Source organism: Hyperolius riggenbachi, chromosome 9, assembly GCF_040937935.1.
Source record: "Hyperolius riggenbachi isolate aHypRig1 chromosome 9, aHypRig1.pri, whole genome shotgun sequence".
Taxonomy (NCBI): domain Eukaryota; kingdom Metazoa; phylum Chordata; class Amphibia; order Anura; family Hyperoliidae; genus Hyperolius; species Hyperolius riggenbachi.
In genome coordinates, this window is record NC_090654.1 from 254,184,576 (window position 1) to 254,328,754 (window position 144,179).

General features: G+C 45.4%; 2 protein-coding genes across 6 annotated transcripts in view; one reads left to right on the top strand and one right to left on the bottom strand.

The window, feature by feature from the left end:
- Positions 1 to 1,871: 1,871 nt before the first annotated feature.
- Positions 1,872 to 56,614, bottom strand: TRAPPC6B (trafficking protein particle complex subunit 6B). Of its 4 annotated transcripts, none has more exons than XR_011024143.1 (7): positions 56,336 to 56,614; positions 50,453 to 50,520; positions 44,197 to 44,314; positions 41,286 to 41,369; positions 35,674 to 35,767; positions 32,467 to 32,795; positions 1,872 to 2,134 (listed from the first exon to the last, which is right to left on the bottom strand). XR_011024143.1 is itself a non-coding variant. In XM_068254329.1 (6 exons), exons 1-6 carry the CDS (start codon positions 56,429 to 56,431, stop codon positions 32,764 to 32,766), a joined length of 492 nt encoding a protein of 163 aa, XP_068110430.1. In that variant the 5' UTR covers positions 56,432 to 56,614; the 3' UTR covers positions 32,169 to 32,763. The 4 variants fall into 4 exon arrangements, 1 of the variants encoding a protein (XP_068110430.1); XR_011024142.1 differs by having other exon boundaries at positions 32,429 to 32,795; XR_011024144.1 differs by lacking the exon at positions 1,872 to 2,134 and adding an exon at positions 21,336 to 24,669.
- Positions 56,615 to 106,434: 49,820 nt separating this feature from the next.
- PPP1R13B (protein phosphatase 1 regulatory subunit 13B) overlaps positions 106,435 to 144,179 on the top strand; it is a 209,595-nt gene continuing 171,850 nt past the window's right edge. The window contains exon 1 of one of the 2 annotated variants that reach the window (XM_068254319.1): positions 106,435 to 106,737. In XM_068254319.1, the coding sequence (XP_068110420.1) occupies positions 106,729 to 106,737 (9 nt within the window). In that variant the 5' untranslated portion in view covers positions 106,435 to 106,728. Of the gene's footprint in view, positions 106,738 to 107,227; positions 107,358 to 144,179 lie in introns of those variants that run through there. The other variant, XM_068254322.1, reaches the window with a different exon arrangement.

Genomic DNA, 144,179 nt, shown 5'->3' on the forward strand with positions numbered 1-144,179 from the left:
AAACAGGTCTGCGTGGTGCGGGAGCTGATGATCCCAGCCTATGCTGCATACATACTTTGTTTTGGCGTAAAGTGGAAAGAGGCCGTTCACAGCGAGTTTGCAGAGCGGAGGCCAGGAGGAAGGTTGCGGAGGCACGGGGAACAGAGAACACGCCCACCGGACATCGGACGTCACACGCACGTGACGCGTTTCATCCCAAACAGGATTTCAGACGTACAGCGTCTTAAAGGGCACCAGCTTTTATTCCCTTGCGGGTACATCGTTCAATTAAAATTCCAGCTGCCCGTCATATCTATCCATATGCAACCGGGCCGAAAAACGGACATAAATCCGAGGACCTCTCAATGGGTAGAAGATTCCAATGCTATAAGAAGACCTTCATATTCAGGTCTTTGTTGAGACCAGATGGCATTAAGCTTCCACAGTTATAAATCAATTCAGATTCTTTCTTTCTCAGTTCCGAGTCAAAGTCCCCTCTTCTCAAGCTGATATTTAATCTATAGATACCCATGACCTGCAAGCCTCTAGGATTTGCGTCATGGCAAGTTTTATGTCCGTTCCTCCTGGCCTCCGCTCTGCAAACTCGCTGTGAACGGCCTCTTTCCACTCTACGCCAAAACAAAGTATGTATGCAGCATAGGCTGGGATCATCAGCTCCCGCACCACGCAGACCTGTTTGAGGTACGTGAGGAATCGCGCGGTGAGCGGAAATCCGTCTGCCATAACTGCTCTATATGGCTATGAAGTAGCAACATCCTAGAGTCAATGCGGAAAGTCCGGTAGAGGTTTGACATATCTTTTGGGTGTCAGTAATGGTTGCGTATCTATACAGAGAGGCGTGCTGAATATGCACACGGGGTCAGAGTTGAAGAGAACCAAGTGAGCCTGATCTGGATATTGGTGGTCACCATTTCAATTCTAACTGGGCCTGAAGAAAAATACATGCATGCATGATGGATACCTGTTAATGCAGGGAGTGCACTCCTACATAGGGACATATGCTTGATGCTGGCCAGTTTGGAATTTGTTTTTAGGGGGGTATTTTTATAAATGTTTGTCTGTCTTTTTGCATCATGAATTATCAATAAATTAATTAATTATATATACATAGAAGTTAGCCCAGAGCTCCCTTTCTTTAACACTTTTGCTTTAACGGTTAATAGCAACGGTTAAATGCTAGAAACCCCACATTTGCAGGATATGTTAAGGAGATCATTAAGAATAAGAGGAAAAAACAGACCTTATAGTTTTTGAGAAAATCGATTTTAAAGTTTCGAAGGAAAAAAATATACTTTTAAATGCGGTAAATGTCACTTTTAGTAGCAAACCTGACGGTAGTGTAATTTTACATGTATCAAAAGAAAGAGCAATGAATTTCCTGATGGGGTTTCCAGGGGGTGGAAACTCCTCTGCAGCCGCAGCGCTTTGGCCAGGGATCGCTATACAGCCGCAATATGGCTGTATGAGGATCCCTGGCATTTTTACCTATTATTTTCCCATTTTTTTTGGGGGGGGGGGAGTGTGGGAAATTTAAAAAAAAAAATATGTGGTGTCCCCCCTCCTGAAACATTTTAACCCCTTGTCCCCCATGCAGGCTGGGATAGCCAGAATGTGGAGCTCCGACTGATTGGGGCTTCACACCGACTATACCAGCTGCAAAAAGGTCCCTTAATGCCGATTTTTGTTCTGGTATCTGTTGGGGGCCCCCCACGGGTTTATTTTGCAATGGGGCCCCATTGTTGCTAAAAATGGCCCTGACCTCATCAAATTCCTAGTTTCACCTACATGTTATCTTAGATAATATAGAATAGAAGAATTCATGAGAACCAAATCTCTTGTTTATATAAAGTTTATTTATTTATGTTGCTTAATATACTTGTTTTTCACTTTTATCTACATCTAGACAGCATCTTTGCCAGCTTGATTATATTCTTTGTCGTCGATATCGTCTACCTCCTGCCTATGTAATTCATTCATCACCGAGTTCAGCCATCTGACATTAGTTCCTTTCCAGTCTGTGTCCCAGCCGGACGTGCACACCTCACTTCGTGGAGCACACACTTTTGCACGGTGATGTTACGGCACCGCTCACCACTTCCAGGTCAGGCCGCCCACCGGGTAAAGGAACCGTGAACTGAAAATTAAAAGGCAAAATAAACATACACACGTCATACCTCCTGTGTAGTCTACGCCTCAATATCTTTCTCCTCTCCTGCATCCTGTTAGTCCACTGTGATCAATGGAATTCTCTGTCTTCCATTTTGAATATGGCCATTACCCCTTAAAAGCTTCCTGGTCAGCACACTGTTAAACTGTTATATTGCCCACTTGAGCCATAGGTAAAACATGGACATTACCATGCTTATCAGTTGTCCTTTCAGTTATAACTGACAGCAACGGATATATAACTGACAGCAACTGATATATTTCCGTTCTGAAAAAATCTTCTCAGAACTGGAGGGAAATGTTGTAAGAAGAAAATGGTGAGCTTCTGAGAGGAACTGACGGTGAGGTAAGTATGCAATATTCATTTCATTTGCAGGTAGATCATGTGTTTATTTAAAAAAAAAATGTTACTTGGTTCATGTTCAGTTTAAGAAGCAGGAATGAATGTTCTCTTTAAAGAGGCGCCCCAAGCTCCCTGAGGATTGTGTGCCACGTAGGATCCCCAAACTCCTTCCCACACAGCACCATTTTTATCCGCCTATTAAGTGAACCTTCTAATTCTTGCAGAAAGTAGCTCTGAAAAGAGGAGGAGCTAAAAAAAAAGCGAGGGGTTAGGTCATAGTAAAATATCTGCAAATATTACGGATATTTCACTATATCCAGTAGTAGAATATCTGTAAATGTACTCATATTCTACTACTGCTATATTATGCGCCCTTAACTGAATTTCTATTTTCGGTTAACGCTGCACTGAAATTAGCTCGGGGTGTTTTTAAATGTACGCCTGAAAGAGCACATTGAACATGACATTTATGTGTCCAATTTATTCATTAACTTTTACAAACTAAGAGGTTCATATAAGTATCTATTCTGTTACCATTTCATTACAGTGTTATTAGATTCTCAATATGCTACAATATACAGTAGCACTGGCGTAACTATAGGGCATGCAGCCCCTGCTCCCGCGGGGGGGGGGGGGCCCGGTCGGGGCTGTTTTGTGGGGGTTGGAGGGGACGCAGCATGAGGGGAAAGCCATGGCCACATTCGGCGGGTAGGGGAAGACGTCCCCCCCCCCCTCCCTCACCTCGGGGCTCTCCCCTCTGCGCTCCAGCTTAAATTAGACTCCAGCTTAAATTAGAGTCTGGGCAGCAGACAGATACATACCTTCCGTGTGCTCCGGCGTGCTTTCCTTTCTCTAGTCTCTGACGCAACTTCCTGTCGCGTGGCTAGTCGCGTCAGAGACTAGAGAGAGGAACGCACACTGGAGCGCACGGAAGGTATGTATCTGTCTGCTGCCCAGACTCTGATTTAAGCTGGAGGGGAGAGCCCTGAGGTGAGGGAGGGGGGGGGGGGGAACATCCCCCCTCCCCGCTGAAGTGCAGCATGGCTTTCCCCTCATACAGCGACCCCTCCAGCCCCTCAAAACGGCCCAGAGCGGGCCCGGGGGGGGGGGGGGGGGGGGGGGGGGCGCTTAGAAATTCTGCAGGGGGGCCTGTTGGGGCCAAGTTACGCCCCTGTACAGTAGTATATTAGTGTAATGGTTAAGGGCTCTGCCTCTGACACAGGAGACCTGGGTTCGGATCTTGGCTTTTCCTGTTCAGTAAGGCAGCACCTATTCAGTAAGGCTTGGGCTACACACTGCTACTGCCTGTAGAGCGTGTGCTAGTGGCTGCAACTCTGGCGCTTTGAGTCCGCCAGGAGAAAAGCAGGATATAAATGTTATTTGTCTTGTCTACAATATCTATATAAAGGATACCAGATGTGAAACATGCTAGAGAACTGGGGCTGTCATTACTCCCATTCTCCTCTCTGCCCCCCGATTCTACCGAAATGCCCCTCCGGCAGCCTTTTCCGGGCCAGCGCCTTCGCAGTAGTGCCCGACTCCAGCGACCCGAAAGAGGCAGCCGGAGGGACATTTTGGTAGAACGTGGGGGCAGAGAGGAGAACGGGGGGAGCGGTAGGCATCAGGACAGGTGACAGTATATGCCTGCTCCCCCCATTTCTCTAGCATGTTTTGCATTTGGTATCCTTTAAGATTTTTACCCTAAAGACAAGTCATTCTGTGTGGAGCTCTTACTAGCATCAATTACAGTTTTCTGGGTACATTATTGGCCTAAAAAAATGGGCATTGTGGCTTGCAAAACACGTTGTCTCATGTGCCAATCAAACTAATTTTTGTTCTGAAATAACAGTCTAGACATCCATAGTTAGGTAAGCTACCTTTACCTTATTTTAAATTTTTTAAACTTTGTATCATTTTGGTTGCCTCCAACCATATTGTTCCCATACATACAAACATGATAATAGCCTAGTGGAAAGTTACTGTAAATTAATATTAATGTTGGGGTTGCCACGAGATTGGATGGGCTGGATAGCAGCATTTTCTGCACCAGTAATACGCCCTGGACAACTAATGACCTATCAGTGTAGATTGCCTTTGCTGCTTCTGTCATCTATTTTTTCCCATAGAGAAACACCTAACATGAGAATTAGTGAGAATGTGGAGGTGAAGAGAGGTTTTGATGGTTAAAACAGGACATGTATAGAATCAGCAAAGGTCCCCTAGCAGCAGTATAAGCAGTGGTGAAAGAGGTCCACAAGTGGCAATGCAATCTTATTCATAGTTACATAGTAACTATGTAACTATGAATAAGATTGCATTACCACATTCATACGTCTTCTCTCCACAGTGCCAAGAGATGGATCCAAATCAACAAATCCTAGTGGCTGAACTTCACTCTACCGGTGACACAGAGAGGACACCAATTTCACCTGAACACCAGAATTTATTTCATGGCTTTAGCTTTATTAACTTTAAGTGGAAGCTAATGCAAAACCCACAATAATGACAATGTTAAAGGATACCCGAAGTGACATGTGACATGGTGCGATAGACGTGTATGTACAGTGCCTAGCACACAAATAAATATGCTGTGTTCCTTTTTTTATTTCTCTGCCTGAAAGAGTTAAATATCAGGTATGTAAGTGGCTGACTCAGTCCTGACTCAGGAAGTAAAAATCTATTAACCCTTTGCACTCTCGCATGCAAATGTTCAAACCAATGCATTCCCAGATTCACTCATCCAGGCACCATTGTTATTCCTACAGCTAAGTTAAAAGCCGGGGTCTTAGTTTACAGAAGAATGCATTCTTATGCTTAGTCACCTATACTGCGCAGAAGTACCCAGGTAAACATAGGTGTCCTAACTCTGGCCTTGTAACATGCATAGTGCAGACATGCAAACATTCATTGCATCAAACCTATCTAAGGATTAGGAGCACACATCCTGACGTCCTCTCCTGGGACAGATAACGCATCTTACCAATTGCACAAGGGAGCTAACGTAATGTATCCATGCGCACCATGCACATACACCAGCATAAGCTGTGTGCATGCTGTCAAAAAAACACATACAGGGGAAGGAGGGAGTGCACTGAATTAGACCCTAGCCACAGGGGTCAGTAACAAGAAAAAAAAACACATATATCTAGGCGCATCGCCTCTAGTTAGGACATTAAATAAGTTATTAAGGAAAGGGAGATGCTGAAGGGGGTGTGGCCAGAAAACAGCAAAAATTTATTAACCCTCGCACTCTCGCATGCAAATGTTCAAACAAATGCATTCACAGATTCACTCATCCAGGCACAACTGTTATCCCTACTGCTAAGTTAAAAGCCGGGGTTTTAGTTCACAGAAGAATGCATTCTCATGCTTAGTCACCTAATATACTGCGCAGAAGTACCCAGGTAAACATAGGTGTCCTAACTCTGGCCCTGTAACATGCATAGTGCAGACATGCAAACATTCATTGCATCAAACCTATCTAAGGATATAAGCCGAAGCTTCGTACAAATCAAATTCAAACAGCTAAAGCCAAATTTCTAAATTTGTTTCTACCTGCTTAAAAGAGGAACGTTACCGAAAAATAGTAGAAGGGGGAAAAGATAAATCAAGATATTGCAAAGTGAGAAGTTGAGAAGAGAGAAAGAATTGGATTCATATTTTCCATGTAATTTGTTCATATTGTTTTATCCACAGTCATCTTTACTACTGGCAGCCAAGAAAAAAACCTAGACAGCACCAACTGCCATTATCTATAACTACGCCCGCTAACAATGTGGTAGGCTAAAAAGTTTTTTTTAATAGATATACATACTGTATGTACAGAGGGAGATACTGGTTGTTTTGCAGTTGGAAACAGCCATTATGTCCCACAATGCAACAAGGTTCACATGACCATGGTGATGACATCACACCATAGGAGGGGTTTCACCACAATATCAGCCATACAGACCCCCTGATGATCTATTTGAGAAAAGATAAAGATTTCTCATGGGAAAGGGGGTATCAGCTCCCTCTTTAAATTGCACCTGTAAGGGAACAAAGTACCCCAGGTGGTACTTACCTCGGGAGGGGGAAGCCTCTGGATCGCGTACATTTGAATACGGCGCTGGTAGACTTGGGCGCAGGATCCAGCTGTTAAATGGCTGGTCCTGCTTCTGCACAAGTCCGGGGCGTTTTAATTACTATTCCCCCTCCAGGCCGACATGGATAGTGGGGGAATGAAATAATTCAGCTTCCAGCGATTGCTGGAGGCCGAATTATTGTGTTTTTTAAACAACTTCGGCTCCGTCTTCTGACGGAGCCGACCTTCCTCACTGAGCGCCGCTATAGACTGATTCCTATTACAGTCTATGGCGGCGCTGGCTGCGCCCAAAGCTAGCAGCGCTGAAAAGCACTGCTCCGTCTGGATCCTAAAGAGACTTCCCCCTTCCTCCTAAGTAGAGGGACCTGTCTAGTGTCAGCGGCATCAAGCGCCCGGCCAGTGTGGGAGAGCAGCTGACTGGCAGTGAATTCACCTCCTGTAAGCTGACTGTGTGAAAGGGACCTTATTTTTGTACGTTACAGGTTTGCTTTAAAGGTCAAGTAAAGTGAGAGGTATATGGAGGCTGCCATATTTATTTCCTTCTAAACAATACCAGTTACCTGGCAGCTCTGCTGGTCTATTTGGCTGCTGTAGTGTCTAAATAACAGCAGAAACAAGCATGCAGCTAATCTTGTCAGATCTGACAATGCCAGAAACATCTGATTTGCTTATGCTTGTCCAGGGTCTATGGCTAAAAGTATTAGAGGCAGAGGATCAGCAGGACAACCAGGCTTCAAGTTGCCCTTTAAATCCTGTTGTAAACTGCCCAAACAGTAACGTGGAAGTACAATCCTTTTACAGTCATTCCATTATGTATGATTCACTTAACATAAACAAATTATTATGAGTTAAAAGTGGATTACACGTGTTATGTGCAAACCAGTTTGTCATAGCTATTAATAAAACAAGGAGTGACCTAGGTGGGTAAAAACAGAGGATAAGGAAATAGTGCAGGTAAATGGGTTTCCCAATACCAGGAAGGGTGTAGCTCCAGTGATGAGGGTCTGTTCTCTTCTGACCCAATTCAATGCAAATTTTCCAGAGCAGAGGTGATTCATATTGAAAAAAACTTTTTGATTCAAAGGACAACTGAAACAAGAGGAATATGGAGGCTGCCATACTTATTTCCTTTTTAAGAAATACCAGTTGCCTGGCTATCCTGCTGATCCTCTGCCCCCCTCATCACGCTCCCATCCTCTGGAGCGTTATGTGCCTGTGCAGAATGCGCCAGGGGATGGGAGCGTGGCGGAGGCAAGCATGTGGCAGAGTTATGCATGCGCAGAAAACCTCGACAGGCGGCGACTGAACGGATTACCAGCAGTCATAGTGCCAGAACAGAGGGGCCGAGGCAGACGGTGAGGGACTCAGCGCAGCTCATGGGGCTGGAGGAAGGTAAGTATAAATGAAGCCTAGTGTAACATGTCTGGTAAACTTTATAGAGAACCTGAAATGAAAATAAAAATAACCATATGCAGGTTATACTTACTGTTTAGTCTACTCCTCAATCTCTTTCTCCTCTCCTGCACCCCATTTGTCCAATGTGATCATTGGTCAGCTGCTCCCACTTAACAGCCATGCTTTTGGTGTATATGCAGAGCTTCTGTTTGGGTTCAAGGTGGGTAGGTAGTTTCTGGGGGGGCTCAGCGCATCTCTGATTGGAGGCCATTCGGAGGCGGCCTGGTGTTGCGCTGATCCACCTTTTGCGCAATTTTCAATTTTCGATTTTATTTGATTAGCCGCACCCAGGCTATGCATATACATAGGTTAGGATTTAGTTAGTGTTAGGCCCCTCCCATGGAGGATTGACTTCTTCGCAGTGGGAGGGACGAGTACTTAATAGGTTGCATGCAAGCTGTTACAGGAAACTAACATCCTCCTCCAGTGGTAGACAGGTCATGTGTATGCTCGGCAAGTATTATATCCCACAAGTGGGGCTTGCACTTTTTTGCAGGTAGGCACTAGTCTGTTTTTAAGTAGCGCTGTTCATTTCCTTGCTATGTACTAATTTATTTAGTTTTTGGTCAGCTGCTTTTGGTGTATATGCAGAGCTTCTGTTTGGGTTCAAGGTGCGTTTGTAGTTTCTGGGGGGGCTCAGCGCACCTCTGATTGGAGGCCATTCGGAGGCGGCCTGGTGTTGCGCTGATCCACCTTTTGCGCAGGTTATACTTACTGTTTAGTCTACTCCTCAATCTCTTTCTCCTCTCCTGCACCCCATTTGTCCAATGTGATCAATGGAATTCTCTGTCCTCCATTTAGAAAATGGCCATTACCTCATAACGGCTTCCTGTTCAGCACACGGTTTAACTGTGACATCACCCACTTGAGCCATAGAGAAACATGGACATTACCTTGCACATTCAGTTGTAACTGACAGCTGTTGATATACTGTATAACTGACAGCAACTGGTATATACTGGAAGGGCTCACTGTAAGAATTAAATGGTTAGCCTCTGAGAGGAACTGACGGTGAGGATAGTATGTAATATTCATTTGCAGTTACGTCATGTGTTTATTTTAAATAATTTTACTCGCTTCAGGTTCCTTTTAATGTGGTTTCTGAGGTTAGAACTGTGTCTAATGGGAAAAGGATTATGAGTTCCATGGGCACTTTGTTTCATAGCCCAGCTTTAGGCAATCCAATAAATGTTTCTATTAGATAACGCTCACACTATACACGTTGCGTTTGGGTATCCTGAAAAATAGGATCGCAACGGGGTTGAAATGTCACATCCCGCATTACCAGTGGACTGTACTGGCAGGAGACATAATGTATGATTACTCCGCACTGGTTAGCGTGTGCGTCGTCTGGTAACGCACAACATTCTGCATGTTACACCAAGGAAATGAATTGCATCATACTGCTGACACGTCAATGTGAGCATTGCTGTTACATGATCACTATGTGCTTATATTGTCCGTTTAGCCACACCGCAATGGCTGAATTGTGAAAGGACCCTTACTTTTTAGCAACTGCTAGTGCATAATAAAATAATTAGTGCCATAAGGCTCAGACCCGCTACACATGAAGCATCTGTGGTCAACATCCTATTGGTCTAAAAAGCAAGAACACTATACACACACACATGTATAAAGGCTTTTCTGATCAGTTGTTTGGTTCAAGCAAGTTCTTGCAGTTTCCTGTATATGTTACAGCCAGAACCTGTATATGTCAGGCCACTTCGTGCGGTTCTGGCCAGGCAAAACTAGTAGTGGCGGTTTCATTGCAGCCAATGTGCAAAATGAATTAAGATTTCGGGATTCCCGGCAGCAATAACGTAAGAAATGAAGCCGGCTCCTCGGCTCTGGCTCCTCCCCCTGTCCACTTCCTTTCAGCTCTGGCAGCCGGGGACACTCATGTCTCCCAGAGTCGTTCGTAGTGGCAGGGATTCCTGCAGTTTGTTCCTGCAGAGCGGGTACTGGCAAAAGCAATGTCTGCAGCCTTCCCACCCTGCTTTCCTGCCACTAGAAACGACTCTGGGGGCCACGCGTGTCCCCAGTAGAGATGTAGCGATGGGTTAGCCGGCAAAAGGTTCCAGGCGAACTTTGGTGGTTCGCGTTCGCCTGCACCAGGCGAACTTTTGCGGAAGTTTGATTCGCCCCATAATGCACTATGAGGGTCAACTTTGACCCTCTGCATCACAGTCAGCAGGCACATGGTAACCATTCAGGCTACACTAAGCCCTGGAGCCGCACCCCACCCCCCTTATATAAGGCAGGCTCCAGCGGCCATTAGCCTCACTCGTGTGCCTGCTAGAGACAGACTAGGGACAGCTGCTGCAGACTTGTTCTTCTAGGGACAAATTAGTTAGGTTCTTGGCTGCTCAGCTTGCTACTGGCTGATTATTATTGCTTGTATAGCACCCCTCAACAGCTCTTTTCAGAGCTAATCCTGTACTTTTTTTTTCTGTGTCAAACTGACACTTTTGTTGCATGCACAGCCTTGCTAATTCATAGTGTGTGTGCCACTGCCAGCAGCCCAGCACATTCAGTGACTACCTGTGTGTGTGACAGGGAGCTGCACATTGTACTACCCAGTACTGCATATACCCAGTACCTGTTGTATTTACTTAACCCACCTCATCACTGCATATACCTAGCTTTGTGTTGAGTGAACCCAGCTCACTGCATCTAACTACCTGTTGTGTTGAGTGAACCCACCTCTCTGCATCTAAGTACCTTTACTGTTCAGTGAACCCACCTCACTGCATCTAACTACCTGTTGTGTTGAGTGAACCCACCTCACTGCATCTAACTACCTGTTGTGTTGAGTGAACCCACCTCACTGCATCTAAGTACCTTTACTGTTCAGTGAACCCACCTCACTGCATCTAACTACCTGTTGTGTTGAGTGAACCCACCTCACTGCATCTAAATACCTTTACTGTTCAGTGAACCCACCTCACTGCATCTAACTACCTGTTGTGTTGAGTGAACCCACCTCACTGCATCTAAGTACCTTTACTGTTCAGTGAACCCACCTCACTGCATCTAACTACCTTTACTGTTCAGTGAACCCACCTCACTGCATATAACTACCTGTTGTGTTGAGTGAATGAGTGAACCCAGCTCACTGCATATACCTAGCAACCCCCCCGAGAAGGACAAAATGGACAAACCAGGTAGAGGAAGAGGTAGAGGCAGACCCAGAGGAAGGCCACCAGGCACCGGCAGGTCTGTGCGAGTTGGTTCATGCGGACCTGGCCCAAAATACAGTGCTCAGAAGAAGGCACGTGCCATTACTTCCCAAAATTGTGAGGACGTGGTTGAGTATTTAACACAGAACACCTCATCTCCCGCAGCCACCAGCGCTACAACAAGCACCACATCCGCTGCATTTGACACTTCGCAGGAGTTATTTGGTGGTGGTGAAATCACTGATTCACAGCCACTACTGCAACAACAACAAGAAGGCGCAGGTACACCACCTCATACGTCTGAGTTAGGTGGCGATAGTATGGACGTAACGTGTGAGGAGGGGGATGATAAACCACCTGCAGTTGGTGCAGTTGAGGAGGTGTCTGAGGAAAGCGAAGCTGAGCAGGAGGATTATGATGAAGATTATACGGATTCCACCCTGCTGATGTTCTCTCGCCTGCTAGACCAGGAGAAAGCCGTCACCCAGTACCTGTATCATTACAGTACATGGACACAATCTGGGAGGATGGGGATGTTGTGGCCCAACAACTGGACACTGATGTGAAATGCATGCAGGGTCATGGAGCCCTTTGAGGAGGTGACCAAACTGGTGAGTCGCGCTGAGGGCACCATCAGCGACTTGATCCCCTACGCCTACTTCCTGGAGCGTGCCGTGCGTAGAGTGGTGGATACAGCTGTGGAGGAGCGTGAACGAGAACAGTTACAGCAGCAGGAGTCGTGGGACCGATTTACATCCGAACCCGATGTTTCCACAACACCTGCAGCAGCACAGAGGGGGGAGGAGGAGGAGGAAGAAGAGGAGTCGTGTGGGGAAGGAGAGGAGTCAGACTCTGATGATGGTGATGAGGAAGGTGTTTCTGTGGAGGAGGAAGAGGCGGCGGAAGAAGAACAACCGCGGCAGCCGTCACAGGGGGCTTCTGCTGCTCCACGTTCCCGTGGTATTGTTCGTGGCTGGGGGGAGGAAGAGGAGTTGCGTTCCGTCACTGAGGAAGAGCAAGAGGAGATGGAGAGTACGTCTACATCGAGCTTTGTGCAGATGGCCTCTTTCATGTTGTCCAGCCTGTTGAGGGACCCCCGTATGAAAAAACTCAAGGCGAATGACCTGTACTGGGTGGCCACGCTACTAGACCCTCGGTACAGGCACAAAGTGGCGGACCTGTTACCAACTCAACAGAAGGCGGAAAGGATGCAGCACTTGCAGAACAAGATGTCGATGATGCTTTACAATGCGTTTAAGTGTGATGTGGCTGCACAATGCAATCAAGGTACCACTGGCAGTAACCCTCCTCCTCCCAAGTCCACGCAGGCAAGGACAGGACGCTCCAGCGATCTCAGGGTGATGTCGGACATGCAGACATTCTTTAGTCCAACTCCTCGCCATAGTCCTTCCGGATCCACCCTCCACCAACGTCTGGACCGGCAGGTAGCCGACTACCTGGCCTTGAGTGTGGATGTAGACACTGCGAGCAGCGACAATGAACCCTTGGACTACTGGTTGCGCAGGCTTGACCTGTGGCCAGAGCTGTCCCAATTTGCCATACAACTTCTCTCTTGCCCTGCCGCAAGCGTCCTGTCAGAAAGGACCTTCAGTGCAGCTGGAGGCATAGTCACTGAGAAGAGAAGTCGGCCTAAGTCACGACAGTGTTCATTACCTGACCTTTATCAAATGAATGAGGAATGGATCCCGGAGGGCTACTGCACGACCGAAGACTAAGTCAGTCCCCACACACAGCATCTCTGCCTGCAGGCCGCTTGCCTTCTCTGCCACCACCAACAGGGTCCAGGACTCTAGGCGGATTTACACTAATTTTTCTGGTGCGTGTACATGCCTGCCTAATTTTTCGGGCTGCACTGCAGGCGGCTGCAACAAAAAAACAAAAGGCATGTTCATGTGCCCATCCCACTTCGTGATCATTACCTTGCCACGGTGAAGGGGCTTGCATATCACAATGAAGCAACGACCGCCGGGTATTTGAGTGTTTCGGGTGGGGGTGGGACACAAAAGATAATAAGGTCGTTGCTTCATTGTGGTCAGACCAAATTTGATCAGCTGGACAGTCACTGTTGTTCTATCATTGAGCTACCACAGCCCAGCGACCATATGGGCTTGAAAACCGCCACGGCCTACACTCTCGCCACGGTGCGCACCAGTCCAGCATGGCCGTCACTACGCAAACAGCTGTTTGCGGTGCGTTACACAGTGAGTTTGGTGTGTCAGTGTGAAGCAGCACTCTAATTACACTCCCTGATTGATGTATACACATGCAAGATGTTTTAAAGCACTTTAGGCCTGCAATTTAGCATTCAATGTGATTTCTGCCCTTAAAACGCTGCTTTGCGTCACATCCAGATTTTTCCCCGGGACTTTGGGCATGTATCCCACTCCGCCATGCCCCCCTCCAGGTGTTAGACCCCCTTGAAACATCTTTTCCATCACTTTTGTGGCCAGTATAATGTTTTCTATTTTTCAAAGTTCACATCCCCATTGAAGTCTATTGCAGTTCGCGAACTTTTCCGCGAACCGAACCTTCCGCGAAGGTTCGCGAACAGGGTTCGCGAACCGAAAATCGGAGGTTTGCGACATCTCTAGTCCCCAGCTGACAGATCTGATTAGGCGTACAGTCAAGCGATGAAGGAGCACCAATGGATGTGTTGGTGTGCTACACCCCTGCCCCAGCACCTTGGGGGGCAACTTGCAATTTGATAAAGGGCTATACAGCACGAAACAGCAGTCTGTAATTGCTGCCATCACTAATAAAGAGTTATATTTACTTTTGGTGGTGCTGACCCGTTTGTTGTGGACTTAGAGCTGAATAGGCGGGAGGAGCTGGAGCCGAGGAGCTGGCTTCATTTGTCACATTATTGCCGCAGGGAATCCCAAAATCTTAATTCATTTCGCACATAGGCTGCAGTGAGACGGCCACTTCTAGTTTTGACCTTCCAGAACCCAAAGTGGCCACACTTCGGGTTCTGGCCGTAACATATATATTATTTGGATAGCTGTACATGTAATAAACATAGCTTTCAGGACTGGCTGCTGTCTCAAATAGGACTACTCGGTGGCGTACTAATAATAGTGTGCAGGTGGCGTGACGCCCTGGGTGTCAGGCCGAGAGGGGGGTGTCTGGCTAAGTGAGAGTCTTGCAGAGGACCCCTTGGCTTCGCCTCTGTGACGTCAGTTTAAAGAGAACCAGAGATGATCTAAAGAAAAGATTTTGTACATAGCTGGGGCTTCCTCCAGCCCCATACGCACGGATTGCTCCCACGCCACCGTCCATCGCTGCCTGCAACTATGAGACAAGATAAATAACATTTATATTGCGCTTTTCTCCTGGCGGACTCAAAGCACCAGAGCAGCAGCCACTAGGGCGCGCTCTATAGGCAGTAGCAGTGTTAGGGAGACTTGCAAAAGGTCTCCTACGGAATAGGTGCTGGCTTACTGAACAGGCAGAGCCGAGATTCGAACCCTGGTCTCCTGTGTCAGAGGCAGAGCCCCTAACCATTACACTATCCAGCCACCACTCTGCCGTCAGTCAGAGCCAGTCTAGCGTAGGAGAAGTGCGCTCTTTGCGTATCTCTGCAGCAGCCGGTGGAGAGATACGTGGAGGGCACACTTCTCCTGCGTAGCCTGGCTCCGATGAAATCAGCGACAGGAGCCGGTTCTCGTAGTTGCGGGCAGCGGAGGACGGCGGCGTGAGAGAGATCCGTGCGTATGGGACTGGAGGAAGCCCCAGGTATGTATAAAATCTTTTCTTTAGATCATCTCTGGTTCCCTTTAAATTCCGCCTTCCTGTCGATCCTTTGGCCTGCTGGGAACCACCGAGCTAGAAGCAGTGAGTGCACCCTGGATGGTGGAATAGCGGTAGCGGTGGTACTCAAGAGGTGGCAGTCACGTCACATACACACTCTATAGTCCTCACTAGCTGAAGCCGGCCACTTGTGTGGCTATTGTGACTCACTGGGCAGCAATGGAATCTACTGCTGCCTGCACAACCGCACCTCCAAGTACCAAGCTGCCGCTATTCCATTAACAATGCAGGCAGGTAACGCTTTTGGAGGAGTAAGTACGATGGGCGTGTGTATCCCCTGTTGAGGAGGTAGGCAGAGTTGTTTTACAATCAAAGAATGACACAATTTACCAAATAACCTGCGCCATTTCTGTCTGGATTGGCCCACAGTGAATTCGAGGGCAGATTTGTAACTTGCGGCCGATGTTTGATCAAATGACACTAAATTTGGATAGGTTATCATGTGTGGTCAGCAAACAGTGAATAACTTGGTTTCCATAGCCCCTAGAATGCTATAAGTTAACATAGTTATTCTAATTTTTTGAAACTGGAAAATGTAATTGTCTTTTGTCTGTGATAATCCCATCTCCAATTATTAATAAATGTGATTTTTTTTGCATTGTTCGGATTTGGCGTTCGAGGGAAGGAATGTTATCGGATGCTTTTGCCTTCCCAGAGCAACATTTGTTCGTCACTTAGGTGTGAAGGAGTTATGTGTGAATTGGGTGAGGAATTCTGCTCACATTCAGAGTGGGTGATGGGGAAGGAAGCAAAAGAAAAAGAGAAATTTAAAAGTGAAACTGAAATTAGCTTTGCTGGACTATACGGAAATCGTTGGCGATTACACACGACTTTTCATAGTGTTCATGTCAATTGCCTAACTCAGATGATAAAATTAAGGCCAACTAGTTCAGCAATGCTAGGAACAAAATGTATATATCACATACAGAGCTCAGAGGCTTTTGAGCAGAGCAGATTGTCCAAATGATGGTGCATTATAGAAGAAAAGTTACCTACAGATGTACTTGGCTAGTTTGCTGGTATGCTTTAATCCTTACTTGCTAGCAAGCTGCTCCTGTGTGGACAGATCACAGACAAATCATTCCAGCCCCCAGCCTGTGTCTCACGACTTCACTGTGGTGAGACACACTGTGTGTGTCATTACTTATCTTAGTAGCTATAAGCATTCCTGATTCAAAACTTCCTGTCTGTAAAATACAAGCTCTAGTTTACTAGCTAATTTCAAAGTAAAAAGTACGCTTTCAGCTTGTAAGCCTTCTTCAGACTCTATTCCTGTTGACTGACAATGTTAGAACACACAATCAGAAGGAGGTAGAGAGATTTGTTTTGCAAATATGTCATCCAAATATAATAATTTCAAGGGATCTTGCAAGGATTTTGAGGGGTTTATGGCAAATAGATAAGACCTTTGGTTTACTTAACGCTTACTTGACTCAGACTGAAATGGAGAATTTTACAGATCTTCTCCTGTTCACTGTACGCTGCTGGATACTGAAAACATTTAACTGTTTGTTACTGAGGAAGGGGGGCACTCAGGGAGGTACAGTGATTCCAGGGGGGGGGGCATGTGCCCCAGTGTTCCCCAATGTAGCACCACCTATGCTGGTTACCAGCAGTACCACACATGCATGGATGGCTGATTGAATCATGGATGAGAATGAGATGACTTGCTTGTGCTCCATGAAGTCCCCTTAATCAGACAAGAATTTTGTTCTGGACTAACCTAGTACCTTCCTACCACTTGACTGCTATTGGTACATATGGGAGGAGGCATCAGAGGGGTTTGGAGGAAGCATGGCATGAGCAGAAGGGGCATGGCCATCCCTTTACAACCAGGAAGTTCAGCCAAACAATGGGAAGAACAATTACCATATATACTCGAGTATAAGCCGACCCGAGTATAAGCCGACCCCCCCAACTTTTACCTGAAAAACCTATTGACCAGAGTATAAGCCGAGGGACACCCGGAAGACATGGAGTCTGCATGGAAGGTCTCTGCAGGTGGTAACACTGGTGGTAACACTGGTGGTAACAGGTGAGCATTGTGACAGGTGGACAAGGAGGACAAGTGCAGATCAATATGGATCAGCTGCGCTATGCTTACTGTATGTATGCGAGCGGTCTAGTGGTTAGCAGCGAGGGTCGGCATGGCAACAGGGCTGGCAGAAACTGTGACCACATGAAGGGTCTGCATGGAGGAAAACAGCAATAGTATGCACCTGCACACTTACAAAGAGCTGCCAAGGGAAATGTAAGCCCAACAACAACAGTGATTCCTGCCACTCAGAGCAGTGTTACACAGCTGTGCAACTTGGCAGCCAGTACCTCTTCAAAACAAAAACCATTGGTACACATTTATGTTATAGCCCAGGGCAAAAGAGAACACAGGTTGTTTTGTCTTATGAGTCTGTCGATTTCAACTGTGTTCAGCCACTGGCTGATAAAGGCAGAGTACTGTAAAGTTCTGTGGACTCCCGTTTGCGTACAACTGCCGCTTCTAGTTGAGAGTGTGTCCATCCCGTACAACTCCCCCAGCCCTGTCCTTCTGATAGCTCCCCACGTCTGTGTACAGCTGCCGCTCCTATTTGCAGCTAGTAGTCACCACACTGACAGTGCCGGGACATGCTGAATACAGCTCACATCCAGCGCGTGTCCACTTCCACATACATCAGTGAGTAGGCGGGCCAGTCACCATGAGAACAGATTTGCTGAATGCAGAAAATGAAGAGATGGATGTCATCGGAGCGGCGACACACGAGCTGAATGCAAGCTGTATTCGGCATGTCCCAGCGTTGTCAGTGTGGTGACTACTTTCTGGGAATAGGAGCAGCAGCTGTACGCAGACGTCGGAAGGACCATTCAGGAGGCAGGGGGAGTTGTACGGATGGACACACTCAACTGCTGCAGAACAGACTCCACACGGCTGCGGGGACACGCAGCTGTCACCGCTCAGCCTGACTATTGATTGTGGAGGCTGTTACAGTTTGGGGGGCTCACTTAAAAAACGACGACTCGAGTATAAGCCGAGACCACTTTTGGACCACTTTTTTGGTCTCAAAAACTCAGCTTATACTCGAGTATATACCGTATTTCAACTGGCAGTACTTAAATGTCTGTAAGTACCTTAAAGTGGATCAGAGATGAAAAACTAACTATAACAAGTAACTTGTCTATATATCTTATCTAAAGTTTAGATAGTTTACACAGCAAATCTAGCTGCAAACAGCTTTAATAGAATATGATTATTTCCTTCTGTGATACAATGACAGCAGCCATGTTGTTTGTAAGCATTACACAGTGGAAGGATTATCTGCATCTTGAGCACTCAGCCTGTGAAAAACCTAATTTCCCCTCCTCCTGCCCAGACTAAGCTCCCATGAGCCCTTGCTACTGCCAAGGCTCTCTGAAAACCTGTGGGCGTGGCTTCTTTAGTTTATAGGGAATTAGAGTTTTAAAAAAAAAAAAGTATTTGGCTTGAGGAATGCCCTATAAACAATAGGAAAGGAACACAAATGTGCAATGAGTAAAAGTTCACCTCAGATCCACTTTAAAGGGAACCTGTAGAGAACTGTAATTCCTGTACTGAGCCGAACTGTGTGCCAGAGATCATTTCATTTATAGAAATAATACAGATGTTCCAAACTATAGATAGCTGGCTGCAAATAGTGGATGTACAGAACATGTAAGATCAGTAGAAGAAACACCAAATACTATAAGAGAAGGCAATGCTTAGGAAAACTCATGGAGAAGCAAGTGATCAGCTGATCTGATGTGCCAGGTCCTGCATTAAACCAGGAAGTAATCACCGCAAATCAGAACCTTACAAATCACTCAGCTGATCAAACTGATCACTTGCTACTCTACGAGTTCTCCTAAGCATTACCATCCCTGACATATTGCTGTGCAGTTTAATTCTATAACAATAATGCAAGTCTGAATGTTGGATAAATGGCTCCTTAGTGTACGGTACACAGGCAGGAAGACTGGAGGGAGGGAACGTGGAGAAGTTTCTCTCCCCTGTAAGCAGTTGCACAACAGTTCTATGATGAGTCCTGTGATGAGTTAATAGAGCTTTCCAAAATTCCAAGGTGAATTTGCAAACCTGGCAGGCATGACTATTGTGTAAACCTTATTCAAGATGCTTATCAGTAAGTTTCACTTCATCATGCCAAAGGTAAGACATACGCCTAGCTAATTCCTGATACAAGGGGATGTCTGCAAGTCAATTGAAGTTTCATCGGATTGGGCACAGAGTAACTTTTTTTTTTACTTTTATAATTTCTTAGCTGTATTTTTACGTTCCCAAGATTGTTTCTATACACAAATGTTTAGTGAAACAATTTTGAGAAAAATACAACAATTCTTACCGGTAGAATCTGCCTAATCTACTAGGTAAAACTACCAGTTGATTATGAAACTGCCTTCCGTTGCTTCCAAAGCGGTTGCTAAAGCATTAGGATGTCTGATCACCTTATCCGGTTGCTTCATGTTCCCATTTGAATTGCCCACAATTACCAGACTGCTCATAAAATGCAATGGCAGCATTCAGAGCAGATAAACTGTACTACAATGCGTTTTGCAAGACTGACCCCGCTTCTTCAGGCAATAAGGACGGAGCATATACGACCATGTCTGTAATTCAGCCAAGCGCCTCTGAATTACAGACCTGTTCGTATACGCTCTGTCCTTATTGCCTGAAGAAGCGGGGTCAGTCCCGTGAAACGCGTTGTATGATCCCTTGGAGTGTATAATTAAACTGCTTTATTGATATTACATCAATATTATCTTGTGTCTGCTTGGAGGAGTTAAGTCCACCACTGTCTCCTCTATTTTTAAAATTTTTAGATACTTTTATTCTTTTGGTGCCACTGTATTCCTGTAACATTGTACAAGTCCACCCTTGGTGGAGGGGTGTTTTTTCCCCATCTACAGAGGGCGACTTCTTAATCCTGAGTGGGGTCAGGTCTAATCCCCCCACCTGCATTATCAGTGGTTGCCTGAGAGGTAACCCTGACTTGTGAGTATATTGTATTTGTCACCTCTTCCTCTATTACCCGTACATACCACACCATATTGGGCTCTCTGTGACCCTCTTTTGTTGTACTTTGGGAACTTGTAATTTGCAAACAGACAATGTTACTTATGCAGAAAAGCACATATGGTAACTGAGCTAAGCTCTGAGGAAGGTGGGCGGGCCCACCGAAACATGTCAGCAGATTGGTTGTGAAGTGGTGACGTCACCCAAACACCCGGAAGAATACGCCGGAGTGTAACACTGATCGGAAATTGGGCCAGTAACGGAGACCGGAGAGGACTGTGAGAAAAAGCGAGCCTGCGGCCGGGGCACACTATTCATCGCCGTCTCGCAGGAACAGAATTCAGGTACTTGTAACCTGCCGCACATGACCGTCCGGTGAGAGCGGAACGTGGGAAGTTACAGCAAGTGTGGATTCTCTCTCTCCCCCCTCCTGGCAAGTGAGTTATCCTGGACTTCCATAGAGGGATTTTTAATAGAACCTTTCAAAGAAGAGGAGTGCTAAAGAATATATGAACGCAGGACCCTGTTAGTAGAAGGGCTTTTTTGGCTATTGTGTAGGAGCTAGATAGGAAGCGCTTGTGTCTGTTTGCAGTGTGAGGGAGTGAATGCTGCTGTGATCACATGCAGGTGCCGATGCTGCTTTCTACCAATTACCATTTTAATGTATGACTTTTAATGTATTGTTTTTAAGATTGAACTATCATTAAATACAACAGTAATTTACTGTAGTTTTGGGCGCAAGTATTATTACTACTTTAACTGTATGGGTAATAAAAAAGGAAAACACATTTTTATTGAACGTTATGTCAGAGTTTTATCCCACTATAAGAGGAGCAGGAAAGTCTTTTTTATATTATTTATTTTTATGTGAACACTAATCTGTTGAAGATGGAGGTGGCAGGCTGAAAAGTAATAAATAAATTCTGAGATACGGATCTGATGTAAACCTGCCACTTCATGCCCAAACAGATCTGCAATGTCTGCAACGTGATGTATAGATTATACTTGGTACAGATGTGTCAGAAATGTGTACATTAGTAGTATATCCCGTCTGTCACTTCTGAAATGACTAACCCACCTGTGTCAGCTTTTTAAGGTTTCCCTCAGTTTCTTATGGCTGCTCATGTGACTTTGCTCACAGCTATCTTTGCCAAGTTTTTCTCATCGCAAAGTTTGCAGTCATGTTTGGTTCAAATCGCAAGGACAATAAAAATAAAGAAAAAAACTATAAAAAAAATGTAACACTGTTTGTTGCTTTTATTAATCATTTTCAATTATACATTTATGAGATGGTTCCCAAAATATGTATGTAAACACTTCATATGATTTAAAAAAAAATATGGGCTAGTGTACACAGACCTTTGACTTCTGTTTCACATCGATAATTTTTCTGCAATGTCTGTTGATCACTCTGTCATGAGTTTAAGAGCACAACAACCTTAGTTTGCCATTCACTAAAACAAATGGAGGACTGAAAGTAAACGGATGTCACAGGTCTCTGTACATTATGCCTATAAAGGCCCATTGTTAGATATTTATGATCTCCCTTTTTACATATTTCCCATATATTAAACATTCAACCATAAATCAACATTACTGCAAGAACAAAAAAATACATACTGATAGCATAGCATATAATACTGGCACAAGTGAGTACTGCATGGAGTCATAGACAAATATATAAACGTGCACCAAATGCTTGTACTGTGGTTAATGTAGTGAGTGAATTTATCGTTACAGGACAACTGTAGTGAGAAGTATATGGAGGCTGCCATATTTATTCCCCCTTAAGCAATACCAGTTGCCTGGCAGTCCTGCTGACCTATTTGAATGCAGTAGTGTCTGGATAACACCAGAAACAAGCATGCATCTAATCTTGTCAGTTCGGACATTGTCGGAAACACCCGATATGCTGCATGCTTGTTCAGGGTATATGGCTAAATGTATTAGAGACAGAGGATCAGCAGGACAGCCAGGCAACTGGAATTGCACAAAAGGAAATAAAACATGGCAGCCTCCCTACAGTTGTCCTTTAAAAAGGACCACTTGGTTCAAAATACACATTTTAAGCTTAACTCCAATCCCTAATTTTATTAGAGTAGGGAGCATGACCAATTTCCTCAAAATGTACTGTCATTTCTGAAAGACCACCAATATCCTGTAAATGTAAAAGTACTCCTTAAATTGCTGTTGCATTCCTATACTTCCTGTACTGCAGACTCACCATTGAGCAGAGTATTTCTCTGCAGTGAACGGGGTCCCTGCCACACCCATTCCATAAAGTAAATAAGCTCCGCTTTGTGTGCCCGCCCACACTGCTCTGTGAGAGTCCGCCAGCACAGTTTGATCCCTTTTTTCAGGATGCAGCTGCCAAGAATCACATGACCAAAATATTGGAGGGAGATTTAAAATTCTTGTTAGAGGATAAATATAAATGTACTGATGTAGAACTATTTTCAGGTCTTTGTGTGTTTGGATTGCCGCCTGGAGTTCTGCTTAGACCCCTTTCACACTATGATGTTGCATTGCTCTGCCTCACCACGCCCGCGCCGCAGTGTCCATAAATTTCAATGTGACTGGCCACAGTACCCGCAGTGCTACACAATGCAACGGAAGAGTTTCCACTGATGCAGAGGCTGCAGTGTGTTGCTGAGAAATATCGCTCGGCACATGATTGCATAGCCGCAGCAATCTCTATGAGCATAAGGGTGAAGTCACATGGCGCACTCCTTGTGTGGAAGTGTGCACATGACTGAGGGGACAGTGACGGCTGAAGTCACTTGCGTACACATTTGGGGGGGAGGGAGCATGCAGATTTCAAATGTGATCATTTCAGCTTACATACAAGTTTTATGGAGCTCGGAATTGGGCCAATCATAATCCATGGGACGTGTTTCATTTGCCCACTTCAAAGCCGCAGACAATTTGCAAGCAGATCAGATTTGTATCTTGCTGACTGTCTACTCAGCACATCACATACTGAAAAGTCTAGATGATTTATACAGCATTTATACTGTAAGTAGAGGGTGTAAGGCTATTGGTCTTCTTGTAAACTGAACAATTGTTCCTAAAACATTCCATACACCACATGAAATGGCTTTCCCTTGTCATGCTGCACAAAGCAGCCAGCTCCTCATTCCATGCAACACAGCCCCCTCTTAGGCACAGCAAATAAACCAGATCAATGTAATGCATTCAATACCTCAACAACGTTTCCTGCAAAAGCAGAGGCAGCACTAGTTAGTTTCCTGGCTGTTATAGTTATCCAATGGTTTCACCGCTTAATATTTGTCCAGATGTAAGATTTCTGTCACATGAAACAATCTTACTAGTCGTTTCATGTGATTTTTTTTGTGTACAGATGAACTGCTTGGCTTTCTGCAGAACAACCCATTATGCTACATGGAGAAAATAAACAAGAGATGTCCCTCTGCAGCTTGAAACTACAATATTGGTTAACCAAGTAGGTGTTAATGGGGTGGAGCCACTGATCTCAGAAGACACCTGGACTGAGATTTTTACAGACAATCGTTTCGGGCACAGAACATTTATTGTGTGGAGCTACAGAAATCACACATACCTGTTCTATGTCAGCAGAAGCTAACTGACCAAGACAGGTAAAAAGAAAATGACAGCAAATGAAGTGATGCTACCGAAAGCAATCAATCAGGGTCCTTAGTTTACTCGATGAAACCTTACAAATGAAAGCTGATTGGTTGCTCCCACCAGCCACTTCACATTTTCTCTTAAGGCCCATACTCACGGGGGACAGCCGTCGCCGCAACCGCGTGGCACGCGCGTGTTGCGGCGACAGTTCCCCCGTGTGTATGATGCGCGCGCCCCGAACCGTCGCCCGTCGGAGCTGTCGCCAGGCGATTGACATGTTCAATCGCCAGCTACAGTCGTCGCCGCAACCTCGCCGGAACTGTCGCTAGCCCCGCATGTGTATGCGGGCTAGCGACAGCTACCCACACACACCACACGGAGCTTCCGGCGGGGGGGAGGAAACTCGGCGACAGCTTCCGCCGCATCGCTAATCCCTCTGCTGCCGTGTGGATGCAGAGGGATTTGGCGACGAGCTGTCGCCGAACTGTCGCGCACACGCTCCCGTGTGCGGCGACAGCTACAATTGTACCCCCGTGGGTACTTAGCTTTACACTCAACAGTAGTAAAGGTGGGGTCCTGGCAATCATATGGTAATCAGACCTGTTTAATGAAGGGGTGCTGGAACTCTGAATGGATGACACCACAAATCCATAGTATAAGCAAAGTTATCAAGCCAGCAGTCTAAGTAAATGTTAATCAAACGATCGTTTTATTCATATAAAGTTTCGGGGCCACCATAGATCCCTTCCTCAACGTACAGATTAAAAAGTTTAACCTACAAAAATACAAACAAACCAGTGGTCATGAGCCCCTTTATTGGCCCACTGCACTTATTCTAACTGACAGAATGAAACCCAGAAGGTAAAAGAAAAAATGGTGTCATGTGACCACAATCGCAATTGAGACTCATTTATGCATCTATTTAGCACTGAAGCCACAGGATGAGCTAGACAGCGAGTAGTTTCTTCTATAGAAAAAAAAAGGCAATAATGAGTGACAGATCCCCCTACTTCGGTGCTCACAGGCTTTTTTTTTAAACCTTTACATAAATTTAAACATGCATTATAAAAAGGTGAATATTTACAAATATTCCAATGCAAAAAACAAAATTGATCTGTAGATTATTTTGTTCCTAGGCTTGACAGTACTGCAATAAATAGCATAGGGACACAATAATTGATGAAATACAGGGGTCATTGAGAAAGCAACAGCTGTTATACAGCTGTATAAGGTATTCTATTTGTGCAATTCAACTTATATCTCTCAAGTTAACCCCTTCTTTCCCTTCACACCACTTGTCACATGACTGCAGAATGCCAGTAACAGTTTGTTCAGTAGCATTATCATGAAGCCCCCCCATATCCATCCAAGTCATTGGTGAGGAATGTGGTGAGGAATGTGATACTACTACAACAAAGGGATTGAAAAACGAAATGATAAATGCTTAAATAAATGAGGTGATTATGTGGAGAATATACAGTGTGTCTAAAATAAATTAAAAACATTCCAGAAGCAAAGGAGCTTTTATCAGATACTTAAGCCTCTGAAGCTCAATTATATACTATAAATAAGTAAGCTTAATAGCTATATTTCCAAGTATAGCCATGGCACATCCCATTCCCGATTAAGACAAGTGTACAAAATAATTTACTGAGTAAGGTAGGCAGGGCTCCGCACTTGTAAGGTCTGTAAACTGCACATTTATTTCCGCATGTGTGTTTTTGGATGTCCCGTGCGTTTGCATGTGGAAAAATGTTTACGTTTTCCCTTCTAATGCCAGCTAATGTAAAAAAACAGACAAAAACTGACTGGTGTCTGAAGGTTTGCAACAGGTTGTCCATTTATTCCCAACATGCAAAAAGTAGAACGAGCCCATTGATTTACACTGATTTATGTGAAAACTGAAAGGTGATAGTGCTTCGGTCATGATTCCCAGAGGCAACCGTCCCAGCCTCAGCTCATATATTGTATAAAAACAATGCAACAGAGGTGCCAACAAGCGTAAAATACATCAAAAATTGGTTAAATTCGTGATAACACTCTTAAAATGTAGTGGCCACTCCCATTTGAGCTATTCACCTATTGGTGCATTGTAATATGAATGCTGGTTATATGCCTAATATTAATAATTTTGAACAATCTATGTAGTTAAAACTATGTGACTGTTTATACTTTTTATTTCACTATGGAGTTGTGCCTTAAAGTGACATGGGCATGCTCTGCAGTATCTGTTATGCGGCTTTGCGTCCTCCTTCGGAGCTTGGGTGAAAAGGCTGAATGATAGTCACACAGTAAAAAAAATTAGATTGCTTTTTAAAGGGAACCAGAGATGAACGATTCACACAAAATAAACATATCAGTTGATAGCTTGTAAAGAATAAATGCTCTACCTGATAATTTTGCCGCTCTGGTGTGCCTTTTCGAGTGTTTTTTATCCATTATTGCTCCAGGAAAAATCAAATATGGCCGCCGGCTCATATCCCTTCTCCTCACGGGTTATGAGTTGTTCTGGATGTGCTGTCTTGGCTATATGAGACTATGCTGCTATCTAGGCTAAATGCAGCCTTTCATCTATGTGCTTTCATTTTGGTATGATGTACAGCTGCCTGTAGGAAGTGTCTCTCATAGGAATGAAACTGCCGTTATTATCAGTATCTAGTGCACACAGAGCACACAGGGATCATATTACAGCCACAGAGCTTCTCTCTCAGGAGCAGCAGCCCCTCCCATATCATCACAGCTCTCAGTATGCAAAGCAGGAAATCTAAGCCAGGAGAGGGGAAGGCTTGGGCTTGAAAAGACTACACAGAAGAGTGACTCAGCTATAATGATTCCAGGTCAAACCTCGACTGAATAGTCGGTGGATTCTTATCACAGTTGCTAATAGACTAATTAAGCAGATAACAATGAAACTAAAAGCAGGGTAGGTGTTTACTGTCATGTTCCCACTGATAAATGTAATAAAATACATGAGGGTGCTTCATCTCTGGTTCTCTTTAACTTCAGCATTGCCTTTTTGGCTCCCTTACAAACTATTTAACACATTGCAATAGAGATTTAAATTTGATTTTTTGGGCTAACAGTTACTCTTTAAAACAGGGTGGGTGAGAGATTATATTACCTATTTATTTTAATTAACATAACTAATGTAACTTAATGACAGTATGTTTGTTTAGGCTGAAGTTCCTCTTTAAGATTTACTGGCTTTACCATTTACTACTTGTTATAAAATCAATAAAAATTATTGAACACAAAGATTGGGTAAAAAAGGAGGTAGTGGTGGACTTACTTCTTCGATGATGAACCAAATAGTTAATTTTAGTAAAGAATTTTAATTGTCACTTTAAAAAATCCAAAATGTGACTTTTTTGCCAGCTTTCTCAGGCAAAAAAAGAAAAAAAAAAAAAAAAGTGTATCTAGATCAGAATACTCTTTTTTGCCTGAGGAAGCCATTCCTATATTTGTATAGCACTTTTCACCTGTCAGACTCAAAGCGATAACGAGGCAGCCACTAGAGGGCACTCAGTAGGCCAGTGATCTGCAAACTTGGCTCTCCAGCCTTTATGAAGCATGACTGACTGTCAGACTCCCACAATGCATTGTGGGACTTGTAGTTCATTAACAGCTGGGGGGCCTAGTTTGCAGATCACCTCAGTAGGCAGTAGCAGTGTTAAGGAGTTTGCTTTAAAAACTCCTACTGAATAGGTGCTGGCTTACTGAACAGGAAGAGCCGAGATATGAACCCAGGTCTCCTGTGTCAGAGGCTGGGCCCTTAACCAGTACACTATCCAGCCACTGTTACAGTGACAAACTTCTTTACTAAAATCGACTATTTGGGTCATCATTGGAGAGGTAAGTCTCCCACTACCTCCTCTTTTAAAGAGGAACTCCAGTGAAAATAATGTAATAAAAAAGTGCTTCATTTTCACAATAATTATGTATAAATGATTTAGTCAGTGTTTGCCCATTGTAAAATCTTTCCTCTCCCTGATTTACATTCTGACATTTATCACATGGTGACATTGTTACTGCTGCCAGGTGATGTCACTGGAAGTAGCTACTGCTTGCTTTTATGGCAGTTGGAAACAGCTGTTATTTCCCACAATGCAACAAGGCTCCCACAGTGTGATGTCAGAACCATGGTCCTGACATCACACTGTGGGCGGGGTTTCTCCACAATATCAGACATACGGAGCCCCCTGATGATCAGTTTGTGAAAAGGAAAAGATTTCTCATGGGAAAGTTATCAGCTACTGATTGGAATGAAGTTCAATTCTTGGTTACGGTTTCTCTTTAACCAAATTTTTAACATGTTTTACACTTGTTGGTGCCTCTGTTACATTGTTTTAGTTGCCAATCGTCCACCTTTGGTAGAGGGATGTCGCCCCTTTCTTTACTACAGAGAGCAACTTCCTAACCCAAGTGGGGATGGGTATATTCTCCCCACTTGCCGTTACAGTGGTTGCTTTGGAGGTCACATGTGAGTATATACCTACCTGAAAATTCATATATGGTATACTACACTATATTGGGCTCTGAACTTCCTCCCTCTTTGTTTTATTTGCTCTGCATAGGTCACCTCCAAGCCACACTGGCGATTATCAAAGTCTGTGGGTGGGCTGCAGAGAGTTACTTCTACAGAAATTCCCCTCAAAGAGAAATCCTTGGAGATGGTTGCAGTGAATCCGATCAGCCAATTAATTTGTAAATCTCTGATCGACTAGTCAGAATCATGTGATCCGGTTTCACTTCTACTTTCTATGTAGACTAAAACAGGAAGCAGAAGTGAGAGACTGGACAGTCGCCACCAGCTCCACATTCCAAGTTCCTGACAGAAGAAACTCCCAGGTTGTACCACCGTGCACTCGTGTGCTGGTAAAAGTAACTGAAGTAGGAATATGGAGGTTATCTGGGTCACACATTAATGCAACTAAGTAAAGGCACAGGCAATGGCGTAGTTAAGGAGTTTTGGGCGCCTGTGTGATTTGTTCACTAGGCCTGCTAAAGCACTATGTGTAACTGGAATGGAGCAGCAAAACCTGCCAAGGACAGCTGCAGTGTCAGAGGAGCATAAAGGAAGGGGGGGGGGGGGGAGCAGCTGATGAACAGGAGCCCCCTGGTATTGCTGCAACCTCTGTATCCCCTATTGCTATGCCACTTGGTACAGGATTGTGTTAAAAAGATAAATGGCATAAAAAAGCATAACAGAGGTTTCTAGCCAATTCAGACTGAATGAATATACCAGGTTCAGTAGAACTGAAAGGAAAACAAAAAAGACAAAAAAAAATTACCTCACGGTCTTAAAGAGAAACTCCGACCAAGAATTGAACTTTATCCCAATCAGTAGCCGATACCCCCTTTTACATGAGAAATCTATTCCTTTTCACAAACAGACCATCAGGGGGTGCTGTATGGCTGAGATTGTGGTGAAACCCCTCCCACAAAGAAATTCTAAATACGTACTCTTGGCAGTTTCCTGTCTGTGAACCCTGTTGCATTATGGGAAATAGCTGTTTACAGCTGTTTCCAACTGCCAAAACAGCAAGCAGCAGCTACATCACTTGCCAGCAGTAAAAATGTCACCATGTGATAAATGTCAGAATGTAAATCAGGGATTTAAAATATTTTACAATAAGCAAACACTGACTAAATCATTTATACATTATTATGGTAAAAATGAAGCACTTTTTTTATTACATTATTTTCACTGGAGTTCCTCTTTAAGTGCCAGAAAGCACAAAGAGCCTAAGCTGCAGGTCACATGAGGATGCACAGCAGCAGCGATCACTTATGGCAGGAAAGAGATAAGATATTTTTTACTCATAGTATTCATTTATATGGTTTGACATGCTGACATTTGTTCTACTCATTTATGTGAAGTGTGTGGTTTTTAATAACTACTTGAAATGACAGACTGTGCCAACTAAAAGAATACTCAGCTTGTAGGAATGATAAGGAGTCATGTAAATGAGATATATTATACTTAATTATATTAACGGGAGACAAATGTTTTTAATGGTGCTGTACTTAAAAATAAGATTCTGAAAACTGGTTTTTGAATATCACACAATTCATATATGAAGGGGTGTTGAAATTCAATCAAAGCAGGTGTCGTAACAAAGACACTAAAGTATCCAGACTTCACCACACAAAAGGTATTGCTAAATTTTCGGGAAGGCCAAGTCAGGTTAGTTAGCGTGACAATTTTGTTAGTGTTTAGATCAAGTCACATTTACTGTGGGCATATTGGTTAGGTTGAACCATTGACTGAACTGTTTATGGAGTGAGACAGTCTCCTAAACTGTACCCACCTCTTCCTGCCTTACTATTTGCTCCGGCTTAGCCAAATGTCACCAATATCACATGGCGTGAGACTAGGGATGGTCAATGAGGTGCAAATAATTCTGAGTTGATACAGGGTTATGCAAATTTTGTATAAAGCTTCAAAAGGGGACAATCAAATCCCACCAAGGTGGAATTTAATTTGATCAATTTTCAAGCTGCAAATATTTGCATACAAAATTTGCATAATCCTGCATCTCATTGACCGAGAGCGTGTCAGTCAGTCAATGGTAGTGGCTTGGTGAAGAGGTGGCACAATTTACAACTCAATCAACAACCAGTTTGGCATACTGTAGGTTCACTTTAAATGTATATTTTCCCTTTTAAAAATTCAGCTTCTCTAGAAACTTGTTAGCAGCGTTCACTGGATTCTGCTCCTACCATGGCAAGAAAACTCCCCTCAGGCACAAGGAAGACACCTATGTGTGCAGTTTTATGTACAACAAAAGATTAGTTGAACTAGTTCCTGTCACTTGCTTTATAAGTGGCTAAAAGACAAACAGTTGATACTGAGGTAATTAACAACTCCCTCCCCCTTATTCCCCCATAATGCACTGGAATGAAAAAGGAAACACTGGTTGCTATAAGCTATAAGAATGCTTCTTCAGAATGCTACAAGACTCATGGATGAAAGTGCTGGACTTTCAAGACACAAACATGTTACACTATTGTGGTCCCTGGCTCTTGGTGTGGAGGCAGACTCTCAGATACAAATGGAATGCTAGGCAACTTTTCATTGTACGCTGGGCGCTGTACCAGTGAAGCCACACCCCTTACCATTAGGCCCTGCCTCCTCATTCCTGCCATATCAGCTTCTGACAACACCAGCACCACCGGGTAAAAAGTGTGAACTACTGATGTTATCTATTAAGAAAGCACTACAGATATGAATGTCAACCTATACGTGACACAGTTTGTGTTTCATGTACGTAAAATCAATTATAAGGAGGTATTACATTTTATGAAGCTGAAAAGGATATCCTGTAAGTGCATCACAGGAAGTAAAGATTGGATAAAAAGGTAATAAGTGAAAATACAATACCCACTAATGTTATTTTTCAATTTTAACTTGCTCTTTCACCAAACCTGGATAATATGAAAGCTATCAAATGATAAAAAAAATACATAATAAAATCATGCATGTCAAAACAATAGTTCCAAATTAGAGGGCACAGAATTAAAGTGGAACTTCATCTAACACCATGTGATTGGCAGGAGGTGTGGGGTAGCATTAGCCAACGTCACCTTACTGAAGCCTACTGCAAAATCCCCAAACCGGTCTTCTGCACCCTTTGGGCACACTCCCACCATACTTCCTGTTTGTGCACTTCCTGTTCCTACAATCAGTTCATCAACTAAAGACTCTCGTAGGAATCTATAGTCACAAAGGAAGTGCAAAGTGAGCATGCTCAGTGTATGTGATATAACAGAGCGCTGAGAATTCAACTTCAGGAATCCTGGTATGGCCTCCACCAAGGTAAGTATGCTCTCCAGACTCAGATTCATCTTCACACACGCCATTGTGTGGTGCCAAGTCAAGTTCTTTTTTCCCAAAAACAACCAATACTTATTGGTGCTAGCAGAGTTGCCAACTCATCCCTTTAAATACTGACAAATCTAATTTATACAGGTTCTGGGGCTTCTCAAAGATAATCAGTGCCTAAACTGCATCTTACTAGCCACAAGACCTGTATAATTCATACGCGTCCGTATTTAAAGGAATGATTTGGCAACACTGGGTGCCAGTCTAGTTTACGGGATCCAGCAAGAAACTTCATAGGGTAAAGTTTTCCAAACACAGGACCATCTACAGCATGAAGCATTGTGATTTGCCGAAAAGTGTCGGCGTAGTTTACCACAACTCACAGCCTATCTGAAATCTCGAGAGGGTGCTGTCCACCCAATCACGTTATCAGGTTTCCTTCTGGGTCCCCTAAACTAGACTAGTGCCGAATTATTTTGACATGTAATTTACCCTCAAAATAACCTCCAAATTAGCAATCTTCCATTAGGTGATCAGTTTCTACTACCAAGTTTCTGAAAAGAGTTTTCTATTTCTATTTAGTCATTGAGGCAATTTCATAGCTTCCTTATTTGGCAAATAAAAGTACACTAGAGCCAAAGTAAGATCATAGTGTAGAACGCAGTGGTGTGCAGTAAGCCATGGCAACCAATTAAAATTCCATCTAGGGGGCAACTAATGAAAGCTTGAATTCCTATTGGGTGGTATGGGTTACTGCATGCTCCTCCTTCATTTATTAAAAAGAAACACCTGTGTTAAAAGACACACACTCTTATCTGAAGTTAGCATGTGTGTGCGCAGGAACTACAATACAGTCTCTAGGAAAATAAGGCATTAAAATGCATTAATAAACTAAATATACCCATCACCAGGTGACAACTCATCAAGGACTCTTCTTACTTTGTGAATCCAGCTGGAGATGTGAATAGAAGAGTCTCCTTATAGCCTCAATCTGGAAAATGTGCTTTTGTGCACACACTGGAGCGTTCTCCTCTCTTTCAGTGAATGAGTATATGCAGTAAAAATATCCAATGATGCAAAATGGATGTAAGACTTATGCATGCAGGAAGCCATGTTGGGCAGCTCCAGGTGGCACAGGGCCATTAAGTTAAATTGTCTCTGTTGTTCCACAAGCAAAAGTTGCTGGGTGTTAGTGTATTGTAATATAAGTCAGTTACATGGACAATTGTCTTTGTGCTACAACTTCTGAATCATCACCTGGAATTTGCCTGAAAAACAAACAAGAAAAACAGACTTAGAATTACAGGAGTGCAGCCTCCCACCTTATTATGTACAAGGGCCATGCGGAAAGTAACACCATTTTCATTCAATCAGTTAACCGCTTCAGAGCCGCCCATAGTTAAAGGGAACCTTAACTGAGAGGGATATGGAGGTTTCCTTTTCAACAATACCAGTTGCCTGGCAGTCCTGCTGATCTCTTTGGCTGCAGTAGTGGATGAATCACACACCTTAAACAAGCATGCAGCTAATCCAGTCTGACTTCAGTCAGAGCATATGATCTACATGCTTGTTGAGGGGCTGTGGCTGAAAGAATTAGAGACACAGGATCAGCAGGAGATTCAGGCAACTGGTATTATTTTAAAAGGAAAAATCCATATACCTTCTCAGTTTAGGTTCCCTTTAAAACGACGCCACACTCATGGCTCTCCAGGTTTATGGCAGAAAACATGCCGTTTTTCCCTTTTACATTTTATGTTTATGTGCAAATCTTCGTGTGCAGGTCTTCAGAGCATGGAAAAAAATTGCATAAGAACATGAATTTTAATGCGACAATCACATGCAAAAAACAGGACCCTGGCTTAGAACCGCTGGAGGAGCCCGACTCATCCAGATTGTATTCAGCTATTTTCCCTGGACGGGTCAGGCTCATCCATACTACCAGGGAGGTTTAAAAAAAACCATTACATTTATACACAAGGGCCCATATGCAATTACTGGTAACTTTTCCTCCTGAATTTTCTCCTAGGAGAAAATCTTTCAGCTTCTCTTTATAATACTTTATAAGCTCTTTGCAACTGAAAAAGTAGGTGAAATAGTTATTTTGAGTACTTTTTTATTTGCGGGGACCAGAGTACTTCTGAATCCTTCAGAGGAGACCTGAAGGCTTCTTCGACACGAAAGTCAGATCGCTGCAACAGGGGGACTCAGTGATGTAACAAGGGGATGCAAAGAGGACCGGGAAGGCTTTATGGGATCCAGAGTCTCCCCTCTTCTCAGGTGAGTACCTTTTAAAGGACACCTGAAGTGAGCGGTATATGGAGGCTGCCATATTCATTTCCTAGTAAACAATACCAGTTGCCTGGCAGCGCTGCTGATCTATTAGGCTGCAGTAGTGTTTGAAAAACAAGAGAAACAAGCATGCAGCTAATCTTGTCAGATATGTCAAGAATGTCAGAAGCACCTGATCTGCTGCATGCTTGTTCAGGGTCTATGGCTAAAAGTATGAGAGGCAGAGGATCAGCAGGACAGCCAAGAAAGTAGTATTGCTTAACCTCCTGAGCGTTACGCCGCTCAGGAGGTTTTGTTACTTTTTGCCCGATTCTAAAATTATTGTCCCAAATGACTGTAAACCCTTTAGCTAGCACTTGGCTACCTAGTAAAGGTGTTGGGCACCACCCGATGCCCCGTTTATACATTACCCAGCCTGGATCCAGCGATCGGCGCAGCCTCCCCGGTCCTTACTGTGGGGAGGATCGCACATGACGTCATGCGCAAACCCGATCCTCCCCATAGAGAGACCGAAGCTGTGCAGGGAGGCTGCGCGATCGCTGGATCCAGGGGGAGTAATGCATAAATAGGGGAATCGGGGGGATTGCAGGGGAGCGGCGGGAGCCTGACATTTGTACTAGCTAAAGGGTTTACAGTCATTTGGGACAATAATTTTATTATGGGGGACTCCTGGGGCCACAGAGCGGTATGCCCGACACAGTGTCGGGCATACCGCTAAGGAGGTTAAATAAATAAATATGGCAGCCTACATATCCCTCTCACTTCAGTTGTCCTTTAAACAAAAGAGATCAGAGCCTTTAGAAGGCTCAAACTAGACAGTGCAGCGCAACAGTGCTCGCTTTCCTGCTGACAGCTCAAAATGTGGCAGGTAAGTAAAGTTGGTCCTTTACTTATGAACCGCGTTGGTGTTAGAATTCAGGTTATTGAAATTCGGAAACCTGAATACACCCTTTATACTAATACACCACACTTCAGCAGCCAGAAATGTGGACGAGGTCAGGGGCAGTTCACTTATTTGCACTTTACGTAAATCATGTGAAGCACAAATAAGTGGACTTCCCCTGACCCCGTCCACAAGCCTGGGAGCAGAAGTGTGGTAAAAGGCGGATTCAGGTTTCTGAATTTCAGGTACTGTTTCCAGAGGCCTTTTGTAAATCAGCGTGTGTTGTACACATTGGTATGCATGGATAAAGGATTAACTTCTGGACAACTCTTAAGGGGCCCATACATTGGTCAATTTCAGCAATCGATCGATTATATAGAATCGATCAGAAATCAATTCTTTCAAATCTATAGATCGATTTGTGGCCCTTCTGCATCTAGATAAACCTTTGGAAACCCACTGTACACCCAACTGCAACCCAGGGGCATAACTACATTAAGTCAGGCCCCCAGGAGAGATCCGATTAGTGGGCCCCCCACCATCCCAAGTACATAGCTGACCTCCACCGGGGGACGACTCCTGTATTTATTGCAAAGCAGCAGCGCCAGTGAAGTGTTATACATTACCTGCTCCCGGACACGTGACAGGTCCTCTTTCATCCTCTTCAATGCAGCTCATCGCCGCGTCGTGCAACCAATCACTGTGCGGCTTCCATCCTTGTCACATGACATGCTGAGACTGGAACCAAAAGGCAATTGGCTGCATGGCACAGCAATGAGCTGCACTAAAGAGGACCTGCCATGTTGCTGGGAGCAGGTAATGTATAGCACTACGCTGCCGCATTGCATTATATATAGGAGTGGGCGGGTCTCCCCAAGCCCTCCCCCCAGCCTTTTACACCCCCTGCTGCCACCCCTCCCTGTCATGCCTATATATGGGTATCTATAGAAAACATTTCCAGTCCTCATACTTACATGCTGGCATTACTGAGACTTCTGCTGTCACAATGCTTCTTATTCCTAAATTAGACAACCCACCTCGGATTAATCCACATGTGAATGCCAAATACTGCAAAAGATAAACACAATTACTGTACGTATCATTCTACTGTAACTATACAACTATGCAAAAATAGCTACTGCTTTCAAACAGCAGAAGTATTGGAAAAAAATAATAATAATAAAGGATTCATTTGGTGACAAGCACTTACCGGTATATGCCTTACTAGCTGATGGCCCAGCGTTGCCCGGGTATGTTTCTGTCTGGTGTTGGCTCCGCCCACTTTTTCTAACCCTAACAAACAATTACTCAATAACCTAGTGTGTGAGCTTTGTGGTCTTTGGAATCAATAATTGAAATGAACTAAAATCTGATTGGCTGTGGCTCCACCCCCTTTCCTGAATTTGTATCCCAGTCATCCAATGACCAGCTGTACCAGGTTGGCTTGTGCCAGTCACAGTGCTAGAATGGCAGCAATAAAATATTCCCCTTCACAATCAATAGGGGAATTCTGGTTGGTTTTTGTAGGCTCCACCCACTTTTCTGATTATTAATCCCAGTCACCAACTGTGAATGCAGTCTGCCTGTCCTAAGTAGTGTTGTTCACTGTTCGCTGTGTACATAAGAATTTCTGCAGTTTACATTTTCCCAGTGACATTTGTATTTGTCTTCGCCCACTTTTTGGTTATGGGAATAAAAAGTATCCTATATGTTATTCCAGGTAATGTACTATGTGTGTGCCAAATATCCTCCAAATTCGTTCAGCCATTGTTGCGTGATTGAGTAACAAATATTCAAACTTTCGCATTTATAACATTAGTGAGATTCCTCAGGGGGAGGGGACATTCTAACAGCTCTGTACTGCTTAGGACAGTAGAAAAATAGTCGAGACAATGCAATTAGTAGTAGGATATGTGCACACATGCAATTTTGATTATGCAATTTTACCTCTTCCATGAAGTATGAGAAGTGGGAGGGAGAAAGTGCTCCCCCAAAAATAGGTGGTGGTGTATGAATGGTATATCTATATTATGTGACTAAAAATAGCAAAAATATAAATACTGTATATTCCTGCGTATAAGACTACTTTTTAACCCTTGAAAATCTTCTAAAAAGTTAGGGGTCGTCTTATACGCCGGGTGTCATTGATACTGGGTGATGCCCCCTATCCTGTTACCGACTCTCAGATTTCGCTGCTGAGGACTGTAGTGAAGCGGTGCAGGCGCACATGTGCGAGATCTGAGAGGCAGAGAAGGAGGTAAATAGGATACAAGGGCGGGCCAGAGGGGTGAAAGAGGCGTATTTTATGGGCACAGCGCAATCTATTCTTCCATACTGCTCTGATAGACAGGGAGAGCTGACAAATCCACTTAGGGAGAGTTCACCAATCCAACCAGTAAATTGACTATATACTGTTATATACTGGGTACCACATACAGTACAGCACCAGTATATGATTTTTTTATTTTTATTTGGTGTACGTTGTAGGAGGGGTAGTCTTATACGGTGAGTATATCACAAACTCTATATTTTAACTGAAAATGTTGGGGGGTCGTCTTATACGCCCAGTTGTCTTATACGCCGGAATATACGGTAATAAAAATGGCTTACCTCAAAGGAAGGGGCAAAGCCAATTTCAAACAAAAGGTTTGTTATTCAACAGACACGGTTAATGATTCATCACTGATAGTGTCTGTTGAATAACAAACCTTTTGTTTGAAATTGGCTTTGCCCCTTCCTTTGAGGTAAGCCATTTTTATTATTTATATTTTTTGCTATTTTTAGTCACATAATATAGATCAGCTGTGCCCAACCTAAGGCCCGTAACCAACTTTTGTGGCCCACAGAAGTGTCCTGAGGAGTAGGATCGGGGATTGTGTCAAACTATGTCATGTTACAGCATAGTCGCGTTCTCCACAGTTGTGCTGTGATAGTTAGAGACCCTCATCCATTGGTTGCTGCAGGAACGCATGCGCATGGAGGAAAAACGTTTAGCCATTTATTTAGGAAAAGGTTCTTTACAGTAAGAGTGATTAAGATGTGGAATGCATTGCCACAGGAAGTCGTTATGGCAAACTCTATACCTGCATTTAAAGGGGGCTTAGATGCTTTCCTTGCGTTGAAAGACATCTATGGCTACAATTACTAGGTAATGCCCAATGATGTTAATCCAGGGATTTTATCTGATTGCCATCTGGAGTCGGGAAAGAATTTTTCCCTTTTGGGGCTAATTGGACCATGCCTTGTAAGGGTTTTTTCGCCTTCCTCTGGATCAACAGGGATATGTGAGGGAGCAGGCTGGAGTTGTACTTTGTACTGGTTGAACTCGATGGACGTATGTCTTTTTTCAACCAAAATAACTATGCAACTATGTAACCACCCTACAATAGGAATCAGCTTTATTCTTATTGGAGGGAGGTTCCTGCAGCAACCAATGGGAAAGAGTCTAACTATCACAGCACTACTGCAAAGAATGCGAGAAACCTATGACGCAATCCCCGATCCTCCTCCTCAGCACGAACTTTTGCTTTAGCTCTCCTCGCGTGCTCCGGCTATCCCCTCACAGATGCCTTGCCGCTGCTCCGGCCTCTCATCTCATGGGACAGTGTGACATCACACCCTAGCAGCCGGTCAAGCTGAATAAAACGTTGCTCCACGCTGACCTTCACCCGCGGCTAGGCCTCGGCAACTAATTGAGACCCCGGCTTCTGCTGACTAGTAGGCCGCAACTACCCGCAGCTCACACAGCTGCACATACACCCAGGTAACCCAGAAAATGGGCATCAAATGGTGAGTACAACAATTCTTGGTTTGCCGTTTTCTTTCCTTTCCAACACCATGTTAACTGTTACATACAAAATTTAAATATAAATCTTTAACATTTGTCTAGTATGTGTTCCGGCTCACGAAATTTATCGGGATCCACCACCTATTTTTTATGGCGCCTTTTCCCTCCCAGTTGTTATGCCACAGCCCCCCAGCTGCTTTGGGGGTTTGTCTAGTGTTCAATTTCTGAACTACTGCTCGTTTCTGGAGCGCGGCCCACATATTTGATGACCACAGAACCGGAGTGAGGACGGGATTTCCTCATACTGTGGTTGCTAGTCGTGCAACCCACAATTGTGAGTATTCTTTTGCTCTGTAAGACTACGTGACCAGCACTTGCCAAACTACACCATAAGGGGCTCCTGGTGTCTCAGGGTTTTTTCCCGTCTCCCTAGGAAGTCTGTCGAATACCTTGGGATAACACACACCCTCTTTTCATGAAGTATGAGGGCTAATAGATTTTCAATACTATGACGATTGTGGAAGTAAGGGGTGGTTAAAATTGCTGCCAGCTATACTGCAACAGAAAACTGATAAGATGGTGGGTCTGCTTACATTGATGCATTATAACAGAGATGTAAACTGACCCGTATGGACACTTGGAAAATTCCTTTTCATCATTTGGCTATTTTGTTACAGCTGGCAGCAATTGATTCAGTGTAACCCAGCCCTAAACCTTTGTACACAGATAAAACTCTGCACAGGTGGCCGAGGACTGCCCCCTCCCTGTCGAGAACCTAGTCTGTGTACAGCGGCCCCAATGGTTTAGCCAGTGATCAGCCAAGCAGATCGATTCAGCCAATAGCCATTGTTCTCCCTTCTCACCCCGCCCACTATGTGATGTCACAACTGCATTGCTTTAGTCAGCCATCTGCCACCCAGCATTGCAACAAAACACATCCCTAGCCTGCAGGGTGGTACCAATCCCCACCAGGCGACATTCCTCATACTTGCGTATGAGGCTTAAAGAGGAACTACAGTGAAAATAACGTAATGAAAAAAAAATGCTTAATTTTTACAATAACTATAACTGATTTAGTCAGTGTTTGGCCATTGTAAAATCTTTACTGTCCCTGATTTACATTCTGAAATTTATCACATGGGGACATCTTTACTGCTGGCAGGAGATGTTTGTGGAAGGAGATGCTGTTTTTGGCAGTTGGAAATAGCTGTTATTTCCCACAGTGCAACAAGACTCCCACAGTGTGATGTGCGTACCATGGTGCTGACATCACTGTGGGAGGGGTTTCACCACAATATTAGCCATACAGAGCCCCCTGATGATCAGTTCGAGAAAAGGTATTCTTTCTTGTGGGAAAGTTCATATGTACCTTTACTTTGTGCCTCCACCTTTCAAGACACAAAGTAAAACAAATGAGAGAATGATGGCAACCAGAGTCAAAACTGACACTATCTACAGTCCTAAACACGGGAGAAACATTAAATCATACAAGACATAAAAGAGTTGCAATACTGATCAATGCCTCATTTTAAGATATCTCAAAGTACACTAAGGGCCCTTTTCCACTATGAAATGCGATCGCGATTGCAATCGCGATTCTAATCTCGCGATCGCAATCGCGTTTCAATTTCCACCATGCGATTGCGATTGCGATTGAGCTACTATACTCATTATAGTCCAGCTCAATCGCATACAAAATGCGGCAGGACGACGATTGCGCTTTTACCAAAATCGCATCGCAATCGGATCGCACTAATGGAAATTGCTGCTGCAGTTTCCATTAGTTTAATGTACCTTGCGATTTGCGATCAGAAGCAAATCGCAAATCGCAGGCTAGTGGAAAAAGGCCCTAAAGGTGGCCATACGTCTATCGACTTTGGCGGTCAATCGACCACCTAATTATTAATAAGATAAAATATTAAAGCAGATATATATTGGTGCCACCAGTGTCATGCCCGGTTGACGATGCAACCAATGTCAGGCTAAAATTGGTTGCATGCATCGATCGGACATGTTGCAAGATGTCAGGCCATCGTCGTCTATTGGGTGTGCGGCGGTAACGGCAAGCAATATCGAGACGGGTAACGCAAGCGTGTTTGTGATGCAACCCCATGGGGCGCGTGTATGTGGACTGCGGACAGAGCCCGGAGACAGCAGCGGACACAGACAGGTAAAGTATAGTGCACCAGGGGTGCTCGCTTGACATTAGAGGGAACAGCGTTGGGCTGGCGAGGTGACAGATGCGGTGCCACAAGGCCATGAAATGGATCGGGAATCTGCCTGCGGTGTATGGGCAGCCGACAGATTTCTCTCTTGGTCAAATCTGCACATCATCGCTAGATCTATGGCCACCATAACACTTTAAAGCTCAGCAACCTCCCCCCCCCCCGTCTCCCCTCCCTCCGGCGTTACTATTGTGCTGTGAAACCATTCATGTCTTCTCTGAATCCTGTGATCACCGTTTGTGGATTTCGATATTCTTTTGTTCTTTGCACGCAATAATGATACCTATACGTGACTATATGTTTGTAAAACTTGACTCTGTCAATAAAGCTTTTTGAAACTAAAGCTCAGCAAATTCCTCTGCAGTCAGGCTTTTAATCTTGGCACAAAGACCAGGACTTTAGTAGCCGGGAAGTACTTCAAAAGGAAATAGGGGAAAACAGGAAAAAGAGCAGTTCCCCTCATTCATCAACATGATGGTTAACATTATCGCATTTTGCAGACAAGAAACTGTAAACGTTACAAAGCCCTGCTGTAACCTGAGCACAGTCCAGCCACACCTCGAATGACCTTTACCTTCGGTGCATGATCCAAATACTGCTTCCCTGCGGACATCTGAGTTATAAGGCGGAACTTGTTGTCTTGGAGCACATAAATCCCCTGCAACAACAAAGTGCCAGGAAGTGAGAAGTTATGGAAGCATATAAAGAAGGGTACCTGAAGTGACATACGACATGCGACCTGATGCACTAAACTCCAGTAGAAATTGCCATGCACAGGCAGCACACAGCAATTTTACCATTACTAACACAGAGGGAGCACCGGGCCTTAACCCATTAGTGTCACATGCGTTACCGTGTTAACCATAGCAAAACACGCGTTAACCCGGCAATACGTGTGGCGCTAATGGGTTAACAGCCCAGTGCTCCCCCTACACTAGTAAAGGTAAAATTGCTGTGCACTCCCTGCGCATGGCAACTTTTCCAGCATTTAGTGCATCAGGCCCACGATGAGAGAAACATAGGTACATATGGTACTAGTGCTACTGAGGAAATGCTATAGTGCTCCAGTGGGCTTAATACTATAGACCTACATTATCAAAGCATTTTTGAAAGCGCTGGCGATATTTCAGAGCTCAAAAAATGCTCAAAGTGTTCTAGTGGGTCCCAGACCTTAGAGCTGAAAAGCTCTAAGGGTCACTACTTCTGTTTGTTTTGCAACTGAATGAAGCAGATTTCACATCAGACTGTCATGGCTGCTGTTAAGATTGCAGTCTTAAAATCCAGGTCTTACATTGATAATACAAACATTAGACTCGTTCTAAATAACCTATCTTCTATTCACCGTTGTTACCACACATACAATTCTTGATACAAGTTTATCCTCAGTTCAGATTTGCTTTTAAAGACCACATTCTGTTATCCTTCTATACCTGTAATGGCAGCAGAATAAAATCCCCACTCTTATGAAAACTAATTCATCCCCACTCTTATGAAAACGAATTCAAACAAACAAAAAAAAAAAAAAAAAAAAAAGCCAAAGAAATACAACTTTTCAGCTTCTGACAGCCCTTCACCTATCAGCGGGACTGCTGCCTGGGGAAAAGGATCTACCTCTTCACTTGGTCACTTTCACCAGCCAAGGCTTCTAACTACAGTTACTTCAAAGCAGTGGATGACAGATAAGCAGTGGTGTGTAGGAAGCAATGGCTGTTCCAAGTCTTGTCAAATGGAAAAGAAAGTGAATTGTGGCATTCCAGTCCCTGTCTTTAGCTTTCCTAACAGATTTGTCAGGTAATAGTGGCTTTTCTGAGCATTCTGAGGGCAAAGTATAGTGAGGATTTTATCATGCAAGGTCTAGGACTCAGAGGCCCATATGCTATTTACTTTTTCCTCTTAAGTTTTCTCCAAGGTGATATTTTCACAACTTTGTCAATAAAATGTTGACCAGCAAGTGAGAAGATACTCAGAATAATCTCAATAGTACATTTTCATCCACTTTTTTTTGGTACTTTTTCAATTGCAAAGTGTCAAAAAGTTATTTAAAAAAGGAAGATATGTAACATGTATGTAAAGAGAAAGTAAACACAAAGATTCATTACTTCCTGTGTCTTATTCAGTACACAGGCAAGTGTGGGGACATCTAGTGGACAAAAAAAAATACAAAAAACTACATATAAATTACATAAATACAATCCCCATTAATTATTGACCATTAATCCCCCCCCCCCCCCCCCCCCCATTATTATCAAAATTAAACACTAGATAAAAAAAAAATATGACAGCAGTTCAAAAAGAAAAATACCCTAGGGACTAAGCTTTTTTTAATATGTATGTCATTAATGTATATTACCGTTATTTTTGCAAATAAGGGCTCTTAATTATTCATAAAGTATAAAGACAGACAAAATGTAAAAAAACTTTATTTTCAAATACAATATTGTCGCCGTACATTGTACTAGGGACATAACTCAAACCCAATAACTGGGACAAATGGGCAAATAAAATGTGTAGGTTTTATTTATTACAACATGTTTTATTTAAAAACTATAATAGTTGAAAAGTAAAAAATTATTTTTTTCTTTAAAAAAAAAAAAAAAAAAAAATTCTTATTCTTCCCTTTAAAATGCATATAAAATGAAATCATTCTTTTCATAAAGTACCACTCAAAGATAGCCTAATTTGTGGTGAAAAAAAAATGCATAGATGTGCTAAGTAGCGATAAAGTTATTGGTGAACGAATGGGAGGAGGAGGTAAGATGTGAAAACTGCTGTGATTTTTAAGGGAAAAAACCCTTCGTGGGGAAGTGGTTAAAAAAAAACCCTTTCATATTTTGAAGACTTTTTTGGTCTGTTTTTGTTTATGCTGGTTCATGTATGTTCTACCTCAACTTACCGCTTTCTACAATCAGTAGTGTATATGAGTGTGTATATGTACCCTAACTGTAGTAACACTATAGATGCGTACACACGCACAACTGCTGTCGTCCGCAGAGATCCCTTGAGTGACAGGTTAGGGCAGAGTTCTGTACTAATGTATCACTAGCCTTCAGGCTAGCCACACATTTTGTAGCTATGGAGGGAAGAGGATGGACAGGAGGGGAAAGGAGGAGAACAATGTGCTTGGTCTGGGCTCAGCCAAGATGATCTGAAACACCACATCTCTCTGCAACACAACAGGGTGTGGTAGGTAAAATTACATGCTGTCACCATTAAATTTTCAAACCAATTAAAAACTTTGTGGAAGCCCCCTTCAAAAGTGTTACTCTAACCTGTGCTTTCCCCACTAATGGAAACTGTTTTAGAAAATATTTTTTTTTATTACTGTGTAAATCTTAGCTCTGCTTTTTCCGTTGGCATTTGACGTAGCTAGTTCCCAGGCCAGAGCGTACTATGTGTTCTGTACACTGTGATGGATAAACACAGAGCTCTGACCTGTGGAAAACATAACAACCATCAGTGCCGACAGCGCATTGTTTATGTCTCACCTGGTGATTGGTCCGCAGATTGTCAATTTGCTTTTTGAATACCGTGGTCCAAAAGTCTTTGCAAACAAACTTCATGATGTCTAATTCATCTTTGAACCTGGCTGTGTCTTTGGTAAATCTAGAATAGACCGTAAACAAGTTTAATGAACCTCCAGAGCAGTTTCAATATTTTCATTTTTCAGTGAAACGAAATAATTTTTTAGGTCAATACGACATTTCTTAAAGCAGCAGGGACATCCAGGGAAAAAAAATGAGTAATAAATTATTGTTCTGCTTATACAGGTAGTCCCCGACGTACGAACGCCCGACTTACGAAAGACCCGCGGATACAAACGGCATGTTTCCATGGGAACAAGTGAAAACATTTTTTTTCAAATTGGATTTGTAGTTTTTGAGAAAATCGATTTAAAAAAAAAAATCTAAGAAAAAATTGCTTTTAAAGAGACTCCGTAACAAAAATTGCATCCTGTTTTTTATCATCCTACAAGTTCCAAAAGCTATTCTAATGTGTTCTGGCTAACTGCAGCACTTTGTACTATCACAGTCTCTGTAATAAATCAACTTATCTCTCTCTTGTCAGACTTGTCAGCCTGTGTCTGGAAGGCTGCCAAGTTCTTCAGTGTTGTGGTTCTGCTATGAACTCCCCCTTCCAGGCCTCTCTATGCACACTGCCTGTGTGTTATTTAGATCAGAGCAGCTTCTCTCTTCTCTCTTACAAGCTGGATAAATCGTCCTCTGAGCTGGCTTGGCTTTCACATAGTGGGGAATTACAGACAAGGGCAAAGCTGTTTGCAGGAAGAAAAGAGCAGCCTGAAACTTCAGTGCATGAGAGATGCAGGGGGAAAGAAACACACAAATGATCTCTTGAGATACAAAAGGAAGGCTATATACAGCCTGCTTGTGTATGGATGTATTTTCTATGTGTGGACATACTGTACATCAACCTACTTCCTGTTTTGGTGGCCATTTTGTTTGTTTATAAACAAACTTTTTATAACTGTTTTTAACCACTTTTAATGCGGCGGGGAGCGGTGAAATTGTGACAGAGGGGAATAGGAGATGTCCCCTAACGCACTGGTATGTTTACTTTTGTGTGATTTTAACAATACAGATTCTCTTTAAACTACTTGTATAAACAGGTACAGAGGTGACACAAAGAGGAAAACTGGAGGCAAAGGGGGGGGGGGGGGGGCACAGAGGAGGTACAGGGGACAGAGATTATGCCTGAACGATTTATCGTTTTAAGATCGAAATCGCGATTTCGGAAATTACGATCTTGAGATCGTCACAGTGGCGATTTTTTGAAGATATCCCCCCCCCCCTCCCCCTGGGCGGCGCAGTCCTTCTCCTTGCTGCTCTGTGCACAGTAGCGAGTGGAGGCTCAGTGACTCACGTCTGTTTCCTGCGTTCCGTGGCTCAACTCAGTGACGTGTTCCGCAAGCGTCGGCTTCTGGAAGTACATGCCGGTCTGCGCTAATTGTGGTTCTCCCGGCAGGGCTATGAGAGACTGGTGCGGCCCGTGCAAGGCCTAACAGGGCAGAGGGAGAGCCACTTCCGAAACGGAAGGCCGGTGCATCTCCAGCAGGGGCCTCCTGAGGTTACTGCAGTGCCAGACTAGGGGAGTCAGCCGGGATCTTTTGATACCAGGAGAGTGCGGGGGGAACAGAGTGGCATCTAGTTGGGCGGATGCAGTAAGTTTCACCAACATTTTCAGTCATCTGTCATGACAGCTTAAAATAAGTGTTAGTATGTATATGTATATGAATAATGTATTTAATTTATATACGTGTGTGTCTATTCATTTATTTTTAATAATTTGTCCTCATGCTTCTGAGTGCCCCTCGCTAATCTGTCACTCGCAATCTCCCTCCCTTTTCATAGCAAGTCTGTACTGCACTCATTCACAGAGCTGCCATCCCGAATAATCACCACAAATGGATAGTACAATGTCATTTTCTGTTGATGTGCGTTTGTAAATGTTAATGTACATGGTGAATAGTGCTAAATCTTGATTTAAATAAAATCGTGAATCGAAATCGCAATTTCTGACAGAAATCGCGCGATTCAATCTTTTCCTAAAATCGTTCAGGCCTAACAGAGATGGCACAATGTTCTGACTTAAGAACAGATTCAGGTTAAGAACGAACCTGCAGTCCCTATCTCGTTCATTAACCAGGGACTACTTGTATAACATATGTATTGTACTGTTCACATTTTGAATTCAGTGAAATTTATACACACCATACAATTTTCTGTTAGATTTTCTCTTAGATTTACCTGCCAGATAGCTTTTTTCCATGTTGTAGGTACATCTAACAGTAAATTGTATGGTGTGTACCTAGCATTACTCTTTTTTTTCTCCTAGAATCTGCATTGTCACATCTAGCTTGCTTTGTAAACATGTGAGCACAGCATATTTCAACAGCTTCTGCAGTGGGGTGAGATACATTTCCCTTCAGCCTCAGAATGTCCTGTACAGACTTCAGCAAATCAATGAGGATCAGGAATGTGGGAGGGAATATAAGAAGCTTCCTTCTCCGCCAGGCTGACTAAGATAAGATTTATTACAGCTGAAAAATGTATGGATTATATTGGAATGCTTGCAATGCAGACTGCATGTAGACCACATAATAAGCAGAGCAGTGAGTAAATGGAACTGGATTTTGTGGTTGACAATCCCGCTTAAAGTACTTATCACAACTACGTAGTGCGCATGCGCAGAGCACTCCCGGTTGTACAATCAATGATGCGCATTGCCAGGCAGCACCTGCACACTTCTCCCGACCAGGAAATAGCTTCAGAGGGTCAGGACACAGTAATGGAGGGCGACGGAGAATGGGGGGGAGGGGAGCGGTGGGCATGAGGAAATGAGGAGAGCCCACTACACATTTTATGTTTGGGCTAAGGTGTCCTTTAAGGGTGTAGAATAGAGTTAGGCATAGGTATAGGTAAATGGTTAAAGACAAATTAGTTTATGAACTATAAACTCTCATATGAGTATGAAGTCAATTTATGCCCACATGAAGTAATTAAAAAATACCACAATAGTTGGAAGTCTCTGAATGGTCCAAGGGGATGGAGAGAGGACGGGGCAGCCACAGCATGTAGGACCACAGGTCCGAGTGTTGAGAACTGAAACCCAGATATGTGCCACGTAACTTGCCCCCTGACCATACTCACGAGCTAGAGGACCCTGTCTGGATGTAACGTAAGTCCCTGGACTGTGCTATGCAACGTGGACCAGCTGCCAAGAAGGGCAAGAGCCTCTGTAAGGCAATCTTGTTCTTATGCTGAACACTGGCTGGCTGGACAGACAGACAATCAAGGACATATGATACATAAACACTGAGATCATGATATCCAGTACTAAATAAGAAGAAGGGGGGAAAAAAACAAAACAAAAAAAAACCGAACAAACAGAACAATCAAAACCAAGCAGTGACGTTATACTAGCAGGTCAACTCTTCACATGTACATTCCAAGTACCATCAGAATAACTAAAAATGGCCACTAACGGTCCAATTTCTAGCGAAAAATCGTCCGAGCGATCAGAAATTCTGATCGGATTGGTTGAAAATGATCTCAGTCGATAGGCACAATTGACTACAAATTATTATATAAATAGTCATCCGATTGGACTTTAATCAACCAAAGTTTGGATTTTCTTGTTGGCTGTGATAGATAGGAAGCAAAGATTGGTTCGTTGATGGTGTAGTGAATGATTTTTCGTCTGATCAGAATTTCTGATCGCTCTAACGATTTTTCGCTAGAAATTGTACCATTAGTGGCCACCTTTGCAAAGAATGGAAACAGTTAAACAAAAAGAGTAGGCAAGATCTGAATGTCCATAGAAGTCAGGCCATATTACGTAAGGGGGCCATAGTCCTCCACTATTTTCCAGATATCCTAGGTAGCTGTCATCTTTCATCCTTTTCACCTCTTAAACTTTCTCAATCGCCATATCTCTTATCGAGACAGGGAGCGCCATAATGCTGCAACAGATCATTTGGTGGCATGAAAGAAAAACAGAGATCAACTAAACAAAAGAATCAATACTTACTCAGGGCTTCCTCCGGCCCCATTAACACGTGCGAGTCCCTCGCTACCCTCCCGCGGTCTGCCATCCTGCCTCAATCAGCCCCGGTAACTTGCTCAGTTGCTTTCAGTCTGGGTCTTCTGTGCAGGTGCGGACACACTGCACATGCTCAGTAGACCTGGACTGACGTCACTGAGCAAGTTACCAGGGCCGATTGCGGCTGAATGGCAGACCGTGGGAGGATAGCGAGGGACTCACACGTGTTAATGGGGCGGGAGGAATCCCCTGGTAAGTATTGATTCTTTAGTTTAGTTGATCTCTGGTACACTTTAACTTGATGCTGACTGCGTCATGCCGACGGATGTGGCTGCGACAGCAGCCCCAGGACCGCCTAACGCCGATCGGCATTTAAAGGACACACGAGGCGAAAACAAACTAAGGAAATAAACGACTGTATCCATCTTCCTCCTCCTAAAAATGACTTAAGATATTTCACAGTTTTATTTTATGTTTAAATCTACTTTTTAAAGTTTTAACTGTTTTATTGTTTTAGCTCAATGACACATTCACTGAAGTATGCCAGAGCTAAAATCTATGAACCATTTACCCTTTTATCTCTTTCCTGCTCTCAGAAGCCACTTTCTGCTAGGAAAGTGTTTTATAGTTGGAATTTATTATCAGTGAGGGTCACACTGTAGGCACTTCCTGTCTGAGTCAGGACTGAGTCAGCCACTTACATACCTGATATTTAACTCTTTCAGGCAGAGAAAGAAAAAAAAAGGAATGCGGCATAGTTATTTGTGTGCTTGGCACTGTACATACCCATGTCTATTTTATCATGTCACTTCGGGTATCCTTTAAGTCCTTGGGGCGTGTTTTGCAGGAGATCGCGCGTGCATCTCCGCTTGGATGACGGAGCTCCGCCCCGCCATCATTCTCCCAGCGGCGATTGCCATCTATTAAGTCCATACAGCGATGCGATCTAAGGCAGCTCTGTACTGGGGACAGCCGTGTGACACAGCTATTGCCCCCCTGGCAGGCTCAGGGGTAATCCGCTGTCATAGGCTTGTATGCTGAGTTGTATGGCCCTGCAGAAAGACCTTAAAGCTGCAGTGGCCTATTTTGTTAAAAATTGCCTGGTCTTTAGGTGGGTTTAAGCACCTGGTCCTTAAGAGGTTAAGAATGACAGCCATAAGCTTATTTGCTTTATGTGAGGCATACCTACTAAATAGCCGCCGGGAAGTAGTTTACTATTCCCAATCCAGGCTGCCATGGATAGTGGGGGAAAGACGTAATTCGGCTTCCAGCTAATGCTGGCGGCCGAATTACAGTGTTTTTGCAGTGATTTGTGCTCAGTCTTCTGACGGCGCCCAATTTACTCACTGAGCGCCGCTATAGCCATAATTCCTATTACAGTCTATGGTGGCGCCAGCCGCACCCAAATCTCCTGCACCGTTTTTACAGCGCTCCTACGCGAGTGCCGTGTAAGTGGATAGCCGAGGAGTAGTTAGTGGTGTGCATTAAACCTGGGTTTCCCAAATCTCCCTTAGTAACTGGGCAACTGACTTCCAGAAAGGCAAAATGCGTATACAATCCCATAATATAAGCAGTACAGTGCCTCGGGCGGTCCGGCATCTCCAACAGCAAGCATATGGAATTGTTTTACATACATGCCCCTGTGAGCTGCACAATTTCTTTGCACACTTTCGCTGAGATAAAACGCTGTGAACTCAGTGACCGGATAGTTAGTTCTAATAGAAGGGTCACCATGCATCACTATCTTGGCTAATAAGAACCAACAATTCTTGATGCTGCTTTGCAAGCTTGCAGTTGGTTTAATGATTTTGCAAGTACTGTTTGTGAAGGACAAGACACATTTATATTGTGCTTTCTCCTGGTGGACTCAAAGCTCTAGAGCTGCAGGGACTAGGGCATGCTCATTAGGCAATAGCAGTGTTAAGGAGTCTTGCCCAAGGTCTCCTCACTGAATAGGTGCTGGCTTACTGAACAGGAAGATTTAAACCCAGGTTACTGTGTCAGAGGCATATCCATTAACCAGCACTATCCAGCCACTGCAGGACCACATAAGGATGCAGGAATGCTCAACAAGATACGCCTGCACCAAGGATGCACCAGGTTTATTATATACTATATTTATTTCCCTGGCGTTTGTCTTCTGAACCTAGGAGCGCCTTATGGTCTGAAAAATACTGTACTTACCTTTCTATTAATCCCTGTCCTACTCGGAAACCCATGTTCTCCAGCTTAGTTATGCACCTTCCATTTTCCTGCAAGAAAAAGTGGTATTCTGCATCAGTATGGCTATAAAATGACATAAGACAATTTAATGAAGTCTTAAGCTGGCCACAGACTAAAGGCTCATACACACATCAGACCATAGTCTTTGGAAAATGAAAGATCACAGACCAATCTTACCACCCTTCATGTAGTATGAGAGCCATACTCTACACAGTCTTTTCTATGGAGCTGAACTCCACATCAGAAAAAAATCTTTGCAAGATGCTGCACACACAGATATGCTGTACAGACACAAAAGATCAGTATCTGCAAAAGATCTGTTCCTGCCAAAAATCCATTCCTGCAAATTGCAATGATAGTCTATGAGATCTGCAGATCATCATACACACCTTGTTTAAATGACATTCATCTGCAGATCTGAAAATCCATCCTGGTGGATTTACATTGATCTGCAATTCAATATTGAAAGTTGGATACATGAGGAAGAAAAAGGGACATGGGGACTAGGTTCCCAAAGAGGGACCGTCGCTCTGAAAAAGGGACACTTGGTGCTATATGTACATCTTCTATATCATATATCAGCCTCTGCACTGAAAAAAGGGTTCGCTTACAGCTACCCCCCTAGTTATCAAATGGTACCAAAGAGGGCACAAAAAGGGCATGGCTTTACAGGACATAGTTAAAGCTATGCATCTCAACTTTCATCTAATCAATTACACTGAATTGACACACTATTTCCCAGATTGTAGTTTAAAGAATAACTGAAGTGTGAGGGATATGGAGGCTGCCATATTTATTTCCTTTTAAACAATACTAGTTGCCTGGCAGCCCTGCTCATCTATTTAGCTGCTGTAGTGTGTGAATCACACCAGAAACAAGCATGCAGCTAATCTTGTCAGCTCTGACAATAATGTGAGAAACACTTGATCTGCTGCATGCTTGTTCATGGGCTATGGCTAATAGTATTAGAAGCAGAGGATCAGCAGGGCTGCCAGGCAACTGGTATTGCTTAAAAGGAAATCAATATGGCAGCCTCCATATCACTCTTGCTTCAGTTGTCCTTTATAGAGAATCTGTATTGTTAAAATCGCACAAAAGTAAACATACCAGTGCGTTAGGGGACATCTCCTATTACCCTCTGACACAATTTCGCCGCTCCTCGCCGCATTAAAAGTGGTTAAAAACAGTTTTAAAAAGTTTGTTTATAAACAAACAAAATGGCCACCAAAACAGGAAGTAGGTTGATGTACAGTATGTCCACACATAGAAAATACATCCATACACAAGCAGGCTGTATACAGCCTTCCTTTTGAATCTCAAGAGATCATTTGTGTGTTTCTTTCCCCCTGTTCTCATGCACTGAAGTTTCAGGCTGCTTGTTTCTTCCTGCAAACAGCTTTGCCCTTGTCTGTAATTCTTCAGTATGTGAAAGTCCAGCCAGCTCAGAGGAAGATTTATCCAGCTTGTAAAAGAAGAGAGAAGCTGCTCTAATCTAAATAATACACAGGCAGTGTGCATAGAGGGGCCTGGAAGGGGGAGTTCATAGCAGAACCACAACACTGAAGAACTTGGCAGCCTTCCAGACACAGGCCGACAAGTCTGACAGGAGAAAGATACATTGATTTATTACAGAGACTTTGATAGTAGAAAGTGCTGCAGTAAGCAAGAACACATTAGAATAGCTTTTGGAACTTGTAGGATGATAAAAAAAAACAGGATGCAATTTTTGTTACGGAGTCTCTTTAAGGATATTGACGTGAACATCCCAGTTCGGTCTGCAGCCAGCTATGATTTTTTGAGATATATAATGAATTATACTTTATACCCTTCGTCTGCAGATAATAGTGACAGTACCCTTTGTGGTCACATGTCCATTACATTTTCATTTTTGCATCTTCATTTCCCCTTGTCAGTCATTCTTTATCCATCCAGTCAGCATGCTTACAGATTGTATGCCACTCAGTTTCAGCTAAATGACGCCACCCAATGTGGCTCAAAGACTCTGATCAGAGAGGGATCGATGTCTGCCACACACTGCACATAGATTTTCCACAGATTCCACCATGAAATCTATTGAATAAATCGATAGAACCACAGTGCTGCGCTATTCTACACAGTTCAACGCTAAGAGGTTTTCTGATCAGGTCGATCGAGAATTTTGATCGATCTTTAGTAAAAATTGATTGACATTACCATTTGACGTGTTGGAACATAGATTTCTGGCAGATTTGATTAAAGTCATCAGATATGCAAAAAAAAAATAATTGAAAAATATACAGTGGTTTGCAACAGTATTTGGCCCCCTTGAAGTTTTCCACATTTTGTCACATTACTGCCACAAACTTGAATCAATTGTATTGGAATTCCACGTGAAAGACCAATACAAAGTGGTGTACACGTGAGAAGTGGATCGAAAATCATACATGATTCCAAACAGTTTTTACAAATAACTGCAAAGTGGGGTGTGCGTAATTATTCAGCCCCCTGAGTCAATACTTTGTAGAACCACCTTTTGCTGCAATTACAGCTGCCAGTCTTTTAGGGTATGTCTCTACCAGCTTTGCACATCTAGAGACTGAAATCCTTGCCCATTCTTTGCAAAACAGCTCCAGCTCAGTCAGATTAGATGGACAGCGTTTGTGAACAGCAGTTGTCAGATCTTGCAGCAGATTCTCGATTGGATTTAGATCTGGACTTTGACTGGGCCATTCTAACACATGGAAATGTTTTGTTTTAAACCATTCCATTGTTGCCCTGGCTTTATGTTTAGGGTCGTTGTCCTGCTGGAAGGTGAACCTCTGCCACAGTCTCAAGTCTTTTGCAGACTCCAAGAGGTTTTCTTCCACGATTGCCCTATATTTGGCTCCATCCATCTTCCCATCAACTCTGACCAGATTCCCTGTCTCTGCTGAAGAGAAGCACCCGCAGAGCATGATGCTGCCACCACTATATTTGACAGTGGGGATGGTGTGTTCAGAGTGATGTGCAGTGTAAAGGCTCATACACACATCAGACTATAGTCTTTGGAAAATGAAAGATCACAGACCAATCTTACCACCCTTCAAGTAGTATGAGAGCCATACCTTCACAGTCTTTTCTATGGAGCTGAACTCCCCATCAGAAAAAAATCTTGGCAAGATGCTGCACACACAGATGCTGTACAGACACAAAAGATCAGTATCTGCAAAAGACCTGTTCCTGCTAAAGATCCGTTCCTGCAAATTGCATTCATAGTCTATGAGATCTGCAGATCATCATACACACCTTGTTTAACTGACATTCATCTGCGCCTTAGACAGCCAATGCTGTCATCTAAGGGGTTGGTTTGTTGTCAGGGACGCCGCCTTTCCCTGGTTACAGGTAGGCGGACTGATTGTTTAAGCTCACGCCCCCTGTATGTGTGACTTGTAGAGGGGCGTGTCACTACCCCAGTTCAGGGCTTGCCAGGGGCGGGAATAGCCTAGGATAATTTCCTTTTCAAGTTGTGAGCGGAGCGCTGTTGGCGCCCGCTTCTCATTGGCCCGAGTAATTCTGATGACCACTTCCGGTCCGCGACTTCCGCAGTTGGCGTCCAGGAAGTGCAGAAGCGGCTTTCGTGGGTGCGCTGCACGGGGCGTCCTCCATTCTACAGCTGCCACTCTAGTAGGTACAGTATTTAAGGCGTGATGTTGGGGGGCTTTGTTGTCCTGAGGAAGCACTAATCTGTATAGTGCGAAACAGCTGTTGACCAGTCTTGCATGCTTATCCCTCTCTCCCTTGGCATTATTGTGTTGCTGATGCTCAATTTTTAACTTTTTCAATAAATAGCTTTTTTAACTGGACGTGCCCAGCCGCTTGTGTCTCATCAGTAACTGGCTTCGTGGAACTGGAACTTTTTTGGCTTTGAGCACTCTGGAGTTTTGCTTGACAGTGGTCCTGTGCACCCCTTTCTCTATAGTGGTAAAACGCATGCGATTTCCCTATTAAATACATTATGTGCGATTCGCCTGCATTCCACACGCAGGCGAATTCTGCAGGGTGTTCCGTGCAGATTTTCTCTGCACAATAAAACGCTCCCGCAGACGCATAAGTGGAAACAGGCCCATTCACTTATATTGTCTATGCGAATCCGCATACGCAAGACGCATGCGGATTCGTGATAGTGGAAACGGGGCCTTTAGCTGCAGTAGTATCTGGATCTCACATCTGAAACAAGCATACAGCTAATCCAGTCTGACTTCAGTCAGAGCACCTGATCTGCATGCTTGTTCAGGGGCTGTGGCTAAAAGTATTAGAGACACAGGATCAGCAGGAGAGTCAGGCAACTGGTATTATTTTAAATGAGAAAATCCATATCCTTCTCAGTTTAGGTTCCCGTTAAGCCTAGCAGAGCAAAGCAAAACATTAAACAATAATCAAAAATGCTTGATGAATTAATTTCTGCAACATTTATCTTATTTTCCCACTAAAGAGGAGCTATATTTTTCTCTTAATACAAAGAAGGCTTTATGGTGAAGCGGAGCTAGGCTTTAATACATGCATGCTACAAGTTTTAGCGCTACTAAAATGCATGTTAAACTCCTCTTTTTTATTTTTTATCAAGAAACAGTCTTGGCTTCAGTACTGGGCACTCAATGCACCAACCCTCTAGTGAACCAAGTTGTACAAATGCTGACACCCCGCACACTGCTTCCCTGTACATAGATTAGTCTTACTTGCTGTTTGAACCTGCGCTATCAGCACATTACAAGCATTTCTATACAATATTATTTGTAGAACTAGTACAAGAAAAAAAAAATGCCTGCCTGGAAAATAATGGGCGCTAGGCCAATAGAAGAGTGTCGCGCACATGGCAGCAACCGCCCAACGTGCACAGGGCCACATGTACCCGTCCCGACCACCCACAGCTGCGTATGTGTGCCAGGCACAACGCATGGACACAGGGATAGAGGACGACGCAGGGACAGGGATGTTGATCAGTGCAAAAGCAGTAATCGTCCACTTGCATGCGGAACTAAAATTATACAAGTGGTCACTGATTACAATACATTGTTTGAGTTTTAAATCTAAAATACACAAGAGTTTCTAGCACACAGCCCATGACCTAAAGTAGTAATAGCTGTACAAAAAAGGCTCCTGCATTCAAATTCATATACATAAACACACTTTGTAAAATTATAAATGTTAAGAGATCAAAATAGGCATATGAAATAATATCAAGCAATATCCGACTTTCTAGCAGAGCTGTCAAGGGAGCATTCAACTTCTTCTGTGCTAGTCTACTTTAGGGGAACCAGAAGGAAACCTCATAGAGAACAGATTTCCAAGCACACCACCCTCTTACTGCACAAAGCATTGTGATTGGCCAAACTGTTGTTTACTATAACCTACTGGAAACCTAGCAGTTCGAGAGGTGTCATCCATCCAATCACATTAGCTGAATCTCCCTATCAGGTTTCATGCTGGCTCCCCTAAAGTAGACTAGCATCTCTTCTTCTATGTGTGCACATCTCATTTGCTCACTGTGTAGTGCATACCAGCACCGCCTTGCGTCAAGTCAGCATACAGGGTTATTAGTTGTCCACCAAGGGGCGTGGGGTTATTAGTTGCCCACCAGGGGAGGGTTCTGTGTGGGGGTATTGACAGATTAGGTCATCCTAGCATACATGTATGCTATTTTGTCAATGCATGTTACATTGCTGGAAAACCTGTCTTGAAATATATCCCTGGCATACAGAAACCCCTGAACATGTATAGATTTACCAGCTACATATAGTGGATAAGATACTGTAATACCATAGTACAGTCAACCACCACAATAACCACACAGACAGTAACACAAACCAGCTCCCCGCTGGAGCTCACCACTTCTCCCTGCTCTGGAGACTTGTACACACAGGAGATGATCTCATTGTGCAGCAGTAAGAAGAGAGCCTCTTCGGCCATGTCCTGTTTGTTCATGGTCACGGCTGGGAGGCGTGGAGCATGCGCACTGAGAGGATTCGGTGCCGGTGATCAGCGGTAGCAGCGGCTCAACACGGCTCGGACTGTCTGACATCAACCTGACAGCCTTTGCTCTGAAGTTACATAGGTCACTTCCGCTTCCGGTTTGGGAATAGCAGCTGGAACGCTAGTTGCCATGGAGAGCGGTACACGCTGCTGTCAAATGACGTACTGGTACTGCACTCTTTTGTCACTGGCATCCTGCAGCTACTTCATGATCGCAAGTGTGCCACCGTACTGGGATGAATATGTATTTTATCTATTTAAAAAATGTGTTTCTCATACACACGTGATCTCATGCACCTTATTTAATGGACAGGCATCATAGACAGATTGTGAGATAAATATCTTTCATCTGTATCTTTCAAGGTCTTTTGTAAACATGTTTTACAAAGATTGTCGCAGATTATCTATGATCTTTCATTGTTCAAAGATTTTTAGGTACTTATCCGTTAGCCGGGCGCAGGGCCGTGCAGAGGGTCCTTAAGTGGGGGGTGCTCAAATTTAAAAAAGGGGCCTGGCAATGCCTTCCCCCGCATGCCCCCCCCCCCCCCCCCCTTCCTCGTTTCTGGCTAGGGGGTATTGATTGTCATGCTGCTGAATGCAGATGATGGGAACCATGTGGGTTCTGGGTGCTGGCACAGGGTGTCATGTGGATTCTGGCAGTATGGGTGTGTATCAACCATCATGTAGGTGTTGATTGCAGGTACTCAGTCCCTTGTGAGTTCTGGGTGCAAGTACTGGATGTCATATGTGAGTGCTTGGTGTGGGTGCTGGGCTTCAAGTGGAGGCTTAGTGCAACTGGAACTACTGCAGATGAAACATGTGGGTGTTGGGTGCAGGCACTGGGTATCACATAGGTGCAAATACTTGGTGCCATGCCTGCACTGGGTGCTAGCTCTGGGTTGGTGTTGTGTGTCGCGTGGGTTATGAGTGCAGGTACTTCGGGTGCTAGTACTGGTTATGTGAGTGGGTGCCATGTGGAGGCTGTGTGCAGGTGTGAGTAGTGAGTGACATGTCAGAGCTGGGTGCAAGTACTGTGCCATGTAGGTGTGAGTACTGGGTGCCAGCTATAGGGTGAAGGGGTGCAGGTATTGGGTGTCATGTGGCTGTTTGATGCAAGTACTAAGTGCCATATTGAGGCCGGATGTAAGTATTGGGTGCAGGGTGCTTGGTGCAAGTACTGGGTGCTTGCTATAGTTAGGGTTACTGGTTGAGTGTAATGTGGGTGCTGAATATTGGTGGGATTGCTGTGGGTGCAGGGGGTAGGAGGCCACTGTGGGTACTGCTATGAATGGCATAGTTGCTGCTAGGGGAGGTCGAGGTCAGTGTGGGTGATGGGGGAAGGGTAGGTCACTGTGGGTGCTGAAGGGAGAAGTAACTGTGGGTGCTGTTGAAAGTAGAGGTCAGTATGGGTGCTGGAGGAAAGGGAGGTCACTGTGGGTCCTTTGGGGGAGATCACTGTGGGTCTCGGGAGGTAGAGGTCATTGTGGGTGCAGGGGGTGGGAGGTCACTATGGGTGCTGCTATGAATGAAATAGTTGCTGCTAAGGGAGGTAGAGGTCAGTGTGGGTGCTGGGGGAAGGGTAGGCCACTGTGGGTGCTGGGAGAAGTCTGTGTGGTTACTGGAGGAGGGAGTGGATGCTGGGTGTTGGGAGAAGCCACTGTGTGCCCTGGCAATGGGAGAGGTCACTGTAGGTGCTGCTTTTGGGATGGGAGATCCCTGTGGGTGCTGCAGGGGACAGGAGGGTAGCCACTGGGGGAGGGAAAAATCACTGTGGGTGCTGGGGGAGGGATAGGTCAGTGTAGGTGCTGGGGTAGGCAGGATCACTGCTAGAGCTGGGGAGTGAGAGGTCACTGTGGGTGCTAGATAGAGGGAGAGGTCATTGTGGGTGCTGATGGAGGGAGAGGTCACTATGGGTCCTAGGTGGAGGGAGAGATCACTGTGGGTGCTATGTGGAGGGAGAGGTCACTGTGGGTGCTGGGGAAGGGAGAGGTCACTGTAGGTGCTGGGGAAGGAGAGGTCACTATGGGTCCCAGGTGGAGGGAGAGGTCACTGTGGGTGCTAGGTGGAGGGAGAGGTCACTGTGGGTGCTTGATGGAGGGAGAGGTCACTGTGGGTGCTGGGTAAGAGAGAATTCACTGTGGGTGCTAGGTGGAGGGAGAGGTCACTGTGGGTGCTGGGTAAGAGAGAGGTCACTGTGGGTGCTAGGTGGAGGGAGAGGTCACTGTGGGTGCTAGGTGGAGGGAGAGGTCACTGTGGGTGATAGGTGGAGGGAGAGGTCACTGTGGGTGCTGGGGAGGGAAAGTTCACTATGAGTCCCAGGTGGAGGGAGAGGTCACTGTGGGTGCTGGGTAAGAGAGAGATCACTGTGGGTGCTGGGTAAGAGAGAGATCACTGTGGGTGCTAGGTGGAGGGAGAGGTCACTGTGGGTGCTGGGGGAGGGAGAGGTCACTGTGGGTGCTGGGTAAGAGAGAGATCACTGTGGGTGCTAGGTGGAGGGAGAGGTCACTGTGGGTGCTAGGTGAAGGGAGAGGTCACTGTGGGTACTGGATAGGGAGAGGTCAGTATGGGTCCTAGGTGGAGGGAGAGGTCACTGTGAGTGCTAGGGGAGGGAGTGGTCACTGGGTACTAGGTGGAGGGAGAGGTCACTATGGGTGCTGGGGGCGGTAGAGGTCAGTATGGGTCCTAGGTGGAGGGAGAGGTCAGTATGCCACACTAGAATTCCTGTCTGGGCCTCTTCACTTGAAAGTGTCCCAGGCGGGGGCGGAGCTAACCGCGGGTGGGCGGGGCTTATCGCGGCCGGGGGCGGGGCTTATTTTGTGCGCGAGAGGGGCCTTTTTTGAAGTTTTTAAACAGGGGGGTGCCTGGGCACCCAGAGCACCCCCCTGTGCACGTGCCTGGCCGGGCGCATCTGGCAGGTGGCGCTAATTACTATTCCCCCTCCAGGCCGCCATGGATAGTAGGGAAAGATGTAACTCTGGTGGAGTTTTGTCGCCACCTGCCGGATGCGCCCGGCTAACGGATAAGTACCGATTTTTATCCCGCGTGTACCCAATTTTATTAATCAACATCTGCTGGCTCTCATACTACATGGCAGTGGTAAAATTGGCCAGTCATCTGCAGATAAAAAATTGGATTTTTGTACCAGGCATTAGGTGATTTTTTTCTCCCTCCCGGCGCTTACCTGCGCGCTACGGTTTTGTGTGCAACGCTTTTCAAAGCGCTTTTGCAGAGTGATTTGTTTTTTTACTTCTTGATGCAAGTCAGGAAGTGAACTATTTGACCAGAAAAGAATAAATACAATGTATTTATTCTTAAAAGCGCAAACACAATTGCTGCACAAATTGATTTTGTGAGCATTTTGCGTTTTTCCTATACCTTCCATTGTAGCAAAATCGCCCTAAAAATGGTACATGCAGCGCTTTGCAGAGCGGAAAGCTGACAAAACGCTCAGATATGAACTATCCCATAAGGATTCATTGCACTAGCAATTGATAGGGCGTTTTTTAAAAAAAAAAACGCAAAACACCCTAGGTGTGAATGAGCCATTAGGGCTTGATTACACTAGGGGCGTTTTTTTACATTTTTGAAGCACTGGAGAGTTTCAAAATTGCCCTGAAAGCACTTGCACAGAGCCGTCTCTGTGATTAGGCAACTATAAATTTTGGCCTAGAGCGCCGTGGGTGGAAGTGGGCGCTCTTTCGCCGCGCTGTGTGTGTATTTTTTATTTTTTTCACTATCAGGTCGGCGCCGGCTGTGACAGGCAGCTCAGCCTGTGCCTGGTGCCGCCTACTGGTCCACCCCCTCTCCCTCTCTGTGCAGAGCGAGCGGCCGCACGCTAGTTTGTCTATACATTCGGTGCCGCCCCTAACTCCGCCCTCCGCCTGTCACATGTGCTTGAAGGCACCGTGTGACGCACCAGGGACCAGTGCCACTGCCGGATGGCTACAGGAGACTTCTGCAGGTGAGTAAATGCTGCCAACATTAGCATAATTTTCTGGTGACCGCTGCCCACATTACGATTATTTCCTGGTGAATGCTGGCCGCATTACGATTATTTCCAGGAGAACGCTGTCCGCATTACGATTATTTCCTGGTGAACGCTGTCCGCATTACGATTATTTCCTGGTGAACACTGGCCGCATTACGATTATTTCCTGGTGAACGCTGGCCGCATTGCGATTATTTCCTGGTGAACGCTGGCCGCATTACGATTATTTCCTGGTGAACGCTGGCCGCATTACGATTATTTTCTGGGGAACGCTGGCCGCATTACGATTATTTTCTGGTAAACGCTGGCCACATTACGATTTGCCGCATTACGACTATTTTCTGGTGAACGCTGGCCGCATTACGATTATTTTCTGGTGAACGCTGGCCACATTACGATTATTTTCTGGTGAACACTGGCCACATTACAATTATTTTCTGGTGAACGCTGGCCACATTACAATTATTTTCTGGTGAACGCTGGCCACATTACAATTATTTTCTGGTGAACGCTGGCCACATTACGATTATTTTCTGGGGAACGCTGGCCACATTACGATTATTTTATGGTGAATCATTGCTATATTATAATTATTTTATGGTTAATCATTGCTGCGTTATGGCTATTTTCTGGTGAAAGATTGCCGCATTACGATTATTTTAAGTGAATCATTGCTGCGCTATGAATATTTTCTGTTGAAAGACTGCCGCATTACTCTTATCTTATGGTGAAACTTTGCTGCGTTACGATTATTTTCAGCAGAGGAACACCACGCGGGGGGGTTGGTGCGCCACAGGCTTTCTCGCCCGGAGTGACAAAATGGCTAGAGACGCCCCTGCACTTGTACAATGATTCTCTATGAGAAAGTTTACATCTGAGCGGTTCATTTTCTCTCCGCTCAGAAAAGTGGTGCATGGACCATTTTTGAGGCAATTCCGCCTCTATGGAATGTATAGGAAAACGCAAAACGCTCACAAAATCGCTTTGTGCAGCGATTGCATGAGCGTTTTTAAGAATAAATACATGGGGCTTGATTCACAAAGCTGTGCTAACTGTTTAGCACAGGTGTGCTAAACAGTTAGCACGTGAAGTGCCGTTCGCGGACTTTTGCGCACGCAGAAGTTCACGGTCGCGTGAATCGCGGCACTTTGCGCGCTCAAAAGTCCGTGAATGGCACTTCACGTGCTAACTGTTTAACACACCCGTGCTAAACAGTTAGCACGGCTTTTTGAATCAAGTCCATTGTATTTATTCTTTTACAGAAGAGTTCACTTCCTGACTAACGTCAGGAAGTGAAAAAATGCAATCGCTCTGCAAAAGCGCTTAGAAAAGTGCTTAACAAAAACGTCCAACGCACATTAATCGGAAAAAAAAGTGTCAAAAAACAGCCAACGCGAACATGATCGGAGCGCAATGTGAACGAGGCCTTAGGCTGGATACACACTATAAGCGCTTTTCTGAACGCTTGTGATTGCTGAGCGATTTCTGAGCACTTTTTAAAAATCACTCTCATTCACTTTCATTAACATCATGGTAAAAATCACATAAAAATTGGCACCATCACGCAATTGCATAATGCAGGAATTTTTATGTGATTTTTACCGTGATTTTAATGAAAGCGAATGGGAGTGATTTTTAAAAAGCGCTCAGCAATCACAAGCGCTCAGAAAAGCGCTTAAATGGATCCAGCCTTAGAGAAAACAAAGAACAGTGTGTGCTAACTATAGATGGTCATGGGCCAATCAAAGTTGAGAAAGTTCACTTGTCTGGCTGTGTTCCAAGCAGGGCCGGCCTTAGGTTTCACAGCTCCCTGAGCGAAACCAGATTTTGGTTCCCCCCCCCCCCCCCCCATTTATCCTTTTTGCAGCACACACACACATGTACACACACAGGCCCATATGCAATTCCCCTTTTCTACTGAGTTATCTCTTAGGACAGTGGTTCCCAACCCATGTGCCGCGACACATACATGTGTCGCGGCAGCTTCGGGTATGTGTCGCGGCTCTCTCGGAGGGGAGCAGCGCAGTGGAGGGAGAGCTGTGGGCAGCGGCGGAGAAGGGAGCCACCCCCCCCCCTCTCTCACCTTAGGGTGCTCTGCCTCCCTCGCTCTCTCCTCCGATACTGTGTGGCGGCGCTTGGCAGCGGGCGGGACTTACCTTCCGTGTCGCTCCAAGCGCCGGCCGGAAGTTCTGGTTCTGCAGCCACTGCTCTGGTCTGGGTCAGGCCAGAGTAGTGGCAAATCATCCCGCGCCGGCGACGAGACCAGACGGAGACACGGAAGGTAAGTTCCGCCCCTCTGCCAGCCACTGCACTTCGTTCCGGAGGAGAGAGCGAGGGAGGGAGAGCACCCTGAGGTGCCACTCTCCTTCCCTCGCTCTCTCCTCCTGGGGGGGGAGGCACCTGGCTACATATACTGGGCACATATATCCCTGGCTACATATACCAGGCACATATACCCCTGCCTACATATACTAGGCACATATGCCCCTGGCTACATATACTGGGGACATATACCGGGGACATATACACCTGCCTACATATACTGGGGACATATACACCTGCCTACATATACTGGGGACATATACCCCTGGCTACATATACTGGGCACATATATCTCTGGCTACATATACTGGGGACAACTGGCTGTTTGTCATTATGTGTATTTAATGGTGAAAAGCTGTCTCTTATTATGTGCATTTACTTGTGAAAAGAGGTCTCTTATTATGTGCATTTACTGGTGAAAAGCTGTCTTTTATTATGTGCATTTACTGGTGAAAAGCTGTCTCTTATTATGTGCATTTACTGGTGAAAAGCTGTCTCTTATTATGTGCATTTACTGGGGAAACGCTGTCTCTCATTACGTGCATTTACTGGTGAAAGGCTGTCTGTCATTACCTGCATTTACTGGTGAAACTGTCACACTCACCGTCCTGGGTTGCTCAGGCGTTCTCGTGCGCGCGTCTCTACACGCGTGCGCGCGGGTGCGCTGGGTCTTATTGCCATCGCGCAGGGTCATGCACCTGCGCAGTGCGCGCGAGAGGTCGCGCACGCGCGCAAGACGATTTGCGCGCACGCGCACTCCGCACTGCGCACAGTGCGCATGCGCAGCGCTAATCTTGGCGCCAAGACCTGTATTTAAACAAGCCTGCCCTTCCTAGAAGTGCTGTTTGTTCTTACAGCTTGTGCCTGAGCAATTACTTGTGATACTCTGTGATTCCTGTTTAGACCTTGGCTTGTGACCCCGACTACGTTTGATTTCTGCCTGTCCTGACCCCTGGCTTATGTTCTTGACTACGATTTCGTCTGCAGCCTGCCTCGACCCTCTGCTTGTCTACGACCTTCCAGATATCCGCCTGCCCCGACCTGTGCCTGCACCTGACTACGCCTTTCAGTTCTCGGCTCTCCACACTGAGTTGTTTCCTGTTCTCCGATCCTCTGTGGAATCATTCCAAGCGCAACCTGGTGGGCACTAGGCAGCGAAGTACCCGCTTCCCCCTCAAGGGGTTGCGGTCCTGCTTCCCCCTCACGGGGTCGTGGGTGAAGACCCGTGGTCACTTAGATCCTGTGCTTGGGTGGTTCATACCACAGTGGAAAGGTCAACAGCACCTGAACTTCCCCGCAAGCCTAACAGTAACAAACAGCCACGATGGACGGCTCCGGAGAGCGCACCCCGTTTGATGTACTATGTGACCTGGTTCATCAGCTGACAGTTTCTGTACAAGAAGTCCAGAGGGATTGTGCCCAGATCCGTGGACAACTTAATGTCAATCCTGCACCTGTAGCGGCCCCTGCATTATCAGCTCCGGAATTACCCGCTGTTCCTGCTTCTGCTCCTTTGGCTGCTGCGGCCGATGTTGGTTCCCCTGCTCCTGAACCCAAGTTGCCACTACCAGAACGTTTCACTGGTGACAGGAACAAGTTTCGTCTCTTCAAAAGTGCTTGCTCCTTGCATTTCTCCCTGCTGCCTCGGACTTATGCGAGTGAGGAAATTCGGGTGGGAGCCATCATTTCCCTGCTCCAGGGAGAACCCCAAGCATGGGCCCTCAGACTTGTAGAGCAAAGACATGCCTGTCTACAGAATACCGCTACCTTCTTTGAGGCCATGGCAGAGCTTTACGATGACCCCAGTAAGGGAGCCTCTGCTGACGCCGCCTTGCGCGCCCTTCGCCAAGGTCGGAGGTCCGTTGAAGATTACAATCTGGACTTTCGTAGGTGGTTGGGCGATCTAGACTGGAACGACTCCGTGTTGAAGTCTCAGTTCCGCCTTGGTCTATCTGATGCCATCAAAGATGAACTTGCCCGTATTGGTGTTCCCGATACTCTGAAAGAACTCATTCAAGTGTCTATCCAGATTGACAGGCGATTGAGAGAGAGACGTCAGGAAAGACTTGGATTTAGCCGAAGTCCCTGGCCCCCTTCTTCTGTCTCTCCTCGCACCGTTCCGGCTCCTGCTCCGATTCCCAGTCCCCCACCTTTAGACGAGCCTGAACCGATGCAACTAGGCCTTGCCAGACCGTCATTAACTCCTGAGGAGCGACAGCGTCGTAGAAAGGCAAATCTATGCTTGTACTGTGGAGCATCTGGACATTTCCTGCAAGACTGCCCTGTCCGTCCTTTGAGTAAGCCTGACTCCCTAAATCCCTTTGATATGTCTCTTCCGACTATTTCCACAGCTCACGTATCTCTATCTCTTCTTCTGCAGGGGATTCCAGGAGAGAACCATAAGATTAAAGCAATAATCGATTCTGGCGCCTGTTCCTGTTTCTTTGATTTACAACTTGCCTACAAGCTGAATCTGCCTATACGTGAGAAGAGGAGTCCACTTCTGATTCAGCTTGCTGATGGGTCCTCTATCCACTCGGGACCCATTACATTAGAGACTTGTCACCACCTCAGAGGAACATCAGGAATACCTCGTGTTTGACCTCATACCCTCTCCTCTGTTTCCTGCCATTCTGGGAATGCCCTGGCTCAAAAGTCACAATCCTCTCATTGACTGGCTCACTGGGAAGGTCGTCTTCAACTCCTCCTACTGTGCCCGATTCTGTTTTCCGAAGATCGGTCGCCTGCTCTGCCTCAGCTCTGACACCTCTGCAGTCATTCCAGCCGTTTTTCATGATTACTTGGATGTGTTTGATAAGAAGAAAGCTGATTCTCTCCCTCCTCATCGTATCTACGACTGTCCAATAGATCTCCAACCTGGAGTGGCCATTCCTTATGGAAGAGTGTATCCCTTGTCTGAACCCGAATCCCAGGTGTTGAAGGACTATATTCAAAAGAATCTTGAGAAGGGTTTTATCAGGCCATCTTCCTCACCAGCAGGTGCCGGAATATTCTTCGTAGAAAAGAAAGACGGGTCTCTCAGGCCCTGCATTGACTACAGAGCATTAAATCAGCTCACAATCAAGGATCGCTACCCTTTGCCCTTGATGCCTGATCTGTTCCAGAGACTACGCTCTGCCAGGGTCTTCACCAAGCTTGACCTCCGAGGTGCCTATAATCTGGTCAGAATCCGAGAAGGGGACGAATGGAAGACCGCCTTCCGATCGCGCTACGGACACTACGAATACATGGTCATGCCGTTCGGCCTCTGCAACGCCCCTGCCACTTTCCAGCGCTTTATCAATGACGTGTTGCGAGACTTCATCGATGATTTCCTGGTTGTCTATTTGGACGATATTCTCATCTTCTCCTCCTGTCTTGAAGAGCACCAAGTGCATGTGAAGAAAGTCCTGGCCCGCCTGCGCACTCACGAGCTCTATGCAAAACCCGAGAAGTGTGAATTTGAACGCGAAAATATCCAGTTTCTTGGCCTTCACATCTCCACCAAAGGAATTGAAATGGATCCAAAGAAAGTATCTGCTATCCTCAACTGGCCGGTACCCATTGATCGCAAGGCTGTCCAACGATTCATTGGGTTCGCCAATTTCTATCGAAGATTCATTAAAAACTTCTCTAAGATCGTGGCCCCAATTACACACCTGACCAAGATCAACCTCCCATTCAGGTGGACTTCTGAAGCCCAGACTGCTTTCGAGCTACTCAAGTCCCGTTTCACCTCTGCCCCTGTTCTGAAGCATGCAGATCCGTCACAATCCTTTATCGTGGAGGTGGATGCATCCGAAACTGCGTTGGGAGCCATCCTTTCTCAACGTTTTGGTCCTAAGTCCATCCTGCATCCTATAGCTTTCTTTTCCCGGAAACTCAACTCAGCTGAGAGAAATTATGACGTTGCCGACAGAGAACTTCTTGCTATCAAGGCCGCCTTAGAGGAATGGCGTTACCTGTTGGAAGGGTCGTTGCATACAATTCTTGTCCTGACCGATCACAGGAACTTGGAGTACTTGCGTTCTGCTCGAAGGTTGAGGCCACGTCAGGCTCGCTGGGCCCTATTCTTCTCCCGGTTCAATTTCCACCTGACCTACCGCCCAGGGTCTAAGAACTTGAAAGCTGACGCTCTTTCTCGAATGTTCCCTGAAGAATTGACTATGGAATCTGTTCCAGACACTGTTTTATCTGCCAATCATTTCCTGCTGCTGCAACCCGCTGTTCTGGAGCAGATAAAACAAGCTACTTCTACTCTTGCCACCCAAGAGGTCTCTGCCAATCTGGAGGAAGGTGAAGGTGTTCTTCTTCATCAAGGGAAGGTGTTTATTCCTCCTCAAACTCGCCAGTTAATCCTTGCGTGTTGTCACGACAACAAGTTGACAGGTCATTTTGGAATTACCAAGACCCTGGAGTTACTCCAAAGAGACTTTTGGTGGCCAGAGATGCATAAGGACTGTTCTAACTTTATCCTTTCCTGTGAAGTTTGTGCTAGGTCCAAGAGTCCCAGGTCCAAACCTTGTGGTCTTCTCCAACCTCTACCAGTACCTGAACGTCCTTGGGACAAGATTGCTATGGACTTTGTGGTTGAACTACCTTCCTCAGAAGGGTTCACTGCCATCATGGTGGTGGTGGACCGATTTACTAAAATGGCGCACTTCCTACCTCTGAAAGGGGTACCATCTGCAGCAGTAACTGCCCAAGTCTTCCTGAAAGAAATTGTCCGTCTTCATGGTCTTCCTTCTGAAATAATCTCTGATCGAGGAACTCAGTTCACATCCCGATTCTGGAGGGAACTCTGCAGATTATTGAATATCAACTCTCTCCTCTCCTCTGGTTACCATCCGCAAACTAACGGACAAACTGAAAGGACCAATCAAACGCTAGAACAATATCTTCGTTGCTTTTCGTCCGCTTCTCAAGATAACTGGTCCATCCTCCTGCCGACAGCTGAATTCGCATACAATAACTCGGTCCATTCTGCTATAAAGACTTCTACGTTTTTTGCCAATTACGCTTTCCATCCCTCCTATTTGCCTGGTCAGATTACAGAATCCAATGTGCCCACTGTTCAAGACAGAATCCTGTTTCTTAATGAAAGTTTCAAGAAATTACAGACTATCCTGTCAGAAGCACAACGGAAAGCTAAGCATTGGGCAGACAAGAAGCGCTCCAAATGTCCTGACCTCTCTCCTGGTGATCTGGTATGGTTGTCTACCAATAATCTGCGGCTACGTTGCCCCTCCAAAAAGCTGGGACCCAGATTTATTGGGCCATTTCCCATCGAGAAAACAATTAATTCTGTAACCTTTAGATTGACTCTTCCTAGTTCCATGAATATCCATCCGGTGTTTCACGTATCCTGTCTAAAGAAAGTGATGCCTGATCGTTTTAACAGATCTGTCTCTCCTCCTTCTCCTATGTTGATGGATGACCATGAGGAGTACGAAGTGGAGAAGATTTTAGATTGTAAGAAGAAAGGAGGTTCTCTTTACTATTTGGTTAAATGGAAAGGTTATGGAGTGGAAGAGAATTCTTGGGAGCCACTTGAGAATATACATGCTCCAAGGCTTATCAGAAGTTTCCACTCAAAATTCCCTGATAAACCTATGTCAAGGGGCACCCAGAGGTTGCCCGTAGGGGGGGGGGCATTGTCACACTCACCGTCCTGGGTTGCTCAGGCGTTCTCGTGCGCTTGTCTCTACACGCGCGCGTGCGCTGGGTCTTATTGCCATCTCTAGTGGTCTGGCGCACAGCGTTGCGCGCGCAGCGTCATGCACCTGCGCAGTGCGCGCGAGAGGTCGCGCACGCGCGCAAGACGATTCGCGGCACGCGCACTCCGCACTGCGCGCAGCGCTAATCTTGGCGCCAAGACCTGTATTTAAACAAGCCTGCCCTTCCTAGAAGTGCTGTTTGTTCTTACAACTTGTGCCTGAGCAATTACTTGTGATACTCTGTGATTCCTGTTTAGACCTTGGCTTGTGACCCCGACTACGTTTGATTTCTGCCTGTCCTGACCCCTGGCTTATGTTCTTGACTACGATTTCGTCTGCAGCCTGCCTCGACCCTCTGCTTGTCTACGACCTTCCAGATATCCGCCTGCCCCGACCTGTGCCTGCACCTGACTACGCCTTCCAGTTCTCGGCTCTCCACACTGAGTTGTTTCCTGTTCTCCGATCCTCTGTGGAATCATTCCAAGCGCAACCTGGTGGGCACTAGGCAGCGAAGTACCCGCTTCCCCCTCATGGGGTTGCGGTCCTGCTTCCCCCTCAAGGGGTCGTGGGTGAAGACCCGTGGTCACTTAGATCCTGTGCTTGGGTGGTTCATACCACAGTGGAAAGGTCAACAGCACCTGAACTTCCCCGCAAGCCTAACAGAAACACTGTCTCTTATGTGCATTTAGTGGGGAAACACTGTCTCTCATTACATGCATTTAGTCTGCGTGTCACGGAGATCTGAACGTTTGGTTTGATGTGTCACGACTCCAAAAAGGTTGGGAACCACTGTCCTAGGAGATCATTTTAATCTTCGCTTTAAAATAACGATACTTTTCGTTAGCCGGGCGCATCCACTAGGTGGCGAAAATTACTATTCCCCCTCCAGGCCGCCAAGATGTAATTCTGGTGGAGTTTTATCGCCACCTAGTGGATGCGCCTGGCTAACGGAAAAGTACCAAAATAACTTTTCAGCAAGCCGCTAATGCGCTCTGTACACAGAGCTTCCTGTGCAGTCAGACTCAGAGGGGGGAGCACGGAGGGCGCCCGGAGAGGAAGGGAAGGAGAGGTCGGGCTGCCCTCCCCGCGGCTGCGGCTCCCCCCTCCATTATGGGGGGGCAGCTTCCTATCTAACCTATACTGGGGGGCACCTACCTAATCTAACCTATACTGGGGGGGCACCTACCTAATCTAACCTATACTGGGGGGCACTTACCTAATCTAACCTATACTGGGGGGCACTTACCTAATCTAACCTATACTGGGGGGGCACCTACCTAATCTAACCACACTGGGGGGGCACCTACCTAATCTTACCTATACTTGGGGGGCACCTACCTAATCTAACCACACTGGGAGGGCACCTACCTAATCTAACCTATACTGGGGGGCACCTACCTAATCTAACCTATACTGGGGGCACCTACCTAATCTAACCTATACTGGGGGGCACCTACCTAATCTAACCTATACTGGGGGGCAGCTACCTATCTAACCTATACTGGGGGGGGGGCACCCACCTAATCTAACATATACTGGGGGGCACCTACCTAATCTAGCCACACTGAGGGGCACCTACCTAATCTAACCTATACTGGGGGGCACCTACCTAATCTAACCTATACTGGGGGGAAGCTACCTATCTAACCTATACTGGGGGGCACCTACCTAATCTAACCTATACTGGGGGGCACCTACCTAATCTAACCACACTGGGGGGCACCTACCTAATCTAACCACACTGGGGGGCACCTACCTAATCTAACCTATACTGGAGGGCCCCTACCTATCTAACCTGTATTGGGGGCACCTACCTACCTAGCTTATACTGGTGGCAACTATACTGGCTACCTTTATTGGAGGCACCTCCCTAACTAACCTATACTGGGGGCACCTACCTATCTAACCTAGGATGGGGGCAACTAATCTGACTCCCTATATTAGAGGCACCCACCTAGCTAACCTGTACTGAGGGCACCTACCTATCTAACCTATACCGGGTTCACCTGCCTATCTAACATATACCGGGGGCACCTGGCTATCTAACCTATACTGGGGGCAACTATACCGGCTACCTATACTGGAGGCACCTACCTGGCTAACCTATACTGGGGCACCTATGCCTGGCTACCTATACTATGCCTAGCTACCTATACTGGGGGGACCTATAGCTGGCCCCTATACTGAGTGCAACTAGACCTGGCTAACCTACACTGCGGACATGTATACCTGGCTTCGCGGGGGGGGGGGGGGGTGCAATTTTAATCCTCGCCCTGGGTGCATTTTAGCCTAGAAACTGCCCTGAACCCAGTGTGGGGACAGGTGAGGTGACAGCGACGTCACATGAGTGGGAGAGTGACAGTGAAAATAAATGAAATAAAGCTTTCCCTGCCATAGTCATATGTCTACAGGGCTGTTTCACCCACCATTCAGTACAGGTGGTCACAGTGGTGCATTGCATTGGACAAGATGATGTCATTACTAACATGATGCAATTACTTTTTGACCACCTTAGCGGTATGGACGAGCTCAGCTCGTCCATTACCGCCAGAGGGTGCCGCTCAGGTCCTGCTGGGCCGATTCTTACCAAATAAAAAGCAGCACACGCAGCCGGCACTTTGCCAGCCGCGTGTGCTGCCTGATCGCCGCCGCTCTGCGGCGATCCGCCGCGAGCAGCGGCAAAAGAGGGTCCCCCCAGCCGCCTGAGCCCTGCGCAGCCGGAACAAATAGTTCCGGCCAGCGCTAAGGGCTGGATCGGAGGCGGCAGACGTCAGGACGTCGGCTGACGTCCATGACGTCACTCCGCTCGTCGCCATGGCGACGAAGTAAGCAAAACACGGAAGGCCGCTCATTGCGGCCTTCCGTGTTACTTTTGGCCGCCGGAGGCGATCAGAAGAACGCCTCCGGAGCGCCATCTAGTGGGCTTTAATGCAGCCAACTTTCAGTTGGCTGCATGAAATAGTTTTTTTTTAATTTAAAAAAAACCCTCCCGCAGCCGCCCTGGCGATCTTAATAGAACGCCAGGGTGGTTAATGGTACGTTCATATTGGTGCGTTAGAAGTGCGGTACGACAGGACTGTTGAGCATAATGCAAAGCATGTAGTGCGATATTGCATGACACATGCGTTAACAGTTGCAGTGAAGCATACTTTGCATTCTGTGATCCTCTCGTCAGCTGCAGTGCCCTTCTGTCAGCTGTATGTACCTGATAGTCTCTGCACATATAAAATTGCTACCGCGCAGGCGATCAGGAGGCGTGCGGCCCGGGGCTGTGGGAATATGGGACACCTCATTCCAACCCTGTCACCCCCGCTTAAATTGCTGCCTCGGGAGGCTTTGAAAGCACTCTTGTCCCAGAGTGCTTCCTGAAGACGGACTGCTTTGTACAGTGCATGCGCAAGTGCTCGAGCATGCGCAGTGCAGAGCTGCCCTTTTTCAGGTAACACTTAGGCTGCATTTCCACTTGTGCGGTGCGAATCGCCGTGGTAAAAATTCGCATGCGGGTCCATGCGAATTTTCATGCGTATTCGCACGCGAATTCGCATGGATGACGATGTATGCGAATTTAACCATGGCAGTGCTGGTGTGCTTTTCCATTGTTTCTATACATAAAAATGCGCATGAAAATTCGCATACCCAAACCTCATGCGAATTTCCTATTAAATACATTGTATGCGATTCGCATAGCGGTATGCGGTATGCGAATTCTGATGGCTCTGCCATGCGAATTTTTTCTGCACAGAAAAACGCAAAGGAATCTTGACAAGTGGAAACAGTCCCATTCACTTGTATTGCTATGCGAATTTGCATGCGAAAAACGCATGCGAATTCGCGATAGTGGAAATGAGCCCTTAGTGCTTCTGAAGGCCCCCAAGGGCTCATGTACATATATTCGACCAGTCGAGTATTGGGAAACATTTGGACTAATACCTAGCACCCACTGCATCAGATTTATGTTTTTCAGGTGCTCTGAGAACCTGTCTATTGATTTGCTTTCCAGGCATAATATATTAAGTTTGCAGTGATGGTCACATTTACTGTCAGAACACGTTTTGTATTGTTATATTAAACTGGAAAATCACTTTCATATTTTTTAATTTTTTTTAGGTAGAATGCAGACTGAGCAAGAATCATTCTGAATGAGGATGAGAAGATAGCACGGATCCGGAACTCAAAGGTAACCACTGAACTCTTTATCTGTCCACTACAGTGTCACGTCTACTCCACCAACACAGTCTGCCCTAGTGGTCCTCTTTTCTCACCTATGGCTAGCATGGTTTTGTAGTGGCCTACCAAGCAGGACAGGTCTTCCTCCACAATCATCACTTCCCCATCCTATTGTCCCAGTGAGTCAGCTGTCATGACAAGTTAAGACCATAATGGAAAGTAGGGATGTAAGGTGTGGAAAGGGGGGGTTGCAGGGTTTATGGGGTGGCATTTATTGTGTTTTTGTCATTGTGTCATTATTGAGTTATTCTATTTTTTGAATTTCAGCAGATCTGTTGAAGGACCAAGGAGTTGGTGCAGCATGTGGAGGGTGTCCGGTGCTGCATGTTGGACATAGTGGCCAAAATGATGTTAGAGCACAAACCAAGCTTGCAGTCAAAGAAAATGTCTGTAGACCTCTGAGAAGATCCGGCCATGCCCGAGCACAGCACAATGGCATTGTTCTTGCTGCTCCCACCACCAGAAGCTGCTCTGTTACATGTGTCCATCTTTTAGCTCCCCCCTGCATAGCAAAGATGCATTCTGTGCAAAGGCTTATGACACGTCTGTAAAGCGTTGTTAATGCACTGTCGCCTTTGGCTGATGATGCATCTGTTGCTGTGCGGGGGGAGGGAGGCGGAGGGATGTCAAGCACACCCAGAGCAGCTTGCAGCGGGTGGGGAGGTGCCAAAAACGCCATTGGGTAATGCTTAGGGTAACAGTAAAAAAGGGCGCAGGAGGCTAGTGGACAAATCGGGCGCCGCCATTCACTCCTATAATAAATATCGTTTAATGGGCGCCCAACAGGAAAAAAGGGCGCCGGAGAAAAATAACGTTTTAAAAGCGGCGCCCGGAGACTTTTAATGTTTTTTAACTGCTTCTCATGATTACACATTATTTAATGATTTATACATTTTTTAATATTATTTTTAAACGAAAAACAGTACAATTTTTTTTTTACATTATTTTTTAAATGAAAAACCGCATAATATTTTTTGAAACGTTATTAATGCTTATCACAGGGGGGTCTTAGGTTTAGGCACCACCAGGGGGGTCTTAGGTTTAGGCACCACCAGGGGGGTCTTAGGTTTAGGCACCACCAGGGGGGTCTTAGGTTTAGGCACCACCAGGGGGGTCTTAGGTTTAGGCACCAACAGGGGGGTCTTAGGTTTAGGCACCACCAGGGGGGTCTTAGGTTTAGGCACCACCAGGGGGGTCTTAGGTTTAGGCACCACCAGGGGGATCTTAGGTTTAGGCACCAATACGGGGGTCTAGGGGTTAGGGGTAGGTACAGGAAGGGCTACTTACTAATTTTTTTTTAAACGTTATTATACGTTTCACTTTTTAAACGGAAGATTAACGTTTTCACAATTGCCGATTTCATGAACATTATTTAATAAGTTATAACTTTATAAAACATTATTTTTAAACGAAATATAGTACATTATATTTTTAAACGTTATCCATGTTTATCGTTTAAAACCCCGCGCCCTTTTTTCCCAGCGCCCCTTTTTAACGTACGCAATGCTTAGGCAAAGCTAAAGGTCCGACATGCCAGATCGTTAGTGCTGGGCCGCTGTACACACACTGGTCTGCTGCACAATTCTAAGCTGTGGTGGTCATTCTAGTCAGTCACTGCCAAGTTCAGACCAGTATGGCAATAAGTGTCATTTTCTTTGCAATATACAGTATGGTATAAGATTCAATACAGGTTTGTATTGAATGTAACAGAACTTTGAATTTTCTTTATGCTGTAACATGTACAACTGCCAGTAGGTGGCGCACATACACCATTACAGTAGTACAGCCAGTTTGGGGAATGGTTACAGGAGAGTGATTGCTCCATACCTTTTGTAGAAAGTGTTTTTTTATTTTTTATTACTATTATTATTATTGTTAATGAGTCAGCCATGTCCTTACCACTATGGAGGTTTAAAACATTGGGAAGAACCAAAACTGCACTTCTTAATTTAAAGTATACCCAAATTGAATGAAATTTGAAAAAGAAAGGAAAGAAAACATACTTGCCCAAGAAAAAGGAAGCAGCCGCTGAATCCTGCAGAGGCTTCCCATGTCCTCCTTGCCACACTCGGAACCCTGGAATATCTGACAAAATCTTCTTAGACCTGTTATGTGGCCACGGCTCTCTTCATGCATGAGTGCAGCAATTCTGCACCTGCGCAAGTACGGCCATGTTTGTGCAGTAAGCCAGAGCCACTCAGCCTTGAATGGCACCATGCTACTGCGCAGGCACGCCTGTACTCCCCTGGATGCAGCATGGCCACGCTTGTGAATGAAGAGGAGCATGGTCACAATTTACAAGAGGGTCCTGGGCAGTACTGAGACACTGAAGCGAAAAAAAAAAGTATGATATAGTGAATTGGTTGTGTACTATGAATAATTACTAGAAGATTAGCAGCAAAGAAAATATTCTCATACTTTTATTTTCAGGTATATAGTGTTTTTCTAACATTGCATCATTCTATAATATATGCAGATTACACAACACTCAGCATTCAAAATGAGTCTTTCAGAGCAGTCTGTGAAGTAATGGCCTCTCCTCTGGCAGAGAAATAGTAAATAGTCCAGGAACAGTTGAGATAATAAAAGTCAGATAACAGCCCTCTCCACAACTAACTTAGTTGGAGAGCTTAATGGCTTGTTTGCATAGAGATAACAACTGGACTTTCTCAACTCTTCCTGTACTAGAAACCATTACACTGATGTATCTGATCTTAATGTTTCATTTCTTAGCTGTGCTACACATACAAATCATAATATCATCATTTTTTTTTCGCTTCAGTGTCTCTTTAAGTATCTTTATCACACTGCCTCCACCGTGTTTTACAGTTGATGTGGTATGCTTTGGATAATGAGCTGTTCCACGCCTTCTTCATACTTTTTTCTTGCCATGATTAAACAGCAAGTCTCTAGATAATATAGTTAATAGTCTTTGCCACATTACAATTTATCATTAATTATGATTTATACAACACCCTAGCATTACTAAACAGGAAAATAAAGGGATTGTTTTCTTGTCCATGCTTTTGCCCTACCGTGCATGCGCAGCATGCGGGCGGCCGTTGGGACAGCAGGAGGATGGGGCCAGGGGTGTGCGATGCGCACATGAGTGCTGACCTGCTGGCGATGTGGCGGGAGAGAGGTTGTTAGGTCAGTGGCCTAGCGCCCATTGTTGTAACGGGCCTTGGGTCTAAAACAGTGGGGTACTGAAGTGAAGAGTAAATATAAATTGAGCAAACAATAGGAGATGCAAAGTAGTATATAGAAAATACAATTCTAAAATTATACAAAATAAGCAGAGACATAGTTGAGGTCACGAAGATACAAATTCTCTGAAAATTGTGAGAAGTAGAACTGAGTGTGTCAAATCTGGATACGTAGGAGAAAAGGGGGAACCATAAGAGTAGAAATGAGCCAAGGTTCCCATATTTTAGAAACGGTATTAGGGCTGTGACCCACTAAAGCAATTTACTTATTTTCTTGCATTTAAAGAGAATCTGTATTGTTAAAACCGCACAAAAGTAAACATACCAGTGCGTTAGGGGACATCTCCTATTACCCTCTGTCACAATTTTGCTGCTCCTCGCCGCATTAAAAGTGGTTAAAAACAGTTTTAAAAAGTTTGTTTATAAACAAACAAAATGGCCACCAAAACAGGAAGTAGGTTGATGTACAGTATGTCCACACATAGAAAATACATCCATACACAAGCAGGCTGTATACACCCTTCCTTTTGAATCTCAAGAGATCATTTGTGTGTTTCTTTCCCACTGCAGCTATCTTCTACTGAAGTGTCAGGCTGTTTCTTCCTGCAGAGTGCAGACAGCTCTGCCTGTATGTAATTCCTCAGTATGTGAAAGCCCAGCCAGCTCAGAGGAGGATTTATCCAGCTTGTAAAAGATAAGAGAGAAGAGAGAAGCTGCCCTAATCTAAATAATACACAGGCAGTGTGCAGAGAGGGGCCTGGAGGGGGGAGATGCATCACAGAACCAGAACACTGAAGAACTTGGCAGCCTTCCAGACACAGGCTGACAAGTCTGACAAGAGAGAGATAAGTTGATTTATTACAGAGATGGTGATAGTAGAACGTGCTGCAGTAAGCCAGAACACATTAGAATAGCTTTTGGAACTTGTAGGATGATAAAAAACAGGATGCAATTTTTGTTACGGAGTCTCTTTAACCAATTCACCCTGAAGTGGTTTTTACCCTAATGGACCAGAGCAAATTTCACCTGTCAGTGCTCCTCCCTTTTATTCCCTAATAACTTTATCTATCACAATGTATGGCGACAATATATTATGCGGAAATATAGGTGCTATTTTTCTGTTTTGTCCACAATTACAAGCCCCTATGTAGTAAAGTTATAGTAATACTTCCTGATAAAATATAAAAGCTGAGTCCCTAAATTACTATTTATGTATCTTTTTTTAACTTTTTTTTTTTTACAAGTTTTTTTTTTTTTGAGGGGGGGGGGGGGGGGGCTGTGGAGGGCTTTGGAAGTATAAGTTATTTTATTAATATTGTGTGTATGTGTAATTTTTACTTTTTGTCCACAAGATGGCACTAAGGAACACAATCTCATTTAATTGGGAGGGTTCATGGTTTTGTTTTTTTTTAGTTTTTTACATTTGGTTACACTGCGACGGCTTCCTGTTTTATGAATGGACACGGCCGCTGTTCGCGGTCACGTCCATTCATTCCATGCATTGCGATTGGGTAGAAGACTGCTCGGTCCTCTTCCCGAATCACGGAACGCATGATCTGATGGTAAACTGCGGCAGGAGCGGCGCACACACGTGCGGATTGGCGGCGGGAGCGAGCGACTTATTAAAACGTCCTGTTGCCGTTAACAGGGTAAAACAGGACGTTTTAATAAGTCAGATTGCCGTTAATAGGTTAAAGAGCAAGTCCAACTGCCAACGGTTTTCCCTTAATGCTCAGCTAATGTTAATGGATGAGCCGAATTCCACTGGAGCAATTGCGATTAGCAAAATCGCAAACTTAGGATATGCAGCATTTTTGGCCATTAGCGTTAGCGTTTCTGCAATGTAAAGTGTATAAACTCTGGCATAATTGCTCATGAATCGCTATACAGATCGATTTTGCTAGCGTTTTGAATCACTGCACACTGTAAAAAAATTGAAATGGACCAATCAGAATTTAAAAACGCTAATCGTTAAAAACATACCTTTCCAAAGACTGATTTATTCGGTTAGGGGTTGCTTTCTATACTCCAATTCTATACTCCTTGTTTTACACTTCTCACAGGCTACCACAGTTTCAAGACTCATGTTGTCATATTATTATGTTATTACTTTATTAATTTGCACTGTATTCACAGTACCTGATGTTGTAAACAGCAATATACTTCATGGATCATTACTGTAACTGTAATGTCACTCTGGTACTATGTTAAAACCAATAAAAATTATTGAAACATAAAAACGCTAATCGCAAATCGTTACTAAATCGCTGGCAAAACTCTTACACTTTTTAAAATCTCTACCAAAATCGCCAGAAAACGCTCATTACAAATGCTAGCGATTGCGATTAGTATTAGCAATTTGTAATTGGTTCCAGGCCTTAACGAGACTCAGAGATGAGTCTACCTGCCTTTTTTTACTTACACAGGGTTTCCTCCAGCCCCATAAGCATAGCTTTGTCCCTCGCCGTCCTACCATCTCCTATTCAGCCACTGTGAGCCCTGGTAAGCGGCTCAGTGATGTCATCGGCGGACCTTCTGCGCAAGCACAGAAGGCCCGGCTTACGTCACACAGTCCAACTGAGCCGCGTACCGGGAGTTGAGGGCGGCTGAACGGGAGATCGCAGGAGGACGGCGAGGGACACATCCATGCTTATGGGGCTGGAGGAAACCCTGTGTAAGTAAAAAAAGGCAGGAAGACTCCTCTCTGAGTCTCTTTAAAGGGGTTCTGTTGACGTTTTAAAAAACAAAAACTGCCACTTACCTGGGGCTTCTATTGGCCCCCTGCAGCTGGAATGTCCCGCGTCGTCCTCCTCCGATTCGCTGTTCCCCACCGCCGGTCCTGGTGTAATTATTTGTCGAACTAGACAAATAGAACTGTGGCTGCACGGCCATGGCGTCAGCGGGAGCTTACTGCGCAGGCGCAGTTCAGGAAAACTTTGTACTGCGCCTGCGCAGTAAGCTCCCGCTGACGCGCGCATCCATGGCTGCACTTCTATTCATCTAGTCAGACGAATAATTACACCGGGACCAGTGACGGGGAACAGCGCGGGACATTCCAGCTTCAGGGGGCCAATAGAAGCCCCAGGTAAGTGGCAGGTTTGTTTTTTCAAACATCAACAGAACCCTTTTAAAGTAGTCCTGGATACAACTCGCAAGATATTCATGTAGTTAATTTTGGCAACAATGTGGTTCCAATCTAGTTCTGTAGATAGCCATTTGGCTCCAATTGATATTCTAACTGCTGAGGCAAAGTTAGCGAGTAATTTTTTTTTTTCATTTAGGATAATTTATCTATTTTTGCATTAAGAAGCGCATTAACTGGACACGGACTGATAGATTTATTAAATAAAATGCTAACCATACTATACAATCTAGACCATATTGCCTTAACAATTGGGCAACACCTCCAAGTATCCACTTCGTAGTCCATAATAAACAGCGAACATGTAAACAAAAACCAATTAAAGAGAATCTTAAGCCAGATTAAAAATGGCTTTTTAGCTTATATTCAGCAGGGGCATGCTTGCCCCTGCTAAAACGCCGCTATCCCGCGGCATAAACGAGGGGTCTTTACCCCCCCCCCCCCAAATCCCCTCCGTGGTGCCCGGGGAGTGCTACCGTGTGAGGCAGGGCTATGAGCTGCAGCCCTGCCTCACAGGCGTCTGTCAGCCGCGGATCTCCGCCTCTCCCCCGCCCCTCTCAGTCTGCCTTCGCTGAGAGGGGCAGAGGAGAGTCGGATATACGCGCTGACAGACGCGTGTGAGGCAGGGCTGCAGCCATTAGCCCGGCCTCACAGGGGGAACAAAATCCAAGAAAGTCGTGGATTTTGCAGGGGGGATTTGGGGGGTGAAGACCCTCGCGTTATGCCGCGGGATAGTGGCGTTTTAGCAGGGGCAAACATGCCCCTGCTGAATATAAGCTAAAAAGCCATTATTAATCTGGTTTCAGATTGTCTTTAACCTTCCTGGCGGTATGCTCGGGCTATGCCGCCGGAAGGCACCGCTCATGCCCCGCTGGGCCGATTAGCATAATTCTTTTTTTTTTTGCTACACGCAGCTAGCACTTTGCTAGCTGCGTGTGCAATCCGACCGCCGCCGCTACCCGCCGATCCGCCGGTATCCGTCGCGCCGCAGCCCCCCCCCAGACCCCGTGCGCTGCCTGGCCAATTAGTGCCAGGCAGCGCTGTGGGGTGGATCGGAGTCCCCTTTGATGTCAGGACGTCATCCCGCCCGTCGCCATGGCGACGGGGGAAGCCCTCCAGGAGATTCCGTTCTTTGAACGGGATCTCCTGATCTCCGTTCGCCGGAGGCGATCGGAGAGGCTGGGGGGATGCCGCTGAGCAGCGGCTATCATGTAGCGAGACCTTGTCTCGCTAATGAAAAAACATTTTTTTTTTTTAAAAAACGTCTTTGCAGCCCCCTGGCGGATTTTAATAAACCGCCAGGAGGGTTAATAACAAATCAGCACTTAATCCATGTAATTGTAATAATAATGAATACTGGTCACATATTGGGGGGGGGGGGGGGGGGTGTCATAAATCCAGTGAAAAATACAAAGAAATACTATTCTCCAAAAAACCACTAAGTTGCACAAAAAATGAAAGTAATTTATAAACAAGTTATAGCTATGCACTAATGACAATACAGTCCTTGCATATAAATTGAGCATAAAAGATTTATACATACCTGGGGCTTTCTCCAGCCACCTCCACGCAGATTGCACCATTGCCGCAGTCTAAAACGTTCTGGTTCTCCCGGTTTTGGTGGCGTTCTCCCTGGCCAGTTGGCATAGTGTGGACAAGCGCGCTCTTCCATCTTGCTCCCGGCAACAAGAGCACAGTGGGGTAGGCATGCTCAGTACGCCCAACTGGCCGGGGAGAACGGGACTGATACCGGCAGATCCAGAGGGCAGAGCCGGGACAAGGTCCTTCAGCACCCAAGGCTGAGACTGCAAAGTGCGCCCCTCGATCCCTGCCACCCCAGCCGTCACACACTGATTGCTATTAGACTAAGAGGCGCCCCAGGGCCCCCAACATCCCCAACACCTTAATCTCTAGTTATCTGGCTTGCAGTCACTGCTATGTATGTCCTTTTCTTATTTCTTTGTGCTTCAAACACAATTGGGAATGACAGTGTGCGCCCCCTCCTACACTGCGCCCTGAGGCTGGAGCCTCTTCAGCCTCTGCCTCGGCCCGGCCCTGCCAGAGGGGGCTGTATAAATCTTTTATTCCTCTTTGTCTCGGGATCACTTTAAAGCAAAGCAGTGAAGTTGGCATTGCACAGTTTTAAATGCTTACCTCGAGAGAGAGAAGCCTCTCCTAAAGAGGCTTCCCCCGTGCTCCTGCACAGACTCTGCTTTCTTCGGCAATAGCCAGGCTGGATCAGGTCCGCGGCACTGCTCACGACTGCGAAGTAACATGGACTTGATCAGGCTTGGCAATTGCTGCCGGAGCCCAAGCAGGAAAGTGGTAGTGTGTTTGTGCACAGAGGCCACACTTTGTGGTCTCAGCGCTGGATCACCGGGACAGAGGATGATAGGAGAACCCTCTTTAGGATCCACAGGCTTTCTCCTCCTGAGGTAAGTATAAATAAAAATGGGAGGTTTGCTTTAAACTCACCAGATTCCTTTATTTGTTGTAGGAATAGTCAATGAGTCGCAAATAATTCCGAATTGATGCAAAATTATGCAATTTGTGTAGGTTAATTTATTCAGTTTTGAAAATCAAGGTGGATTTTGATTAGCCTGTTTGCAAGCTGCATACATTTTCATAAAAAATTTGCTTAGTCCTATATTTGCATCTCACTGAGCATTCTTAATTTGCAGCTTTTCTACGTACAACCATCCCTCCAAAGGCCACTGTGACTGACTGAGATAGTGTGCCTAAGGATGGAACCCACTGGAGCGATTTTTGAGCGTTTAGGTAGCACTTTCAATTGCTACCGATTTCCCTAAACTCTCTGCCATGTTAATGGATGGGACAGATTCCACTACAGCGATTGTATTTAAGCAAATCGCAATCACAGGACATGCAGCATTTTGGGAGCGTTTCCATTCCATTCTAATGAATCGTACAGGAGCAGGGAAATCGCTCCAAAAATTGCTTGCAAAACACAATCTCAAATCACTAGGGATTGCGATAGCGTTTTGCGCTTTCTAGTGGGTTCCAGGCCTCACTAAGTTTTCATAGACTGGTCACTTCACTTGACTGCCACAAGGTGGAGCTCCATGCACACATTTTGTGACATGCGTGCTGATCCTTCATTGCTCCATATGATGCCTCCAGTGGGCCTACAAATAATGGTCTCCTTAAATATTAGGACACAGAGGCTGGTTCTGCATACAATGCCCAGCCTCTGTGTCCGTATAGTGTGCCTCCAGGCCCCCCGTGCGCTCTGCTGTCCCTCAATGTAAAAGCTGCCACGTTAGCGACATGTAGCTTGTCGCTAGCTGACTGTTTACCTTTGCCTCTGGGCAGGGGCGCTTTTAGGCATAGGCAGTACAGGCCTGGGGGCGTCCTGTTGCTGGATTAAGCCCTGCCCCTGAATGAAGCCCCTCCCCTGTGGGTGTTCTATTACTTACAGTACTTCTGCTGCATCTGCTTAGCGTAAGTTGCAGGCAGCTGCCACTGTATCCCTCTGTGCTTTGTGCACCCTTTTCCTCCCTTTGTGCCTCCTTCTGTCCCTTTTGTGCCTCCTTATGTCCCCTTGTGCCTTTCTTTGTTCCCTTATGCTACCTCTGCCCCCCTGTTCCCCCTTCAGTCCCACTCTGCCTCCTTCTGTCCTCCTGTGCCTCCTTCTGTCTCCCTTTGTGCCTCATTCTGTCTCTATGTGCCTCTTCAGTCCCCATGTGCCACCTCTGTCCCCTGCACCTTCCTCTTTCCCCCTGTGCCTCCTTCTGTGCCCATTTGTGCCTTCATCTGTCTCCCTTAGGGCTCTGTCTGTCCCCCTCCTCCTCCTCCTCCTGTCTCCCTGTGCCTCCTAACATCCCCTTCTGCCTTCTTCCGTCCCCCTTTTGTGCCTCCTTCTGCCCCCCTTTGTCCCTTCTACTGTCTCCCTGTGCCTCCTTCTGCCCCCCTGTACCTCCTTTTGTTCCCCCATTGTGCCTCCATCTGTCCCCCTGTGTGCCTCCTTCAGTCCCCCTTTCATTGGGGGGGCGCCACAGGTTTTCTCGCCTGGAGTGAGAAAATTGGCTAGAGGCGCCCCTGCCTCTGGGTCTCGCTAATGCCGCCTCTAGTCCCCCCCCCACCCCGGGGTCTCCTGTGCCACCCTGTAAAAAGTGCCCGGCTAGCAATAGCCTCCTTGTCGCTCGTCGTCTATTTACGTTTTGTATGTCTATCAATGCGTGCTCCCCCGCCTCTGTCCCCACCGCTGCCCGCCTCCTGTGAACTTAGCTGAGTACCTCCCAGGTCCCAGCTTAGCTTCCGATTGGAGGAAGCTCACAGGAGGCGGGCAGTGGCGGGGAGCCCGCATTGATAGACATACAAAAGGTAAATAGACGGCTAGCGAAAAGAGGTCTGTTACTAGCCGGGCACTTTTTACAGGGAGGCACAGGAGACCCCGGGGGGACTAGAGGCGGCATTAGCGAGACCCAGAAGCATGTCATTATGCACAGGACATGCCTCTGTGGTCTCTTAAGATTTCAAATACCCGCCTCGGGTTCTCTTTAAAGAATTCTCTTTTTGGTACAGTCCAGAGAGAGATCCTCTCCTAGTCCTTCTGCGGAGGATGTTTTTCTAGTTACCACGGCAACTACTTGCAGCTGTGCGGAAGATAATGGAGCCAGGTGACTTCACTTACAGCATCCGTGCTCAGCAAGCAGTTACCAGGCAATAGAAAACTGTTCTGAGAGTTTCAGAGGCATTTCACTGCCTATCAACTGCCTGTGGAAAAGAGGCCAAAGTATAATCTCCATTCATTCATAACGTAATAGCTTATCTAGAATTACATCACACCTGATTTTTCTAGTTTACTTTTTTGACTATTATTGTGCAGTTATTATCCTGGCATACTGTTGTGTTTTTTTTTAAACAGATTCTTACACACCACATTGCACCTTTAGGCCTCTTTTCCACAGACTGTTGATAGGCAGTGAAATGCCTCTCAAACTCTCACAAGTGCTCATTGCTGCCTGTAACTGCTTGCTGAGTTCAACAGTCCGTGGAAAAAAGGCCTTAAAGGGACTCAGAAACAGAAAATAAATGGAATCTGGATTTACCTGGGGCTTCCTCCAGCTCCCCTTCCCATAGCCTGCATGGTCCCTTGGTGGACTCTGGGACCCCTCCGTGGTCCTGAAGGCGGCTCCGTTAATCAGGCAACTTTGGATGAAATCGCACATGCCGCGCCACTCGCAATAAGCGCTCTGTGCATGTGCGGTTCTTGAAAGACTGAACCGGGCATGCGCAGGATGCTTATGGCGATGGGTTTGTGATCGCGCCGGTTGCACTGATGGGCCCCGATTGAGCGACTTAACAGCCTCCTGCGGCACCACTGAGGGGGAGCTAGAGGATGCCGAGGGACCTTGCGGGCTCAGGGGTGCTGGGGGAAGCCCCAGGTAAGTCCAGATTTTGTTTATTTTCTCTGTTCAGGGTCCCTTTTAAGCAAACCTGAACTGAAAAATGAAAGTGAAAATAAACATACATGACAAAATCACTTGATGTATGGGCACCTTAAAGGAACTCAGAACTGAAAAATTAAAAAGATTTTATACATACTTGGGGCTTCCTCCAGCCCCATAAGCTCTGATCGCTCCCCCACCACAGTCCTCTGCTGCTCGCAGCTTCGGAAACCGGGTCCCGTTACTGACGTCAGCTACGCACGAGAAGTGCGCCCTCTACCTATCTCTCCCGCGGCTGCTGAGGAGATACGCAAATAGCGCACTTCTCTTATGTTAGACTGGCTCCGACAGACGGAAGTGCGGGGACCCGGTACCGAAGCTGCGAGCAGCGGAGGACGGCGACAGGGGAGTGTTCAGAGTTTATGGGGCTGGAGGAAGCCCCAGGTATGTATAAAATCTTTATAATTTTCAGCTCTGGTACACTTTAACGGCTTGATTCACTAAGACAAATAGCATGTCTTATCTGAGTTAACATGCCTTATCAGAGATAACACGCCTTATCAAAGTTAACACTCCTTATCAGAGTAGCATAGCGAGCGCTACGAACCCGCAGGGGTTCAGGCCGGACAAGTGGAGCTCTCGTCATTGCCAATAAGTTTGTAGCGCTCGCTATGCTACTCTGGTAAGGCGTGTTATCTCTGATAAGGCGTGTTAACTTGGATAATAAATGCTATTTGTCTTAGTGAATCAAGCCCAAAGTGTTCAAAAAAAGCTTTGCTCTAAATTAAAGAACAGTATTCTTTTAATCTGTGGTAGTTATAGTATTTCAGACCTAAAATCCTAGATGCCCAGCAGGTGGGTCAGGGGTTGGTATTATGCAGGCAGCAATGAATTTGAAGTCAACATTTGTGTTATGACAGTGAGATTTATTAAAGCCACGTTCGCAGTAGCCATTGCGTTGCGTTCCCTGTGACTGTAACGGATCGGGAAAGCGCTACCGCATGTTATTATTGGGTTGCGTTGGGTACAGTGAAGCATACAGTCAATGAAAAGTATGCTTCACTTTTACTGTTAATGTGCACATTTAGCGGTAACGCACTGCATGCAGTGCATTACGATGCCGCAACCCGATACACCGCAATGCTCCTGCTGTGCTTTGAACGTCGCATAGGTGGTGCACTCCGGTGCAATGTTTATTGTCCAGTAAACAGTACCTGATATCAGATATATTTCTGCATTCAGGAACATTCTCACTAGGGCACGCTAGCATTTATTTTTGGTGTTTGTTCAACATTGAAACAACGGAATACTCCAAATCAGCTGTATGGGAAGGGGGGGAAGGTAGTCCAGAGCCAGGACAAGGTCCTCTAGCACCCAAGGCTGAGACATCAAGTGCACCCCTCCATCCCTCCCACCCCAGCCGTCACACACTGATAGACTAAGAGATGCCCCCAAACCCCCAACACCTTAATCTCTAGTTAACTGGCTTGCAGTCACTGCCATGTATCCCCTTTTCTTATTTCTCTCTGCTTCAAACACAGTAGGGGAATGATAGCTAAGTGATTTGTGCGCCCCCTCCTACACTGCGCCCTGAGGCTGGAGCCTCTCTCGCCTCTGCCTCGACCCTGGGTTGGACTACCCATACTTGCAATGGAGGAGGAAGGGTTGTTATACTGCCCACTCATAATGGGGGGCTTGCACTAACCACACTTGTTTTAAGTGGGGGAGTGGAGGGAGGTAGTTCTACTGACTGCAATTGTTTGGGGAGGGTCAGGTGAGAGGACTTACGCGGCCATAGTTGCTATTGTGGACACACTTGCTGCAGCTATTGGCCACACTGGCTGGAGGGTTAATGGGTGGAGGTGGGATTGAGTTGATTATCATGGGTAGGAGGGATGAATGATTTTCGCTAACAGGCCCCCATGGTTTGTGGTTACATCTCTGGTACCACACTACTCTTGACTTCCAAAAGAACAGTTCAACCAACGATGGTGTGGGGGTGTTGTCAGTTATACAGTAGAATCCCTTTCAGCTGCGTAATTAGAAATCCCCGGGCCCCCCTGCAAAAAAATAAATAAATAAATCTCCCCCCCTCCCTTGCTCATGCCCTTTTTGGGGGGCAGGAAGGGTCGCAACATAAGGGGAGAGCTCCCTCACCTCGGGCTCTTTACTCCTGCAATTATTAGTGGCAGCGGGCAGGCGGCAGCAGGCTGAACACATACCTCCATCGTGTTGGAGGTTTCGATCTGTAAGTGCTTCATGTTACTTCCTGTGTAAACAGGAAGTAGCATGAAGCTCTTAGAGATCGGAGACCTCCCCGCCGATGTGCAAAGCTCTCCCCTTATGTTGCAACCTCTCCTGCCCCCCAAAAAGGCCCTGAGCGGACCCCAAGGGGGCCCCAGTCGCATCCCCTATTGTTACGCCAGTGATCCCTTTATAGTAAATGCCAAGGGACAGTAGTTTACTATATTAGAAATGTACTACATTAAACATTTTCACACTAAAGCACATAAAGTATACTGTTGTACTATATCTTAATTCAGTCAATAACTGGGAGCAGGATCGGATTTAGGCCTAGGCCACGGCCTCGGGCTACACAAGAGCAAAGGCACCAAAGCAGCAGGCTAAACTGGTGCAGAATTTGCAAGGTTGCAAATGCTGCAATGCAGGGTGATCAGGCAAGCACCTGACCGCGGTACTCTGCTGCTAGCTGCCTGTGCAGCAGCCATCTTGCTCTCTGTGCATGTTTGCATTGTGGCCGGCAGCTATAGACTTGGGCAGTATTGGAGACGGAAAGGAAAAGGAAGCTTGTGCACTGGAGACGAGTGGAGCAATGAGTGACACTGATGGCTGCTGCAGTGTGAAGGTGAGAAGGAGGGATTAAGGGAATCATATGGCTACCTATACTGGAGGGAAAAAGGGGAGGGGCCATCTGGCTACCTATACTGGGGGGAGGTTCCCCAGGCTACCTATACTAGAGGAAAAGCGGGAGGGGTCATCTGGCTACCTAAACTCAAGGGGGGGGGGGGGGGGCGGCTGGTGACAGTGTCCTTGAGAGGTAAAGAGTACAAATCCGACCCTGACTGGGAGGCATTTTATTTCTTTTCAATGCTTCAGCAAGCCAGCAGCACAGACATTGTCTAAACTTAAGCAAAATGCACAGTGCTGAATACGCAGGGATTTGCATGCAATAATCACACAACACCTTGCACAGGAAGCATAGGTCTCAGCAGCTAATGCAGGTACAGTACTGAGTGTGTGCTCCTCTGTCCACATTTCTGTGCAGCCTGGATGATACTGTAGCGTTGCAGCCATGCACAAGCAAATCACAGATGACAGGCAGTTCCCTCAGTAATCAGACAGCAGCTTACACAGGAAGCATAGATCTCTTGAGGTTAGCTACGCAGGCCAAGAGTAGCGTGCAGTTATCGAGCAGGCTACAAGTGACTGCCAGCTAGCTCACCAACCACAGCTCATGGGTCTCTGACTGATATATGCTGCATGTGCCTGCTCACTTTACACTATAGCTGGATACAGATTACCAAAGGGGCCAAAAAACAGATTTGTTATAACAGAAGTTCTATTATATCAGGGTTTACCATACAAGGCATTACTCCCATAAATTTAAGGTACCCATACCCTTGTTCAACTTCCCGTCAATATACAGTGATCACATCTACTGTGAAAACATCAACGCAAACGTTGACCGATCAACCGATTTCAATCGGTCGATTCAGTCAATCGGTCCAGTCGCAAAATTTTGCTTGAACATCGGCGGGTTGGGTGCGCAAAGCTAGCGGTGGCGACGGATGCAGCATAGCGCCAGCAATATTATCACCTGTCTTCCAGCTCGAGTCCCTGGGATCTGTGCTGCCCCTTCTTCATGCTGGCCTTCTTCTCCATATCCTCTTCACTTCATGTCCCGTCCTGTGATAAGCTCAAGTTCAAACAGTAGAGCGCCCTCTACTGTTTGAACGTTGGCTAGCCACAGGACGGGACAGGAAGTGAAGAGGACGCTGGAAGAAGTGAAAGCACTAGAGATGGGAAGTTCGGATCTTTTCAATGATCCGGATGATTCGAATCGGATCATTGAAAAGATCCGGATCTTTGATCCGAATCTCGGATCATTTGACTACGGAAGCATTTCGGGGGTGAAATGACTAGCAGGACCGGAGAAGGAGAGGGGGGTGGACACACAGGGAAGGGGAGAAGATGGACAGAGGGCAGGGAGTGGAAAGAGAAGGGAGGAGGGACAAGCAGAGAGCAGAAATGCTTGCACACAATACCCACATGCTGCAATCATATGCTTTACATACATTTCACCTATATGCTCATCTGTGTACTTTGTATGCAATGAAAGAAAGCATTCCCCAAAGTAAAGTGCAGCTGTTTAGGAGGATCATATTGCGCTGCAATCACAGTGCCTGCAAAGTTACTGAGCTGTGCTGAGCTGAGCCAAAGCTTCCAATGTGATCACTGTGCAGCACTACGGAACAGACAGCCTATAAAGAGCAGCACGTTATAGCCAGTATGTGTGCTCTACACATATCTGGCAGTGGCACCGATGTCCCCTTTCTCTGATCTACCTGTGGCTGTGCAAGGCTGCCTCCATCCAACAGAGCGATCCATCTCAGCTCTCTGCTTCCAGGAGGACCCCCCCCCCTGCACGCTGAGAGGGGGCGTGTCGCTCCTGGCCCCGCCCCTTTTGCCATCCGAATCACTCATTTTGATGATTCGGATGATTCGACTCACAAAATAGATTCGGATCAAAGATCCGAATCGTTCATGATCCGGACAACACTAGAAAGCACAGACCCGGGGACAGATTATATTATTGCTGATGGCCGCAGTGTTGCCAACTCATCCCTTTAATTACTGACACATGAATTATACAGGTTTTGTGGCCAGGTAGATGCAGTTAAGGCACTGATTATGTGCAAATAGACCTAGAACCTGTATAACTTATTTGTGTCAGTAATTAAAGGGATGAGTAGGCAACACTGGCTGGCCAGGGGAGGACTGGGGTGGCGGCTCCACAGGTTTTGAATCGATTCATGCTGAAATCGATTCAAAATCTGTGTGCAGTGTATGGGCAGCCAATAGATCCCTCAGTGATCAGATTTGTTTACAGAAGGATCTATCTTTTGATCAATCTGGTGGCTATCGACCAGTGTATGGCAGCCTTTATAATGGTGCTTGGCCGGGACATGGACACTTAGTTTACTGCTAGTAGACCCAAGCCCATCTAAAAACGGGCTCTAGGGTCTGTTTCTCCCCGCCGCATGTTACTGCGGACGCACGTGCACACCCGGCCGCCCGCTCACACGCCCGCCCGGCTCCCTGTCCCCGCCCTCCTGTCTCTGTAAGGCTGGATCCGTGCTGCGCACATGCGCAGTAGCAAAAACCACGGACCAGCTACACAGAGACAGCACACGCAGGGACACAGGTTTTATTATAGAGGATACCTGAATGTTTACTGTAGTGAGATTATACTGTAGTGTGAACAAGCTGTACAATACTTCCTCTTCAGAAAAGGATATTGACCCGTCCTAAGTCACACCTTCCTGCTTTACCTTTCTCATATCAAGAATGGTTACATTGCAGATAGCTGAAATCATCCCACAGGGGAAAAAAAGAATGTCTAGCTTGTCTGTAAACACTGTAACTATGTACAAGTAATGAATGATCCTGTCACACACATTAATTGCTGGGTTATTTACACCATATGCAAGTTCATCCTACCACTTTGCACCTGACTCATCACATATAAAGAGGTTGAGAAATGTAATATAGATATGTGTAGGAGTACTCAGCGTTAGCAATTCAGCTGTGAAATGTCCAATAGCACTAAAGAGAGGCTAACCTCAAATCTCAAATGTGAAAATTCTCATAGATATCATTTATTGCAGCAAATTTTTGTTAATATTCATGTAAATGTTCAGTTTTCTGTTTTTGGTTATAATCTGCTCTAAAGACTTCTTTTATTCTTCGTGTCAGTGGCGTAAGTAAGGAGCTTGGGGCCCCAGTATGAGTTTTACATGGGGCCCCACACACTTTATTGAGCCCCAAAAGCCCCCAAACCTACCAAGGACAGCTGTAGTGTCAGTGAGTAGGGATGCTCGCTGGATTCCGCGGAATTCTAAATTCCGCACGGAATTGGGCCAATTCCGATTCCGCCGGCCGGAACGGAATTGCTATAGCTCTAAAACGGAATTCCGCGGAACATTTTTTAATTCCGTGGAATTTTACGGAATTCAATTTTTTTTCCTCACCTATCTATTTTCCCTTCTCCCTCTCTCCTCCCGGAGGGAGGAGGGTCTCATCTTCCAGGGAATTGTAGTATTTCAAAAGCCAGCTTACATATCATGGCTGGGAATTGAACCCAGGCTGGGCTGGGAATAGAAACCCAGGTCTCAGTGTGTGTTAGGCAACTGACTTAACCACTATACCACCACCAACACTACATGCTGAAGCCAGCCTAGCATGTACCATTATGATCAATCCACTGGAAAAATTAGCGTGCTTAAGGATTTGTAGCATGTCAAAAGCCAACTTACATTGGCTGGGAATTGAACCCAGGTCTCAGTGTGTGGTAGGTAACTGACTTAACTACTATACCACCAACACTACATGCTGAAGCCGGCCTAGCATGAACCATTGTGATATACCCAAGAGAAAAATGAGCTCTCTCTCTCTCTCTCTCTAGGACGTGATGCCATTTAACTAAATTTTCAGCTTAAAACCATCAACGGATACCAGCAGAATTTCACAGGCATTTTCAGAATTTTGCGAGATTGAAAAAGCAATTCCGTTCCGACCAAACGGAACGGAATGACCAATTTCTGCCTAAAAATTCCGGAAAATACAATTCCGCGGAAAGCGGTGACCATCCCTACTAGAGAGAGAGAGAGAGAGAGAGAGAGAGAGAGAGAGATATGAATCTACCTGGCTATCTGTGGTTCTCTTCGGACAACTGTTGAACACAAAAGGCAAGGCCATGCCTGGCTACAAATCCTTAAGCAAGCTAATTTTTCTCTTACATTGATCATAATGGTACATGCTAGGCTGGCTTCAGCATGTAGTGTTGGTGGTATAGTGGTTAAGTCAGTTACCTACCACACACTGAGACCTGGGTTCAATTCCCAGCCAATGTGAGTTGGCTTTTGACATGCTACAAATCCTTAAGCATGCTAATTTTTCTCTTGGATTGATCATAATGGTACATGCTAGGCTGGCTTCAGCATGTAGTGTTGGTGGTATAGTGGTTAAGTCAGTTACCTACCACACACTGAGACCTGGGTTCAATTCCCAGCCAATGTGAGTTGGCTTTTGACATGCTACAAAGCCTTAAGCACACTAATTTTTCTCTTAGATTGATCATAATGGTACATGCTAGGCTGGCTTCAGCATGTAGTGTTGGTGGTGGTATAGTGGTTAAGTGAGATACCTACCACACACTGAGACCTGGGTTCAATTCCCACCCCAGCCTGGGTTCAATTCCCAGCCACTGTATGTAAGCTGGCCTTTGAAATACTACAATTCCCTGGAAGATGAGACCCTCCTCCCGGAAGGGAATAGAGAGGAAGGGAGGAAGGGACTAAGTTAATAGGCACTGTGATGTATGAGCACTCACCCACCAATTCCTGTTCCCTTTGCTGCAGTTTACCATAAAGCCTCAGACCCTGAGGGAATCCTGAAGACAGTCAGAACTGCAGGCAAAGTAACCTTTTAGATTGGTTGATGAGTCCACACACAGTCCAATTTTGATTGTACATATAATCGATACAATCTGTGCTCTCATATAGAGGCCAGGTCGCTGCCACCAATCCGCAATAAAAGCGTGCGAATGCGCTAATTCTAACTCTAGCTAAATCCTGTAGGAAAAAGGGTTAATTTGACAACCTTTCTAGAGATAGCAAAACTAACAATATTTAATATCAAAAACAGTTATGGTAACATGTCTCTCTGAAAATGTGAATTCTTTTGGCGGAGATTTGTTTCAGAACAGCACTTAGACGAACAGTTTTTTAAATCGTTTATTTAAAGAAATAATGCAGAACAAAATATAGCAATAGAAACAAATGGATACAGAAATAATAAGGGTTCAATATGAAAATAATAGCTGATTTCAGTCTGAGCAGTTTGTCAAGTTACCGTGTCCTTTGTGATAAGTCCCACAGCAGATATGTAGTTCAATTCTGGAAAGTTCTGTGGAATGGGTATTAATCCTTTAATCATCCAGCCCAAATCCATGATGGTACAGGATGGCTGGGGTCTCTCTCTCCAGGCTGAGTGTCAGTCGGTTTTAACCCTTTCTCTCCCAGAGGGTGTGGATGGTAACAAGAGAGGTTACTCCACCCTTAGCAATCTGACCTCAGTCTGCTGAAGTCCGCCCCTATTATCTGAGGGACAGAATTGGCAGTTTCTCCAAGTATGCCATAACTCAGCGGATATCTGACACATCATATAAAAAACAACATTTTACATTCCGTCATCATGCGCTGAACCAATCGATATCAAACTCGCTTGGAGTGCCACCTTCCCTGCCTATGTAATGTATATCTCAGGCTGTGAGATGACTAGGTGATCGATTAACGTCTCAGAAACAGGAAAATTATAATACTTACCTACAACAGTAATTTTCCTTTCCTGGTGTTTCTCCATGGCAGCATACTAATGGGTAAAGCCCCGCCCCCCTTTACCCTATGTAGGATGTCCAAAGATGTTAATAACCCTCCCCTTGAACCCTACAGCATTCTTGGTTATTATAACGAGCCGACAGCATAGGGCGGGCCCGTATGCTGCCATGGAGAAACACCAGGAAAGGAAAATTACTGTTGTAGGTAAGTATTATACTTTTCCTGTTTCCCTGGAGTTTCCCATGGCAGCATACTAATGGGCCTTAACTAGAATAAGACAAGGGTGGGCTTAAATTTTTGCTGAGAACACACATTTTAATATGAACTAACATGTACAACAATTGAACAGACAAATTAAATTGCAGTAGGTACTGTGGAGGAAATTAATTTCTTTCCGAATTCCACTGAGGTCAAGAAGGCCGGATCTACACAATAATGTTTGATAAATGTGTGACCTGAAGCCCAATTTGCTGCCTTACATATAGTCTGAAGGGATACTCTTCCCATAGAAGCCCAGGAAGACGATAAACTTCTCGTCGTATGAGCTCCAAAGTCCTGCGGTGGCTGCAAGCCCTTGGCTTTGTATGCCATCTGAATAAGGTCTACCACCCATCTAGATAACGTTCTAGTGGATGCAGCCTTTCCTCTTCTATAACCTGACGGAATAATAAAAAGACATTCTGAATCTCTAATTAATTCTGTGGCTTGAAGGTAAGTTTTAATCGTAGAAGGGAGATCCAGTGGATGTACTAGACTATTGTCCTCTGCCATTCTAAAACTGGGAAGTACCCAGTCTTGGTTGAGATGAAACAAAGATGTCACTTTGGGCAAGAATGACTGAATTGGATACAGAACAACTCGATCCTCATATAATGTTAAGTGTGGCTCACTGCACCCTAGTGCATGAAGTTCTGATATTCTCTGATGTGTTTGTGGTTGCCTTGTTCCTGTTGGATTTACTAAATGATGATTGGTTCTTCCAAGGTCTACGATACTCTCTCCCTGGCTTATAGGATTTTGAATCGGTAAACTTAGACTGTGATTGCTTTCTAAATGGGAAAAACTTTTGTCTCCTGTACCGACGATCTTGTGGTAAAAACCCCGATTTACCACCGGTGACCCTAGAAATTGCACTGTCCATTTTTTCTCCAAATAACTTCTTACCATTGTAAGGAATTTTTGACCAACTTTGCTTCGAATTGGGATCGGCCGCCCATGGTTTCAACCACAGTGATCTCTTCGACATGATAGCCTATAACATCGATCTACTTGAAGACCTGACTATGTCCACACTTGCAGTGCCCACAAACTCTGAAGAGATCTTCAAATCCTCTAAATAAGTAATACTATCTTCTCGACTTTTACCATTACGTACCGCCCCCTGGATATCAGAAATCCAGACTCTTGTGGCCTTCGCTACAGATGTTAACGTTACTGCTATTCTAGAGGCTTCACCCGAAGATAAATAAGATCTTCTTAAATCTGTATCTATCTGCCTATCCATCACATCATTAAATACTGCTGCATCCTCCATTGGTAATGTTACATTCCTTATTACTCTCGTTAAAGAAGCATCTACAGTAGGGAAATTTTAAATAGATATAAATCTTCCTCTTCCAAAGGGTAGAGCTTCTGATATCTATTCTTTAAGGAAGGTTTTTTGACTGTTCTCTCCCATTCATGAAAGATCACCACTTTTATCTCCTCCATTAGTGGAAAGGCAATCTTTTTCTTATTTAGATGTTTATAATATCTTTTTTTCTTTTCTGCCGAGGCTGATTGCTGATCTTCCCACTGAATAGCTTCTTTGACTTGAGCTATGAAAGCAGGAATCAGCTTAAAATCAAAACCCTCATCTTCTTCCGAAACCTCTGAATCTGAGCCGCTGTCTGGGAAAGAATCTGTAGACTGACCAGGAGTGGGGGAGCGCCTTTTTAATTGTGACACTGTATCTTTAACCACTTTCCTGATCAATGAAGAAACTTCCATATCCTCCCTTGCAATATCTGTATGACATAATTCGCACACTTTTTTGTTCAACAATGCTTTTCTGCCACAGATCCAACAATCTCTCTGTGTGTCTAGTCCAGCGTGAGATGTAGACGCATGTACTGAATCTTCCTTAGAATAGGATCTCCTTTCTGAGTCTCTTTCGGTACCAGACTGTCTAATTGATGGTGACTGTCATGTCGTCTCAAAGGTGCTCTGTCCTGGGATCGAGATCTTGACCGAGAACTGTCTCTATGTCTATCAGCCTTGTCTTTCGAGTCCTTCCCTGACGGACCACTATCCTTGGATGATTCCTGGTGCTGATTCTCCTGTTGATGGTGTGTCCCATCTTCTTTGGATCTGTAAAGAGGGAATACCCCTTTAAGAATCACCTCTTCCACTCTTTTATAATTATATCAACTATACTCACCTAAGCCTTACCTATTTGATTTTGACTTTGCTTTAGACTTAGAGTCCTCATGCTCTTTTCTTTTCCCCATAATTATGGCTGAAAGTAATACAAAATATACATATATATAATTTACTGTGACCTATCCGCTCATCTATTAATATTCTGTTCAAAGATTAAACATGCTTGTGGAAAAATATGAATCTCACCCTTGAGATGCCAGCAAATGAAGAAGTCAGCGAAAGTCCCTGGACGCCTGCTGCTCCGGAAGATCCAGCGCCAGACTGACTGAAACAGGAGGAGATTTATACCTCTCCCACTCCTGACGTCACATCCGGCTGGATTCCCAGACCTAAGATGGCCGCCCAACAACTTCCGCCCTTCCCTATACGGAGTCCCGTCCTCTGGGCATGCTCAGACCCACGGATGACACACCCACTGCCGGAGAACGCCACGGCCAGCGGAACTCCGCCCTCCTGCCGCCGACTCCGTCGCCGCAAACACTACTCATTGACGTCCATGGGGACCTGCCACCGACACCCAGCCGCCACGAACGCGGAGCACCGCCGGTCTGAACACTAAACACAAACAGAAAGCATCCGTAAGTAGACTTATGAACTATAACAGCAAACATTCTGTAAATCATCAGCCATAAAGGGGAAACCACCATACCTTTAGTATGAAAGTGGCACGCAGGAATTTCAAAATAAACAAACATACCCCACAAAAATCCATAGGGGTTCTGTATCTTATAGGAGACTTTATCAACCTAAGATACAGACTCCAGTAGGAGAGTGTGAACCTACTGGTCGCCGCAGAAGCGGAGGTAAGGCTTTACTTGGAAACATCGATGGCATCCTGCTGGAGGCGAGGAAAAAATTAAGAATGCTGTAGGGTTCAAGGGGAGGGTTTTTAACATCTTTGGACATCCTACATAGGATAAAGGGGGGGCGGGGCTTTACCCATTAGTATGCTGCCATGGGAAACTCCAGGGAAAGTGTGCTGCGCTGGTCGCATGGCGCACTGTGAGTTGTGGACCACTGGGCCCAAACGGTTCCGCAATATCCATCGAATTATGGACTACTATGAAATGAGATATCAAAAGCTCATTAAGCCAGGGACATGTCTCTGGGCATTCTCAGGACTGGCAGGAATGTGAATGGGTCCTAATGAGTTTATGAAGGGATCTGTTCCTCTCCTTATCTTTAAAACTAGGATGGGAGAAACTTCCTGGAGAATCTTTATTGCCCCCCTTATAGATAACCTTTTTCCTGTGTGGATGGTCTGGTTTTTAGGGTAAATGGCTTCTTTCAGTAAGTACAAACAAACACTCCCTCACATCCCCCAGGGCAGGGGTGGTGAGATGGAAGAGCACTGAGTTTCTAAAAGCCAGGCATATGAATTAAAGGGGCTCTCCAGATCATAGTTTGGGCGCATTTACATGCGCTTGCCGCAATGGCGTTCGCGAAATCGTGACAGGCATTATGGGCCACCATATAGGTAAATAAGGTTACTTTAGTGATTTTTTTTTCAATTTTTCCGACGGAATCCGGAATTCCGCGTAACTTCGTACAACCTGCTGGACGTTTCAATTCCCGCGGCTGCATGGGCGCAGGAGGGTTTTCTTCGCCCGAGTTACCATACACAAACGTTAGAATTTTCCAAAAAATCCAATAAAAAATATCGGATATGAAGAAAAAATTAGTTTATCTAATAGTTTTTTTCCTATAAAACCTACCATACACCATACAATTTTACAAACAATCACCCAGATTTTTCCAACCTGCCTGATCAGATTTTTATTGAAAAAACTGAATAATCGTCCGTTTTTTCTCATTAAAAAAAAGATTTTCATTTTTCACTCTATTGAATCGTTTTGGTAGAATAAAAGGGAAAATTGAATGTTTTGATTGTACCATGTATGGGCACCATAAGAGTTAGGCCCTGTTTACAGTTGGGCGTTGCGGTGTGATGCAACCGATGCACCATAACGTGAAACTGCTATGCTACATTCACAGTAGTGTGTCCAAAGCGACTTAACGGACCGCAGCATCCCAATGCACTGCATGCAGTGCTTTACCGCAAAATGCACACATTAACAGTGAAACATACATTTCATTCACTATATGCTTCACTGTATGCAATGCAGTGGTCGTATAATATGCGGCATGACTTTTCTGTTCTATTTCATTCCTGCTTGTACAGGAATTGCAACACAACGCCCACTGTGAACATAGCCTCACTGTTCCACCTTGTACTGTTTGCTTACTGCTAGAAAAATTCAACCACCTTCAGGCCTGGAACTCACTACAAATCGCAAATAGCTATCGCAATCCCTAGCGTTTTTAATGAGCGTTTTGTAAACAATTTCATTAGTGTTTTTTTAGCGATTTTGGTAGCGATTTCAAAAAGTGTAAGCTTTTTGCCAGCGATTGTGTAGTGATTTGCGAATTTAATTCTGATTGGTCCTTTCAATTAATTTTCACTTTTTTACAGTGTTCAGTCATTTAAAAATGCTAGCAAATCGCTCGGTGTAGGTTATAACGAGCGATTACGCCAGTGTTTATATACTTTACATTGCAGAAATGCTAACGCAAAACGCTAACGCTCAAAAATGCTGCATGTCCTGCGTTTGCGATTTTGGTAAACGTAATCGCTCCAGTGGAATTTGGCCCATCCATTAACATTAGCTGAGCATTCAGGGAAATCGCTAGCGTTTTGAAAACCTCTCTAAACGCTCAAAAAATAGCTCTAGTGGGTTCCAGCCCCCAAGTCTTTTTCCTGGCATAGTAACATGTACATAAATCCTTGGGATGCTAAAGCTTTATCCCTTTTTTTCGGCTAATCCAAATTCTCGAAACCATTGCCCAATTTGGCCAAGAAAGGGCGGACTGCTAAGCCTTCGGGCAACTTTGCGGTATGCACTTGAAGGCTTTATTTTCTGCTTCAAATTTAGTGTATCACTTAAACCGCATCAATGATATATTATTATATCTAATGAAAACTGCAGTGCTAGAGCTGTGAACAGGGCTACCGGGAATGCAATTTATGAAATATAACCTTCAATTAAAAGAACTTTTTTTCCCAGCTAGTCACTATGTCAAATGACATAGATCTAATAAAGTGTCACTACAGCTACCTGAAGACATGGAATGCTAGTTGCCTGATCATCCTTCCGTTTCCAGATCTTCCGACATACATGTCCCTTCATCAGGGCAAATAGGCATGTCACTTTACATCAGGGACATACCTAAGTGGCAAGCCATTTGACACCCGGTGTTGGGTATTAAATGACATCCCCCCACCCGAGTGAGTGTGGCGTGCTAAGTTTGCCACAACTCTGCTATGGTTAGGAGTGGTAGGCGTGTGTGGGATAGAAGAGTGCTATTGTTAGGCATAGGTAAGGGAGGGTAGTGTTAGGCAAAGGTATGGGGGTAGTTAGTGTTAGGTGTAGGTATGGGGGAGGTTAGCGTTAGGTGTATGTAGTGGGGGTTAGTGTTAGGCATAGGTGGTGAGGGTCAATGCTAGGTGTAAGTATGGGGGGGGGAAGGTTTTAGATGCAAGGGAGGTGTTAGGTGCAATTGTGTTTCTTAGCAGAATTGGGTTAAGGCATAGGGCACCTCCACCTAACAGTACTGCAGAGTACTGCGAGCGGAAGTAACCCGCAGTGTGCCATTAATTCACCTGTTTCACTGTCGGAGTCCACGATGCGTCCTCCTGTCACGTGATTACACAAGTGCAGGAAGACATGCCAGCACTAGGGAGTGAGCTGAGTGGTGACAGGAGGTCAGACATCGCAGGACTCCGGCGGTGGAGTGGGTGAGTTAATGGCATGCTGTGGCTTCCTTCCGTTTGCAATATTCTGCATTCGGGCGGCTGCAGTAGGTCTCCGGTGTTACTCCCCCTGCCATGGTGACACCTGGAGTGGTCTGCTCCTGTGTCCACTCCCTTAGTACGCCACTGGATTACATTGATAGGACTTCAGTCTGTGCAGCAAGCTTATCATTATGCATCAGCTGCTGGACTGGATACATTGCTTGCTGGCAAGTGCATAGGCTTGCTGCCTGGACTGAAGTACTATCGATGTAAATTGACAAAGCTCTTTAGCTACTACTCTACTACTGCGCAGGTGGAGAATGCTCTTGGTGACAGGAACATGACGGGGGGAGCGTGCAGCTGGACTGTGCATGCTTCAACTGGCCCCAACTGAAGGATTTTATGGGCCAAATAGCGGAGGATCCAGGGGGTGCAGGAGGATGGCGAGGGAGCGATCAGCCTGATGGGGGCTGGAGGAAGCCCTAGATGTTTATAATTTCTTATATACAAGTCTCAGGTGCACTTTAAAGATCCAGAGGGTGCTGTCACCCCAATTACGTTACTGGAATGTCCCTATGAGGTTTCCTGCTGGATCGCCTAAACCATACAAGAGCCAAACTTAGTACTAAATACATTCTGCCGTGGCAAAGGAGTAATGGGAAACAAATACGCCTATAGATGTCCACAGCAGGTGAAAGTAGTTTTGTACTGAAACACCTTTAGATGTCCATTGTGTATGAAGGCCGGAAATAGGGATGCCGATTTCCAATTCCGCTGAAAGTCCAATTTCCGCCAATGCCGATTACCGATTCCCTGGATTTCCGAGTTCGGTAGAGTTTTTCTGGTTGATTTTTGCATTCTCTAAATGGCCAAATACTTCCGAGTTGACTCTGCATTCTATGATTGGTCCTATGCTTCCGAGTTCTGTGATTGGGCTAAAATTACTGAATTGCAGTAATGCAGTATTTCTGCAGAAATCCGATTTCTGAGTTCTGTTTTCCGATTGGAAATTTGGATTTCCGATCAGAGATTTGGAAATTTAAATTCCGAAAAATCCGATTGAGCATCCCTAGCCGGAAACACAGAAAAGTCTGTAGATGTCCATGGCTGTCTAAGGGTTAAAGTAAACCGGTGACTTTTATTAAGGCAAAACCAGATACCTCTAAAGAGGGAAGTCCATCGCCGGGACCTCGGAAGAGTGGCCTCCCTGCGCAGTAACACCATCCTGGCAGGAGTGCAGCTAAGGTTTTGGTGGCCCCAAGCAGTCCATAAATTGAGGCCCCCATCCATAAAATAATCGGCGCGCAAAGCGCTCTGTGGCGAAAAATGGATAGCCATAACTCCAAAGTGGCGCGTGTAGCGTGCCGCAGTGAAAAATGGGCATGGCCAAAAATGATATGGGTAGAGCCAAATACTAGCAGTTTCTAGGCTAAATTGCACCCAGGGCAAGGGCGTAAAATGCGCCCCCAATGTGGAGACAGGTATAGGTCCCCCCAGTATAGGTAGCCTATATAGTTGCCCCAGTATAGGTTAGATAGGTAGGTGCCCCCATATAGGTTAGATAGGTAGGTGCCCCCATACAGGTTAGATAGGTAGGTGCCTCCAATATAGGTAGCCAATATATTTGCCCCAGTATAGGTTAGATTGGTAGGTGCCTCCAGTATATGTTAGATAGGTAGGTGCCTCCAATATAGGTAGCCAGCATAGTTTAGCTCAGTATAGGTTAGCTAGTATAGTTGCCCCCAGTATAGGTTAGATAGGTATATGCCCCCAGTATAGGTTAGATAGGTATATGCCCCCAGTATAATTAGATAGGTATATGCCCCCAGTATAGGTTAGATAGGTATATGCCCCCAGTATAGGCAGGAGGTTGTGCGCAGCGGCGGTGGAGCCAGCAGAGAGAAGTTTCCACTTACCTGCCTCCATCGTCACACAGCTTCTATCTACTTCCTGTCCCAGCGCGCGTCGCATTGGTAACGGCGTCCCTGTGATGACATGCGGTTACATCATCACAGGGGTTACATTACCATAGCGACAGATGCCGGGACAGGAAGTAGATAGAAGCTGTGTGCCCATGGAGTCAGGCAAGTGGGAACTTCTCTCTGCCTACTCCGCACGCCGCCAGCAGCAGAGCGAGGCACTCTGCAGTGTGAGGCCACAAGTGCCTCGCCTGTATGCTGGCGGTGCCCCTGCATCCTGGAAAAGCTGATCCTGATCAGGTCTGTGTTATTGCACAGGTGGCTTTGCACATGCGCAGTAGCACAAACCTGATACGGCACAGCAGATTCTGAAGTGCGCGTGCGTAGGCTGTCGACAAGCTTTTTTATGGTGGTTCCAGTGCTGGAATGGGCCTGCGGAGGACTACAGGAGAAGCCTCTTTAGGATCCAGAGGCTTCACCTTCCCGAGGTGAGTACTCCATAGGGGCACTTTTTTCCTTTCAGGTACACTTATTGTGTCTTTTTTTTTTTCCTTCAGTCTTATCCATTGTGGCTCTCTATGTAATCCACAAAATAGAGCTGTACCATCACTTGCTACCCAGGAGGTCCAAAGGTGATCAAGCATCCGCCACTGATAACTAGGGATGGTCATTGAGTGATATACCATAAGTTAAAAGTTATTTGAAGATCTGGTTCACCACCAGTTTGCTGGGCAATCTGTCACGCTAAAAGCAGCCACACATCTAGTGATGATGGGAAGATTTGACCAAGAGACGAATCTCTCTCTGATCAAATCTGATTAGAGAGAGGCTACTCATACACCGCAGGCTGATTCTCGATTGATTTCATGCCGAAATCGATCGACCTTGTGGTGCCGCATCCAACGCTGCCCCCCCCAATGTCAAATGTGCCTCCCTGGTACCCTATACTTTACCTGCTTGTGTCCGCTGCTGGCTCACAACACCGTCCACAATCAGGGGCATAGCAATAGGGGTTGCAGAGGTAGCCACCGCATCGGGGCCCTTGGGCCATGGGGGCCCTCCCTCAACTGCAGTATTAGCTCTTGTAGAGGTCATCGGGGATGGGTGCTGGATGGGAGGTATGTTTCCCCGATATTTGGGTTGGGGTCCCTTTAAAACCAGGTGTGTGCCTAGGTGGGTTGGGAAGGCCCGCCCTTCCTTCCCTCCCATCCCCGGAGTCCGGCACTGACAAGAGAAGAAAAAAAACCAGACAAGCAGCAATTGCTTGCTGCTTCAAATTCTGGACTCCCTTCCTAGGACCACACAGGGTTTTAAAGGGACCACAACCCAAATATCGGGGAAACATACCTCCCATCCAGCACCCATCCCCGATGACCTCTACATTCTCTATTGGTCCTGTGCTCATAATAATCACTTCTATAGATGATTTGAATAGTAGTAATCATTAACAAGCTGTTCCCCATCCCCTTCTTGCACCTCTGACACTGTAGTTGCCATTGGAAGGTTTTGGTGCCCCGTATCAATTGTTATGTACAGAGTGCTTGGCGGGCCCCTTTGTAAAACTTGCATCGGGGCCCACAGCTCCTTAGCTATGCCACTGTCCGCATACATGCAACCCACGTGGTTGTGTGTATTTGACGGCACATTTGACATGGGTGGGGGGCAGCACCAGGGGTTGCATCGCATTCGGCGCTCGTCGCGGTATTGCTCGCCATTACAGCTGCGCACCCTATCCACCACCACAACAGTCTGACATCTTGCAGCATTGCACTTGGCGGCACAGATTTTCAGCCGATTCAATAATTATCAAACTGGATGGTGGATCGGCCGCCAAGTCGATAGATGTATGGCCACGTTAAGTTATTTACCCGGCTGTGCTTTCCTTAACCCATTCCTGCCCAAAGCCTACAGGCTACAGCTCACCCTGTTTGGTGCCTCAGCCTCGTCTGATGTGTCCTTGCCTGGTGACTAAGCTTAACCCCTTCCTGCACCGGCGTACCTACCGGGGATGCGACCCCCTCAGCCGCAGGGGAGCCCGGGGCTGCTCTGGAGCCCGCTCACTGTGCGTGGGGGGAGCGCTGCTCTGGACCCCCCAGCAAGGTGCTCAACTGGCCGCAGCGTCTAATAGACGCTGCGCCAGTTCATTCCCCGCAGCCCCGCTCCAGCAGCCTGCATAGTCTCCGGCAGGCAGAGCAGGGCTACGGCAAGATGGCCGCCGAAGAAGCCCTACACTGGAGACTATTTGTGTCTCTAGTACAGGGCTTCGGCAGCCATCTTGCCGTAGCCCTGCACTCTGCCTGTCAGCGCGGGAGATGTGCTGCAGGAGGACTCGGGGAGCTGCAAGCCAGATGCCGGGAGAGGAGGAGACTTCTGTCAGGTAAGTGAATTGTTTTTTTTTCACAGGTGCATTTTTTTTCTAGTGTCTGCTGCCTACATTGTGATTTTCAGGGGTCTGCTGCCCACATTGCGATTTTCTGGTCACTGCTGCCCACATTGCGATTTTCTGGTCACTGCTGCCCACATTGCGATTTTCTGGTGTCTGCTGCCCACATTGCGATTTTCTGGTGTCTGCTGCCCACATTATGATTTTCTGGTGTCTGCTGCCCACATTACGATTTTCAGGTGTCTGCTGCCCACATTACGATTTTCTGGTCACTGCTGCCCACATTGCGATTTTTTGGTGACTGCTGCCCACATTACGATTTTCTGGTCACTGCTGCCCACATTGCGATTTTCTGGTGTCTGCTGCCCACATTGCGATTTTCTGGTGTCTGCTGCCCACATTACGATTTTCAGGTGTCTGCTGCCCACATTACGATTTTCTGGTCACTGCTGCCCTCATTGCGATTTTCTGGTCACTGCTGCCCACATTGCGATTTTCTGGTGTCTGCTGCCCACATTACGATTTTCAGGTGTCTGCTGCCCATATTATGATTTTCTGGTGTCTGCTGCCCACATTACGATTTTCTGGTCACTGCTGCCCACATTGCGATTTTCTGGTGTCTGCTGCCCACATTATGATTTTCAGGTGTCTGCTGCCCATATTATGATTTTCTGGTGTCTGCTGCCCACATTACGATTTTCTGGTCACTGCTGCCCACATTGCGATTTTCTGGTGTCTGCTGCCCACATTACGATTTTCAGGTGTCTGCTGCCCACATTGCGATTTTCAGGTGTCTGCTGCCCACATTACGATTTTCAGGTGTCTGCTGCCCATATTATGATTTTCTGGTGTCTGCTGCCCACATTACGATTTTCTGGTCACTGCTGCCCACATTGCGATTTTCTGGTGTCTGCTGCCCACATTATGATTTTCAGGTGTCTGCTGCCCATATTATGATTTTCTGGTGTCTGCTGCCCACATTACGATTTTCTGGTCACTGCTGCCCACATTGCGATTTTCTGGTGTCTGCTGCCCACATTACGATTTTCAGGTGTCTGCTGCCCATATTATGATTTTCTGGTGTCTGCTGCCCACATTACGATTTTCTGGTCACTGCTGCCCACATTGCGATTTTCTGGTGTCTGCTGCCCACATTACGATTTTCAGGTGTCTGCTGCCCATATTATGATTTTCTGGTGTCTGCTGCCTACATTACGATTTTCAGGTGCCTGCTGCCCACATTACGATTTTCAGGTATCTGCTGCCCACATTATGATTTTCTGGTGTCTGCTGCCCACATTGCGATTTTCTGGTGTCTGCTGCCCACATTGCGATTTTCAGGTGTCTGCTGCCCACATTACGATTTTCTGGTCACTGCTGCCCACATTGCGATTTTCTGGTCACTGCTGCCCACATTGCGATTTTCAGGTGTCTGCTGCCCACATTATGATTTTCAGGTGTCTGCTGCCCACATTACGATTTTCAGGTGTCTGCTGCCCACATTGCGATTTTCAGGTGTCTGCTGCCCACATTGCGATTTTCAGGTGTCTGCTGCCCACATTGCGATTTTCTGGTGTCTGCTGCCCACATTGCGATTTTCTGGTGTCTGCTGCCCACATTACGATTTTCTGGTGTATGCTGCCCACATTACGATTTTCTGGTGTATGCTGCCCACATTAGGATTTTCTGGTGACTGCTGCCCACATTGCGATTTTCAGGTGTCTGCTGCCCACATTAGGATTTTCTGGTGACTGCTGCCCACATTACGATATTCTGGTGACTGCTGCCCACATTAGGATTTTCTGGTGACTGATGCCCACATTGCGATTTTCTGGTGATCTCTGCCCACATTGAGATTTTCTGGCCCACATTACGATTTTCTGGTGAACACTGCCCACGTTACGATTGTCTGGTGAATGCTGTCCACGTTACGATTTTCTGGCCCACATTACGATTTTCTGGTGAACACTGCCCACGTTACGATTGTCTGGTGAATGCTCTCCATGTTACAATTTTCTGGTGAACGCTGCCCACATTACGATTTTCTGGTGAACTCTGCCCACATTACGATTTTCTGTCCCACATTACGATATTCTGGTGAACGCTGCCCACATTACGATTGTCTGGTGAATGCTGTCCACGTTACAATTTTCTGGTGACTGCTGCTCACGTTACGATTTTCTGGTGACTGGTGCCCACATTACGATTTTCTGGTGAACTCTGCCCACATTACGATTTTCTGGTGAACTCTGCCGACATTATGATTTTCTAAAGGCCCACATTACGATTTTCTGGTGAACTCTGCCCACATTACGATTTTCTGGCCCACATTACGATTGTCTGGTAAAATGCTGCCCACTTTACAATTAATTTACAGTGAAACGCTGCCCCATTACGATTATTTGGCACCTATGGGGGGGGCATCCAAATATTCGCAGGGGGGCCCAGTGATTTCTAGTTACGCCCCTGCCTTCCTGCCATAACTATACAGGTGAGTGCCTCGACCTAACTTTCTAGAGAGGCTAATTGGATGGCTGGGTAAGGCGACACAGACAGCAAATCACAGTATCAGCCCCTGAGTCAGCGACACACATGTCGGCCACAGCCTCTCCATTCCGCATTCCCGACATTGCTCGCCGGTGACGTCACAAGCAGCCCTGACAGACATGCCGGTGTCACCGCTAGCAAGATAGAGAAGATAGAGAGCTTGTGTCAATCATCCCTCATAGCTACCTGAGCTCCGCCCATCTTCCACGCCTCTCTCCCTGGCATCGGACACGCCCATCGCTCCTCCCCCTCACAGCCGCATCCTTCTTCCCAACCTGTAGCCGCGTCTCCATTCTTCCCCTACCTACCACCTATCTCTCCCCCGCCCGCTAGCCAGCCGCCAGGAAGGAAGGAAGGGAGGGAGGAGGAGGAAGCAGCGGGAGGAGAGGCCTGTCCTGCGGATCCGCAGCCATTTCCCTGCCTGATCCCTGGATCAGTGTGATCAGGAGAGCCAGGGCGGGGGGGACGGAGCCCCTACAACGGGCACCCCCACTTGTCAGCCGGATTAACCCCAGCCACCCGCCCGCTGCAGAGATGATGCCGGTAAGATCGCCTGGACGATTGTACAATGCAGTCTGGCACAATCCTCAGTAGCAATCTGTGATTGAGATAGACAGATGTGTGTGTGTGTGTATATATATATATATATATATATATATATATATATATATATATATATATTGTTCTCCAGGACATTATAGTGATTGATGGTGTTTTATTCCACCCCATTGTTAAATCTGATTGCAACTCATCTATGTTTGCCTACAGCCTGTGCATATATAGGTGTTGTTATATATGATTTTCTCTATGCGTTGCGATGATGGATTTCTCTAGGCATTGCAGTGCTTTCTGTCTGGTCCTGCCTGTCTCCCCCATTGAAGGGCACTGCTGCAGTGTCCAGCTGATGGAAAGGGATTTAAAGCCCTTTGCTGTCATTCTCTGCTTGGTTTGCACATAACATGCCATTGACAGAGAGAATGGTGCTATGTTTGTGTGTCAGTGTCTACTGGACGGTGAATGGAGAGGGCTAGATGCCTCTCCGCCACGGCAGAGGCCTGCTGATCCCACGGATGATCGTTCGTTTGGGCAACGTGAGGTCGAGGATAAAATTCCTGGGAATACTGGGATTTGTGTGAATCGCTGTTGACACTGGATTGGCCTCTGTAAATGTGTTTTTGATTATTTGGTGTAGTTGTATAAGCTGATGTATTACACAGCATTTTTACAAAGTATTTGGGATCGTTGATATCACTCCCTGTCCTTCGTTGGAGCTCATGATCTAGTGTCTCCACTGCACACTCATGCATCATACCAGTGTGGGCAAAATAATTTTTGTACTGAGGGAACACCTAGATGATGCCTTGTGAACACAGGGTGGACGTATCAACATAATGCAGATGGGTGGCAAGGAGGCCAAGTGATTATCAAATTTCTTTTGCTACCCCAGGTTGCCAGGCCTGGACACTGTCTGTATACCCTCCCCATTTTTGCAAGGGTTTGATCCCAGGGCTGTTGAGTTGGAGTCGGGGCAATCTTGGGCACCCGGAGTTGGAGTCGGAGTGGTGGTTTCAGAAACTGAGGAGTTGGAGTCGGAAGATTTTTGTACAAAATCCACAGCCCTGTTTGATCCAACCCAAAACATACTGGCTCCCTCCCGCCAATAATTTTCTGGAAAATGAGGAAGTGCCACCAAGACTTTTGATAATGTGATTTCTTTGGCACTAGTCTACTTTAGGGGTCCCAGCAGGAAACCTCATAGGGAGCAGTTCTCCAGTCACAGCACCCTCTACAGCATGAAGCATTGTGGTGGCTGAATGGTGTGGGTGCAGTTTACTACAACCTACGATAGCTGACTTTCCCTACGAGGTTTCCCGATGGGTGCCCTAAGGTAGACTGCCAATTCTTCATTGTTCTCTGTAAAGTATAAAATATGTCTACTAAACAAATCCATGATAAAAGTGCTTGCGGCAGGATCACAGTCCTGGGCCCGCAGAGGGGCAAGGTGCAACGCAAGTGTGAAAATCCCAGCCATCATCCTGACAGCTACCTGAAGGTCTTGGTTAGTCATACCCTTGTCTTTGTTACATACACAGATTAGCCATAATATTAAAATCACTCAAAGGTGAAAAGAATAAACTTGATGATCTCATTACAATGACACTTGTTGAGAGGTGGGAAATATTAATAAATGAGAATTGTTCTTGGAGATTGATGTATTGGAAGAAGTTGGCATAAGGATCTGTGTGACTCTGAGGACCAAACTGTGATTGACTAGTTCAGATCATTTCTAGCATGGCAGGTTTTTAGGAGCTTGTATAGTTTAGGTGAACCAGTAGGAAAACTCATAGTTCTCCAATCACAGCACCCTCAACAACTTGAAGAATTCCAATTGGCTGTATAGTGTCTGTGTTTTATTGCTACAACCTATCTGCAGGTTGGAGAGGATGCTGCCCACCCTATCACATTGGCAGAATTTTTCAATGAGGTCTCCTGCTGGGTCACCTAAACCATATTAGCGATGGTCTTTATTGGGTCTGCCAGCTATGCCAGGGTTAGTACCTACCATAAGTGGTCCAAGGGACTACATCTATTGAAACAGCTACACATACATAGGTGGCTAAGGCTTATTGATGTATTAGGTTAAGAAAGACTACCTAGTTTGGTCTGTTTTCATGGTACAGCTGAAGTAGCACAAATGTCTTGGGACACAATGGTGGCCCAAATTTCTGAATGTAGGTTTGTGTGGCTGCAGATGAACGAAACTGCCCATGATGCTTTGTACACCACTGAAAATGCCTATGATGGGCATGAGTGCAATTGCTGGACCATAAAATAGTGGAAGAAGATGGAATATGCTAAACCTGGTGCATCTATAGCACAGGGTGTCTTATAGACTCCTCCCCCCAAATTATTAGGACCCCCTGTGTCTCCTGTCTGGACACCCTGTGTCTCCTGTCTGGACACCCTGTGTCTCCTGTCTGGACACCCTGTGTCTCCTGTCTGGACACCCTGTGTCTCCTGTCTGGACACCCTGTGTCTCCTGTCTGGACACCCTGTGTCTCCTGTCTGGACACCCTGTGTCTCCTGTCTGGACACCCTGTGTCTCCTGTCTGGACACCCTGTGTCTCCTGTCTGCATCCCTTGTCCTCTGTTCCCTGCCCCCCTGTGATCAACGCCAGCAGTACCGCACATAGCCAGCTTTGCAAGCCATTTACCGCATGTTCAGCTGAAGGAAGCATGCATCCTTTCATCCCCGTGCTGATGGTGGCAGATATGGACGCACACACTCTGATGCACTGGTTTTCCTGTTTCAGCCCAGTGTTTGGAAGCTTCTCTTCCATCCAGTCCACCACCCTCCACAGTGTTCTCTGCCGTTCACGGTTTACTTTCCAAGCCATCTTCCAATCAGACAAGGCCAATCGGGGAATACAGTGATTGGCCAGATGACAGAGCTTTTGTCCCACTGGGGAGACCATCGTGTCCAATAAGGAAAGGAGAGGAGGCAGAGGGTGGCCTCAATTGACCGGTCCTCACCTTATTGATGGCTCGGAAAGGAAACAGTGGGTGAAAGTGTACCAGACACTGTGGAGGGGTGCGGATTAGATGGAAGAGAAGCTGCTCTATACAGGGTGGAGCAAGAGAACCTGTGCACTAGAGTCTGTGCACCAATGTCAACGCCACCGATGCCACCCTCAACGCATGGATGAAAACTGAAAATGGATCCTCATCCTCTTGATGCAGGACTCGGAGCTGGACTGGGAGTGAGGGCACTCTGGTCTTGCACTTCCTTGTGGGAGGATACATGGCTGAACATTAGGACTATAAGACCAGGTCTGTGGAGTCGGTAGAAAAATCATCCGATTCTTCAGTTTATGAAACCACCAATTCCAACTTCAGGTCCCCAAAATGACTCAGACTCCTTAGCCTAATACTTACCAGGGCTGTGGATTTGGTACAAAAATCACCCGACTCCAACTCCAGGAACCCAAAAGTGCCCCGACTCAGACTCCTCGACTCCACTGCCCTGTATAAGACGCACCTACTCCCCCCCCACACACACACACGTTTGGGGGAGAAAAAGTGCGTCTTATAGTCTGAAAAATACAGTAAATATGGCAGCCTCCATATTCTCACTGCAGTTGTTTTAAAGAGAACCTAAATTGAGAGGGATATGGATGTTTCCTTTTAAACAATACCAGTTGATTGTCAGTCCTGTTGATGTCTTTGGCTGCAGTAGTGGCTGAATCACACACCTGACACAAGCATACAGCTAATCCAGCCTGACTTTAGTCAGAGCACCTGATCTGCATGCTTGTTGAGGGGCTGTGGCTAAAAGTATTAGAGACTCAGGATCAGAAGAAAAGTCAGGCAACTTGTAGTATTTTAAAAGGAAAAATCCATATCCTTCTCAGTTAAGTTCCCTTTAAAGGAATACAATCGAACTTTAACACATTTCTGTCAGTAGCATACATCAAAATTGCATTAACAGCTAGTGCAAACACAGCATATCTTTTTGCTGTGCAATGTTTCTTTTTCTTTTAATTTGCCTCTTAAACGGACCCCCTGACAAGCTGACGGCGTCAGCTAATGGGGCAGCTCATTATGACAGAGGGGATTCCTTTTTACAGTGCAGTAGTGTATTATACTATTGTCACGTTTCCCCATGCTATTTATTACTATTACTATGTTTCCCCGACACTATTTAGCATGCCAGGCATCTGTCATGTAGCCTGCTATGAGGAGCGAGAGACAAACGCTCTCGCTCCTATTCTGCCCAGCCAATCCCCGCAGAAGGAGACTTCCGTGTGTCGGGCTCGGGCTGCCGCCGCATTAGTTGTTTTGTCATCGCTGCGCATCGGAAGCAGGAGCCGAAGGGAAGGAGCAATGATGCGCCCTCCTCCAGCTCATATGGTTGCCGTTGCGTAGCGATGACAAAACAACTAATGCGGCGGCAGCCCGAGCCCGACACACGGAAGTCTCCTTCTGCGGGGATTGGCTGGGCAGAATAGGAGCGAGAGCGTTTGTCTCTCGCTCCTCATAGCAGGCTACATGACAGATGCCTGGCATGCTAAATAGTGTCGGGGAAACATAGTAGGAGTAATAAATAGCATGGGGAAACGTGACAATAGTATAATACACTACCGCACTGTAAAAAGGAATCCCCTCTGTCATAATGAGCTGCCCCATTAGCCGACGCCGTCAGCTTGTCAGGGGGTCCGTTTAAAAGGCAAATTAAAAGAAAAAGAAACATTGCACAGCAAAAAGATATGCTGTGTTTGCACTAGCTGTTAATGCAATTTTGATGTATGCTACTGACAGAAATGTGTTAAAGTTCAATAGTATTCCTTTAAGTACAATCAGAAATCCTGGAATTTATTTGTAAATCTTCTGTCTTGGTTTCTTTGTGTCTTGCCCAGTATGTTGGTTGACACATAACACTGCAGATCCAATACAACCAAATACAAGACACATACTGCGAGACACAACTGTTCTGTATTCTAATTGAAAGACTTTGTGTTGACCTTTGTCGTGTCAGTGGGTAATGTGGTGTTTTCCATTGATGTTCACCTTTCTAATTACTTAAGGCCTAATACATCTCTTGATTTCTCTTTGGAGTAAAGAAATACACATGGAAAAAATCAATATGGTCAAGTGTTTGGATTTCTGGTAATATGTGTAAATTTGAGACCAAGACCTCATTTAAAATGAAACACTGCTTAGTAAATCTTAAAGCAGCAGAGACAGCCATACTATCCCAGGAGAAAAACAAACAAACAAACATACAGTACATAAGTAGATAAATACGTGTTACATAGTTACATAGTTATTTTGGTTGAAAAAAGACATACGTCCATCGAGTTCAACCAGTACAAAGTACAACTCCAGCCTGCTCCCTCACATATCCCTGTTGATCCAGAGGAATGCGAAAAAACCCTTACAAGGCATGGTCCAACTAGCCCCAAAAGGGAAAAATTCCTTCCCGACTCCAGATGGCAATCAGATAAAATCCCTGGATCAACATCATTAGTCATTACCTAGTAATTGTAGCCATGGATGTCTTTCAACGCAAGGAAAGCATCTAAGCCCCCTTTAAATGCAGGTATAGAGTTTGCCATAACGACTTCCTGTGGCAATGCATTCCACATCTTAATCACTCTTACTGTAAAGAACCCTTTCCTAAATAAATGGCTAAAACATTTTTCCTCCATGCGCAGATCATGTCCTCTAGTCCTTTGAGCAGGCCTAGGGACAAAAAGCTCATCTGCCAAGCTTTTATATTGTCCTCTGATGTATTTATACATGTTAATTAGATCCCCTCTAAGGCGTCTTTTCTCTAGACTAAATAAACCCAGTTTATCTAACCTTTCTTGGTAAGCGAGACCTTCCATCCCACGTATCAATTTTGTTGCTCGTCTCTGCACCTGCTCTAAAACTGCAATATCTTTTTTGTAATGTGGTGCCCAGAACTGAATTCCATATTCCAGATGTGGCCTTACTAGAGAGTTAAACCGGGGAAATATTATGCTAGCATCTCGAGTTTTTATTTCCCATTTAATGCATCCCAAAATTTTGTTAGCTTGAGCTGCAGCGGCTTGGCATTGAGTACGATTATTTAACTTGTTGTCGATGAGTACTCCTAAGTCCTTCTCCAAGTTTGATGTCCCCAACTGTATCCCATTTATTTTGTATGGTGCTAGACCATTGGTACGACCAAAATGCATGACTTTACATTTTTCAACATGAATTTCATCTTCCATTTATGAGTAAGTGTTATACTTACCATATGTATTGTACTGTCCATATTTTTATTTCAGTGAATTTTACATAGTAAAGAGAAAACTGTTCCTGGCATTTTCCATTTTTACTTATTCTGACTGAAGCCAATACTGATGTAATTTCCTCCCTTACGCTTTAGTTCTAGAAACTGCTAGCTTGCTTTGTAAACCCATTTGAGCACATAGATCATATTTCAGCAGCTCACTGAACTGCCTTCAGCCAATAAGTGAGGAGCAGGAATGTGGGCGGGGAGATGACGCGCTTCTTTCTCGTCGACAATGCACCAGATAGAGCCAGGCTGACTGAGATATGATTTGTTACAGCAGAAACATTTCTCATTTAGACTGGAGCGCTTGCAATGCAGGCTGCATGTAGACTACATAATAAACACAGAGCAGTGGGTAAATTTGATGTTGTGGCTGATAATCACGCTTTAACATGCAGTTTATTTGCTATCTATAATGCATTTAGCCTGGATTAGTAGGTAGCACCCAAAGACGTAGGTGGAAAATATGCCACGTACTATCTGGCTGGCTGTTAGGGCAGTGGTTCGTGTATTTGGCTGATGTCTATTATAAAAATGCCAGATTATATTGGCCATTTATCTCGCCCCTACGGCCAGCTCAAATATGTGTTGTGCGCTATGCAGGGTTATTAGTCTTCTCCCTTTAAATAGTTATACTTTTACTTGAACGCTCAGTACTTGCTGGCAGCTGTTGATCTGAATTTGTCAGGCTCACATGATTGTACTTCTAACCCTTCAGTTCAGGCTCCATTTTTTTTCATGCATTGAATAAACATTTCAAATTAATTATGCTTAGGTTTTGTTTTTTGTGTGAACTTAGTTTTTGTAAAATTAAGAGTAATCAACCTGCTAACCCAGTTCATATATCTTAAAGCACCACTCCAGTGAAACAAAATAAGCAGTTACAATCTGACAGAACCACAGGTTTAGGCTAGTCAATCTCCTCATGGAGGATTCTCAGGGTTTTGTTTGATTTAAAAAGCATTTCCTAAATGGCAGTTGCTAAATCTGACAAAACAGCATGCAAGTGTCAGCCTGGCTCTATTTGGTACATGACCAAGGAGAGGGAAGCTTGTTATCTCTCCTCCCACATGCTTGCTCCTCACTGATTGGCTGTGGGCAGTTCAGTGTGACAGGCTGAGATTGGAAACGCACCTCAATACTATACTATATACTATACGATATACAATTTTGTATATTCTGCATCACTTTCAGTTCTGTGGGTAATGCTTTCAACTGCAGTTGTTTTGATTTTTACCCAGGCGGGGTTTGCAAACATTTTGTCCTAATGTAACTGTTTTATTATCCCTGGCCGGGTTTCCTAGATTCACCAATGTTCTGTTTTTTTTTTTCTTTCTCTGTACTGCACTTTAGGAGAACCTTTAGTAAATTATGTTTGTCAGTGACTTTTTTTTTTAATTATTTTTTTTACCTCATTTCCCTCTTTCTATTGTGCTGCGGAAGAATGGGGAAATAAAAATGCTCAGCGTGACTCAACTGATTCTTCTAAACTGTCATTTTTAATGTGTACCAGAGCTGAGCTAAAATAAGTTTTACCTGGTGCTTCCTCCAGCCCCATGTGCACGGATCGCTCCCACACTGCTGTCTTCTGCCTTCTCCTGCTCCAGTACTGGGTCCCATCACTTCAGCTAGTCGCAGCCAGGAAAGGACCAGGAAAGCTCTATCGAGAGCCTTCCCTCTTCTTCTTCTTTTTTTTTTTTCTCCGGTCGCTTCAGGGCTGGTTTAAAAGACAACTGAAGTGAGTGGAATGGGAAGGTTGCCATATTTATTTCCTTATATGCAATCCCAGTTACCTGGCTATTCTCATTCTCCTCTGCCTCTTATACTTTCAGCCATAGACCCTGAACAAGCATTCAGCAGATCAGGTTTTCCTGACAATATTGTCAGATCTGACAAGATTAGCTGCATGCTTGTTTCTGCTATTATTCAGACAATACTGCAGCCAAACACATCAACAGGACTGCCAGGCAACTGGTATTCTTTAAGAGGAAATAAATATGGCATTTTCTTCTCACTACAGTTGTCCTTTTAAAGTGTAGTTACTGAAATAGGACCATATTGCTTTGCTTGAAGCCAGACCAAATTCAGCCTATTAAACCATTTAAAGAGAACCTGAGGCGGTGCCATGGGGGGGGGGGGGGGGGGGGGGGGGGGGGGCTGATCGGACACAGAGGCATGTTCTCTGCCTCATGACATGCTTCTGGGTCCCCCCCACCGCCACTCTCTGCCCTCCACTGCGGCGCTATAACCCCCCCCCCCCGAGATTAGCGACATTATTTGTCGCCATCTCGGAGGTAAACATGTGGGAGAGAGATTCCCTGTTCAAAAGCCCACCAGGGGTGTTCCTGCAGAGTTTCCAGAGCTGCCATTGGGCAGCTCTCCCTGGCTGCACCCACTGCCTCTTCCCCCGCCTTCCGGCATGCTGTGAATGAGAGAATGAATCTCTCATTCCAGCGTTGTGACCCAGAGGTCACAAAAGTGAAAGCAGGCCATTGCGGCCCACAGGAGTGGAGGGGAGTGGCGCTTTTGGAGGGTACCTGATCTGCTCAGCCCCCGGATCAGGTAGCCTAGTGTTTTTATTTATTTATTTATTTTTTTGCTTCATGGTAATGCATTCGACATTATTAAACCATAACACCATTATTAACCACTTATTTCAATAAATAAGACACAATACCACCATTGGCGTTTAACAGGCCGCGGCCATTGTTTATTGGGGTTAGGGGTAATAAACAAACAACTTTAATGGATAAATCTCATAAACCATGCAACTTTGTTTCAATGTGAACACACGCATTACTTATACAACCGCAATCGATGGTCTGTGGACCCAACATGATCACCACCACTGTCCAAACCATACCCCCCCCCCCCCCAATATATTTAAAGACTGTGGCGACTGAACATAAGAAAAAAGGGGGCGGGTTTGTGGGCAGCAGCACAGGTCTGTCTCCAGAGCTCGCCTCAAGTGACAGTGACTGCTCTGACTAAACTGATTTTGTTTCACCTCAACCAACCCTCTGATTGGCTGAGGACTTCTGGAGGGAACAAAGCTCTGTCCAATCAAATTCAAGCTGAGCCTGATTGGCACACAGCTCATAACTTTGCTTATCAACAGCAGCTCTTCTGAGGTAAAATTACCTCACAGCATCTGTAAGACAGAAATAAAGACTAACAGTACCACATCTTACATATAATAGTATACATATACACTTGTTCAATAGTCTCAGCATACCCATGTTTGCTGCATCCCTATTTTGTAATGCAGCTCATCCATGAGCCCACCTCAGGCTCTCTTTAAGGTGTGTGTGTGTGTGTGTGTGTGTGTGTGTGTGTGTGTGTGTGTGTGTGTGTGTGTGTGTGTGTGTGTGTGTGTGTGTGTGTGTGTGTGTACACACACAACATCAGTGTGTCCTGTGTGAAAAACTTGTGTGTGTGTGTGTGTGTGTGTGTGTGTGTGTGTGTGTGTGTGTGTGTGTGTGTGTGTGTGTGTGTGTGTACACACACAACATCAGTGTGTCCTGTGTGAAAAACTATGGCTTGGTTAGAACAACTTGGGACCTAAGCCGGTTTGAAAACGGGCTCTCGGTCTGTCCTGCATATCTGCGCACGCCTGCATGCCTGCCACACACCCGCCTCCCACACCAACAGCCGCCTGCCCCCCTGTCCCTGCCGTCCTCCTACTGTCTCAACACAAGCCCAGTAACGCAAAACCGCGGACACACAGACAGGAGGAGGATGACGCAGGTACACTATAGGCCTCAATTCACTTAGCTTTATCAAACAATTTATCAAACGTTTGATAATTTACCTCATGGGTGAAATCTAATTTTGAATTCACTAAGGTGTTATAGATTTAATTAACCTTTTATCGATAAAACATTTGATAAATATATAACACCTTAGTGAATTCAAAATTAGATTTTACCCATGAGGTAAATTATTAAACGTTTGATAAAGCTAAGTGAATTGAGGCCTATGGGTTTTATTATATAGGATACTGTGGGTACATAAATGCTATGCAGAAATGTCACTCGGCTATAACCAAGTGGCAAGTACGGTAACAATGGAAGGGGGAGAAGTGATAACTGAGTAAGTAGCACACGATATAGTGGCAGATGGGTGATGTGAGAACATTGCGCTCATTTGTCAGTGTTGTGTCGTCATTGTGGAACACCTGAACGTTTGCTAGATTATCAGGCAAGATTGTTCCAGATGTCCTCATCAGACAAGTTCCCTATAACCTTAAAGAGGTACTGTAGCAAAAATAAAATAATAAATAAAATTGGTTAATTTAATTGAATATTGTAAAAGGAAAAAAAAATTATTTAGTCAGTGTTTGCCTATTGTAGATTCTTTCCTCACTATTGTTTACATTCTGAAATCTATCACAGGTGGCAACTCCTGATGAGCTCCAAATGAATTCCCAATGGGTTTCATTTGGAATTCATCCTGATAATTAGTGGGCAGGGGAGGGGTAAACTTGCCCATCGGCCGTCTTCTTCAATGTGTCCCAGGTTGCGTCTCGCGCTGCGTTCCATTTCGCAGTCACGTGACTACCACCCCGCTTCCTCCTCCTGGGTTGATGGAGGAAGCGTGGCAGTCATGTGACCACGAAGTGGAACGCAGTGTGAGACGCGACGTGCGTCGCGATGCCCAATGGGTAAGTTATTCCCACCCAATCACCCGTCTGCTCAGGTAAACTATCTGGATGAATTCCGAATGAAACCCATTTGGAATTCATCCTGAGCTCATCCCTGGTAGCAACAACATTAGTCCCGTCAGGTGCTGCTTGCTGGAATGTTTGTTTCTAGGAATTCAGAATTCTAGGCTAAGCATTCCTGGGAGGGCGGGGCAATATTCCAGTATACAGCAATATAAAAGTATTTCTGATGCTTTAACCAGGGAAATGGCTGTAAAAGTGCATATCCTGAATAATTTACTGCATTCTACGATGTGTCACTACAGCGCCTCTTTAATTATTAAAATTGTAGCAGTTTTGTCATGATGTCTTTGAAAGCTGTTTGATTCAGTTTTTATGTATTACTTTTTTACCATTCAAGAAATGGACTGCGTTGGATTTGAAAATAATTGCAATACATAGTTTTAAGAGTGTGTTTAACTATACACAGAAGTAAAGCAATCAGTTTATTGTAACTGTATAACCCCATTAAACGCTGATATAGTAAACCTTTGGCTATAGTAAACTAAAAGTCCAGATCTCAGCCAAGCACCATCATGAGTATATGGGAGTAAAGTGTGGTATAGTAAACCCTGATCTAATAGAACGTCTGTTATAGCAAACCTGTTTTTTAGCCTCTGTGGTATTCTGTATTTGGCTATAGTGGAAAGCGGGCGGGCACATGTATCTGGCTATAGTGAAAAGCGGGCGGGCACATGTATCTGGCTATACTGGAAAGCGGGTGGGCACATGTATCTGGCTATAGTGGAAAGCGGGCGGGCACATGTATCTGGCTATAGTGTAAAGCAGGCACATGCCTTATACGTCATTCAGAGACCCATGAGCTGTGTGCAGGCTGCCATCCACCTGTAGCCTGTTTGCTATCTGCACACTACTCTGGGCCTGCACCAGCCAGTGAGACCTATGCTTTCTGTGTGAGCTTCTGCCTGATTACTGAAGGAATTGCCTGTTACTTGTGACTTGCTTGTGCATGGCTGCAATGCTACAGTATCATTCAAGCAGCACAGACATGTGGACAGAGGAGCACGCTCACAGTACTTTATCGACATTAACTAATGAGACCTATGCTTCCTGAGCAAGCATATTGCATGATTATTACATGCAAATCCCTGCACATTGAGCACTGTGCATTTTGATCTAGCTTAGACACTGTGCTTGCTTGTTGAAGTATTAAAAAGAAAAAATACTCCTAATTGACTGAATTAAGATCCAGTACTATAGTATACTTTATATGCCTGAGTATGACAATTTCTAGAATAGTAATCTTCTGATATAGGAAACTACTTTGCCTGATCCCTTGGAGTTGACTATATAAAGGGATTCTACTGTACTGTATGTGCCATTGAACAAATGCGATTATTACTGGTATGTTGCCAATATTACTGTCCTATAGTGTTGTCCGGATCATGAACTATTTGAATCTTTGATCCGAATCTATTTTGTGAGTCGAATCATCCGAATCATCAAAATGAGTGATTTGGATCGCAAAATGGGCGGGGCCAGGAGCGACACGCCCCCTCTCAGCGGGCAGCGGGGTCCTGGAAGCAGAGCAGAGATGGATCGCTCTGTTGGAGGGGACTCAGGGGAGCCAGCCTTGCAGGGAGACAGGTAGAGGGGACATCGGTGCCACTGCCAGATATGTGTAGAGCACACATACTGGCTGTAATGTGCTGCTCATTATAGGCTGGCTGTTCCGTAGTGCTGCACAGTGAACACATTGGAAACTTTTGGCACAGCTCAGTAACTTTGCAGGCACTGTGATTGCAGGGCAATATGATCCTCCTGCACGCGCTCAAAACAGCTGCACTTATCTTCTGGGAATGCTTTGGGGGTGCTTTCTTTTACTGTGCGACGTTTCCATTCAAGGTATACAGATGAACATGTAGGTGAAATATATGTAAAGTATGATTGCAGCATGTGGGTATGGTGTGCAAACAAACATTTCTGCTCTCTGCTCGTCCCTCCTCCCATCTCTGTCCACTCCCTGCCCTCTGTCCATCTTCTCCCCTTCTCTGTGTGTCCACCCCCCTCCCCTTCTCCTGTCCCACTAGTCATTTCACCCCCGAATGCTTCCCTTGTAAAATGATCCGAGATTCGGATCAAAGATCCGGATCTTATCAATGATCCGATTCGAATCATCCGGATCATTGAAAAGATCCGAACTTCCCATCTCTACTGTCCTATTACTTTGGTGAGCAGAGAAGAATGGGCAAAGTTTTAGATTAGAATGATTCAGGGGGGTGGAGGGCCATTTTTGCTATTTTTGTGACTTCAGAAGGAAACCATATGATGTGATGTCTGTGAGATCTCACTGCTACAGACAATAGTGCTGCTTCTGTCAGCATTTTACCTCAAGACTTCAAAACAATGAGTATGTCCTTTTACATAGACTCGTCTTTTACAGATATGACAGTCCAAAGGTGGACCAGGCAGGCAGACAGCTGGTGTGAGGGAAGGCTTAGCTGAGGTTTTAGGTCAGATCAATAAAGGATTTCAAAGCCTGAGTGGATTGCACTGGAATGGAGATTGGTGTGCGGAAGCTTACGACGATGTAAACATAGCAACTGCTGTGACTGACTTTACATTGTTCTGGAAAGATGATGCCAGCCGTGGCTCCTGACTTTGGCTGCCTGCTTATACCAGGTGTGAGAGGTTTGGTAAGCAGTGAAGCTAGAGGAGGAGCATGGCGGGAAGGCCCTTTTTCTGCAGTTCAGCTGTCATGCTAACAGTTTGAGGCAGGGAACACACTTGTCTTTCAGTTTTCTGCGCGGGTTTTTCTGCGTACGTTTTCCGCACGCCAAGTGTTTCTATGCAGGAAAAACGTGAATTTTTTCACAGCAGCTAATGTAATTGTTACAGGAAACTGACAAAATGTGCCCACGAAAAACACAATAATTGTTAACTAGCCCATTGATTTAACATCAGTTCACTGTGAGCAGAAGACCCTTGAGGATGAAAACCACTTCTTGCTACACTGCCCCAAATATCAAATATACAGCAACCAGGGACACTTACTCTAAGAAATTGAATGAACTATTCCCATACTTTGTCACTAGAAGATGATAGAAAAACATATCTTACTGGGAGAAGAGCAATCCACAGTGACAATCGCTGCACACGGTGCCACAGACTGAGAGGAGCATAACGGAACTGTAGATATAAAAATGTCCGCAGATTGCTTAAGGTGACCACTAACGGTCCAATTTCTGGCGAAAAATCGTTCGAGCGATCAGAAATTCTGATCGGATGAAAAATCGTTCACTACACCATCAACTAACCAATCATTGCTTCCTATCTATGACGACCACCAAGAAAATCCAAATTTTCGTTCGACGAAAATTCATTCGGGCGACATTTTTTTCACTCGTTCATAATCGATTGTGTCCACCAATGGAGATTATTTACAACCAATCCGATCAGAATTTCTGATCGTTCGAACGATTTTTCGCTAAAAATTGGACCGTTAGTGGCCAGCTTTAGCCATTGTCCCCCTACCCTATCCCCTCCCATGTCCTCCTTTTCCCCTTGGTTTGGCAATACCTGTATGAATCTTGGACATGCCAATAAAGCTATGTTTGATTTGAGTTCTCAGTCAAGTGTGTTCCCTGCCTCATTTGTAGGCTGACTATAGGTTGCCTGCATGGTGGAGGCATTGCCTTACTTTTTCTAGCTCTACATTAAAGGGGAACTGAAGAGAGAGGTATATGGAGGCTGTCATGTTTATTTCCTTTTAATCAATACCAGTTGCCTGGCAGCCCTGCTGGTCTATTTCTCTGCAGTAGTATCTGATTAAAACCAGAAACAAGCATGCAGCTAGTCTTGTCAGATCAGACTTATAAGTCTGAACCACTGAAACACCTGATCTGCTGCATGCTTGTTCAGGGGCTATGGCTAATAGTATTAGAGGCAGAGGATCAGCAGGGCTGCCAGGAAACTGGTATTGTCTAAAAGGAAATAAACATGACAGCCTCCATATACCTCTCTCTTCAGTTCCCCTTTAAGGTTTGTCTTCAGTTTGAGCTCAGTTTGCATCCCGCATAGGAATCCTATTTATTTTTCACAATGCTTGGCAGTTGGGAAAAGCCCTCATATCCCACAATGCAACGAGATTCACAGACCACAAACTGTCAGGACCATGGTCATGACATCACACTGTGGGAGGGGTTTTACCACAATATCCGCAATACAGACCCGCCCCTCCTGATGATCTATTAGAGGGAAGGTAAAGATTTCTAGTGCGAAAGGGAGTATCGGCTACTGATTGGGATAATGTTGTATCCTGGGTTAAAGTTCTTCTTTAAATTGACAAGGACTTAGCTATTTTTTAGCAATAATTAAATCAGAGTGACTTTTCAATGCTTAACTGAAAAGAATCCACAAAGTAGGGCAGAAATAGTCATAGGGTATTAAAAACCATTTCTATAGTTACTCCCTCTGCTTGCAACAACCTCAACTTCATTGGTCCAACACTCCCTGGGGGCGGGGTTGACTGCCACCCTTCTCACCCCCTTCCCCCCCCCACCCCCCCATTGCACTGCTCAAGCCTTTCTCGCAGTGCCCTGCATCAATACAGAAGTTGGTGCATGAGGCAGGGGGCGTGGCCTCTTTCACAAACTGCCAATCATCATCAAATTACAGTTACTGGTTATGTGATAGGTTGTTATGGATTCTGATGAGCCTCTATGCAAATTTCCAATGCCCTGAAATTAGGGTTGAATTTACTGCTCAGTCCCAAGGGTCAAGCCAGCTACAGAAGTTCAAATGTATCACCTGATTAATTAGCTATGTTTTTTCCATGAACACTCCTCACAGCAGAACTTCTCACAAGAGAACCGATCAATTGTAGAGCAGAGTGCTTGCTACTTTAAGCGTGTTCATGTAATTAAGGTGCCAGGAAATGTGGGCGCACTGAAAAACTGTTCACACTGTTCCTGCAAAGGTCCCGGCGGCGTTTTTTACTATTCCCCTCCAGCCCACTGTGTACTTTGGGGTAAGACTTAATTCGACTGCCAGCCATTGCTGGCGGCCGAATCCCGCTGTTTTTATCGTAATTTGGGTGTTATCTTCTGATGGCACACACTCCGGCCTATGGCAGCGCCTGGGGCCCCCAAATTTCGTGCGCTGCTTTTGCCTGAATCCATTTTAAACAGTATTTTAATCTGAGATTATTAATCAGGAACATTAGCTGGCCTTTCAGAAAAAAAAATAAAAAAAATACATGCACTCATTTGTAGGTCAAACTTATGGTACCCATACACGGTACAATAAAAAAGTTTGATTTTTTCCCTTTTTTTTTTTTCCCCACCCAAAACAATCGAATGAAAGTTTTTTAAAATTATTATTTTTCCCTTAAAAATCCGATCAGACATGTTGGAAAAATCGTAGTATTCCATCTAGCGGAATAATCAAACTAAATTGTCTAATGAAAAATTGTACCATGTATGGGCACCTTTACATGGATGAATTCTGAAGTGCCTGGAAAACTGTGGTAATGTTTTTCTAGGTGTTTGAAGGCTGGTTGTCAGGAGTGGCCATCTTTACAGAGGACTAGAGAAGCATTTCTTCCCAGAGAGTTAATTTGACTTTCTTATTGCTGCCTGGTTCTACTTAGGGCTGGTTCAGGCAGGCTGGATGGCTTGCGGAAGCTGGTTTAGCCGGTGCCAAACTTTTTTTTTTTTTATGCTTCATTGGACCCCGTCTTCTTGAGCTCCTAGAACAGTGATGGCTAACCTTGGCACTCCAGCTGTGGTGGAACTACAAGTCCCATGAGGCATTGCAACACTCTGACAGCTCTAAGCATAATTTGGGGAGGCAAATGCATGATGGGATTTGTAGTTGCACCACAGCTGGAGTGCCAAGATTAGCCATCACTGTCCTAGAAGGACAGGGAACTGCGCAAAGGCATATGGCACTAGATGCTTCACGTAGCATCCAAGACGAGACAACGGGAGCTACCGCAATCTTTACATGGCAAAGGCTGTCACCGTTATTTAAAAACTGCTTCTATTAACTTAATCATTTGGAATGATGGTAGATCCTTTTCCAAAGTCACTTTTGTCAACCACCAAAAACTCCCTGTTTACCATCCATGTGAACCAGCCCTAACCTAAATTCTCCATCTACAGAAAAAAACACTACAATACCTGTGCTCCTTGTAGCCATATATTTGTAGCCTAATAAACATTTTTCTGGCATCATTTTTAAAGCGACAAGGACAGCCATTCAATCCCAGGGAAAACAAACGCGCGCACGTACACGTATGTACAACTACTTTGTTCTACTTGCATAACAGATGTATTAATAATAATAATTGCAGTATTTGTATAGCGCCTTTCTCCTGTCGGACTCAAAGCGCTTGCGAGGCAGCCACTAGAGCGCACTCAGTAGGCAGTAGCAGTGTTAGGAAGACTTGCCCAAGAAACTCCTTACTGAATAGGTGCTGGCTTACTAAACAGGCAGAGCCGAGATTTGAATCCAGGTCTCCTGCGTCAGAGGCAGAGCCCTTAACCATTACACTATCCAGCCACTGCATACGCTGTATTGTACTGTGCATGTTTTTGATTTCAGCTAATTTTATGTAGTAAAAGAGAATTCTGTTTCTGGCATTTTCCAAACTCTATTCCAAACTTTCTGACTGAAGCCAATCCTGATGTCATTTCCGCCTTTATTTTTTTCTCCTAGAAACTGCGCCGTCATAGCTAGCCTTGCTCATCTCAAACTAATCACGAGTAACCACGGTAGTTACTCGTGTTTCAAATCAGTTGTAATTGTCGCAGCTGAGCGGCTATCTGCAGGGTTAATTACCCATAATACCGCCGTCCGCCCTGCGTTTCAAAGAACTTGCAAGCGACCTATCGGTCGCGTGGCAAGCCTTGCTGTAGCACACTTCCTCCTTCAAGCTTGAAGACGAAAGTGCGCTACAGCGAGGCTTGCCACGCGACCAATAGGTCGCTTGCAAGATCTTTGAAACACAGGGTGGACGGCGGCACTATGGGTAATTAACCGTGCCGCATACAGCCGCTCAGCTGTGGCAATTACAACTCCTTCGGTTCACGAGTAACCACCGTGGTTACTCGTGATGAGCAAGGCTAGTCATAGCTAGCTTGCTTTGTAAACACGTGAACACAGCATAGATCAGATTTCAGCAGCTCACTGAACTGTCCTCAGCCAATCAGTGAGGAGCAGGAATGTGGGAGGGTAGTTGCCAAGCTTCCTTCTTGTTGTCAATGGCAAAAATAGATTGTCTAAGATGAGATTTATTACAGCAGAAACATTTCTGAATATATTAGAGTGCTTGCAATGCAGGGTTAGGTTGGAGGCTGCATATTAAAACACAGAGCTGTGGGTAAATGGAAATTGTGTTTTTTTTTTTTTTTTTTTTTTTTTTTTTTTTTTTTTGGCTTACAACCCCGCTTTAAGATACCCTGTTTTTAAAGGGAAACTGAAGTGAGGGAACACACTTCAGATTTGATTGATGAATTAGAGGGAAGGCTCTGGATAACATGTAGTGTTCCCGGTCCTGGGTCCATCCCATTGGTCTTGTGGTGTTCCCTTCCGACCCGATTCGTTGAGTAGTTCCAGTCAAATAACTCATCGGAACAACTCTTCACCGACGAGCGTATTTGTACAGTGCATGCGCTCATCTTAGGGACTGCTAGGCAAAGCCTGCATGAGGAGAACCAAAGACCTAGCAGGTTGGCTTTAATTGTCCTGGTTTGGAATTGTAGCTGTGCCAGTTCCTAGGTTTTGTATTTTACGGCTTCTTCGGCAACAATGCTGCTTTTGATTGGTTCTTGTCCTGCCGGTTTCTTGTGCATTTTTCAATAATGCACCCCATTGTTTTCATAACTAATGAAAAGAAGGTGCTTTAACACCCACCTGAGAGGAAAATGAATCCATTGTTTTGGCCTACATGTCCTCGTGGTTGTCATTACACGGGAATCAAGTTTGACCAAGCTGTCATAAAACACACCGTGACATTCCACCAGTGACACTTCACACCCCGAATTACAGGGATGATGATGCCGGGGACATGTCAGCTTGTTGACTCATTTAGGGAATTGCATTCTGATTGTTTTACATACACATAAATGTCGGCAGTTATTGGTGTGATTACATCTCTTTTGTACCATACAAATGATGAGTACATGAAAAGGAAGGGCTCACCTCACAGGATCAGCTGTTATGTTAGTGTTACGAGGCAAGGTCTCTGTGTGAGGAAGCTACAGGCGTGAGGTGATGGTCAAACATTTCTGGTGGGATTGACCTGCTGTTTTGCATTAGTTGTGTGGACCCTCGTGGTCACCAGCTAGAAGAGGTCCCTGAAAAAGACAAAATTTATAAATTTAAATTTCATCCATCATGTTAAATTTGTCATTTTATTAAAGCGGACCTGAACTTAGAACTTCTTCTCTGCTCTAAAAGATACAGCATAATAACCTTTTAAAGCTGGCCTGAACACAGAACTTCATTTCAGCTCTGAATGAACAGCATGACAACCTTTAAAGTAAAACATTTTTGTTACAGCTGATACAAATCCTGTGTAAATCTGCAGTTTGTCTACTTCCTGCTTTTATGGAAGCAGACATATTGTTAACATCCTATGTTTACAAATGAGCTCTCTGCCGTTGCAGTCAGCTGACACAGCTAAGGGATCAAATTACAACTTGTGCTTAGTCACAGATGAGGGGTAATTATGCGGGGAATACATCATACCATTTACCGTCAGATAGATGGGTTGATGGATAATTTCTGGCAGGTTCAATCTGATTTTGATTGTTGTTCTGGTGAATTTCTGATCACTTCTATAAAAATTGATCAGAAAGTCGAGGAGTCGGAGCAATTTTGGTTACCTGGAGTCTATGGTTTCATAAACTGAAGAGTCAGTCTTATGATTTTTTTATTTTTTACCAAATCCATAACCCTGGAGATGCAAACCAGGGCTGTGGAGTCGGTACCAAAATCCTCTGACTCCTCAGTTCATGAAACAACCGATTCAGACTCCAGGTACCCAAAATTGCTCTTACTCCTCGACTCTGACTAACACTGCGACTCCACAGCCCTGATGCAACCCCTGGTCTCCTGTGTCAGAGGCAGAGCCCTTAACCAGTGCACCATCCAGCAACATGATAGCCGGCATGACTATACAACACACGACTACCGCACACCTGTAGTGTGAATGAGCCCTAACAAGTAATTTCTTATTCCAAGGCGGACGCTCGACTTTCATTACGGAAGTTGTAGGGGGTTGAAGTGTTTATTTTTCTAGAAGATTCTTAAAGAATTTGAGCAGTTTCATAGCTTTAGCTGTTTCCATGGTAACTAGTCAGCCTGCTTCCAGTCTAATGCTTGTCCGCTTTGAAAATGGCATGTTTCTATTTTCTGCAAGTGGCATTTAATAAGGCGGTGGGTCTCCTACGTTTCCCTGCCAATGTAATCTAAATAGCCCCACTCTGTTGATAAGGGGAGGTTGAACTGATAAGCTTGGCCATATGTGTTGGATGCACAGACAGCTACCTACTGATTGATCATTTTCCCCCAACATGAAGGTTCATAGTTGCAAGACCATGGATTGTGAGTAATATTGGGGTGTCTGCTAAAAATCTCCAGTTGTTCCGATACAAATGACTAACTCCTGCATGATTGCTGATGTTGTGCAGTTGAATTGCACTTACCTAGATGTACAGGGACAAGTGGTGTAAGGGTTGTATACAAACAGTATTGTTCTCCTCACTTGCCCCACCTACTGCATGATGACACTCGCGGGCCTCACTTGCCCCACCTACTACATGATGACACTCGCGGGCCTCACTTGCCCCACCTACTGCATGATGACACTCGCGGGCCTCACTTGCCCCACCTACTGCATGATGACACTCGCGGGCCTCACTTGCCCCACCTACTGCATGATGACACTCGCGGGTCGCTATGCCCCTGCCGCGCATAGAACAGAACACATTGCTTGCTTGCCACAGAGCTGCATGTTTGCACAGGCTCAGCCCTGCAATGTCCTCCGAGAGCTCAAGTCCCGATCCCTGTCGGGCGACATTGATTGAGCCGTGTACAGGTGGCTGGATGGTGTAATGGTTAAGGGCTCTGCCTCTGACACGGTAAACCTGGGTTCGAATCTCGGCTCTGCCTGTTCAGTAAGCCAACACCTATTCAGCAGGAGACCTTAGGCAAGTCTCCCTAACACTGCTACTGCCTATAGAGCGTGCCCTAGCTCTGGCACTTTGAGTCCGCCAGGAGAAAAGCGCTTTTTTTTTTTTTTTTTTTTTTTTTTTTTTTTTACAAGCCTTAAAGAGGAACTGCAGTGAAAATGACATAATGAAAAAAAGTGCTTATGTTTTGCAATATTTATAGATTTAGTCAGTGTTTGCCCATTGTAAAATCTTTCCTCTCCCTGATTTACATTCTAAAATGTATCTCATGGTGACCTCTTTACTGATGGCAGGTGATGTCTGTGGAAGGCGATGCTGCTTTTTTGGCAGTTAGAAACAGCTGTTATTTCCCACAATGCAGCAAGGCTCCCACTGTGGGAGGGGTTTCACCACAATATCAGCCATACAGATCCTCCTGATAATTTATTCAAGAAAGGTAAAGATTTCTCATGGGAAAGGGGCTATCAGCTACTGATTGGGATGAAGTTCAGTCCTGGGTAACTGTTCCTCTTTAGGATGTCTTCAAACATGGATATGCAAATCTTCACCGTTCTTCTAATGCTAGGTACACACAATGCAGTTTTCTGTCAGATCAATTAGATCCAACATGTCCGATCTGATTTCCGATCAATTTTCCATTCACTTCCTTGGAAAATTGATCGGAAATCAGATCAGACATGTTGTAAATAATTTATCTGACCGTAAATCTCTCAGAAAATTGCATCGTGTGTACCAGGAATTAGGTGTGAGGAAGGGATCTGCCAGAAACACATTATGTATTGTCCATTAAGCTGCAATAAAGCAGGGCTGTGGAGTCGGTACAAAAATCTTCCTACTCCAACTCGTACTCCGACCCCCTCAGTTTATGAAACCCATTGACTCAGACTCCATCTACCCAAAATGGCTCAGACTCTCTGACTCCTTAGTCTAATACTTACCAGGGCTATGGATTTTGTACAAAATCATCCGGCTTCGACTCCAATTCCTCTGTTTATGAAAACTCCGACTTCGGGTACCCAAAATTGCTCCGACTCCTCGACTCCGAATCTAACTCCGACTCCACAACTTTTCATTAAAGCTTGTGGCTGATCGCAGCTTTTCAATTGCCATGTCCTTTGTTACATTTGTGTCCATTATTGAACAGGAGTGGTGTACCTGTTGGATACCTGGCACCAACTGGCCGGGCTGCGGTTCTTCCTGAGGAAGATGTACCTTTGATTGTTCTGTATCTATGTGACATCAGGTGCACCAGACATAAGTCTAAGGCCTGGGGCACACCAGAGGAGTTTTTCTGAGCGTTTTGAGTTTTTAAATCTGCTGCTAATGTTATCCTATGTGTCTGTGCACACTGGAGCAATGAGGTTTTGTAAAAAACCCCACAGCATTACATTGGGAAGAGCTTTTGAAACCTCTAAAAGCTCTTCCCAATGTAATGCTATGTTTTTTTTAAAACCTCATTGCTCCAGTGTGCACAGACACATAGGATAAAATTAGCAGCAGATTTAAAAACTCAAAACGCTCAGAAAAACTCCTCTGGTGTGCACCAGGCCTAAAATATCGAATGCTGTATTTTTCTGACCAGATTTTTTTTTTCCTTCATAGTCTTTTACGAATGATAGCCAATCTGTCAACAAGGGGTTCATCTTAGAGAGCAAACTGACCACACAGGCTTGTAGATGTACAACTGGAGTAGGGACGTTATATTTTACGTTTTTTAGAACAAAACAAAAGTTTGCCGCCTTAAAACACAAGGTATCTGCGATTAATTTAAGTTGAAGTGAGCATTTGAGGTCTCCCACGATGCATCACTGCTGAATATGCAAATCATCCTTTGATCATCTTTAACAAAGGATGCTTTGCATATTTAGCAATGATGCATTGTGGGAGACTTCAAATGCTGACTCCAATCTGAATGATCGCAAATGCCTTCTGTTTTAAATAGGCAAACATTTGTTTGGCATAGCATTTTATTAAGAGGGCTTTTTGGTCCTTTGTAGCCCCTTACGCACTCCAAGAAGTTCTGGCTCACCATGAGCTTGCTGGGTACGGTGTAACTTTTAGAACAAGTGTGACTTGTTTTGTATAGTCTGCGAAGTGCTATGTAATAGATCAGCTCTAGATGTACATAAAACATAAATAATCACAAAACCCCCTGCCCTTTGGTGTTGAAACTGAACAGGCAGTATAGGGAGAAAGAAGGCAGAGGCACAGTTAAAGCAAGTAGAAATACCTTAAATCCACGGTGTACTGACACGCGGGGTTACAGTGGGGGTGAGGGGATGCCTGACAGCTGTTTCGCTAAGAAAGCTTCTTCAGAGGCAAAATTTAGGATTGGGGTTCCTAAATTTTGCGTCTGAAGAAGCTTTTTAGCGAAACAGCTGTCAGGCATCCCCTCACCCCCACTGTAACCCCGCGTGTCAGTACACCGTGGATTTAAGGTATTTCTACTTGCTTTAACTGTGCCTCTGCCTTCTTTCTCCCTAAATTGCAAAAGTGTATGCTCTGGAGAGCACGATTGGCAGTACGCAATCCGGTGAACCCAGTGTCCATCCACCCACATCTAGTGCCAGTCTGTTCCTTTTCCACATAGGTGAACAGGCAGTATGTCATGCAGGAGCGGCTAGCTCCCCTTTCAGCCTGGTCATTGTTCTGGTATAGTTGTACAGTTGTTTTGCTGCTGGTGTAAAAGCCCTGTTCTGAATTGTAGTGCTGTAATGTGCAGTTTCAGAAAACCCCAGGTGGTCACAAGGCCATATTAGGCAGTTGTACACAACATTAACTGGCCTAGTATTATGTGATCATGTCCATTGAACTCCGATGTGGACAAATTAATGGAGAGTTTACAGGACCACTCCAGAGGAAAAAAATAAAGCAGTGCAAATCTGACAGAACCGACAGGTTTTGTACTGGTCCATCTATTCATGAGGGATTCTGATGGTTTTCTGTTTTCCAAAGCATTTCCTCGGCAGTTGCTAAGTCTGACGACATAGTGTGCAAGAGAGTGGGGAGGCTGGCTGGTAGATAACAGCCGTTGTGGAAATGCTTTTGAAATCAAAGAAAACCCTGAGTATCCCTCATGAGTAGATGTACAAGTTTAAAACCTGTCAGTTTTGTCAGATTTTAACTGCTTATTTTTTTGGCTGGAGTGGTCCTTTTGAGAGCCAATCCAGTATCAAACCCAGTGGGGAGGATAGGTTCAGATTGAGATTTGGGGGGGGGGGGGGGGGGCATGATGAGCAACGGATTAAATCTGGATGAAATCCAATGAGTTTCATTCTTTCTCCCCCCCCCCCCCCACCCTACAGTAGTCATTTAAGCTTCCACTATAGTTTGCATGCAAAGTATAAATTACGGGACTCTTGCTCCACGATGAGTAGGGATGGTCAATGAGATGCAAATGCTTCTGAAATTATGCACATTTTTATGCAGATATATGCAGTTTGAAAATGTACCAATCAATTTTAGACCTGGATTTAAACTGATTTATCCATTTTTAAACTGCATATATTTGCATATAAATTTGACCAGGCGCATCCGGCAGGTGGTGCTAATTCCATTCATACTTCATTCGTTCATAGAGGTGGCGCTAATTACATTAACAGTTCACGTAACAAAAGTGTTAATGTAAGCGATTGTATTTTGTTTGAAGTAGCCGTCTCGCTGCGGCCAAATGTATAGTAAAAACACAGCGAGTGAAGGGAATTAAAAAGAAGCCGCTGGCGGGGACATGCGTGTCCCCCCCCCAGAGTCATTCGTCGCAAGAAAACAACCAGGATTCCCTGCCGCGAGGAACGTCTCAGGGGGGACACGCATGTCCCCGCCGGCTGCCAGTATTGTATAGCAGATTAAGGGCAAGGGGGGAGGAGAGCGAGACACGAAGTCGGTGGCTTCATCTGTTACATTGCCACCGGCTTCATTTTAATTCCCTTCACTCGCTGTGTTTTTACTATACTTTTGGCCGCAGCGAGACGGCCACTTCAAACAAAATACAATCGCTTACATTAACACTTTGGTTACGTGAAGTGTTAATGTAATTAGCGCCACCTCTATGAATGAATGAAGTATGAATGGAATTAGCGCCACCTGCTGGATGCGCCCGGCTAACGGATAAGTACCTAAATTTGTATCAATTTGGAAGAATTTGCAGATCTTAGATCATCCCTAACGATGAGGTAAACCTCCAAGCAAGAGGCCTAACCTAAGTTAAAACAACATATGTATGGGTAGATCTGCCAAGGGACAGATCTCTCCCTGATCGAAATGTGATCTGAGAGAGATTTGCCTGCCCACACACCGCAGGCCGATTTCCGATCAATTTCATACTGAAATCTCTCCGGAATCTGCCTTGTGACGCTGCATCTGATGGTCGATCGGCCGCCAAGTAGCTAGATGTATGGGTACCTTAACCGTATACATGAGACTTCATTTGTTAAGGCTGCTTTTGGGTGTATTGCCTGAAAGAGAAAAACATGAGTACTCTCCTATCAGGGAATGCCACCTGTGCTAGAGCAGGATGCAGCTGTATAATAGCACATCATGTTAGTATTTTGTTCCTGGCCTGTGCTTTCCTCTCCTGGCATGGCCGGGTGACACGCGATTACATCCACAGATGGGAGAAATGAAGCAATCACCACTATTGTGTTATTGTGAGGGGCTGGGCTGGCTCATTGTCACGGTGCTGATATTGTGGAACTGGCTGCAGGTGGACAACACTAACGCTACATACACACTTGAGATAAGTCTTTGGAAAAGTCAAGATCACAGACCAATTTTATCCCCTTCCATGTAGTATGAGAGCCATACCTTCACAGTCTTTTCTATGGAGCTGAACTCTCCATCAGACAGAAATCTTTGCTGCAGATGCTGCACACACAGATGCTGTAGACATTCAACAGATCAGTATCTGCAAAAGATCAGTTCTTGCAAAAGATCCGTTCCTGCAAAATGTGTTCATAGTCTATCTGCAGATCCTCATACACACCTTGTTTACCAGACATACACGTAATCCTGGTTTGTGAGTATCAATTTTACTTAACCATCTTAGCGGTATGGACGAGCTCAGCTCGTCCATCACCGCCGATGGCTGCCGCTCAGGCCCTGCTGGGCCGATTTTGCTCAAATAAAAAGCAGCACACGCAGCCGGCACTTTGCCAGCCGCGTGTGCTGCCCGATCGCCGCCGCTCTGCGGCGATTCGCCGCGAGCAGCGGCGAAAGAGGGTCCCCCCAGCCGCCTGAGCCCTGCGCAGCCGGAACAAATAGTTCCGGCCAGCGCTAAGGGCTGGATCGGAGGCGGCTTTGACGTCAGGACGTCGGCTGACGTCCATGACGTCACTCCGCTCGTCGCCATGGCGACAGGAGAAGCCAAACACGGAAGGCTGCTCATTGCGGCCTTCCGTGTTACTTCTGGCTGCCGGAGGCGATCAGAAGAACGCCTCCGGAGCGCCATCTAGTGGGCTTTCATGCAGCCAACTTTCAGTTGGCTGCATAAAAAAGTTTTTAGTTTAAAAAAAACCCTCCTGCAGCCGCCCTGGCGATCTTAATAGAACGCCAGGGTGGTTAAGCTGGCCATACACTGGTCCGATTTGCCGCCGTTTCGACAGCAGATTCGATCACTGGGATCGAATCTGCTGCCAATCGTTCGCGCTACACGCCGAATTTCGATCCATTTCATCCGATCGCTCTGTGCGGAAAATTACCGTCGATCGCCCGTGGGTAGGGAGCGCGTCGCTAGCGGCGTTCGAGTGCCCGACGACCGACGCAATAGAGTGGCAATACATTACCTGCTCTGCCGGCGCGGCTACCCCCGGTCACCGCTGCTCCGTGTCCGCGCTGGTCTCCGGCATGCTTCAGTTCCTCCTGCCCGGCAGGAAGTTTAAACAGTAGAGGGCGCTCTACTGTTTAAACTTCCTGCCGGGCAGGAAGAAGTAAAGCATGCTGGACCTGAAGACCAGAGCGGAGACGGAGCAGCGGTGACCTGGGGACTGGAGTCGCGCCAGCAGAGCAGGTAATGTATGCGGGCGGGGGGAGCGGCGGCAGCAGCACCACTACCACAACAGATTGTGAACGGTTTCAGGCTGGAATCGGTTCACAATCTGTTTGCAGTAAAGGTAGCCATACGATCCCTCTCTGATCAGATTAGATCAGGGAGGGATCTATCTCTTGATCGAATCTGATGGCAAATCGACCAGTGTATGGCTACCTTTACACTATCCATCAAATCCAATACATACTACACTATCAGCAAGAAGTTTTAAATCAGGATGATACAATTTATTGGCTAACTACAAATGAATAAGAATAAACAAGCTTTCGCCCTCCTACTAACAGGATGTAAGCCCGACGAAGGCTGCAAGGGCGAAAGCTTGTTTATTCTTATTTATTTTTAGTTAGCCAATAAATGGTATCATCCTGATTTAAAACTTCTTGCTTTTACTGAATGCTAACACGGTACAATACCCTACTGCTACTACTACACTATATTGGGCTCTCTGTGTTTCTCTTTTTGTTTGAGTCTCATATTGTTAACAGCACAGGAAGAGTTAAGAAACTTCAGTTGTTACCTATGCAAAGGAGCTTCTCTTAGCTCTTCCACTAATTTAGTCAGAGAGCAGTGCTATTTTCGATCATGGAAAGACCACTTCAGATAAGGTTTTACTGTAGAGAAGTTCAAAGGGGCATTGGCTCTGCTCTGTTTCATAGTTTAAAATGCAGAGTGTAGTTTGTAAACTACATGTAGAGACTGATGCAAGGTTATAAAAAGCTATATAACAGAACATTAGTAGCATATAAGTCATTTTTATTTTCAATTCTCCTTACTAAACATACAATTCATTATATCATAAGTTGTTTTTGCTTTAGTGCCACTTAAAGGACACCTGAAGCAAGAGTTATATGGTGGCTTCCATATTTATTTCCTTCTAAACCATACCAGTTGCCTGGCTGTTGTGCTGCTCCTCTGCCTTCAATACTTTTAGCCATAGACCTTGAACAAGCATGCAGCAGATCAGGGGTTTCTGACATTTAGGGTGCGTTTCCACTAGTGCGGTGGGGAATTTGCATGCAGGAGCAAAATCGCATGCGGTTGTATGCGAATTTTACAGCGATTTCGCATGGATGACGCAGTGTGCGAATTTAACCAGGGCAGTGCCTGTGTGATTTTTCATGGATTTCATGAGAAATCCTATGCGAATTTGCATGAAAATTTGCATACAAAACACCACAAAAACGCCATGCGTATTCCCTATTCAATACATTGTATGCGAATCGCATGCGGTGTCCGAATTCGCATGGCTCTGCTGTGCAGATTTTTCCTGCACAAGAAAACGCTCCGTTTTCCTGACAAGTGAACACGGGCTCATTCACTTTTATTGGTTATGCGAATTTGCATGCGGGGAACGCATGCGAATTCGCGTTAGTGGAAACTCACCTTTATTGTCAGATCTGACAGCATTAGCTGCATGCTTGTTTCTGGTGTGAGTTAAATACTGCTGCAGCCAAATAGATCAGCAGGGCTTCCAGGCAACTTTTATTGTTAAAGAGGAAATGAATAAGGCAGCCATATAGTTCTCGCTTCAGGTTCACTGTAACTACCTGTCTGCAACCGTGACAGAGAATGAAACTGGATGTTATGCATCTGTTATTTCCCTTTTGTTTCATATTTCATAGTTCGGTCACACACTGCTTTATAGCCTGCTCTGTGTGGTGACTGATCACTTTGTTAACATTACTCTGTTACTGGCGTCACTGAAGTGTATACAGCGCCCATGCTTTTCCATAATACAGCCCTGGCTTTGTCATAACAGTTTAATTTACTGGGTTTGATCAAATGTAAATGTTGAGTCTCCACAGTAATGAATTATCTGGTCGGTGTTACCTTACAGGCTGTACATTTTCCTCTCTTGTTTGTCGTGGGCGGGGCTAGTCTGCGAAATTCTGCAAAATGGAGCAGATTCATTTGTCTGCCGCCACTTCCTGTCAGGTTGAGAGCACGCTTGTTTGAATCGCTTGTTTTTTTGCCGCAGAGCGGAAACCGCACGCAAAATCGCATTCCCTGTAAGTCTATAGGGCCCGTTTCCACTATCGCGAATCTGCATGCGTTTCCTGCATCCAGATTCGCACAGCCAATAAAGTGGATGGGCCTGTTTCCACTTGTCAGTTTTCCTGAGCGTTTTTCTGTGCAGGATTTTTCTGCACGGTAGAGCCCTCAGAATTCGCCTGCGTGTGGAATGCATGCGAATCGCCGCTAATGTATTTAATAGGGAAATCGCCTGCGGCTTTGGTATGTGAATTTTCATGCGAATTCGCATGGAAATCAATAGAAAAGCACACCGGCACTGCCATGGTTAAATTCGCATACAGCGTCATCCATGCGAATTTTCATGCGAATTCGCACGAAAATTCGCATACAACCACATGCGAAATTCGCATCCGCATGCGAATTTTTACCGCGGCGATTCGCACCTCACAAGTGGAAACGGGCCCTATAAAGGGCTGCATTGTTATTCGCAGCTCTCTGAAATTTGCAGTGTGCATTTTTAAAATCATTCCTGCATACTGTATGGGATGCGCATGTGACTCGCATGCAATGCCCTCCTATTGGCCCACAAAAACGCATATTTACATGAACACGGCGCATTGGCAGAGCCTCTGACCCCAGTGTGATTTTACACAGAATCTTTCATGCACTGAATATAGAACAATCACGATACCAAGATCCCAAGGACAGCCACAATGCGAGAATGATGCAAGCAAGAGGAAGAGGAACAGTTAGGTAATGATTAACAATATTCAAACGGCAGAGTAGAGATCATGACTGCCATAGCAGTAATGCTATGAACATTGGTTCTACCCTTCAGCAGCTGGAGGGTGGGGCCCGCTGGGAAATGGGCCCAAGTACAGTCACAATACCTTTGCATGCCGTTTTGCTAAGCCACGAGCACGGCATGCTTTGGCCACTATCGTTGTTTCCTGCCTGCCTGAGTGATTAGTTATTTTATTCATAGACTGTACTTTTACTAGCTTTGTTTACATTAAGCCTGTTCAGTAATGCAAATCTAGAACTTTATTGATTTTTTTTTTTTTTTTTTTTTTTCTGGCGACAAGTTCACATGAAGGGTTTTTTTGTGTGTGTGCTGAACTTTGTCTTCTTTACTGGTCTGCATTCATAGCCATTGTCTGCTACAGGAACTGCACTGCTTAAAGGGTACCTGAAGTGACATGAAGTGTATGTATAGTCCCTAATAAGGCTTAGTTCCCACTGTACCGGATTTATGCTGTACATGTTGACAGCGAATGTGCTGGAAAGTCCATGGCATGCAAAATTGGTTCCTAGAGTCTCCAGTGTTCTGTTGCATCAGAAATGTCCACCTGGCGTGTGTTCGGGTCACCTCAACTGATCCATTTCTGTGTTCTCCCCAGAAATGTTTTCCAGCCGGGTGGCATGAAAAAGTAGCCAGGTGGGTGATGCTGGAGACTACAGGGCCTCTGCTTACTGCATAGGAGGAGGCGAGCCGATGACAACCGGGTGCTCACCAAATTAGCCGGGTTCAGTTCCCAGCTAAAAGTGCCTGGGGAGAACACTGCATTTAAAAACAGACATGTATGAAAGCATCCTATGCATAACATTTCCGTTAACCCCTACTTGCTGTTGCTGAAAGTGTCTGTCTGTCGAGTCTATCCGTCAATATATTGAACGCCGTTTCCACCATGCACCCAATCAGGCCCTTGCAACAAAGTTTTTACGCCATATCCGATCGATTGCTATCTAAACGGATTAAAAGGTCCGTCAGGTTGCCATGTTACGGCATAGATTCTCATCCGATTCAATAAAATTATCAGAACGGATGGTCGATTGTCCTGCAGAATCAACATATGTATGTGCACCCTAACTACTATTTGATCCCTGGCAGATTGTGATGATAAAGTAAGGGTTGATGCACAAAGACGGCAAGCGGCATCGGGGTGGCCAGAAGCCACGTCATCCTGTGATGTCTCTTTCGGGGGCAGCGGTACCGGAATCGTCTTTTTCCCGTCGCGATCAACGTTTCTCGTCCTCGCAAGGGGACATGAAGCCGTGGCGGCTAGCAGACCCTGGACGTCGCATGCAGCTTCTAGTGCTGGCTGAAATGACGCATTAATTCGGGATCGGAACGCCGCGTTTGCAAAATCGATGGTGATCACACGATGCTAAACGCTCTTATTCACTTGAATGGGAGCGTTTAGCCAAGGAGTCCCGAACGCTTGCCGGTAAATGCCGCCAAGCGTCCGTGTGAACCAGCCCTAAAGAAGGCGATGGCATTCCCGTTTCAAGATAAATTAACAATGAGACGAAAGAGTAAATGCCACAAGAAGAAAGCCATCTTCCGTCCGCGCCAGAGGATGACAAGAGCAGCCAGCGCTCAGACGGATCGTCACGAAGACCCAGCCTAGCGTCTGTTGTGCATGGTGGGGAATGTGAGATAAAAATAAAGCTGGAGCCGTTGGAAGAATTTGTCAGTAATGATTCAGAAGGCAGCGGAGTAGAAAGCAGAAAACCTATTTATTCCGCAAGACACCAGTGAGAAGTACAGGGCAGCTTTGTGCAGCACGGAGGGAATTATCTGCAGCTAAGGAGCATTAGAACAGCCAATTATTATTAGAGCATGGAGCTCCTCCAGTTCAATGAGCGTTTGTGCTGGGATTGGATTTGTGCTCTTTATTTTTGGAACTGATACATGGATGTGAATGGTTCTTTGTTCTGTGTATAGATCTGGATTATGTGTTGCTGCTATTTTAATCTTTTATGCATTTTCTGTATTTATCTAGCAGCAGCAACAATGAAAATTAACTATGCTTATTCCCAAAAGGGGTCCATACACTGGTTGATTTAAGCCATCGATCATCGATTGTGGCCGATTTCGATCAATTTTTCTTCTATCTGACAGGATGGAAAGTCTAGGTCGATCTGCTGCTGGCAGTAGATTGATGGCCCATAGAGTTGCATTGGATTTAATGGTCCAATAATGCATTTAGATCGATTTCCAATAGATTTCATTCTGAAATCTATTGGAAATCTGTTCCTAGTGTGTGGAATACATCAGATAGTTTCTTGTCATATTCGACTTGACAGGCATCTGCCAGACATCTATCTGATGGCCGAATCTGCTGCAAATCTAAGAGTATGGCCACCTAAAGAATCTCATCGAACATCTCTCCCATGCATACTTGCCTCTCACATTCATATCCTCAGTCTAGGAAGGGGTTTACGCATCAGACTGGTTGGAGGTTATGATACTGAGAGGTGTCCTGGAAGCTGCAGAGAGAGCTACTTGGTTAGGGTTAGGCATATACTTGGGGATAAGACTAGGAAAAAGCTACTTGGGGCGTGGCAGCATAGGGATAGGATACCCAGATCCAGGTGTTGATAGAAATCCATGCAGCTATTACATGGTACCCATTTACTGGAAGCTCATGTCGCTTTTTTGTTGTTTTTTAAAGAGGAACTTTAGAGAAAAGGGGAAAAAAATAATTCAATACATTGCAAAGTGAGAAGTTATAAAATAGAAGCGAGATCAAGAAATAATTGAAATTCGCGATGTTATTCATGATGTTTGATCCACAATGAGCCTGCATGTAATCCTCTTTACTACTGGCAGACAAGAATAACAATTTTTTTTTTACACCATTATTTATAACCACACCCACTAACGATAGGCTAAAATAAATGTTTTTTTTTTAAAATAGGTATACATATGCACAGAGGGAGATACTGGTTGCTTGGCAGTTGGAAACATTATTTCCCCCAATACAACAAGGTTCACAGACAGGAATCTGTCAGGGTCATGGTCATGACATCACACTGTGGGCGGGGTTTCACCACAATATCAGCCATACAGACCCCCCCTGATGATCTATTTGAGAAAAGGAATAGATTTCTCATTCGAAAGGGGGCATCAGCTACTGATTGGAATGAAGTTCAATCTGTGGTTAAAGTTCCTCTCAAAGGGAAATAGAAAGATGATTAAAATTATTCAATTTCACCCATGTTTTTGTTTTTATTTGGGGCAAATTTACACTGAAAAACAAATTTGGTTTAGATTTGGGTTAGTCCACCTGACCCTGATCAATTATTATTGGTAAATATCCTTTTTAGAAGCCAATCTGACCATTCATAGGTGTCATCTGCAAATATTTAGGAGTCTGTTCTTACGGTAACCAACTCAGAAATGAAAGTGCCAGCTTTTACTTTTAGTGTTGTTCGGCTGCCTGGTTCCTTGAATTGCTCCAGTCCTGTTCTCTCCATTCTGTTCTAAGCCAACATAAGATTCCTAACTCTACATGACTTTGGCAGGCAACCTTGGGACTTCTGTAGGAATTTGTCCAGCCTGGGTTATTTAATAAGAACTCTGTATGTTGTTAAATGCGATCTAATGTTGGCCTAATCTACCTGGGCTTGTCTTCTGGCCAGGTGAAGGCTCTTTTTAGATCCAATAAGCTGTATAAGCAGATTATTGATCCAACATTCGCATCCCATCATTTTCCATTTCAGATATCCTCTTATGTATCTCGTTATGCAAGATGCTTGTTTAATGCTCATTACTTAATTGTGTAAGTAAAATGGTTGTCTGTCATGGCTAAGTTGTCTTGTGTGTGTTGGCAGCGTACACCTTGGATACCAAGCATACCCCGCCCCTTTCCATTTTATTCGTTGGTAGGCGCCTCATGGTGGGGGCGCACTTTGGTGTCTCAGCCTAGGGCGCTGGAGGACCTTGTCCTGGCTCTGCACAACTATTCCATCTGGCACAACTGTCCCACTGCTCTAGGTTACATCCTGAAGCAGCGGACAGCCGCAGCAGCTGGGAGAGGTGTGATTTGAATGAGGGGGGGCCGCAGCAGCCAGACATCGCAAGACTGATTGCCGAGATATTTCCTACTGAAATCGATTGGGAATCTGCCTGCTGTATATGGGCAGCCAACAGATCTTACTCTGATCAAATTTGATTAGAGAGATCAATCTCTTGTTTGATCTGCCCATACATCATTGCATGTATGGACGCCTTAATACTTTTCACCATAGACTCTGAACAAGCTGCAGATCGGGCTCAGACTGAAGTCTGATTAGCTGCATGCTTGTTTCAGGTGTGTGATTCGGACACTACTGCTAAGTATTAGAGGCAGAGGATCAGTAGGACAGCCAGGCAACTGGTATTGCTTAAAATGAAATAAATATGGCAGCACCTATATATCTCTAATTTCAGATTCCCTGTAAATGCCAACTGGTAATGTCCGATAAGAATTAATCATGTGAGATGCATGCCCAGTGGAAATTATCCTTAGAAAGCAAATTCTCAAGGTGGAAGTAGTCACTGATGTATATATCCCCTGGATTCTCCACTGTAAGCAGCACATGGCTGTCTTGCTAATTGATTCTGCATATATCTTAACGCTGTAGTTCAGATTTTTCTTTCCATGCATATGTTGTGGACTATATCATTTGCAGTGCAAAACGTGTGCTGCCCATAAAAAAAAATGTATTGTGAACTCCTTTTAAAGAGGAACTTCAGCCTAAACAAACATGCTGTCATTAAGTTACATTAGATATGTTAATTAAAATAGATAGGTAATATAATCTCTTACCCACTCTGTTTTAAAAGAACAGGCAAATGTTTGTGAATTCATGAGGGCAGCCATCTTTTTGGTTGACAGGAGGTGACAGGGAGCATGAGACACAGTTCCAACTGTCCTATTACAGCCTGTGGTGGCGATGGCTACGCCCAAGTCTCTAGCGCTGGAATCGCAGTGTTCGATCCCATCATGCTTTGCACAGCATCAGGGGAAAAATACCCGGGCAGATTTCTTTGATGGGGCGGAGCTTAGCTTCTGTGCAGCTAAAAATGAGGCTTGGGTATGAAAAACAAAGTTCTGATGCTGGGAAACTGTTACAGAACCACCAATACTTTTCAGTGCTGCAGAGTAGATTTTTAGTCCAGAGGTTCACTTTAAGGTCGGCTACACTGAATTCCTGTACCAGTGTCAGATCTGGGTGACAACTGATGTGTTGAAGCAACGCATTCACTGTAAACTGGCGAATAATCCTCCTGCTAACTGCTGTATAGTTTTCATTGTCATTTTTTAGGGTATGAGCGTTTTTATAAACACATTTTTAAATACCAGTAGTCCTGTGGACACTTTCACACTACAGTGATCGTTCCATTTGCATTGTTAAAAAAACTCATATGTGCCAATGTTACAGAAGACAGGCAAAGATGCAAACAGAAATGCTGAAATTAGTGAGTGCCATCCCATGTTTTGAAATAATCTGAATCATGTACTGTCCTGAAGAGCCACTGTAGTGACAATAGTGGAATGCAGTAAATTATTTAGGATACCCACTTCTATGGTAATTTTCTTGATTTCACGATAATAAACACTTCCTATATCTGTATATTGCTGTATAGTTTCCCGTACCTCCCAGTGATGCAGAGCTTAGGCTATTTAGCTATGCGAAATTCACCTCACACAGCATTCTGGGAGAGTAGGCATCATTTTGACAAATATTCTGCAGGGCTGCACCTGCCAGGAGTAAAGCTGTCGCCACCTGTGATAAATTTCAGAATGAAAATCGTGGTAAGGCAAACACTGGCTAAATAATAATTTAGTATTCCTATAGCACCACCATCTTCCGCAGCGCTGTACAGAGTATATTGTCTTGTCACTTAAAGTGGATCCGAAATAAACTTTTACTCATTGCATAATAGTGTTCCTTTCATAGTTTGTAGGGCATTCCTCAGGCCAAATACTTTTTTTGTTTTGATTTAATACTCTTAATTTCCTATAAACTAAACAAGCCGCCTCCACAGCTTCTCCAGTGCCTTGGCAATTTGAGACCTGTGTAGCAAGGGCTTATGGGAGCTTAGTCTGGGCAGGAATAGGAGATGTTACTAGTCAGAGATGTCAGAGGCAGAGGGGAGGAGGGGAGGGGAGTTTTCACAGGCTGTGGGCTGGAGTTGCATATCAGCTTGCCTGTGTGTAATGATCACAAGTAGAACATGGCTGCTCTCATTGTATCACAGGAATACATAATCATGTACTGTTGAAGCTGTTTGCAGCTAGATTTGCTATGTAAACTATATAAACTTTAGATAAGATATACAGGTAGTCCTCGGGTTACGAACGCCCGACTTACGAATGACCCACCGATACGAACTTCCCGTTCCCATCGCGATGACGTCATTTTCGCGTGGGGGAAGTTTCAGCTTAAAACTTCTGTACGCGGCTAGAGGGAGCTGGATACAGAGAGAGGAGGACAGACAACGTTGGACTCGTACGAAGGTGAGTATAGAGGGAACAAAGAGGGGGAAAAGGGGGGGCAAAGAGGCACGGGGGGGGGGGGGGGGGGCAAAGAGGCACAGAAGGCAAAGCGAGGGCACAGAGGAAGCACAAAGGGAGGCACAGAGGGGGTACAAACAGAGTGGGGGACAAAAAGAGGCACAGAGGGGATGCACAGGGGGACAAACAAGCATGGAGGGGAGGCAAAGGGGACATAGATGTCACAGCGTTTTGACTTAACCACCCTGGCGATCTTAATAGAACGCCAGGGTGGTTAAGTCAAAACGCTGTGACATCTATGTCCCCTTTGCCTCCCCTCCATACTTGTTTGTCCCCCTGTGCATCCCCTCTGTGCCTCTTTTTGTCCCCCACTCTGTTTGTACCCCCTCTGTGCCTCCCTTTGTGCTTCCTCTGTGCCCTCGCTTTGCCTTCTCTGTGCCTCTTTGCCCCCCCCTCTTTGGGAGGGTTTTTTTTTAAATAAAAAAAAAACTATTTCATGCAGCCAACTGAAAGTTGACTGCATGAAAGCCCACTAGAGGGCGCTCCGGAGGCGTTCTTCTGATCGCCTCCGGCGGCCAAAAGTGTTTTGTTTACTTCGTCGCCATGGCGACGAGCGGAGTGACGTCATGGACGTCAGCTGACGTCAGCCGCCTCCGATCCAGCCCTTAGCGCTGGCCGGAACTATTTGTTCCGGCTGCGCAGGGCTCAGGCGGCTGGGGGGACCCTCTTTCAGGCAGCACACGCGGCTGGCAAAGTGCCGGCTGCGTGTGCTGCACTTTATTTCATTAAAATCGGCCCAGCAGGGCCTGAGCGGCACCCTCTGGCGGTAATGGACGAGCTGAGCTCGTCCATACCGCTAAGGTGGTTAAGAACGGATTCATGTTATGAACGAGCCTACAGTCCCTATCTCGTTCGTTAACCGGGGACTACCGGTATAGACAAGTTACTGGTTATAGTTAAGTTTTTCATCTCGTATCCTCTTTAACTGTCCCTC

Excerpts from the sequence above, each read along its gene's own strand:
- TRAPPC6B (XM_068254329.1), bottom strand. The coding sequence starts at position 56,431 with ATGAACAAACAGGACATGGCCGAAGAGGCTCTCTTCTTACTGCTGCAC. Across the intron at positions 50,521-56,335 it reads CTCCAGAGCAGGGAGAAGTG|GAAAATGGAAGGTGCATAAC; the intron begins GTGAGCTCCAGC and ends TTTTTCTTGCAG. Across the intron at positions 35,768-41,285 it reads ATTTGGATCATGCACCGAAG|TATTTGGCATTCACATGTGG; the intron begins GTAAAGGTCATT and ends TATCTTTTGCAG.